This window comes from Hypanus sabinus, unplaced genomic scaffold, assembly GCF_030144855.1.
Source record: "Hypanus sabinus isolate sHypSab1 unplaced genomic scaffold, sHypSab1.hap1 scaffold_199, whole genome shotgun sequence".
In the NCBI taxonomy this organism is placed as follows: Eukaryota; Metazoa; Chordata; class Chondrichthyes; order Myliobatiformes; family Dasyatidae; genus Hypanus; species Hypanus sabinus.
Genome location: NW_026780089.1, coordinates 1 through 143,823, shown reverse-complemented (window position 1 = coordinate 143,823; position 143,823 = coordinate 1). Strand labels below are relative to the sequence as shown.

Here is a 143,823-nt window from a genome sequence, read left to right as displayed (position 1 = left end):
CATTCCATTCCTCAGCTCTTCTCTGAATTTCCTCTGTGTCAGTGTATAAATACAAGTATTGGTACACATGCTGAGAATCTGCAACATGTACCCAAATTGTTGGAGGATGTATACCGGGGAATTCAAATATCTGTTCTCGTAAAAATAGTTTTGCACTTGCCATTTTAGAGAATAGACTACATTGGACATCCAAAATAATATGAAATTAGCTGATATAGAAAACAACAAAATCATCGATTTTCTCCGATTTTCCACCTCGGCATCTTTCTGATTGTCGCCGCTGTGCCGAAGCTTTCTGCGGACTCTATTTGCCACAACGATATGTCTTACGGTTAATCCGTTAAACACCAGGATTAATCCGATTGGTATCAATGGTGTTAAAATACGGTCCAGGAATGCGTATGCTTTCCACACGGGTGAATTAGCGTATTCATATGTGAGGGCGCACCGCCACGGCGTGTTGTCAATGATGACGTAAGGTTCAAGGGCAAAGTATAACGGAGCACATCTCCCGCAGCTCACTATAACCACGGTCACCATAACCACCGTTGCTGTTCTCTCGGGGCAGTATCGCTCCCGCAGCTTTCGACAACAAATTGCGATGAACCGATCGAAGGTAAAACTGACCGTGAACCAAACAGAACAGTCCATCGTTACTAACCGAAATACAAGTGTCAGAGCGCATACAGGAGTGATGAGCAGGGATCTGGAATAAACGTAGATATTGTTGGTTTGTTCCACTAAGGCAGCAACGATAACCACCAGCAGATCAGCTGTTGCCATTCCAACCAGATAACGGGTGATGCATTTGGAGAGTCCGCATTTTCCCCGAGATAGGATCACAATCGCCGTTAAGTTAACTGCAAGAAATTTGGAAAGGAAGTAGAAATTTGGTCAGCTCCCCGAATGCCCCCATTCTACCGATGCTATGCTGGGTATGGTCTGTGGAAGTGGAAAGCGTGAATCCAGTGTGTGCGGTCTCGGTCGCTGCACTCCGGCTGGAGGACAATGACGGATGTGAGTGTCAGCGGATTGGCGACCTTCCCACAGTTTAGAGCGAGGCATCCGAGTTCCACAACTCACGTCCGGTAGAACAGTCGATGGCTCCTGTAAAATACACCATTTCCTTTAGTAGAGACGAAAGAGCTGACGGGATTATTTGTAGCGGTGTCAAAGTGCAGTCAAGGAGATATAAAGCACGAGTGCTCATTTACTGACTTACAGAAGAACAGACCTACGTGTCGAAAATAGACTGGACTGTCATTTAAATAAGCTGCCAGGTTATTACAAGGTCGAAGTGTCTGCCCTGATAGAGACTCGGTTCTGGAAAAGAAGAGACCAGCATCAATTCAGAAAGCCTAGCGAAGAGAAATTGTGAAACAATGTCAATATCAGCACGAAGATACCTGATAAAAGAAAAAAAAATCACTTCGATGAAATTATGAAACAACGACAATATCGATACCAGCTTAATTGAGAAAGGAAGAAAATGCTGCGACCGATATATGAAAAATGAAAATAAAACAATCAGATGCCTGAATCCTCCATTCCGGAAACACGTTTCAACCGTCGGTAGCATCTGTGCTCAGTAACAGTGCGGATACCGCAGCAGAGTAACGACGGCACCATACATAAAGTAACCAGCTTCGGCATCTTACCGGGGACACCAACCGCTACAAGTGTGGGATAGAAAATGGCCGCGATGTAGTAAATCGCCGGATATCCCATATTCCGTCAGAAGCAGCGTTCAGTTGTACGGAACGTTTCAGCTGCTCAGATGGACTGGTGATCGGTTTAGCAGACTTTTATTGCGGAGAGAGCAATTCCACTGACGCAGTTAGCGTGGCTATCACATCAGGGACATTAGTGACAACCAACTGCACAAACACTTACGTTAAACTATTTTTATTCACTCTGTCCCCGTGTTATGTGTTTGACTCCTCAAGGGATATTGTAATCTATTTACTTTAAAACAAAACATGATGTGGATTTTGCATGTTATTTTCCATGATACCTGGTTTCAGCTATTTAAATAGGATATTGTTTTTCTGTCGTTGTTACTTGTAATGTCGGTATTCATCTTGAAGTCGACTTATTTTGTCATATTTGACGGAGAGCATTCGCTTCTGAAATTGAGGAAAAGAGTTTGCTCTGGCAGGGGAAATGGAGAACACTTCTTTATTAAAGGGGAACTTTCGTTCATTCTTTTCTTTCGTTCGTTCCAGTCATTGCGAGGGTTTGAGTGTTGGAAATCATAGTGACAGCTGGCATGTGTTTCAATACAACACGCTGCACATATTCCTCCAAACACTTTAAAAGGTCCACAGCGATATTCCAGAGACCTGTGATCAAAAATGGATCGTGTCTTCGGGAAATTAGCGAGGGCTGTGGCCAGTTTAAAGAACAATGTTTTCCAGCGCACACATGGTCCGTTTGGCAGGAACCTGAACTCTGCCAGTGAATGACATGACCACCTCATACCCGTCACGTGCGATGCAGTCTATTCAACTTTACAGATATTCTCAAGTCTGCCACAATTCTACCAATATTTCGCCATCCATTCTCTGTTTAAACAAAAGTAACAAGTAAAATCTATGAACAACTTGCAGGTTTCCAGGCGTTTCTGTTAATTGCCACAAAATTACATTCATTTTCTCCGGATTTACTGTCAGGTCTATTGCCTTTTGCGTGTCAGCATGTGCAGAACAGCGGATGTGTTCGAGCTCATCTTCCGATCACACTTCTTCCTGCTCCTGCAGTGCACCGCTCCGTGCCGATTGTGATAATCATAGCGGTGAGCGGGCCTCGGCTTATTGGAGAAAGTCTCACCACTCTGTTTCCATTGCGGAACTCGTACTAATGTGCGGCCCTCGGTTGACTCGAGCAAGTATCACCTCTGCCTTCAAATTCATCCTTCCAAAGTGAATCACTCCGTAACGTTCCGGGTTGAACTCCATCTGTAACTTCTCAGCACAGTCCTGCGTCCTGTCCCTGTCCTGTTGTAAACTGTGACAACCTTCTATACCACCCATAAATCAAACAACTTCCGCATCGTTGAAAAAACAATTACCCACCATTCCACTTCCTTATTCACATCACGTATAAAGCAGATAAATCTGAGGGTCTCAGATCAGATCTCTGCAGGACACCACTGCTACCAGTATCCATGGAGAAAACGCTCCATCCACAACTACCGTCTGCCTTCTTGGGCGTCAGTCCTGAATCCACAAGCCAACTGTCCCAGGGCACAAAGCTTTTTGAAAGGTCCTGCCATGGTTAATCGACAGGATAACAGTCACATCCTCACAAATTGAACCAGGCTCGTGAGACATGATCTGCCCCTGACAAAGCCATGCTGAGTCTCCCAAGTTAGGCAATGCTTCTCCAAACTCCTCGTAAATCTTGTTTCTAAGAACGTTGTCCAATAATTTGCCCATCACCGAAGTAGGACTCACCGCTTCCCGCAGTCACCCAACGTTTCTCCCGACCACACAAGAGGACTTATCTATCCCAATCTACTTTTTGTACAGAAGTTCCAGTACATCCTCGCTTTTAACCTTGATACTGTATGGTGTCGCTCATCGGCCCGTTTAACCCTCTCTCCACAAATATCCCTCTGACTTGTGAATACTGAACTGAAGTCTTCATTCAGGACCTGCCCTTATTCCCCCGAATTTACAGGCTTGTATCAGTTTCTATCCCCGTTCGGTCCTACTCATTCCAGTCATGCGTTTTCTTCGCATATTTCTATAGTGGCTTGGAGGATTCCATAAAGCTACTGCAATTCTTCTGTAGACGTCTTTATTTATCCTAATTCCATTCCTCAATTTGTCCCCGGATACTTTGAGAATCTACAGTCATGTCTGACCCTTGCTTTCTAATCCTGAGGTCATCTTCCTAAAGCTTATTTCTTACTCTTGACCAGATGTTTCACATCTCTTGTCAACCATGGTTCCTTCACCCTACCGTCCTTTCCCTGTCTGAAAGGGGCAAAACTATCCAGAACTCCGTATAAGTGCAGCCTAAAATACCTTCACATTGCCATTGTGTATTTCCCAGGACCTATCCGTTCCTGATTTATGCTTTGATGTTCCAGCCTAATATTGTCATAATTCCACTTATACAGTTAATTACTTGGCCGACTGACACAAGGATGTGGGACGAGAGCGGGTAGAGTGATGAATTTGGACCCTGAACCGGGGCTGTGAGTAGAGCGTGGGACAATGGGATGGGTATGGGGAATGACACGATATTGTGGGGACACGGCGAGGCATTGAGGATAGAAACATGGAACCATAGAATATTACAGCACAGAAACAGGCCTTTTGGACATTCTTAACTTTGCCGAACCATTTACACCAGGATTAATCCGATTGGTAGCAATGGTGTTAAAATACGGTCCAGTAATTCGTATCCTCTCCACACGGGTGAAGTAGCGTGTTCATATGCGATGGTGCACCGCCACGGCATGTTGTCAATGATGACGTAAGGTTCAAGGGCAAAGTAAAACGGGACACATTTCCCGCAGCTCACTATAACCACGGTCACGATAACCACCGTTGCTGTTCTTTCGGTGCAGTATCGCTCCCGCAGCTTTCGGCAACATATTGCGATGAAGCGATCGAAGGTAAAACTGACAGTGAACCAAACAGAACAGTCCCTCGTTACAACCCGAAATACAAGTGTCAGAGCGCATACAGGAGTGATGAGCAGGGTTCTGGAATAAATGTAGATATTGTTGGTCTGTTCCACTAAAGCAACAACGATAACCACTATCAGATCCGCTGTTGCCATTCCAACCAGGTAACGGGTGATGCATCTGGAGAGTCCGCATTTTCCCCGAGAAAGGATCACAATCGCCGTTAAGTTAACTGCAAGAAATTTGGAAACAAAATAGAAATATGGTCAGCTCCCTGAATGCCCCCATTCTACCGATGCTATGCAGAGTATGGTCTGTTTGGAAGTGGAAAGCGGGAAACCAGTGTGTGCGGTCTCGGTCGCTGCACTCCGGCTGGAGGACAATGACGGATGTGAGTTTCAGCGGATTGGCGACCTTCCCACAGTTTAGAGCGAGGCATCCGAGTTCCACGACTCACGTACCGGTGAGCAGTCGATCGCTCCTGTAAATAACACCATTTCCATTATTAGATGTGAAAGAACAGACGGGATTATTTGTAGCGGTGTCAAAGTGCCATCAAGGAGATATAAAGCTCGAGTTCTCATTTACTGACCCACAGAAGAACAGACCTACGTGTCGTAAATAGACTGGACCGTCATTTTAATAAGCTGCCACGTTGTCATAAGTTCCAGGTATCTGCACAGATAGAGATTCGGGTCTGGGAAAGCAGAAACCAGCATCACTTCATAAAACCTAACGAAGTGCAATTATGAAAGATTGACAATATCGACACCAACTTAATTGAGAAAAGAAGAAAACACTGCGATCGAACTATAAACAAATGAAAATAAAACTATTGGATGCTTGAATCCTCCATTCCGGAAACAAGTTTCAGCCGACGGTAGCATCTGTGCTCAGTAACAGTGCGAATACCGCAGCAGTGTAACGACGGCACCATACATAAAGTAACCAGCTTCGGCATCTTACCGGGGACACCAACCGCTACAAGTGTGGGATAGAAAGTGGCCGCGATGTTGTAAATCGCCGGATATCCCATATTCCGTCAGAAGCAGCGTTCAGTTGGACGAGCGTTTCAGCTGCTCAGATGGACTAGTGATCGGTTTAGCAGACTTTATTAAGGAGAGACCAATTCCACTGAGGCAATTAGGGTAACTATCACGTCAGGGACATTAGTGACAACCAAATGCACAAACACTTACGTTAAACTATTTTTATTCACTGTCCCCGTGTCCTTAATTTGACGTCTCATGGGATATTGCAAACTATTTACTTCAAAACAAAATATGATGTGCTTATTTTCCATGTTATTTTCCATGATACCTGGCTTCAGCTATTTAAATGAAGATTTATTTTGTCATTGTTGCTTTTAAATCAGGAATTCAGCTTGAAGTCGATTTATTTGGAACATTTGACAGAGCACATTCGCTTCTGAAATTGAGGGAAGGAGTTTGTTCTGGCGGGTGAAATGGAGAACACTTCTTTATTAAAGGGGAACTTTCATCATCTTTTCTTTCCTTCGTTGCAGTCATTCCGGGCGGTTTGAGTGATGGAAATCACAGTGACAGCTGACATGTGTTACAATAAAATACACTGCACATTTTCCTCCAAACACTTTAAAAGATCCACAACGATATTTCAGAGACCTGTGATGAAAAGGGGAGAGTGTCCTCGGGAGATTAGCGAGGGCTGCGGACAGTTTGAAGAACAATGTTTTCCAGCGCACACGTGGGCCGTTTGGCAGGAACTTGACCTTTGCCAGTGAAGGACCTGACCGCCCCATACCCGTGACCTGCGATGCAGTCTGTTTAACTTTAAAGATATTCTCAGACCTGCCACAATTCTACAACTATTTATCCATCCATTCGGTCTTTGAACAAAAGTAGCAAGTGAAATCTTTGAACAATCAGCAGGTTCCCAGCCTGTTCTATTATTTGACAGGACTTTGTATTTACTGTCTCCTGATTTACTGACAGGTATATAGCGGAAGTGTTCAAGCTCACCTTTCAATCACATTTCTTCCTGCTCCTGCAGTGCACCGCTCCGTGCCGATTGTTGTTCCTGTACCGATGAGCGGGCCTCGGCTTATTGGAGAGAGTCTCATCACTCTGATTCCGTTGTGGAACTCGTACTAAAGTGCGGCCCTCGGTTTATTGGATTGAGTTTCATCAATCTGTTTCCATTGTGGAACTCGTGCTAATGTGAGACCCTCGGTTCACTCGAGAAAGTATCACCTCTGCCTTCAAATTCATCCTTCCAAAGTGAATCACTCCGTAACGTTCCATGTTGAGCTCCATCTGTAACTTCCCAGAGCTGCTCTGCGTCCTGTCACTGTCCTGTTGTAAACTCTGACTACCTTCTATACTATCCATAATTCGACCAACTTCCAAATCATTGCAAATGCAATAACTCACCGTTCCACTTCCTTATTCACATCGTTTCTAAAGCTCAGAAATCGTGGGGTCTCAGAACAGATCTCTGCAGGACACCATTGGCACCAGCATCCAGGGAGAAAACACTCCACCCACAACTACACTCTGCCTTTTCTGACGTCAGTCCTGAATCCACAAGCCAACTTTCCCCGAATACCAAACCTTCAGAAAGGTCCTACCATAGTTAACCGTAAGTATAACCGTCACATCCTCACAGAATTCAACCAGGGTCCAGGGTCGTGAGACATGATCTGCCCTTCACAAAGCCATACTGCGGCAGGTCCAAAAGGCCAGGCAGGACGTTGAGACCCTTTTGGGTCCCAAGACAAGGCTAGGACCCAGGGTTTCGTCCCTTTGAAGAGGAGGAAGAATGGAGCGGAGTGATTAGTCGGTTACTCCAAATTATGGGCGAGTTCGTCTCTGGCGTTTTTCCCGCGCAGGGAGGGAACAATTCCTTTCATACCCTCTCGACCTTAAATCCGACTCGCCTTCACGCTCTCATGACCTCCCGCTACGACTACAGACGGGAAGAGCAACTGAACAGGAATTAAAGAAAGGGAAGATAGAATAAGAAAGTAAATTACCACAAAATAATAAAAAAATGGATAACAGAAGTTCTTTGATTCGGAGCAAGAAGGCTGGGAGTGAAGGCTGGTTTCGGGAGCAAATGCAGTTTTTACTACTCGGAGTAAAAGAGAGGCAGGACTGCTCAGCGGCTTGACGTCAACCAGTTGAGCGCGAAGGGTTTAAAGAGAAGATCGCCAGATCCAGCGGGCAGCGTCGGAGCGAGCAGCGGATTGACAGGCAGCAGAGTGTTAGGGCTTTGGCTGAACGGAAGAGGCGAGGTAGGTTTAACAGTGTTACCTGTAAAGGAGGAAGTATATGTGTGAGTCCGGTTTTCTGTGCTCGGTGTCAGATGTGGAAGGTCCTGGAGACTCCCAGCCTCCCGGATGGCCATATCTACACCCGGTATGTCGAGCTGCAGCTCCTATGAGACCGAGTTAGGGGAACGGAAATGCAACTCGATGACCTTCGCTTGGTCAGGAAGAGCGAGTAGATGACAGAAAGGAGTTATAGGCAGGTAGTCACACCGAAACCACGTGTAGTATGTATGTCAAGTATGTCAAGAGCAGGAGGATAGAACGTGAAAGAATAAGAGCTATCAAGTGTGACAGTGGGAAAATGTTTATGGAACCGGAGGAAATAGCAGAGGTACTTAATGTATACTTTCCTTCAATATTCACTATGGAACAGGAATTTGGTGATAGTAGTGATGACTTGCAGCAGACTGACAAGCTTGAACATGTAGATATTAAGAAAGAGGATGTGCTGGAGCTTTTGGAAAGTATCAAGTTGGATAAGTCGCCAGGACCGGATGAGATGTACCCAGGCTACTGTGGGAGGCAGGAAGGAGATTGCTGCGCGTCTGGCGATTATGTTTGCATCGTCACTGGGGACGGGAGAGGTTCCGGAGGATTGGAGGGTTGCGAATGTTGTTGTTTTATTCAAGAATGGTGGTAGAGATAGCCCAGATAATTATAGACCAGTGAGTCTTATATCAGTGGTTGATAACTTGATTCGGAAGATCGTGAGAGACATGATTTATGAACAATTGGAGAAGTATAATATGATAAGGAATAGTCAGAATGAATTTGTCAAGGGCGGGTGGTGCCTTATGAGTCCGTTTATTTTGAGGATTTGACTAAACACATTGATGAAGAAAGAGTGGTAGATGTATTCTGTATATAGATTTCAACAAGACATTTGATAAGATACCCCATGCAAGGCTTATTTAGAAAGTAGGAAGGCATTGGATCCAATTGGAAATTGCTTTGTAGATCCAGAACTGGCTTGCCACAGAAGGCAAAGAGTGGTTGCAGATGGGCATATTCTGCATGGAGGCCGGTGACCAGTGGAGTGCCTGAGGGATCTGTTTTAGGACCCTAGTCTTCGTGATTTTTATAAATGACCTGGATGAGGAAGTGAACGGATGGGTTTGTAAGTTTGCTGATGACACAAAGGTCGGAGTTTATGTGGCTAGTGTGGAGGGATGTCAGAAGTTACAGGGGGACATGGATAGTCTGCAGAACTGGGCTGAGAATTGGCAGATGGAGTTCAGCCTAGAAAATGTATGAGGTGGTTCATTTTTGTCGGTCAAATATGATGGCAGTATATAGTATTAATGGTAAGTCTTTGGCAGTGTGGAGAATCAGAGTGATCTTGGGGTCCGAGTCCATAGGACGCTTAAAGCAGCTGCGCAGTTTGACTCTGTGGTTAAAAAGCGTATGGTGTATTGGCCTTCATCAATCGTCGAATTGAATTTAGGAGCCGAGAGGTAATGTTGCAGCTATATAGGACCCTGGTCAGACCCCAGCTGGAGTACCGTTCTCACTTCTGGTCGCCTCACAACAGGAAGGATATGGAAAGCATAGAAAAGGTGCAGAGGAGATTTACAAGGATGTTGCCTGGATTGGGAAGCATTCCTTATGAGAATAGGTTGAGTGAACTCGGCCTTTTCTCCTTGGACCGACGGAGGGTTAGAGGTGACCTTATAGAGGTGTATAAGTTGATGAGAGACATTGATCGTGTGGATAGTCAGAGGCTTTTTCTTCCCAGGGATGAAATGGCTGCCACAAGATGGCACAGGTTTAAAGTGCTGGGGAGTAAGTACATAGGAGATGTCAGGGGTAAGTGTTTTACTCTGAGAGTAGTGAGAACGTAGAATGGGCTACCTTCAACGGTGGTGGAGGCGGATAAGATAGGGTCTTTTAAGAGACTTCCGGATTGGTACATGGAGCTTTAAAAATAGAGGGCTATGGGTAAGCCCAGTAATTTCTAAGGTAGGGACATGTTCGGCACAACATTGTGGGCCGAAGGGCCTGTATTGTGCTGTACGTTTTCTATGTTTCTATAAATATATAAAGAGCAAAAGGGTGGCTAAAGTCAACGTAGGTCCCTTGGAAGACGAGAAAGGGAAATTGATATACGGTGGTAGGAAATGGCTGAGGCATCGAACGACTATTTTGTGCCAGTCTCCACGGTGGAGGACACGTCTGATATGCCAAAGGAGGATGTTATAAGCGAAATGGGAGGTGAAGACCTCGATATAATCACCTGTCACCAAAGAGATAGTGATGAGGAAACTAGAGGGCCTGAAGGTTGATAAGTCCCCTGGTTCTGATGGGATGCATCGCAGGGTGCCGAGGGAGTTGGCGAGGTTATAGTCGATGTGTTTCTAATCATTCATCTAGACTCTGGGCAGGTCCTGGCGGATTGGAACACTGCAAATGTCACGCCAGGTCTTAAAACAGGATGAAGGCAAAAGGCGGGCACCTATAGGCCAGTTAGCTTAACATCTGTTGTCGGGAAAATGCTTGAATTTGTCATTAAGGAAGAAGGAGCGAAAAGGATAGGTTCCTTTTGACAGACGCAGCACGGATTCAGAATGGGCAGGTCCTGTTGGACAAACTTGCTGGCGTTCTTTGAGGACATAATGAGTGCAGAGTTTAGAGGGCAACAGTTGGATGTCGTATAATTGGACTTGCAGAAGGCGTTCCATAGGGTAAGGTTATAAGATGATAAGGTGCCGCACAAGAGACTTGTAAATCAGATACGGATGCATGGAGTCAGAGGAAGTGTACTGACATGGATAGTAGATTGGTTAACCAATAGAAGGCAGAGAGTTGGTATAAATGGGTGTTTCTCCGGTTGGCAGTCAGTAGTGAGTGCGGTGCCACAGGGGTGGGTACTGGGCCCACAGCTCTTTACCATTTACACTGATGGTTTGGAAGAGGGGACTGGGTGCAGAGTAGCAAAATTTGCTGATGACGCTAAATTGAGTGGAAAAGCAAATTGTACAGAGGATGAGGAGAGTCTGCAGAGGGATATAGATGAGTTAAGTGAGTGGACCAAGGTCCGGCAGATAGAATCCAACGTTGGTCAATGCGAGATCATCTACTTTGGAAGGAATAATAGAAGAACAAAATATTATTTAAACGTGAAAGATTGCAGCGTGTTGTGCGAAGGGACTTGTAAGTGCTTGTGCACGAATTGCAAAAGGTTTGCTTGCATATACAACAGTTAATTAAGAAGGCAAACGGAATGTTGGCCCTCATTGCTAGAGGGATTGAATTCCAGAGCAGGGAGGTCATGCTGCAACTATACAGGGTGCTGGTGAGGCCGCACATGGAGTACTGTGTACTGTAATGGTCTCCATTCTTGAAGAAAGATGTATTGGCTTTGGAGGCAGTGTAGGGGATGTTTACCAGGTTGATTACAGAGATGAAGGATTAATTTATGAAAGAGATTGTATCGCCTGCGGCTACAGTCTCTGGAATTCAGAACAATCAGAGGGGATCATTTAAACCGGGATAGATAAGATTTCCATTTTTAGGTGATACTACATGTAGGGGACATCGGATCAAGATTCAGGGGAGAAAATTTAGGACGGAGATGAGGAGAAACTGTTTCCCCCCCCCCCCCCAGAGAGTGGTGAATCTTTGTAATTCTCTGCCCAAGAAAGCAGCTGAGGTTTTTTTGTCACTAAGTATAGTTAAAATACAGTTAGAAAGATCTTTCCCTAATAATGGAATTAAGGGTTATTCAGAAAAGACAGTTAGATGGAGCTGATTTTGCGGACAGACCAGAATTGATCTTATTAAATGGCGGGGCAGGCTCGATGGGCCGGTTGGCCTATTCCTGCTCCTATTTTTTTTATTTCTTACGTTCTTCTGTTCTTATGATAGCTGTCTTCCTCAGGGTTCTTTTACGCTGGCTTCCTAATAAGATCTGGATTATTTCACAACACCCAAACTAAGATAACCTTGTCCCGAGTAGGCACAAGCACAAGCTGCTCTAGAAAGCCATCTCAGAGACAGTGAGCATATTCTCTCGCGATCCGACACCAATCTGACTTTCCCAATCTCCTTGCATAGTGAATTCCCCATTACAATGTTATCATTACCCTTCTTACATTTATTGTGCAGCATGTTTTTCTATGTTGTATGTTTCTATGTATTTGTACGTGCGCGCGTGTGAGTGTGTGTGTGTGTGTGTGTGTGTGTGTGTGTGTGTGTGTGTGTGTGTGTGTGTGTGTGTGTGTGTGTGTGTGTGTGTGTGTGTGTGTGTGTGTGTTTGTGTGTGTGTGGGGGGGGGGATGGTGTAACCTTTGATTTGTTGGTAAGGGAGCGTCTAACTATATATCCGCAAAGTAACCGTTGAATCAAAGGCCATGTACAGGAATGTGTTACGTTCTACGTTAAGGGATTCAGCAACATCATGAGCTTAGTTGCGCAGACAACCGAACTCGCAGTGTGCATACCGAACAAATATGAGAAGGTTGAACAAGGAATGGGAAGGGCCTTTGGCTGTGGTGAAAATGCCATTCAAGGAGCGAGGGAGATTATAGCAGCAGGTAGTTCATGTCAAAAAAAGAAATAATCTCACAAACCTGACTGTCCGGATTAGCCCATTGTCTCTGCTTGCTTCTGCCCGGCTGGAATCGTGCCCGCACCCCCTCGACTTTTTTTTTATCTCCCTTGGTTCAGTATCTTCCCATCTACATCCACGAAAGGTCATATAATCTCCATCGTTTCATCAACTGAGAATTCCTGACCCTGATCGCCACATTTTGCTCAGTTACCTATATATTTCTCTTCCCCATCAAGAACCCCTTCAATCAGTCCGCTTCTCACCCACAGACCCAGCTAAGTAGCCTCCAACCACTCTTGGTTTAGAGTCACAGAGAACCTCAAAATACAATCGAACCCAAATCCAACAATTCCGCTGGCAGCTCGGCCCGCTCTCGCACCACGCTCAGAGTGAAGAATTTACCCCTCAGGTTCCCCTTAAATGTCACACCTATCACCCTTAACATATGACCGCTCGTTCCAGTTTCACAAGCTTCAATGACATAATTTACATCAGTATTCTGTTTCCTTTGTTTACAGTGGAAGCACGTTGTAATTGACGAGACACCTTTGAAGGTTCAGACACTTCTGTTAGTTCCAATTAATACACACCTATGGCCGAAAAGCTTTTGAGACCCTAGAACACAGAAGCCCAAGATTACTGCTGTGAGGGTTGACACACGGACAGCCGGGAATGTAGGGAGACTGATCAAGTATTGGTAAGTAGGATCCGTTTAATATGGCGACATGGATGGGACAGACTGTGGGCCGAAAGGTCTGTTCCTGTGCTTTACTTTTCTCGGTTCTATGTAGGAGCAGGAGAAATAGACGATCCAACGTTTATTCTCAGAGTATACCTTTCTGTCAGCGGTGATGAACGTAGACATGTTTTGAACCAGGACAACGTTTGGTTTGTCAGACAAGCAGAGAATCAGACAATCAAGCTGAGAATGGTTGCTGGTAATCGGCAGTGGGAGATAAGGTTACAGTGAGATGCGATGTGATTACAATTGGTGAAGAATCAGAGAGGAGTGGCCGATTTACTCTCGGCGGGACTGCTCAACTGATGGACAAAAGTCACACCGACAAGAGATAAGGTGGAGAGCTGGGTCTGATGGTATTTGAAACAATATCTCCACTGCTGGAAGAATGCTTCTGATAATTTACAGCCACTACTACCATCACAGTTTACATTGTTTGCAGTTACACAATTATTTCACTGAATTAATCACAATGTTGCACCGCGGGGAATGCACCTGTCTGACGTAAGGGTTTGCAAACCATTATTTTTAAGTCTGTCCCCCCTGGAGTCACTAAATGGTATTAAAAACCGCGGGCATCTACCGCCTCAGCATTTCATTCCGTGAGATCGCCTGTAGCACCCGGCGACATATCACTGAAGAGAGAACATGTCTACAGTGTTGAATAGATACCTGAGTGTGGATAAAATATTGACCGTCGTCATTTCCGTCACGGGTGTTGTTGGTAAGTGACCAGAGCATTTCGTGATTGGTATTTCTGTGTGTTAACCGGTGTGAAAACTCTGAAGATCATTTTGCCAGCTTCCAACTTGAGGATCATTACACAAGTATCGGTCAGTGATATCGATAGTTCAGTTGAATATTCTGATTTTTCATTTGATTCATGGGTTTGAATCGAACGTTAATGGTATCTTGTCCACAGTGCTGGAGATAGGTAGCTGTCCGGGAATGTGTGACTGGGACAGTGAGGCAATGGGATGTTGACTGTTTCTGAGTTATTGATCAGTGAACATCTGCTCCCTTAGAAACACCTGGACAGACTTGTACCAGTGCTGAACATAGGCAGCTCTCCGGGAAGGTCTGCCTGGGATGGGTTTTACATTGTGAACGTCGCTGTTTCTGAGTTATTGATCAGAGTGAACACCTGCTCCTTTAGTGACACCTGGACAGACTTGTACCAGTGCTGAACATAGGCAGCTCTCCGGGAAGGTATGCCTGGGATGGGTTTTACATTGTGAACGTCGCTGTTTCTGAGTTATTGATCAGAGTGAACACCTGCTCCTTTACTGACACCTGGACAGACTTGTACCATTGCTGAACATAGGCAGCTCTCCGGGAAGGTCTGCCTGGGATGGGTTTTACATTGTGAACGTCGCTGTTTCTGAGTTATTGATCAGAGTGAACACCTGCTCCTTTAGTGACACCTGGACAGACTTGTACCAGTGCTGAACATAGGCAGCTCTCCGGGAAGGTCTGCCTGGGATGGGTTTTACATTGTGAACGTCGCTGTTTCTGAGTTATTGATCAGAGTGAACACCTGCTCCTTTAGTGACACCTGGACATACTTGTACCAGTGCTGAACATAGGCAGCTCTCCGGGAAGGTCTGCCTGGGATGGGTTTTACATTGTGAACGTCGCTGTTTCTGAGTTATTGATCAGAGTGAACACCTGCTCCTTTAGTGACACCTGGACAGACTTGTACCAGTGCTGAACATAGGCAGCTCTCCGGGAAGGTATGCCTGGGATGGGTTTTACATTGTGAACGTCGCTGTTTCTGAGTTATTGATCAGAGTGAACACCTGCTCCTTTACTGACACCTGGACAGACTTGTACCAGTGCTGAACATAGGCAGCTCTCCGGGAAGGTCTGCCTGGGATGGGTTTTACATTGTGAACGTCGCTGTTTCTGAGTTATTGATCAGAGTGAACACCTGCTCCTTTAGTGACACCTGGACAGACTTGTACCAGTGCTGAACATAGGCAGCTCTCCGGGAAGGTCTGCCTGGGATGGGTTTTACATTGTGAACGTCGCTGTTTCTGAGTTATTGATCAGAGTGAACAGCTGCTCCTTTAGTGACACCTGGACAGACTTGTACCAGTGCTGAACATAGGCAGCTCTCCGGGAAGGTATGCCTGGGATGGGTTTTACATTGTGAACGTCGCTGTTTCTGAGTTATTGATCAGAGTGAACACCTGCTCCTTTACTGACACCTGGACAGACTTGTACCATTGCTGAACATAGGCAGCTCTCCGGGAAGATATGCCTGGGATGGGTTTTACATTGTGAACGTCGCTGTTTCTGAGTTATTCAACAAAGTGAACACGTGGTACTTTAACAACAACATGAGCTGAGCTTTCCCGGATCTGGGGACAAGCAGTTCCGGAAAATGAGATTGCGAGGGGACCAACTTGACATTGTTCAGATTTGTCCCGGTTCTGTGGACAGACAGCTCTCCGGGAAAGTGTGGCGCGCAGGGTATGATGATATATTGATCTGAGTTGCAGTGCTAGAGACAAGCAGGTCTCCGGAAAAGTGAGACTGACAGGGTATTAATGGGAGTTTGCCCAGGTTTGTACCAGCGCTGGGAACAAGCAGGTCTGCGGGAAAGTGAGACTGACAGGGTATTAATGGGAGTTTGTCCAGGTTTGTACCAGCGCTGGAGACAAGCAGGTCTCCGGAAAAGTGAGACTGACAGGGTATTAATGGGAGTTTGTCCAGGTTTGTACCAGCGCTGGGAACAAGCAGGTCTCCGGGAAAGTGAGACTGACAGGGTATTAATGGGAGTTTGTCCATGTTTGTACCAGCGCTGGGAACAAGCAGGTCTCCGGGAAAGTGAGACTGACAGGGTATTAATGGGAGTTTGTCCATGTTTGTACCAGCGCTGGGAACAAGCATGTCTCCGGGAAAGTGAGACTGACAGGGTGTTAATGGGAGTTTGTCCAGGTTTGTACCAGCGCTGGGAACAAGCAGGTCTGCGGGAAAGTGAGGCTGACAGGGTATTAATGGGAGTTTGTCCAGGTTTGTACCAGCGCTGGGAACAAGCAGGTCTGCGGGAAAGTGAGACTGACAGGGTATTAATGGGAGTTTGTCCAGGTTTGTACCAGCGCTGGGAACAAGCAGGTCTGCGGGAAAGTGTGATGAGCACTTCCTCACGGGACCTTGTCCAGAGCTTTACCAGTTACCTGGGGGGCAGCCGTCCGGGACTGTAATACTGGCAGACATTTAACAGTACAGGGACAGACAGCCCTCCGGAAAAGTAAGAGCGGCAGGTTTTTAATGGACCGTTTTCCAGAGTTGTACAAACGGGGACAGGCAGCACTCCGCGGGAGTAAGACTCGCGGTATTTAATGGCAGCTTGTCCAGAGATTTTCCGGTGCTGGGAACAGGCATCTCTCCGGGAAAATGACGCTGGCGAGGCTTTAATGAGACCTTCAGCTAACCTGCCCCAGTGCTTGGGACAGGCAACTCTGAGTGGAAGTAGGACTGGCAGAGTTTTAATGAGACCTGTTGCAGTCTTGTCCCATTGATGGGGTCAGGCAGTTCACCGGGGAAATGAGATTGCCAGGGTTTTTAATGAGACCTTGTCCGTACTTGCCCAGTTATGGAGACAGGATCTTTGCGGGAACGTGTGACTGGGAGGGTTTTAATGGGACCTTGTCCCTTGCTGTACCAATGTCAGGGACGGGCATCTTTGCGAGGAAGTGCGTCAGGGAATATTTTAGTAAGTTCACTGTCTCTGAGTTATCAAACAAAGTGAACACGTGCTCCTGTGTTTCACCTTTGACTTTCGAGTTTGCCAACGTCAGATTCCTCGGCTTGTTGGTCAGTAATTGAGCTGGATCACTGGAACCCGTGTCCATGGATCTGCTGACGTGTGTTATCCAGTTGAGCTACGCTGCAGGATTAATCCATTAGGCAAGCCACCGGGCTTCTGGTTAATAAGTTGACCCTTGCTTTGCTTCTGAGATCTGTCGTAAATTGGAGCACCGTTTAGTCCTGACAAAGGCTCTCTGCCCGAAACGTTGTGGCTGTACCTTTCCATATATGACGCCAGAGCTGCTGATTTTCTCTTGTATTTTCCATGCGTTGCTTCCCCCTGGATCCCTTCTCAGCTCCAACAGATGCGGATTTTCCAGAGGCCTGATCAGACACGGTTAAATCAGTGAAACCGGCCCCATCAGCGACTGGAATCCGGATCAGCACGGACCGATCGTCATGCAGATCGTTTTTGTCGCCCACGCTTCCCCACAAATCGTTCTAACACCGCTCTGAAGGTGGCCGGTCAAAGACAATGTGACCCGTGTCTGATGTTCAATTAGCAGCCGTAACAGACTCTCGCAATCTTCATCACGTGGTAATTGCCGCGGAATGTGTTCAGTAATGCCCAGTGTTTGTTCTCATCTTTACTTCTTTCTCTACAGTAAATTTAGTGGCGATTGTGATCCTGTCCCGGGGGAAGTGCGGCCTCTCTACCTGCACCTCCCGCTACCTGGTGGCCATGGCAGCGGCGGATCTACTGAACGTTGTCATCGAGGTAATCTTGTTTCGAATCAAAAATTATTACTTCTTGTGGAGTTTTCTGAACATTACACCTGTGTGCAGGGTTAACGAGGTACTGAGGTTCATAGCCACATACTGTTCTGTCTGGTTCACCGTCGCTTTCACTGTTGATCGCTTTGTAGAGATTTGCTGCCAGAAGCTGAAAACAAAATACTGCACCGGGGAAACTGCGGCTGTGATTCTAACAACAACTTCCGTACTGTGCTGTCTGAAAAACATTAACCGCTATTTCGCATGGGAACCCAGAGAGACAATCGACAATGTACCGTGGTTCTGTATAATCATGGACTACACTTCCAATGACCCCTGGTGGAGAGCAAATGGTTGGCTCGATACGGTTTTAACTCCGTTCATCCCTTTCGCTGTGATTCTGCTGCTCAACGCTCTGACCGTCAGGCACATTTTAGCGGCCAATCGAGTCCGTAAGGGGCTGAGGGGTCAGAGCAACCAGGAGAATCGTAGTGACCCGGAGATGGAGAGCCGGAGGAGGTCTGTGGTTTTACTCTTCACCCTCTCCGGCAGCTTCATCCTCCTGTGGATGACGAACGTTGTAAATTTCATGTATTACGAGATCAAAGGGTTAGGATTCGATTTCAATGATTCTGAATGGATCTTCCACCGCGTCGGAGTTTTGCTGAGGAATTTCAGCTGCTGCACGAACACATTTATTTACGCGGTGACTCAGTCAAAATTCAGGGAGCAGGTGATCAGCGCGGTGAAATATCCGGTGATCGTGGTGCTTCACTTCATTAATAAAGCCAAATCCTGAGCGCAACCCAGATTTACCGCCTGCTCACAGGTGTTTATCCCTGGCGCATCGTCCCAGCGATCGGCAGCACCGGGACAGTATGAACAGCGGGGAGACATGAACGCGGTTGCAAGGGTAAACGTGAAATTGTGACTGAATGAGGTGTCGAAACGAGAGTGGGGTACGTGTGGGGATGGTGAGATAGAGAGAACGAGATAGACATTGTGTGTGTGCGTGTGGGAGAGTGGGAGAGTGGGAGAGAGAGAGAGAGAGAGAGAGAGAGAGAGAGAGAGAGAGAGAGAGAGAGAGAGAGAGACAGAGACAGAGACAGAGACAGAGACAGAGACAGAGACAGAGACAGAGACAGAGAGAGAGAGAGAGAGAGAGAGAGAGAGAGAGAGAGAGAGAGAGAGAGAGAGAGAGAGAGAGAGAGAGAGAGAAAGAGAAATGTCAACCTGGAAAAAATCCATAGGGAGTAGGCAAGGATGGCTCTTTATTTCTTGGAACTTAAGAGAGTGGGAGGGAAACGAATGGAAACGATTAAAACTACCAGAGGTTCAGGTAGTCTCAATTTCACGCTGACTACTGGAGTCTATTATACAGCTGCACTGGAGTGACACATCCTGTTTCTAACTTCTACCCACAATCACTGTGCTGCTGGAGGTAAGGGAGGGGAGGAAATTCACATTCATTTTCGTAGTTTTACCGACTGCACTGTGCGACTGCAGTGGCGGTTGGCCCGTCCGGGAGCAGTGCACATTTGCTGTGATTTCGTAGGATAGACCGTGGTCGAGTCGTTTTATGTGCTAAATAAAATCTGCAGACCTTTACTTCACTTATGAAGAAATCAAAAACAATCCCCTTACAGTCTCGCCTTTTTGTCAGGCACTGCCTCTTGCTGCGAACACATCATCTTAAAGACAATGTTTGTGAATTATGAACCATTTGTGCTATTTGCCACCTTTAACATCACCCTACAATTGGATTGTGACAGTGGGGTCTGTGCTGGAGGAATGCAGAATCAGTGTTGCATCGCCATCAGTACTGGGATCATTGTACAGTCACTGTACAGTCACCTTTTGATTCCAGTCCTCCGGTCCCGGCAGCAAAACTCCTGTCTCATTTCTGTGCCTTTCCAGACTAATCACATCCTCCCTGAGGCGGGCGACCGGATATGCACACAACACTCCAGCTGTGGTCTCAGCAACATCGAACTGTACATCAGGGGACAGGGGAACAGGCCCTTCTGCTCAGGGCGTTGTTGTAAACGACTTGATCTATAATGCATGCCTAACTGAACCAATCCCCTCTGCCTAAACCAGGTCCACACCCTCCATTCTCCACACATTCATGGCGGCTTCTATTTCATCTGGCTGCACCAACACCCCTGACATTCACGCTGGACACACACCACTATGCGTATGAAAGAAAACCTTGCAATTCACATCTCCGTTAATTATTCTGAATCAGATTCAATATTGGTGTCTTATATAACTTGATTCTTACAGTAGCTCTGTAAGGCAAAGAGAAAACATTAGACGAAATTAAACAATACATGAATGGTGGTAAAATGACAAACGATGCAGTGTTCTCCCTTTCACCTGAAATACATGCACTCTGGAATTAGATACTTTCTCTGTAATATTGCAAGTGTATTGATATCTTTCCTGTGTTGGGTGACCAGAGTTGAACACATTACTCCAGGTATGTCCTCGGTAAATCCCTAAACAAGTTCAACATAACATCACAATCTTTGTCCTCAGCCCTTTGATTTATGAAGGGCAATGTCCCAAGAGCCTATCTCGGCATTACGGAACTGTATTCTCACATCCCTCCGCTCTCCCGCACACCTCATTTCCCCACCATTCGCTGTGTGAGTCTTAGCCTGGCTGGTCCTCCCACAGGGCAACACCTGACACGTGTCAGATATACTCCTCCTCAACGGATATACTGTTTTGGATACTGTTGGGGGCGATATCTGATCAGGGGAAGGCAGCTGCAACCGAGATCATTGCACCATGGGGGTCTCTGCGGCACAGGAGGGAAGGAAAAGGAGTGGGAGAGCTATAGTGATAGAGGATTCGACTGTAAGGGGAATAGATAGGCGTTTCTGCGGCCGCAAAAAAGACTCCAGGATGGTATGTTGCCTCCCTGGTGCAAGGGACAAGGATGTCTCTGAGTGGCTGCAGGACATTTTGGGACGGGAGGGTGAACAGCCAGTCGTCGTGGTGCACATACGTACCAACGATATAGGTTAAAAAAAACGGGATGAGGTCCTACAAGGTGAATTTAGGGAGTTAGGAGGCAAACTAAAAAATAGGACCACAAAGGCAATAATCTCTGGATTACTAACAGTGTCACGTGCTAGTCAGAGTAGAAATAGGAGGATATTTCAGACGAATACGTGGCTTGAAAAATGGTGCAAGGGGGAGGGATTCAAACTTCTGGGGCATTGGAACCAGCTCTAGGGGAGGTGGGACTGGTACAAACAGGACAGTCTGCACCTGGGCTGGACTGGAACCAATTTCCTAGGGGGAGCGTTTGCTACTGCTGTTCAGGAGGATTTAAACTAATGTGGCAGGGGGATGGGAACAAGTGCAGAGAGACAGAGGGGTGTAAAGTGAGGGTAGAAGCAAAAAGTAGTAAGGTGAAAAGTAAAAGTGGCAGGCAGGCAAATCCAGGGCAAAAAGCAAAAAGAGCCAATTTTCGACATAATTGTGTAAGGGCTAAGAGTGTCGTAAAAACAAGTCTGAAGGCTTTGTGTGTCAATGCGAGGAGCATTCGTAACAAGCTGGATGAATTGAATGTGCAGATAGTTATTAGTGAATATGATATAGTTGAGATCACAGAAACATGGCTCCAGGGTGACCAAGGATGGGAGCACAACATCCAGGGATATTCAATATTCAAGAGGGATAGACAGGAAAGAAAAGGAGGTGAGGTAGCATTGCTGGTTAGAAAGGAGATTAACGCAATAGAATGGAAGGGCATTAGCCTGGAGGATGTGGAATCGATATGGGTAGAACTGCATAACACTAAGGGGCAGAAAACGCTGGTGGGATTTGTGAACAGGCCACTTAACAGTAGTAGTGAGGTTGGTAATGGCATTAAACAAGAAATTAGAAATGCGTGCAAAAAAGGAACAGTAGTTACAATGGGTGACTTCAATCGACATATAGATTGGGTGAACCAAATTGGTAATAGACAATAGACAATAGACAGTAGGCCCAGGAGGGGCCATTCGGCCCTTCTAGCCAGCACCACCATTCACTGTAATAATGGCTGATCGTACACAATCAGTTCCATGTTCCTGCCCACTCCCCTTATCCCTTGACACCACTATCTATAAGAGCTCTATCTATCTCTCTCTTGAATGCATCCAGAGACTTGGCCTCCACTGCCTTCTGGCGCAGAGCATTCCACATATCCGCGACTCTCTGGGTGAATAGGTTTTTCCGTATCTCTGTTCTAAATGGCCTACCCCTTATTCTTAAACTGTGGCCTGTATTTCTGGACTCAACCATCAGCGGGAACATGCTTCTTGCCTCCAGCGTGTCCAATTCCTTAATAATCTTATATGTTTCAATCAGATCCCCTCTCATTCTTCTAAATTCCAGTGTATACAAGCCCAGTCCTCCAATCTTTCAACATATGACAGTCCCGCCATTCCGGGAATTAAACTTGTGAATCTACGCTGCACTCCCTCAATAGCAAGAATGCCCTTCCTCAAATTTGGAGACCAAACCTGCACACAATACTCCAGGTGGGGTCTCACCAGGGCCCTGTACAGCTGCAGACAGACCTCTTTACTCCTATACTCAATTCCTCTTGTTATAAAGCCCAGCATGCCATTAGCTTTCTTCACTGCCTGCTGTACCTGCATGCTTACTTTCATTGACTGATGTAAAAGAACACCTAGATCTTTTTGTACTTCCCCTTTTCCTAACTTGACTCTATTTAGCTAGTAATCTGTCTTCCTGTTCTTGCCACCAAAGTGGATAACCTCACATTTATCCACATTCAACTGCATCTGCCATATATTTGACCACTCACCCAACCTGTCCAAGTCACCCTGCATTCTCATAACATTCTCCTGACATTTCACCCTGCCACCCAGCTTTGTGTCATCAGCAAATTGGCTAATGTTACATTTAATCCCTTCATCTAAATCATTAATGTATGTCGTAAACAGCTGCGGTCCCAGCACCGAACCTTGCGGTGCCCCACTGGTCACAGCCTGACATTCCGAAAGGGACCCGTTAATCGCTAAACTTTGTTTCCTGTCAGTCAGCCAGTAAGGGTGCTGAGGAAGAGCATTTCTTGGAATGTATGCGGCATGGTTTTCTGAATCAACATGTCGAGGAACCAACTAGACAGCATGTCATTCTACCCATTGGGTATTGAGCAATGAGGAAGGGTTAGTTAGCAATCTTGTCGTGCGAGGCCGCTTGGGTAAGAGTGACCATAATATGGTGGAATTCTTCATTAAGATGGAGAGTGACATAGTTAATTCAGAACCAAAGGTTCTGAACTTAAAGAAAGGTAACTTTGAAGGTATAAGATGTGAATTAGCTAAGATAGACTGGCAAATGATACTTAAAGGGTTGACGGTGGATATGCAATGGCAAGCGTTTAAAGATCGCATGGATGAACTACAACAATTGTTCATCCTAGTTTGGCAAAAGAATAAACCAGGGAAGGTAGTGCACCCGTGGCTGACAAGGGAAATTAGGGATAGTATCAAGTCCAAAGAAGAAAGACATAAATTAGCAAAAAAAAAGCGGCGCACCTGAGGACTGGGAGAAATTCAGAGACCAGCAGAGGAGGACAAAAAGCTTAATTAGGAAAGGGAAAAAAGATTATGAGAGAAAGCTGGCAGGGAACATAAAAACTGACTGTAAAAGTTTTTTTATAGATACGTGAAATGAAAAAGATTGGTCAAGACAAATGTAGGTCTTACGCAGTCAGAAACAGGTGAATTGATCATAGGGAACAAAGACATGGCAGACCAATTGAATAACTACTTTGGTTCTGTCTTCACTAAGGAGGACACAAATAATCTTCCAGAAATTGTAAGGGTCCGAGGGTCCAGTGAGATGGAGGAACTGAGAGAAATACATGTTAGTAGGGAAGTGGTGTTAGGTAAATTGAAGGGATTAAAGGCAGATAAATACCCAGGGCCAGATGGTCTGCATCCCAGAGTTCTTAAGGAAGTAGCCCAAGAAATAGTGGATGCATTGGTGATAATTTTCAAAACTCCGTATATTCTGGATTAGTTTCTGAGGATTGGAGAGTGGCTAATGTAACTCCATTTTTTTTAAAAAAGAGGGAGAGAAAAACCGGGGAATTATAGACCAGTTAGTCTGACATCAGTGGTGGGGAAAATACTAGAGTCGGTTATCAAAGATGCTGTAACAGCACATTTGGAAGGAGGTGAAATCATCGGACAAAGTCAGCATGGATTTCTGAAAGGAAGATCATGTCTGACTAATCTTATAGAATTTTTTGTGAAGATGTAACTGGTAGAGTGGATAGGGCACAGCCAGTAGATGTGGTATATTTAAATGTTCAAAAGGCTTTGACAAGGTCCTATACATGAGATTAGTGTGCAAACCTAAAGCACACGGTATTGGGGGTACGGTATTGATGTAGATAGAGAATTGGTTGGCAGACAGGAAGCGAAGGGTGGGAGTAAACGGGATCTTTTCAGAATGGCAGGCAGAGACTAGTGGGGTACGCAAGGCTCAGTGCTAGGACCCCAGTTGTTTACAATATATATTAATGATTTAGACGAGGGAATTAAATGCAGCATCTCCAAGTTTGCGATGACAGGAAGCGGGGCGGCAGTGTTAGCTGTGAGGAGGATGCTAAGAGGATGCGGGGTGACTTGGATAGGTTAGATGAGTGGGAAAATGCATGGCAGATGCAATTTAATGTGGATGAATGTGAGGTTATCCACTTCGGTTGCAAGAACAGGAAAACAGATTATTATCTGAATAGTGGCCGATTAGGAAAAGGGGAGGTACAACGAGACCTGGGTGTCATTGTACACCAGTCATTGAAGGTGGGCATGCAGGTACAGCAGGCGGTGAAAAAGGCAAATGGTGTGTTGGCATTCATAGCTAAAGGATTTGAGTACAGGAGCAGGGAGTATCTACTGCAGTTGTACAAGGCCTTGGTGAGACCGCACGTAGAGTACTGTGTGCAGTTTTGGTCCCCTAATATGAGGAAAGACATTCTTGCCATAGATGGAGTACAGAGAAGGTTCACCAGATTGATTCCTGGGATGGCAGGACTTTCATATGAAGAAAGACTGGATCGACTAGGCTTATACTCACTGGAATTTAGAAGATTGAGGGGGGATCGTATTGAAACGTATAAAATTCTAAAGGGATTGGACAGGCTAGATGCAGGAAGATTGTTTCCGATGTTGGGGAAGCTCAGAACGAGTGGTCACAGCTTAAGGATAAAGTGGAAGCCGTTTAGGACCGAGATGAGGAAAAATTTATTCACACTGAGAGTGGAGAATCTGTGGAATTCTCTGCCACGGGAAATAGTTGAGGCCGGTTCATTGGCTATATTTAAGAGGGAGTTAGATATGGCCCTTGTGGCTAAAGGGATCGGGAGTAGGGAGAGAAAGCAGGTATAGGGTTTTCAGTTGGATGATCAGCCATGATCATACTGAATGGCGGTGCAGGCTCGAAGGGCCGAATGGCCTACTCCTGCACCTATTTTCTATGTTGCTATGTTTCTATGTCTGCATGAAATTCTATCAGCCATGACCACGGGCCGCCATGCTCTGAATCTCGATGGCTTCTGCAAATGCAGTACACCGCAGTACCAAGGAAATCCATTTTTTTTTCTATATCCAATCCCTTCGAAGGCCTGCCAACAATTTAACCATGACTGATGTTAGGCTGAGCTGCCTTTAATTTCTCTGCTTACCCGAACGGGCCTTTTTTGAACAACCGAACAATACCAGCAATCCTCATCACTTTCGGCTAAGAGCATTTGTAATACTTCTGCCACGGTCCCTGCAATTTCTGCGCCAGCTTTTCACAAATGCGGAGATGACACCCCGTCAGGATGTGAACATATATCGCCAGAATTTCCCTGAAGTCAGCAATAATCTCCTTGTACAACACAGAACATGGAACAGTACAGACCAGGAACAGGCACTTCGGCCCACAATGTTGTGCCCAACCAGATAACAGGTAAGTAAACATACCAAAATCTAATCCCTCCTACATATACAATCTCATATTCCTCATATTAATGTGCCTATCCAAGCGTCTCTAAAGAGACTCTAACGTAGCTGCCTCTGTTACCACACCCGTCAGCACATTCCAGGCACCCGCCACTATCTGCGCGGTTAAACAGAACTCTCTGAATATTAGACGGTGTTTAACATGGCGCGAATGTGGAGTGTTGGACTTTGACAGATCAAATGTCAAGGGACAACTTGCTGTTAATAGCAAGCCCCTTAGCAGCGTTGGTGAGCAGGTGGATCTTGGTGTCGGAGTCCGCATCTCCCTCAATGTGGCTGCAAAGGATGAAAGCGTGACGACAGAAAGCATATGACATTCTTGACCTTATCAGCTGAGGGGCTGATTTCAGGAGTCGGGAGGTTATAAAGCTGTCACAGCATAAGATGTTGGAGCAGAATTGGGCCATGTAGATCATCAAGACTGTTCCGCCATATCATCATGGCAGATCCATTTTTTTCTCTCAGATCCAGTCTCCTGTCTTCTCCCCGTTTCCCTTCATGCCGTGTCAATCAAGAATCTATCAATGCTGCCTTAAATATACCTAAAGAATTGTCCTGCAAGCTACGTGAGGCAAAACATTTCACAGGCTCGTCGATCTCTGGCTAAATAAATTCCTTCTCTTCTCCTTTATAAAAGGATGTGCGGGTGTGTCCTGTGGTTGACTCTCCCACCATAAGAAATATCTTCTTCACATCTACTCTATCAAGGCCTTTCACCCTTCATTCTTATGAATTCTTGTGAATTCATGCCATCCAATGTTCTTCATACGACAGCCCCGGAGGTACTTTCGTGAACAACCTTTCAACCCTCTGTGATTACATTACATAACTGCTGAGCTAAGGCGTCCAAAACTGCTCACAATACTGTAAGTGAGATCTCACCGATGCTTTATTAGGTCTGTACTCTAACAAATGAAACGTCAAACAGGCGATGTTAACACATCCAAGAACGACGAAGTCACCTTTCTGAGTGAGATCCTTACCCCTCTCCACCGGGAGGAATCTCAAATGGATTACGAGTCACCACTGACATTGATCGTGTGGTGTGTGAAGCTGTAAGCTGCGTCTACCAGCCGCTCTGCTGGTTTAAATAAACGACTAGAGTCAATCATTCTCTCTTGCTGTTTGTGTGAAGCGACTTAGCTGGTATCCAAACTGTGGAACAACCTCTTTATTTTGTGGACTGACATGACAGATTACATCCTGAAGCCGGGGATCTCGTGAGACAGTTTATCTGACGTCATTTCTTTATATTTTCTGTGAAGTCTTTGCCTGACTATTTTAGTGTGAGCCCGAACAAGTGTATGTGGCAAGAGCGCCTCGGACTATTAAAGTAACGGTAGAAATCAGTTGACCCATACTGTCGCTGTCTCTGTCTGCAATCACATCAACATTACATCCTTTTTTATAGTCAATTCCCCTTGGAATGAATGCTAACCTTATATTTGCCTTCCCCACTACATACACAACCTGAAACTTAAACTTTAAGGAATCCTGCACATGCACTCCCAAGTCTCTTTGCGCCTCAGGTTTTTGTGTTTTCTCTCTATTGAGAAAATGCCCTATCCTTTCATTTCCTCTACAAATATACACTCCCCAACACCGTATTCCATCTGCCATTTCTTTGCCCTTTCACCTAACCTGTTTGTCCTTCTGTACCCTCTCTACTTCCTACAACCTACTTTCTCCTCCGCCTATCGTCATATCGTCTGCAAACTTTGCAACAAAGCCATCAATCTTATCACCCAAATAATTGACATTTAATGTAAAAAGAATCGGGCCCAACACAGACCCCTGTGGGACGCTACCGGCAGCCAAACAGAAATATTCCCATTCTTTCAGCCATTGCTTTATCCACACTACATTCGTTCCAGTTATACCATGAGACCGTAGCCTGTTAAGCAGCATCGTGTGGTACCTTGTCAAAGGCCTTCTGAAAATCCAACTACACAGGGATTGGGATCCTGCCCCTGGGAAAGTGCGGCCCCTCCACGTGCTCTACTCGGTACTTCGTGTCCATGCAATCGGCGATCTACCTACAGCCATCCTGGAGATCATACCTTGCAGCTCAGCTATTATTACTGACCCGTGACTTTCTTGGAAATCACCCCGCTATACAGTGTGGTCTCTGTCCTGAGAGTTGTAGCCACTGAATATTCTGTTCGGTTCACTATCACTTTTATGTTTGATCGATTTGACACCATTTGTTAGCAGCAGCTGATTGCAAAATATTGTACCAAAGATACTGTTGCGTTCTGCTCTGTTTTAGAAATATTCCCTATTTCTTCAATATTCATTCTTCGAAACTGATTGACGATTTAGCTTGGGACTGTTTTATAAAGCTGGGGTACTATGCGGATCTCGGGTGAAGTGGGATATGACTGATTACTACCGTTCAAACAACATTACTCCCATTCGTGTTAATACTACAGAACAGAAGGGGAGGGGCGGAAACTGTACTGAGTGACTTTCATATATTCCCCAATAGTAACAACACATCGAAAAGCTTAGAAAAGCAGTAAGTCAGGCTATTCGCCAGAACCGGACGAGATATTGTCCAGACTACAGTGCGAATTGAGGGAGCTGATTGTTGAGCCTCTGGTTATTATCGTTTCATCATCAATAGGGATGGGAGAATTACAGGGATTCAAATGCTCTTACCTTGTTCACGAAAAGTAGAAGAGATAACCCAGGAAATTATAGACCACTGAGTCATACTTCCGTGGTGGGCAAGCTGTTGGAAAAGAACCTGAAAGGATTTATGAACATTTGTAGAGACATAACCTGATTAGGAATAGTCAGCATGGCTTCGTCAAGAGCAGACCGTGCCTCGCGAGCCTGTTTTAATTCTTTAAGAATGTAACAGACATATTGATGACAGTAGAGCAGCAGATGAGGTGCATTTGCATTGCAGTGAAGCGTTTGATAAGGTTCCCGATGCAAAGCACATTCGGAAAGTAAGGAGAGATGGAATCCAAGGAGACCTTGCATGGTGGATCCAGAATCGGCTTGAACTTTGCCTCCAAGTTTCACCCTGCCCTCTAGTGCCAGGAGGGAGATCGGTGGGAAGGGATGGGGGGGACGAGTGGACAATGGAGTCGCGTAGGGAGCGATCCCTGCGGAAAGCAGAAAGAGAGGGGTAGGGAAAGATGTGCTTGGTAGTGGGATCCCGTTGGAGGTGGCGGAAGATACGGAGAATTATACTTGGGACCTGGAGGCTGGTGGGGTGGTAGGTGAAGACAAGGGGAACCCTATCTCGAGTGGGGTGGCGGGCGGATGGGTTGAGGGCAGATGTGCGGGTAATGGGAGAGATGCGTTTGAGAGCAGAGTTGATGGTGGAAGAAGGGAAGCCCTATTGTTTTAAAAAGGAAGACATCTCCTTCGTCCTGGAATTAAAAGCCTCATCCTGAGAGCAAATGCGGCGGAGACGGAGGAATTGTGAGAAAGGGATTGCATTTTTGCAAGAGACAGGGTGGGAAGAGGAATAGTCCGGTAGCTGGGAGCGTCTGTAAGCTTATAGTAGATATCAATAGATAAGCCGTCTACAGAGATGGAGACAGAAAGATAATAAAAGGGGAGGGAGGTGTCGGAAATGGACCAGGTAAATTTGAGGGCAGGATGAAAGTTGGAGGCAAAGTTAATGAAGTCAACGAGCTCAGCATGCGTGCAGGAGGCAGCGCCAATGCAGTCGTCGATGTAGCGAAGGAAAAGAGGGGGACGGATACCGGTATAGACTTGGAACATGGACTATTCCACAAAGCCAACAAAAAGACAGGCATAACTGGGACCCATACGGGTGTCCATGGTTACACCCTTGGTTTGGAAGAAGTGGGAGGAGCCAAAAGAGAAATTATTGAGAGTAAGAACTAATTCTGCTAGACGGAGGAGAGTGGTGGTAGAGGGGAATTGGTTAGGTCTGGAATCCAAAAAGAAGCGAAGAGCTTCGAGACACTCAGGTTGGAGGAACAATACCTTATATACCGGCTGGGTAGCCTCCAACCTGATGGCTTGAACATTGACTTCTCTAACTTCCGTTAATGCCCCTCCTCCCCTTCCTACCCCATTCCTGACATATTTAGTTGTTTACCTGTTCTCTATCTCCCTCTGGTGCTTCCCCAACCCTTTATTTCTCCCGAGGCCTCCCGTCCCATGATCCTTTCCCCTCTCCAGCTCTGTATCACTTTCGCCAATCAACTTTCCAGCTCTTAGCTTCATCCCACCCCCTCCGGTCTTCTGCTATCATTTCGCATTTCCCCCTCCCCCCACTACTTTCAAATATCTTACTATCTTTCCTTTCCCTTAGTCCTGACGAAGGTTCTCGGCCCGAAACGTCGACAGCGCTTCTCCCTATAGACGCTGCCTGGCCTGCTGTGTTCCACCAGCATTTTGTGTGTCTTGTTGGTAGTAGGGTTGTGTTGCTTTTTGATAAAATAATAAATAAACTCATTAGAAAGAGGTTGTATCGGGTTGGAGGGTGTAGAATCTCCAGGTAGGGGACTCTACCTCTATGGTGGGGATTCACCACCCTCGGAGTGGAGACATTTCCCCTCATCTCAGTCCCGGACAGTCCATGCCCTTTTGCAGAGACTGGGATCCCTGGTTCAACCGGGAGTAATGTTGTGCATTTCAATGTGTTCACCTCTCAGACCTCGATTCTCTAAATGAAAGTTTTATCATATTTGATCTTTCTTCATATAATGACCCCACCACACCAGGGGTCAGTCAGGTGAATCCTCATTGCACTCTTTATAATAAATACTCTCGAACCTCTTTGTTAATCCTCTGTGGAATTATTTTCCATCTTCTGCAGCCCCGTGTTGCCCCAACCACTCACCTCCCATCCCTGCCACGGTTTCCACCTTCCCACCTCCGCCTCACCTGGATCCACATCTCACTGCCCAGCTCTTGCCCAACCCCACCCCTCACCTCTTTTCTCTGACTATTTTCCCTCCACACTCAGACCAGAGGGAGGGTCTCGGCCCGAAATGTTGATGGTTCATTTCCATCCGCAGATGCTGCCCGACCCACTGTAAAGTCCCCTGTTATGTGTCCGGCTGTGCCGTGTTGTTGGTGGAGTGGGCAGCGTGGTGTTTGTATCGATTCAGGTCACAACACCAGAATTGCCAGCGGGGTCCACACACAGTGTATTAGTCAACAGAAAACCTCTCGTCCCTGCAGTCTTTGTCTCCTGGTAAACTCAACCCCCTGACAGTGTGAACGATAGGTATCCTTCCTCACCCACCCCCATTTTATTCACTTTATGAACAAACAATCAAACCGTGCACAGAATGTAAGCTGTGAATATATGTTTTCACCATTGTGTTGTTGTGTTGCATTGGAGCTGAAGTAAGAATTATTTCGACCTACATCACATTTGTCTGCTGAAAATGGAATTAAACAAACCTGAATCTTGAATTAACATTTCTGCTGCTGAACCGTCACATTTCTGTCTCTCAGAATTATTGCGGCAGAGCGCCACCTGGTGACAATGGAGTCCACAAATCAGGGGTTCCTGTTATTGCGGCAAACTACCGCCAAGTGGCAGTGTTGTCCACAAAAGGGGGACGTTTACGGCGAAAAGGAGGGGTGGAAAGGGCTGGAAGCCAATTCTGCACGTGGATGAAGTACTAGACCTGCCCCAAACTACACTCCTCACGAAGAGTTAGGGTCCCAAACGATCCTTCCATTTGAGGCAACTTTTCAACATCGTGCCTGTTGGGGTCATCTGCTGTTTCCAGTTTTCCAGGTGTGGCCTCCTCGACATCAGAGAGACCCGATGTAGTCTCTGCATTCTGCACTCTGTCCCGATGAGATTCTGCAGATGTTGGAGATGCAGAGTAACATACACAAAATGTTGCAGGCAGTCGGGAGGTCTGGTAGCTTATATAGAGGGGGATAAAGCAAAACAGAGATTTCCTGCCGAGACCCTTCATCAGGACTGGAAGTGGGGAGAAGCCGGAATAAGATGGTGCGGGGAGTGGAAGGAGTCCAAGCTGGTAGGTGATAGCTGAAGCCAGGTAAGAGTGAAGGTGAGTGGGTGGGGGAGGGGGGAGATGAAGTGAGACGCTGCGATGTGGTAGGTGGAAAATGAAAAGGACTGAAAAGAAGGAATCTGATCGGAAATGAGAGCGGACAATGGGGAGAAAAGGAAGTAAAAGAGGAACCAGAGGGAGATGATCAGCAGCGGAGAAGAGAGAAGTGAGGAGACAGAATGGAGGAGACGGCCGTGTGGGTTGATGAAAAGAATAGATGGAGGTAGAAGGTAAAGATACCGATGATCATGCCATCATGTTGTAAACTACCCGGATGTAATATGAGGTGTTGCTCCACCAACCTGGGAGTGCGCTCATCGTGTTAGTTAAACAATGAACCGGAAGAGAGAGTGGGTTACTAATTTTCCCTGGGATTCCTATTAAATCAATCCCCTCTCACCTTAAACTGGTGTCCTCTGGTTGTTGATTCCACAACAGCGGGGAAAAAGGACTGCACGCATTCCCCATTTCTGTACACTCATAGTTTGGAACACCTGCATAATGTCACCTCAATCTCCTAGACTTCAAGGTGTGAAGTCCCAACCTGCCCAACCTCTCTCCAGAACTCAGTCCCTCAAGTGCCGGCACCATTCTCATAAATCTCCCCTCCACTCATTCCAACGACGTCCCCTCTCCTATAGCAGAACGACCAAAACCGAATACAATAATCCAGGCCTGGATACCCTAACAATACCCTGACGCTACTGCAACCTCACTAGCCTCTTCTTCAGACCATGAGCCATGAGATATCAGACAGGGGCTGCTCAGCCAATCGAGTCTGCTCCGCCATTCTTTCGTGTCCACTTGATTATCTCTCTCAACCCCATATCCTCCTGCCTTCTCCCCATGATCCTTGAATATCCATTTAAAATACACTCAATGACCTACTCCGTCTGTGGCAATGAATTCCAAAGATTTACCACTCCCTGACTAAGGAAACCCCTCCTCATCTCTGCTGTCAGTGGATGCCCTATATATTGAGGCCGTGGCCTCTGGTCCCAGACTCACACAGTACATGGTACATCTACTTCATGGCCACTCTGTCGAGGCCTTTCAATATTTAATAGGTTTCAATGACATTCCCTCTCTTTCTTCTAGGCCAGCGAGTACAGGGTCAAAGCCAAATAATGCTCCTCATGCTTGACCATTCCGGGAATCATTCTCGTGAACCTTCTCCGGACCCCCCTCCAATACGAGCACATCTCTTTCTCAGATAGAAGGTCGGAAACTGTTCACAAAACACCAAGAGCGATCTGGCCAATGCGTTTTAAAGCCACAGTGTCACATCCTAGTTCTTATATGCTAACATTACAGTTGTCATCCTTCATCAACACAATCTGCAAGCGAAACTTTAGGGACTCCTGCTCAAGGATTCCCAAGCACCTATGCCTCTCCGACTTTTGAATTTACTCCCATTTAATTGTTTTTCTACGCCCTTGTTCCTGCTAACAAATGTACATGACCCTACACTCGCATTCACTGTATTTCATCTGCTACTTCGTTGCCTGTTCCCTAAACCTATCGAATACTTGCTGCAGACTCCTGCTTTTCTCTAAACTACCTGTCCCATACCTATCTTTGATCAACTGCAAAGTTCCTCACTAATATTTCCATTCCGTCATCCCTATCATTCAGATTTAACATGAAAAGAAGCGGTCTCAATACCGACCCAGCGGGACGCCATTCGCCACCGGCAGCAAACAGAATCGGTTTGCATTGTTCTGGCCGTCTCCTGCCAGTAAACCAATCTTCGACCGATGCTAGTATCTTTCCCGTAATACCATGAGGTGTGATCCTGTTCAGCAGCTTCATGTGGAAGACCTTGTTAAAGACCATCCGAAAATCCAAGCAAACAACATCCACTGTCTCTCCTTTGTCTATCCTGCCTGTTATTTCATCAAAGAATTCAACGGATTTCTCAAACAAGATTTCCCCTGAAGGAAACCATGCTGACTAAGGCCTATTTTATTATGAAACGCCAAGTAACCCGAAAAGTCTTCCTGAATGGACTCCAACCTCTGAGGTCAGACTAACTGTCTTGTCGTTTCCTTTCTTCTGCCTCCTTCCCTTCTTAAACAATGGAGTGACGTTTAGTCCGCCAGAACCAGTCCCAAATCTAGTGATCCTTGAAAGGCATTATTTTAGAGAAACGTGGAGGGGGGGGGGATGGAGAAGGGATGTTCTTCACTCAGAGGCAGTGAGAATATTGAATGAGATGCCAGAGCAAGAGGCAGGGTCGATTTCAACATGTAAGAGGTTTTGACTGGGTACATGGATGCAGGGGGTATGGAGGGATAAGTCTGCAGAGTGTTCTCTGACTCTAATACCTTCAGAAACTCTCCAACCACCCCGTTTTGAACACTGGAGTGCTCACTGCTGGACCGGGAGTCTTATTTACCCTCAGGGCTTTCAGATTACAAAGCACATTCTCTCCTCAGTAATACCATCTATGCTCAGCTTTCCCAATACTTTTGAATTATTAGCAAGTTTTTTTTTGGGGGGGGGTGGCGCGAAAGGCGACGTCAGAGTAAGAAATGTAATGGGACAGGAGAGAAAGCAGAGATGGATATGAAATATAAGACCATAAGATGTAGAAGCAGAATTAGGTTATTTGGCCCATCAAGTCTGCTCCGCCATTTCATCATTGCTAACCTAATTGTCCTCTCAGCCCCAATCTCCTCCGCTCTTCCAGTATCCGTTCATGCCCTGATCAATGAACAATCTATCAAACTCTATCCTTTTCAGAAACAGACAAGTATATGGGATACAACAGATACTGCAGATGCTGGAAATCTAAAGGAATACAAAGAAGGTGCTGGAGGAGCTCAGCAAGTCGGGCTTGCTTGGGAGCCAATGTTTCAGGCCAAGACCACTCATCTGGATACTAGAATATCGACAGGGAAGAAATTAGAAAATATTGTCAAATAGTGAAAACGTTTGACAAAATTTACTGCAAGCCTTAAGAAAATATGGCAAACAGAAGTCAATAGTATAACAAATACAACAACGGGAGTAAACACCTTCACTATACCCATATAAATGGCTTTATTAGGAAAAATACCTTGGTCCCCTTCTGATCTGGAAAACTTACAAAGAATAAAAACAACTGAAATGACAAATTTAGAAAACAGTGTTAACACTGAAACGCACTCAGATCAACACTACCGAGAACAGAAGGCGGACAAGGAATTACAGACAATAAAAACTGCCACAACAGTCAGCTAAAACTCCTGAGTGCATATTTTCTTCAAAAATAAGCAGGATTCAGCATTCCATGGGGAAGTATCCAAATGTGACTTGAAGTACACACCAGGAAGCTTAAATGAGAGGCCAACTTAGAAAAGTGAATCATCACTTGAAGAAACTGCTAACCAGTGGAACGTGTATGACCCTCTATGGGAGACATCCCAACGGTCTGAGCAGACTCGATGTTTGTCAAGAAAGCCACGAACACGCGACTCAAAGTGGGAGATGTCTTCGCAGAAGGTGAGATTCCTCATGGAGATACAGGACAGGGTGGTTAACATAAAAATTATCAAAAACACATAAAATACTTTCAAACAAGGTGATGAATGCAGAAAATGCCGTGAGAATCCAAACACAATCCAACACTTCCCGTGACCCTGCAGCAGTTTAACTCAGTCTGATTGTTTTCAAAGATACAATCAGGTGGCAAACATCATTCACCAAAATCTTGCTTTAAGCTCGTGAATGACCACCATAAATTCATAAGTGCACCATAATGATTCTGCCATAGTTTGATGCATCAGCAAAAAAGATGAGGCTGAGTACAGGGCTACGTTGGGAAACTTTGTCACATGGTGTGAGCAGAATCATCTGCAGCTTAATCTGAAAAAAACTAAGGAGCTGGTGGTGGACCTGAGGAGGGCTAAGATACCGGTGACCCCTGTTTCCATCCAAAGGGTCAGTGTGGACATGGTGGAGGATTACAAATACCTGGGGATACGAATTGACAATTAACTGGACTGGTCAAAGAACACTGAGGCTGTCTACAAGAATGGTCAGAGCCGTCTTTAATTCCTGAGAAGACTGAGGTCCTTTAACATCTGCCGGACGATGCTGAGGATGTTCTACGATAGCCAGTGCTATCGTGTTTGCTGTTGTGTGCTGGGGTAGCAGACACCAACAGAATCAACAAACTCATTCGTAATGCCAATGATGTTGTGGGAGTGGAACTGGACTCTCTGATGGTGGTGTCTGAAAAGAGGATGCTGTCCAAGTTGCATGCCATCATAGGCAATGACTCCCATCGACTCAGAAATGTACTGGTTAGGCACAGGAGTACATTCAGCCAGAGATTCATTCCGCCGAGATGCAACACTAACAAAGACTAACGGATTGACATCAGACTGGACGCATGATGAGAAAAGTTATTGAAGAATTATTCTGTGAAAAGTAAAGTGAAGCGCAGCATCAGTAATGTTATAGTCAGTGGGAATCAGCAGAACGCTGTGTAACAAGTGCAGTTACGGAACGGAGCGGGACCCCTTCACTGAGTTACTGTGGGACAACGAAAGGACCCTCCTGGAGCGATGGTCTCCGCCGGCGAGGGGAGCGCTGACGTCACTCCATCGGGGGGGGGTGCTCTGTTGTGGAATATGATTGAGGGAGTTTCATGATCCAGCTGCTCAGTCCATCAGCTGGGGAACAGGTGGCACCGGAGCGGAACATCGACCCTTGTTTGTTCGTTGGCTGTATGTAACCTCATTCATTGCACAACCCGCCTACCCGTGACGGAGAATTCGTGTTTCCTATAAATTAGCAGGGTATCGTGGTCCGTGTCACACGCTGATGTGAACTGCACAACGGGAGATAATTCAAGCAATCGAACATGAGTCGACCGGCGATCCTACAGGTGAAAGACGTTTGTTACCCTGTTCTAGCGGTGTTTGGTTTACCCGGTAAGTTGTATTAATACAGTGTCTAACAGCTATTGGCCTTCGGCAGGACATTGATATTCTTTATGATCAGAAGATCCGCCGCAATGTGTCCATTATACAAGATGCTCAATAGGCGCTGTTTCGATCCCTGTCCACACGACCCGTGAGGAGACTTTCCTCAGTCCCGTCAGTATCCTATTAAATATTTTGAATTCTGTCGCGAATTTTGATATAATTCCCGTACGAAGGTGAGTAGAATTGTAAACAATGCTACGAATTCGGCTTCAAATACGTATTGTACAAATTCAACTCAATAACTCAGCCCCAGTGCTCAGAGTCCTGATTTCTGATGGCCGATGTGCAAAATGATCTCTGTGCCGCCCGGTTTACCCAGTGTTTTACTTTAAATGAATGACGGATCTGTACTTACAGCTCCGTTTCTTTTATGCGGATCACCTCACAACCTACCATTCACCATGCAATGGTAACCTGGTTTACCCTCCTGCAGGGCAGCACATTACCCAGGCTCCCAGTACATTACACGTGCTGTTTCTCAGCCCGTTTCCCGCTGGTGAAGATCACACTGTGAAGTGCCTTTCCGTCCTGCCTCTGCTCACTCTCAGACCACCGGACCAAATAGAAATACATCCGAAAGTATTTCAGAAATAAGTTGTAAGATTCCCCTGTCTTCCTCCCTTAGTGATGTCTTTGTCTGTTGTTTTTTTTTCTGTTGCAGCTAATTTGTTAACAATTATTATTCTGTCCCGGGGAAAATGCGGTCTTTCCAAATGCATCTCTGCCTACATGACGATGATGGCTGTGTCAGATCTATCGGTCATTCTCATCAATGTCCTTGTCTATGAGATTTTAATATTCCGCCTGTCAAGTTCATTTCTGCATTATACGGAAGTCCTTAAAGCCACGATCTACGTGCTGGCGGTCACTCTGGAATTATCACGGCGGTACACGGTGGCCTTCACCTGTGATCGATATGTTGCCATATGTTGTCAGAAGTTTAAAACAAAATACTGCAGAGTGAAGACAGCCAGAATCCTGGCAGCAGTAATACTGGCGGGGCTTTGCTTGGAGAATATACCCCTCTTGTTTGCATTTCAGCCTCAACGGATAATTGGAAATATTTCGTGGGGTGTCCGCCCGAAATTGGACATCTTCAACTCTCCAACGTTCGTCGCGTTCAGCAGATTCAAATCCTTTCAAAACCTGTGCGCATCCGGTTTAATAATTCTGCGTAACGGGATGACGGCCAGGGATATCTTAGTGACCAGCAAATCCCGGCGGGGCTTCCGAACCCATAAGAGTAAGATTGAACGTGACCCGGAGATGGAGAACAGGAAAAAGGGCATCATATTACTGTTCTGTGTATCGGGCAGCTTCATGCTATTTTGGCTGCCGTCGGCAGTGACCGATATTATCGCCAGCATAACCATGTAATTTGATCGCGACTATAACTCTACCCGATATATCGCTGCTCAAACCGGGGTTCTGCTCACGAACATGAGTTCCTGTACAAACACGTGTATTTATGCAGCAACACAAACTAACTTCAGGGCAGAGTTGAAAACGTTGATACTGTCTCCTTGGACGCTTATCCGTGAATTGATCAAGACAAATGTAAGATCATCTAATGCTTTCTCCCCTGAGTAGAACTCAGTTCCAGCTCGTACACGTCTTACAACAGGCAACGTTTTGTAAAAGATCCGCGCTTTTAGTTCGAGAATAAGATAAAGATTCTCATTTAAAACATCCCGATGCTGGTAACTGAAAGTGTCTCATTTGTATCTGATAAGAATTAGCTCGAGGTAAAAATAAAATGTATGAATGCGCGGAATGGGCCGGAGGGAACAGTATTGAATTAGGACAAGCGTCATTTCAATGTTACAGAAACCAGACTATTTGCACCCAACATTGGATCTCAGTAAAGCAGCAGAGAGCTACGTTCAATAACATCCTTATTCCATATTTCCCGATCTGTCAAACTGTATCATGTGAAACAGCGAAAAAGAGGGACAAAAACTTTTCGAATGCTGCACAACAGCCTCCAAAATCCTCAGCTGGAATTGAGGATAGAAAATATTGTTTCTCAATAATCGGTGGAGGCATATAAATTTCGGAAAGAAGTTACATTGCCTTTCAAAAGATCCTGTGTTATTTTCGCTTACGTTGTGTTCTTCCATTTATTTCGTGATCGGCAGTGCCACTCAGCTGTACTGGAACCTCCTCAATTGACCAGACACCCCTCGGCAATAGAAGGCGATCTTCTATTCCCATTCCTGTAGACATTATATTCGATGTTACCCCTTCGATATGCCTGGTTACGGAAATCAGCCCTTACAGGAGTCAGAGATCAACGCCTAAATATTTGAGAACCTTCTGTGAAAACTAATAAATAAGCACACGATGTCTTCCTTTTCAAACTGATTTTATTAAATCGTGTACAGGTGACTCGCATTCACTTTCTAGTTAAATCTAATATGGCTCGTATTTTAAGGAGGCGATACTCTCACCAAAGCTCCACAGCACGCCCAGCAAACCCATCCCCAAAATGGCGGGATTCCGTGACAACTGATTGACTCAGGTTATTAACAAGCAACACGAGAAGCTGATTCTCACCTGGTCTAAAGCCGACTGAGCCAAAGCAATCTCGCATTTCCCTTCCACAAGCTTCAATGTCACTCAAACCTGTCGAACTGTCTGCCTGATTTATTGGATTTGATGGATTTTGATGTTGAGGGATTTCTGTTAAGTCCAGTCCCTGTAGGCTTTTGGAAAGCTAAGAAGGATGAGTTGTCGGAAGTTGTTAATGCATTGCATTATGACGAAGGGGGAACTCCGAATGATAATAATGGAGCACAATATTTTTACTAAGCGCTTTAGTGAAAAGGAGGTGGAAATGTTTCCTCTAGAGGTCCAGACCTGTCTGGAAGAGATGAGGATAGAGATAATTAAGTTAAGGGTGGAAGAAGCACGGAGACGCAGACTGGGAAGGGAAAGACAGAGACAATTCGAGAGGAAGATGTGGCAGTTTGAAGGTCCAGTGTTGGACCCTCATGATTTATATAGCCTGAAAGAGTTGGTTGTAGTTGAAGATTTTAAGGAGTGTGTTCCCGATGATGTAAGGGCATTCCGTGATGAAAAGAATGCCGCTACCTTGAGGGAGTCTGCTGGGTTAGCAGACGAGGTTGTTTTAACCCGCAAGGTTGAGTTTACTCCCGATGTGAGTTGCCCAGAGAGTAACTGGGAGGATCAGGGGAACTTGGAATTTGAAGCTGGGACTGGTATTGATATCCTAGAAGAGGCAGGTGTCCCGTTTGCCTGTGTTCAGGTTATGGTGGTACCTGTGGGTTCACCGGGTACTGAAACTTGTGTTGAAACTCAAGAAAGCTCTGAGGTGTCTGATTTGGTCAAAAGGGAATGCAGTCCTTTTGGGTCAGATGGACTTGGTTCAGTGAGAAATCGGTTAACCCTGGCACCAGAGGAAATTGAGGATTCTTAGTCACTTTTGTCAGAAGGTGTTCTAAAAGCTAGTGATCAGATGAAAGCTGGCGATGTGAATTTCATGGACAATATTGAGAAAGGGGCTGTTGTTCAAGATTACAATGTAGAGAAAAAGGATTGTTTTGTTTTTGGGTTTGAGAGGCCACCTGTCTGGGTTACTGTGGGGACCAATCGAAGTAAAGGTCGAAAAAGCGGATTTGATGGACGGTTTGGGAACTTTCTGAATGTAAACATGGTCTTTCTAAGCTTAATGACAGTGCTGAGTGTGGTAAACATTAAATTGGCACCTGGTCAGGGTGAAGTCAATTTAACGGTTCAGCTGACGAGTAAGCTTGTGGCTGCTGAGGACCCGCCTACAGATTCTGAAGTTTATCCCGCCTGCGCAGTCACCCGAAGCACGGTGAAAAGGGCGGCTGGAAAAGGCGCTGAGGTGTCTGCAGCAGACGTGGATTAAGCTGAGACGTTTTTACCGACCCTGTATCGGAAGGGGTTAGAGGATGAGATGAAAGAGGATAGTGGAGTTGAGTAAGGAGAGGTGGTGGATTTACCATTGGCGAGGAAGGAACTTATAAAAGAGCAGAGACGTGATGAGGAGCTTGTGGCGTTGAAGGAGAAAGCTCTCTCTGAAGCGGGATTTAAGGAACCAATGGGCTACTATATGAAGGAGGGGGTATTAATGAGAAAGTGGAGGTCGACCACCGTGCCGGCAGATGAGGAATGGGCGGTAGTACACCAGTTGGTGGTTCCAAAGGTTCCTCGGGACGACATATTGACCCTGGCCCACAAGATACCCCTAGGTGGACACTTTGGAGGAAGGGAAACGGTACATAGGGTTAAGCGGAACAGGATTGATGAGTCTGTGGGGTTTAACCCATTTGAGATTGTTTTCGGTCACAGGCCTAAGGGCCTGGCCTTACTTAAAGTTAAGTGGTCTAACCCGACAGTGCATGTCAATGTGATTGACTATGTTTTGAAATTCCGAGAGAGGCTTAGCAGGATATGTGATCTTGCCAAGGAAAATCTGCGAGACTCCCAAATTAAAATGAAGCAGTGGTATGATAGACGAGCACGTGAACAGGTATTTCAAGTGGGCGATAAGGTCTTGGTTCTGTTCCCATTAGTGACCAACCCCCTGCAGGCGAACTTCCAAGGTCCGTACAAGGTAATTAAGAAAATACACTCGCTGAACTATGTTATCGAAAGCCCTGACAGGAGGAACCCGAGCCAGTTGGTACACGTTGATGTGCTGAAAGGTTACCGTGATTCAAAAGCTGCGCCAATCGGTGCTGTCACGAAAACAAACGAGGCTGTAAGGATTGATAATGAGGGGCCCGAGCATCTTGAATAGATAAACATAGTGCCCACCAGACTAGAGAACTCTGTTATTTTGGCCAACTTTGCTGATAAGGTCACGCATTTGAAGCCTGGACAGAGGGAACAGCTGACAAAGCTAATTAACCGGCATGCAGATTTATGCCCAGACTTTCCGAGGAGATGTGAGGGAACAACAGATGATGTCATTGTTACTTCAGCCCAGCCTATTAAGCAGCCCCCCCCCCACCCATCGGATGAATTTGGAAAGGAGCAAGCTAGTGGAAAAAAGAAATTGAACATATGCTAGCTGCTGGTATTAATCAGGAATCTTCCTCAGCGTGGGCATCTCCATGCGTGGTTGTCCCGAAACCTGATGGTAGTGTAAGGTTCTGTACAGATTACAGGAAGGTGAATGCCATCACAAAGACTGATGCTTACCCTACCCTCAAGGTGGATGATTGCATTGATAAAGTGGGTAAGGCGAGATACATCACCAAGATTGACTTGCTAGAAGGATACTGGTGTGTTCCTTTAGTTGACAGGCTCGAGAAATTTCAGCATTTGTCACTCCATCAGGGTTATATGAGTATAATGTCTTGTCTTCTGGAATGAAAAACGCTCCAGGGACATTTCAGAGAATGGTTAACTCAGTGATTAAAGTATTAAAGAACACAGGGGCTTACATTGACGATTTCGTGGTGTGGAGTGATACGTGGGACGAGCACATTCAGGCTGTGGGAGGAACTGTTTAAACGAATATCTGCAGACAATCTCACAGTGAACCTCGCCAAAAGTGTTCGGCCATGCCAGGTTCACATACCTGGGGTATGTGGTAGTACAGGGGCAGCTGTCTCCTGTGCAGGCGAAAGTACAGGTCATTTCTGAAGTCCCCGTACCGACTGATAAGAGGGCACTAAGAAGGTTTCTGGGAATGGTGGGGTACTATCGAAGTTTTGTCAGAACGTTGCGGATATTGCCCTCCCTCTTACAAAGCCCTTACAAAAGGATGAAACGTTTGTGTGGAGCAATCCTTGCCAAGAAGCCTTTGAGAGGCTGAGAACTGTACTATGTTACCACCCTGTGTTAAAAGCATCTGACTTTTCGAAACCCTTCTCCCTGGCAACTGACGCAAGTGACGAGGCTGCAGGGGCAGTCCTACTGCAAAGAACTGAGGAGGAAATTGAACACCCAGTGGCTTATTTCTCTAGGAAGTTCAATGTGCATCAGAGATATTGTAGAAAAAGAGTTATGGTCACTTGTTCTGGAGTAACAGCATTTTGAGGTTTACATTTGTCCGGCACAGAAGCCATTGATAGTTTATACTGATCACAACCCATTTGTATTTTTGACTAATATGAAGAATAAAAATAGACAGTTATTAAGTTGGAGTCTGGTGTTATAAGAAATTGATATTAAAATACGACATGTAAAGGGAACTGACACTGTCATTGCTGATTGTTTATCTAGATGTTGGATTTGAATTTATATCTGTGTTACTCTGTTGGTTAATGACTGCATCTGTATTATATTAGATTCTGTAATGTGCCCTACTATTGAATTCCCCCCCCCCCCCGGTCAAAATACTTTTAACGGTAGGGGGTGTTATGTGTGATGAGAAAACCAGTTGGAGATGGGGTTCAGAGTTGACCCCTCTGTGAACTATGCTGCTAACAAGAGAGAGAGGGATGGGGGTTGGGGGGGTGGCATCCTGTTGCAGATGGGAGAGAGAGAGAGAGAGAGACAAGGATTAAAATGGACGATTTAGTATCATGGCTTTTTCGCTAATTGTTGACTTTAACGCCAAGGACATTTGGCCTGTTTGTGTGGATCCCTGCTGACACAGCAGAGTGATGCCAAGTGCCTGCTGAGACAGGAGGGAGTGGCCAGTTTGATGGACATGGTCAGTTGATGGATGGCTGATACCCCGTCAGGGGCGATAAATGACGGGTCTGCTGAGACAGGAGGGTGTGGCCAGTTTGATGGACCTGGTCAGTTGATGGATGGCTGATACCCCGTCAGGGGAGATAAAGGACGGGTTTGCTGAGACACCGGGAGACACGTCACGAGACACTGCAAGAGTGTTGTGCACCCATAGGAAGGTGGGGGCTTTGAGGAACGAATCGGGAGATCGGTCACAAAGCTCACAGCGTGACGGCAGGACCGGTGGGGGTTTGTGTGTGTGTCCACTCATGCCAGAGTGACGAGTCCACCACGGAAGAACGGTCCAGCAAGAACGGAGGGGTCATAACCGAATGACCACATCAGTACAACGGAACAAGAAGACAACGGAAGGTTTACCTGCTGCAGCTGCTCAAATCTCACTCACTCTCTCTCTCTCTCTCTCCAACGTCACAACAACAACTACCTCGACTTAAACTGAACTGAACTGAACTCTGTATTATCTTAAGACTATTCATTTACCCCTAGTCTGCGATAGAGCTTGGTTTTGATTCTTATTTCTACGCTTCTGTATTTATCATTGCCAACCTGTTGTATATGTATATTTGCATTTTTGATACTGTATTACTTAGTTTACTAATAAACACTTTTAGTTACAGTACCACCAGACTCCAATGTGTCATTCCATTTCTGCTGGTTTGGTAACCCGGTCACGGGGTACGTGAGAATATACTCACTTTGCTCTGTTTTCTGTCCTTGCTCGTATGAAGGTGGTTGACCTATTTATGCAAGTACTTCTCTGACAATCGATGTGTAACAGCCTAATGTAACATTGTATGGAAAAAACAAGATAACACTGACATGTTTTCTACGTTTAAAAAGGCGCTTTATTAACGCAACAGAGTTATTCAGTCTTTCAATGTTCGTCGCCAGCCGGGTCAAGCTGTGGTTGAACTCCCTGTCGGTTGCTGCCGTACGCTCCAGGATTTGTTTTTTTTTGAATTTTTAAGTTCTCCTGCAAGTGAGCCAACAGCTGTCCGTCGGTTTAAGTTTTTCTATCTGTAACTACACAAACGCCCACTTCAACGGCGAGATTCGACACCAAACATGTCGCTTGTTTTCGGGAGACGTGTCCTGCGCATGCGCAGCAGGAAGAGATTCGCCGAAATCTCCGTTTCAGTGTGTATAGAGAAATTTTCAAAAACGCATCGTGTGGACGCCTATTGTTTTCAAAATTATCCGGTCTACTGTGGATGTAGCCCAAGAGTTAGCAATGTTACGTATATATAGAGGCATAAATAAAGTTCTCAATCTCATTCAAGCTCAGGTGGCAGGAGTTACAGTCTTACGATGGCATGTAAGGATGTTCCGTTCACTCCGCAGAACTGAGGCGAGAGAGAGAGGTATTTGTAATCCGAATAAACAGGTGTCGCTGATCTTCCCGTTGCTCTCCGAATCCTACAGGTGAGCCAAAGGTTGACTACACTAAGGGTACCGTCTTCAGGTGGTAAAACTACTGACCCAGTCAGGGGTTAAACACTCCGGTAGTTCCCACACTGTGACAGCCACTGGTCCAGTTCCGCGACGTACGAAGGAACTCCAACAGTAATTTCCCTTCTTCAGTGAACTATCACGCCCAGACAAGGGTAAACACGCAAGTGGTATTCACAATGGCTTCCCCCTCACCAGAGAACCCACTCCTGTGGATTAACGGTGTGACAATCACACTTCTGTATTCGAACGGAATCGAAATCAGCCCTCACAGGCTACTTGGAGTGAGAGTCAAACAGTGATCTCTTTGTCACTAGGTTTTCTCTGTTTCAAACCTTCCTCTCCTCTCTGCAAACTTCTTCCGGCTGCAGCACTTGTGAAAGTCATTTATCAACACTCTGGATCGATCTCCACTCACCCCTTTTAAACTGCTGAGAGTTTAAACCAGCCACCCCACACACTGGTGTCTTTCATTGACCGAAGCCATCTCGACTCTGACTGTGTCCTTGTGTATTGCAACTCTACAAATCTCTGGTGAGACTGCACTTAGAGTATCGTATTCAATTCCGGTCACCTTATTATAGGAAGGATGTGGAAGCTATGGAGAGGGTGCGGAGGAGATTTACCAGGATGTTGCCTGGTTTTGGAGAACAAGTCACATGAAGTAAGAGTAGCAGAGCTGGGACTTTCATCTTTGGAGTGTAGAAGAATGAGAAGGGACTTGATAGAGGTCGACAAGATTATGACAGGCATAGACAGGGTGGATAATCAATCCCTGTTTCCCAGGGCACCAACTGCAAACACCAGAGGGCATAGGTACAAAATTAAGAGGGGAAGTTTAGGGCAGACATCAGGGGTAAGTTTTTTACACAGAGGGTTGTGAGTGCCTGGAATGACTTGCCAGGGATGATGGTGGAGGCGAAAACATTAGGGGTATTTAAGAGCTTATTGGACAGGCACATGGATGAAAGAAAAATGGATTTCATGATATAATTTTTATTTATTTATTTATTTTTCTTTATTCTCTTTCGGGAAAATCCTTATCCGTGAAGGTTCGGAGATAACTGGAAGGATTTTTTTTCTCTCACTTTTTAAAATTTTTATCCTCAATTGGACTGCCCAATCTTTCTTTTTCTTTATTTTTTTTCGTTCTTAAATTTTTGCTTCAGTTTAGTTAGTGGGGTTTTTGTTCCCTTTATCAAATAAAAGTTCCAATTTTTTATGATTGCTATGAGGAGTTGTAATTTTTTTACCGTTGTAAATATAACAGCGTAACATTTTACCTGTCTGATTTTGACATTATATACGTTCTGATTTGTATTACTGTTTATATCTTTTATATTATCTGGTTGCTAAACTCCTCCTCTGATTTGTATATTCTTTATTGGAAGATCAATAAAAAGATTGAAAAATGAAATGAAATGAAAAACTGGAGGGTTACGTGGTAGTGTGGGTTAGTACTATTTTTTAAGGATTATATTGGTCGGCACAACATGGAGGGCTGAAGGGCCTGTACTGTGCTGTCGTGTTCTATTCAAAACAAGCCGCAGGGAAAAACATTCATTTTCCATTAGATAACTCCACCTCCCTCACCATAGTAAACAAGTCTTTCTCCCCACCCCCCACCTCACTTCCAATCTCTCTCTCTCTCTCTCTCTCTCTGTTCCTATCTCCTCTTCCTTTCGTCTTTCTGGCTCTCTCTCTCCCCCTCCCTCTCTCTCTCCATCGCCCCCGTCTCTTATCGCTCTCTAATCCGTCCCCCACTCTTTCTTCATCCCTCTCCGTCTCTCCACCCTTTTCAATTCCTCTCCCACTCTCTCTCTCCTCCCGCACCCTTTCCACACACACTCCTTCCCTTCCCCCTCTCGCTGCTTTCCCTGTTCAGTTCGTCTCCCCTCTCTCGCACTTTCACTGTCCCTTTCAAACTTATCTCACTCTTTGTCTCTCCCCATCTGTCTTTCTCTCTCTCACCTCCTCCCCCACCCAGTCTCTTCTCAATTTATCTCTCTCTCTCTTTCTTTACGGCAGACCATCGCCTGCCTGGTTGCGAATGTGATTTGCGCCATCGTTTACATTCCCGCCGACATCCTGTACTCGCTGAACGTCCGCGTATTCCCCTGCATCGGCTACTGCTGCACCGGATGCCGAATGGTGAGTGTTCCGCCCCGCCCCCAACACACACACACACACACACACACACACACACACTCACACACACACACACACACACACACACTAGCGAGCCAGCATTCACCAACACACCCCCACCTCGCACCCACGGCCTTCCCCCTCTTCCCCGGCGCTACCTCCGAACCCCCCATCCCCTTTGTTGTAGCGGCTCTTCTCTCCTCTCCTCTCCCTCTCCCTCGACCACTTACTCTGGCATCCCGTTCCAGAGACGGACCACCCATCTCCCTCTAAACCTTTCCTATCCGAATGTTGTTAATGTACCTGCCTCGACTACTTCCTCTGGCAGCTCCTTCCACAGACGGACCACCTCTGGATGAAAAAGTTTCCCCTCGGGTCCCTATTAAATCTCTAAAACCTGTGCCCTCTGGTTCAAGATTCCCCAATCCTGGGGAACAGCCTCTGCACATTCACCCTATCTGTGCCCCTCGTGGTTTTCACACCTCTGTAAGGTCCCCCCTGCGCTCCAGGGAGTGAAGTCCCTACCTGCCCGACCTCTCTCCGTAACTCAGCCCCTCGAGTCCCGGCGACACCCTCGTAAATCCTCGTGAGCTCCCGCCTCCGGTACGCGGTGCCCAGTCCGACGGTGGCGGGCATGCCAAACGCCGCCTTCACCGCCCCGTCTGCCTGTGACCCCGCTTCCAGGGAACCAGAAATCTAGGGAAATCTAGGAATCTAGGAATAATGGTGCAGAGTTCCCTGAAGGTGGGATCTCATCTGAATAGGGCGGTGAAGAAAGCTTTTGGGATGCTGGCCTTAAAAAATCAAAGCACTGAGTATAGGAGGTAGAATGTAATGTTATAATTGGACAAGGCATTGGTGAGGCCGAATTTGGAGTACTGTGTCCAGTTCTGGTCACCGAATTATAGGAAAGATGTCAACAAAATAGAGAGGGTACAGAGGAGATTTACTAGGATGTTACCTGGGTTTCAGCACCTAAGTTACAGGGAATCGTTGAACAAGTTAGGTCTTTATTCTTTGGAGCATAGAAGGCTGAGGGGTTGACTTGATAGAGGTATTTAAAATCATGAGCGGGATAGATAGAGTTGATGTGGATAGGCTTTTTCCATTGAGAGAAGGGGAGATTCAGACAAGTTGAGGACATGAGTTGAGAGTTAAGGGGCAACACGAGGGGGAATTTCTTTACTCAGAGAGTGGCAGCTGCGTGGTAGCAACTCCCAGTAAAAGTGGTAAAGGCAGATTCGATTTTGTCATTATAAAAATAGACAGGAAAGGAATGGAGGGTTATGGGCTGAGTGCAGGTCGGAGGGACTAGGTGAGAGTAAGTGTTCGGCACGGACTAGAAGGGCCGAGATGGCCTGTTTCCGTGCTGTAATTGTTATATGGTTATAAACCAAAACGTGGCGTGTTCCATTAATCGTAGGCTAAAGTTCTCCGTCTCTCACCCCTCTCCCTCTTACACCCCTCTCTGCATCTCACCCTGTCCATCTATATCTCTCTGTCTCTGCCCCTCTCTTCCACCTTTCTCTCCCTTCCCTGTCCAATCTCTCATCTCCTGCCTCTCACCTCTCTCTCCCCCATCTGACTCTCATGTCTCTCCCTCTATCAACTCTGCCACCTCTCTTCTTTCTCCCCCTTCCCTACCCTCATCTCTCTCCCACCCACCCCCTCTCTTCCTCACCCATTGCCCCCTTCTCTTCCTCCCCGTCTGGGTCTCCCCACCTCCGCCTACCCCAATACCCACTCTCCCTCACACCTCTCTCTTCCCCGGCCATCTCCACCCATGCCCCTACCTCCCTCTCTCACTCTCCTCTCTGTCTCTCACCCCATTTCTCTCTCTCTCTCTCCCCCTCTCCACTCCTCTCTTTCCGTCTGGCTCTCTCCCTCCTCCCATGCTCCCTCTGCTCTGTCTCTCCGCCAAACACTGATTCTCGCAGAGGTTTGTCAGCGGGATCACGGTGATCCGACTGGTCAACTGCCTGATCTCGCTGGTCCTCATGGCCATCGCCAACTGCAGGGACCTCGAGTGCTGCGCCGCACAGCCTCCGGTGGTGAGTGGGATCTTCCTGTGCACGGGTGTGTGTGTGTGTGTGTGTGTGTGTGTGTGTGTGTGTGTGTGTGTGTGTGTGTGTGTGTGTGTGTGTGTGTGTGGTTGGCGAGGGATGGGGCATGAGTACAAGAGGTGGGGGAGGTGAACACCGTGTGGAGGGAGCAAGAGAGCGGGAGGGTAGAGAGAGATGGAGGCAGAAAAGGAATAAAAGGGTGCGGGGAGGGGTGGAGAGAGGAGGATAGGGTGGGGAGAGGGGATAGGGTGGAGAGCGGTGGAGAGAGGATGATGGGGTGGGGAGAGGAGGAGGGTGGAGGGGTGGAGAGAGGAAGATAGGGTGGGAAGAGGGGTGGAGCGAGGAGGATAGGGTGGAGCGGTGGAGAGAGGACAATAGGGTGGGGAGAGGGGAGGATAGGGTGGGCAGAGGGGTGGAGAGAGGAGGATAGGTGGGGAGAGAGAGGTGGGGGAAGAGATGGAGAGAGAAGAGGGGACAGAGGGGACTGAGAGAGAGGCTGAGGGTATGTGTCTCATCTCTCCTCACTTTCTCTTTCTCCGCTCCCATCCTCAATCTGATCCCTCCCTCTCCCCCACCCCCCTGCAGAAAATGGTGGTGATCCTCGCCAACCAGCCCGCACCGCCAGACCTCGCCTCCGTCTTCTCCGGCAAGCCGGCGCCCACTCCTGCCTTTGACAGGCCCCAGTGACGACACGTCCCCCTACTCAACGGGACAGCCTGAAAGATTCGGGCCGAGCGATCTGAGGCTCAGCCCGAAAGAAAAGTCAAAGCAGGGCTTTGAGACTGAGGAGGGGAGGGTAACGGTGTTAGCCTCTTCCAGTAGTTACATTCCTCCCCCGTGGGAACCCCCCAGTTCTTGCTCCCTTGTTACGAGACGCCCTCTCCCACCCTCGGCTCCCGTCACTCCTGATACACTCCGCTCTCTCTTCCCTCTATCACCGCCTATCTCACCCTGGCTGGAGGCCATTTTGTGATGGTTACCATTGACAACCGCTCTCGCCGCATCATAGAGTGGGTCAAACCCTTTTCCTCAGCTTCCACTCACTTTCCTCCCTGTTTATTCAATCTCAACTCCTCATCCCTCCTCTCCTTCCCCTCGGTGCCCGATCTCCTGACTCTCCATTTAACCTACTGCCGACAGCCATTTTGTGACAGTGTGAGATCCTCCTTCCCACTTCCTCCACCACGAAGTGTGTCACTCCCTCACACTCATCATCTTGTCACCCTCCTTCCCTTCCTACCACTCGCAAACCCCTTCCCTCCCTCCCCTCGCTCTCCTCTCCCCGCCATATCGATGCTCTGCTTCGTACGCTGGTTGGGGCTGCCATTTTGCGATGCCAGTCTTCACCTCTGCTCATCGCCCTCTCTCTCTCTCTCTCTGTTACCCGGTGATTCACTCTCCTGCTCACCCCATCACTCCTGATACCCTTTCCCCTCTCTGGCCCCTTGCCCTTTTTCTCCCGTCATCCACCACATCCTGGGTGGTGAACATTTTCTAATGGCAAATTCTGCTCCCCCACCCAATCCCTTCCCTCCGTCGTTGAGTGAGTCGTTCCTCTCTCCCTCGGTTGGGACACTCAACTCTCCGTCTCATCAGCCCTGGCCGCGTTCCCCCCCCCCCCCGCTCCCCCTTGTCTCCGAACACACCCCCTCCCTTCACCACCCATTGATCCTCCACTATTGAAAACGTCACTCCCCACCCTGTCCAATCAGACCACTCCCCCGCTCCCCCTTGTCTCCGAACACGCCCCCTTTCTTGCAGTTCGTCTTATTTGTGAAGGAAATGGTCACCACCCATCGATCCTCCACTATTGAAAACGTCACTCCGCACACTGTCCAATCAGACCATTCCCCCTCCCCCTTGTCTCCGAACACGCCCCCTTTCTTGCAGTTCCTCTTATTTGTGAAGGAAATGGTCACCACCCATTGATCCTCCACTATTGAAAACGTCACTCCCCACCCTGTCCAATCAGACCACTCCCTCCCGTCCCATTGCATCCCCTCCCTCCCCGTCCCATCACTCCTGCTCCCTTCCTGTTGTTTCTCTCCTCCTCACCCCGTCTTTATCTTCTCCATGTCGGCCACCAGTTTGTGTCAGGGACTTTCGCCCCTTTGCCTCCGTCCCCTATTGAGTCAGTGACTTCGCCACGCTCACCGTCTCATCAGTCCACTCCTCGTCCCATCACTCCTCTTCCTCCCAAACCCCTCACCCCTCCTCCCCAAAACCCTCATGTATATGTGTATGTGTGAATATCTCAGATATATACATTAGTTTATTCAATGACAAAATTATTGGACTTAAAACATATGTACAACGCCCAAGACAATATAAAACACAAATTAAAATACTGTTATTACAATCAATAACACACTCGATCCCAGGATTGTATCCATGGACACCGCATGTTCCTTTGCCATAGATTCTGAGTGTGACAGTGGCCATTGTAAGTCAGTGTCTCAGTCCATCCCTGGCGGCCACATTAACCAAGGATTCGCCCATTTTAAATCAGCGCGACCCTCCCTCTCTTGTGCTCACTTCTACCAAAGCCGCCACTCCCTCCCCAGCGGCCATTTCAAGTGAAGCTTCGGACATCCCACCTCTCCCGGAAGTTCCGGGAGTCTCCCGCATATTGTGAGCGGCTCCCTGACGCCCGCGAATTATATTCAATCTCCCGCAAATCGATTTTTTTGAGAGGGGCAGGGAGAGGGTGGGAGCGCTCCATGGCAGAGTATTTAAAAAAAAAGAAAATACAAAACGTACTTCACCCCAGACTACACTAAAGTGTACCCCTGCCTAATAGGGGTCAGGAATAATGACAATGTGGCTCGCTGCACTGTTTGCTACAGTGACTTTTCTATTGCCCATGGGGGATTAAATCATTGTTGAGGTGAGTTTAACGGGTGTCATTCGTTCATTCGCATAGCTAACGCTATTTAAACTAGCTGGCTGGCCGCTAAGGAGCTACTCTACTGCAGACATCCCACCTCTCCCGGGAGTCTCCCGCAAATTGATGGTGCCTGCTTCCCTGAAATGAGATTTTGCAGGGTGGAATTCATTGAGTGATGGAACGGTGCAGACGGAACTTCACTGTGTGTTTGGCATTGCAAGTGTGTGATGGGGCAGTGTGGAGGACAATTCTCTCTGTGGCTGGTCCCGGGTGTGAGTAAATTTACAAATGTGAATGAAACAATGTGTGAGCTGCTGACGTGCGGGAATAAATAAGCTGCTCCCGACTCACTCACACTCACACACAATTAACTGACCGGCGACAAGGAGTGACAGTTTGAATAATCAGTCCCGTTTCTCACCGTCACTCTGCATCGGGGAACCGATGATTATAAAATCACACTTCAGGGCCGTGTCCGGGATCGCTGCAGATCCAGGGTCACTGCCGAGGGATTTGTCCATTTAACATCATTATATCGGCCAGGCTGCCGAATGCACCGTCCTCAGCAAAGGGGGCAAAAGGATTCTCTCCCGGGATCATCCCCCCCACCCCGGGACACCGGTGTCCCAGACTGAGCCCCGGACCCCGGGCTCTTCCTGTCCGGGTAATTCCCCGGGGAGTCACGTCGGTGTCTCGTACACGCACTTCCGGCGGAAGCTGTCCCGCCGGACAACAGGCGGAAACACGTCACTGCGGGACCGCTGCGAGCGACGCACACAGCGCGAGGCCCGAGCCGGGTCCGTTAAAACCGTTGGGAATCAGCCCCGGCGCGCGGCCGTTAAAGGTAAGGGCGGGAGTTAAAGGGGAGGGCGGGGAGTCGGCCAAATGTCCCCATCCCGCGGGCGGGGATGTTCACACATTCGGATCCACTCTCAGTCCGGGTCTGGGTTCCAGGTAAGATAAAGGTTAAAGGCCAGATGTTCACAGATCCACCATCAGTCCGGGTCTGGGTTCCTGTAGAGATCTCAGTTCCTTCATCCCGGTCTCACTGAACCGATTCACCACATTCAGATGTCCACAGATCCACCATCAGTCCGGGTCTGGGTTCCTGTAGAGATCTCAGTTCCTTCATCCCGGTCTCACTGAACCGATTCACCACATTCAGATGTCCACAGATCCACCATCAGTCCGGGTCTGGGTTCCTGTAGAGATCTCAGTTCCTTCATCCCGGTCTCACTGAACCGATTCACCACATTCAGATGTTCACAGATCCACCATCAGTCCGGGTCTGGGTTCCTGCAGAGATCTCAGTTCCTTCATCCCGGTCTCACTGAACCGATTCACCACATTCAGATGTTCACAGATCCACTCTCAGTCCGGGTCTGGGTTCCTGTAGAGATCTCAGTTCCTTCATCCTGGTCTCACTGAACCGATTCCCCACATTCGGATGTTCACAGATCCACTCTCAGTCCGGGTCTGGGTTCCTGTAGAGATCCCAGTTCCTTCATCTCGGTCTCACTGAACCGATTCCCCACATTCAGATGTTCACAGATCCACTCTCAGTCCGGGTCTGGGTTCCTGTAGAGATCTCAGTTCCTTCATCCCGGTCTCACTGAACCGATTCCCCACATTCAGATGTTCACAGATCCACCATCAGTCCGGGTCTGGGTTCCTGTAGAGATCTCAGTTCCTTCATCCCGGTCTCACTGAACCGATTCCCCACATTCAGATGTTCACAGATCCACCATCAGTCCGGGTCTGGGTTCCTGTAGAGATCTCAGTTCCTTCATCCCGGTCTCACTGAACCGATTCCCCACATTCAGATGTTCACAGATCCACCATCAGTCCGGGTCTGGGTTCCTGTAGAGATCTCAGTTCCTTCATCCCGGTGTCACTGAACCGATTCCCCACATTCAGATGTTCACAGATCCACTCTCAGTCCGGGTCTGGGTTCCTGTAGAGATCTCAGTTCCTTCATCCCGGTCTCACTGAACTCATTCCCCCCCAGCCTGAAACAGATGGGAGAATAAAGATGAAATAAACAGATCACACAACAGTGTCAGTAACAGGGGACCGGGGTTAATGTTTCAACAACACTCACAGACAAATATCACCAGAAAACCCGCAGATCCGCTGATATTTTATCACATTGAACATTAACACAAACACTCACCAGATCCGCTTCAGACTCGGGAGGGTCAGTATGAGGCGGCGGAGACCGGGGACAGATCGGTCTGTCAGAGAGTTGTATCCCAGGTTCAGCTCCGTCAGTGATGGGTTTGTACTGAGAGCGGAGACGAGATCCTCGGCACCAGAATCTGTGAGACCGACACCCCTCAGCCTGGAGATGAGAGAGAGTGAGGGTGAAGGACACAGAGAGACAGGAGACGGTACAAATCCCCAGTGTTTATCAGTAACACAATTACTGATCACATTAATGTTCAGTGTCAGACATCCAGTGACTGTAAACACAATCTCCCACAGTCTGGAGATGAGAGAGAGTGAGGGTGAAGGACACAGAGAGACAGGAGACGGTACAAATCCCCAGTGTTTATCAGTAACACAATTACTGATCACATTAATGTTCAGTGTCAGACACCCAGTACTGTAAACACAATCTCCCACAGTCTGGTACTTACCCCAGTTTCTGTATTTTACACTCCGGGTTCCTCAGAGCCACAGACACCAGTTTCACTCCTGAATTTCCCAGTTTATTACCACTCAGGTCCAGCTCCATCAGTGATGGGTTTGTACTGAGAGCGGAGACGAGATCCTCGGCACCAGAATCTGTGAGACCGACACCCCTCAGCCTGGAGATGAGAGAGAGTGAGGGTGAAGGACAGAGAGACAGGAGACGGTACAAATCCCCAGTATTTATCAGTAACACAATTACTGATCACATTAATGTTCAGTGTCAGACACCCAGTGACTGTAAACACAATCTCCCACAGTCTGGAGATGAGAGAGAGTGAGGGTGAAGGACACAGAGAGACAGGAGACGGTACAAATCCCCAGTGTTTATCAGTAACACAATTACTGATCACATTAATGTTCAGTGTCAGACACCCAGTAACTGTAAACACAATCTCCCACAGTCTGGTACTTACCCCAGTCTCTGTATTTTACACTCCGGGTTCCTCAGAGCCGCAGACACCAGTTTCACTCCTGAATCTCCCAGTTTATTATCACTCAGGATCAGATCCGTCAGTGATGGTTTTGTACTGAGAGCGGAGACGAGATCCTCGGCACCAGAATCTGTGAGACCGACATTGTACAGCCTGGAGATGAGAGAGAGTGAGGGTGAAGGACACAGAGAGACAGGAGACGGTACAAATCCCCAGTGTTTATCAGTAACACAATTACTGATTTTTTTCTTCAGCACGACTGGGCAGGTCGGCCAGTGAGAACAGCGAGAAGAGTTTAAAAGGAAGACAGATTTACAGAGCGAGCGTCAGAGGAGCGGGAGACAGAGTAGGAAGGCTTTGGCTCAACGGGGCTTCGGCGATGAAGGGTCGAGGCGAGGTAGGTTATCTGTTTACAATACAGACAGAGAGTATGTGTGTGAGGCTGGGTTTCTGTGCTCGGTGTCAGATGTGGGAGATCCTGGAGACTCCCAGCCTCCCGGACGGCAACATCTGCACCCGGTGTGTCGAGCTGCAGCTCCTCAGGGACCGAGTTAGGGAACTGGAGATGCAGCTCGATGACCTTCGTCTGGTCAGGGAGAGCGAGGAGGTGATAGAGAGGAGTTACAGGCAGGTGGTCACTCCGGGGCCACGGGAGACCGAGGAACTGGGTCACAGTCAGGAGAGGGAAGGGCAAGAAGCAGGTACTAGTGAATACCCCAGTGGCTGTTCCCCTTGACAATAAGTACTCCGGTTCGAGTACTGCTGGAGAGGGAGCAACAACAGCTGCACCTCTGGCACAGTCTGGCCCTGTGGCTCAGGAGGGTGGGGAAAGGAAGAGGAAGGCAGCAGAGATAGGGGACTATAGTTAGGGGGTCAGACAGACGATTCTGTGGACGCAGTAAAGAAACTCGGGTGGTAGTTTGCCTCCCAGTTCCCAGGGCCAGGATATTCCTGATCACGTCCAAGATATCCTGCAGTGGGAGGGAGAACAACTGGAGGTCGTGGTACATATTGGTACCAGTGACATTGGTAGGAAAAGGGAAGAGGTCCTGAAAACAGACTACAGGGAGTTAGGAAGTAATTTGAGAAGCAGGACCTCAAAGGTAGTGATCTCGGAATTACTGTCTGTGCCACGCGACAGTGAGAATAAGATTAGGATGAGGTGGAGGATAAACGCGTGGCCGAGGGATTGGAGCAGGAGGCAGGGATTCAGATTTCTGGATCATTGGGACCTCTTTTGGAGCAGGTGTGACCTGGACAGAAATGACGGTTGCACTTGAATCCCGTATATTAATATCCTGACAGCAAGGTTTGCTAAGGCTACTGGGGAGAGTTTAAACTAGAATTGCTGGGAGGAGGGAACCAAATTGATGTGACGGAGGAGAGGAAGGTTGGCTCACAAATAGAGAGAATTTGGAGACAGTGTGAACAGGGAGGATACGCAGGTGATAGAGAAGGGAGACACTCAGTCCGATGGTTTGAGATGTGTCTATTTTAATGCAAGGAGTTTGATGAATAAAATAAATGATTGACTGTGTCTGAGTGAGTCTCTGTGGGTGGAAGTTAGGAACAGGAAGGGGTCAATAACTCTACTGGGTGTATTGCATAGACCACCCAACATTAACAGGGACATCGAGGAGCAGATAGGGAGACCGATTCTGGAAAGGAGTAACAATAACAGGGTTGTTGAAGTGGGAGATTTTAATTTCCCAACTATTGATTAGCAGCTCCCTAGAGTGAGGGGTGTCGATGGGGTGGAGTTTGTGAAGTGTGTTCAGGAAGGTTTCTTGAAGCAATATGTACATAAGCCTACAAGAGGAGAGGCTGTACTTGATCTGGTTTTGGGAAACGAACCTGGTCAGGTGTCAGATCTCTCAGTGGACAGCATTTTGGAGATAGTGATCGCAATTCTATCTCTTTTACCATAGCATCTTGGAGGAAGGGGGATGGGGAAGAGAGATCCCACAGGAGGAAAGGGGATGGGGAAGAGAGATCCCACAGGTGGAAGGGGGACGGGGGGAAGAGACCCCACAGGAGAAGGGGGACGGGGAGGAGAGATCCCACAGGAGGAAGGGGGACGGGGAGGAGAGATCCCTCAGGAGGAAGGGGGATGAGAAGGAGAGATCTCACAGGAGGAAGGGGGACGGGGAGGAGATCCCACAGGAGGAAGGGGGACGGGGAGGAGAGATCCCTCAGGAGGAAGGGGGACGGGGAGGAGAGATCCCTCAGGAGGAAGGGGGACGGGGAGGAGAGATCCAACAGGAGGAAGGGGGACGGGGAGGAGAGATCCCTCAGGATGAAGGTGGATGGGGAGGAGAGATCCCACAGGAGGAAGGTGGACGGGGAGGAGAGTTCCCACTCGAGGAAGGGGACGGGGAGGAGAGATCTCACAGGAGGAAGGGGGACGGGGAGGAGAGAACCCACAGGAGGAAGGGGGACGGGGAGGAGAGATCCCACAGGAGGAAGAGGGACGGGCAGGAGAGACCCCACAGGAGGAGGGGGACAGGGAGGAGAGACCCCACAGGAGGAAGGGGGACGGGGAGGAGAGATCCCACAGGAGGAAGGGGGATGGGGAGTAGAGACCCCACAGGAGAAGGGGGACGGGGAGGGGAGTTCCCACAGGGGTAAGGGGGACGGGGAGGAGAGACCCCACAGGAGGAAGGGGGACGGGGAGGAGAGATCCAACAGGAGGAAGGGGGACGGGGAGGAGAGATCCCTCAGGATGAAGGTGGATGGGAGGAGAGATCCCACAGGAGGAAGGTGGACGGGGAGGAGAGTTCCCACTCGAGGAAGGGGGACGGGGAGGAGAGATCTCACAGGAGGAAGGGGGACGGGGAGGAGAGATCCCACAGGAGGAAGGGGGACGGGGAGGAGAGATCCCACAGGAGGAAGAGGGACGGGCAGGAGAGACCCCACAGGAGGAGGGGGACAGGGGAGGAGAGACCCCCACAGGAGGAAGGGGGACGGGGAGGAGAGATCCCACAGGAGGAAGGGGGATGGGGAGTAGAGACCCCACAGGAGAAGGGGGACGGGGAGGGGAGTTCCACAGGGGTAAGGGGGACGGGGAGGAGAGACCCCACAGGAGGAAGGGGGACAGGGGAGGAGAGACCCCACAGGAGGAAGGGGGACGGGGAGGAGAGATCCCACAGGAGGAAGGGGGATGGGGAGTAGAGACCCCACAGGAGGAAGGGGGACGGGGAGGGGAGTTCCCACAGGGGTAAGGGGGACGGGGAGGAGAGACCCACAGGGGGAAGGGGGACGGGGAGGAGAGATCCCACAGGCGGAAGATGGACAGGGAAGAGAGATCCCACAGGATGAAGGTGGATGGGGAGGAGAGATCCCACAGGAGGAAGGTGGACGGGGAGGAGAGTTCCCACTCGAGGAAGGGGGACGGGGAGGAGAGACCCCACAGGAGGAAGGGGGACGGGGAGGAGAGATCCCTCAGGAGGAAGGGGGACGGGGAGGAGAGATCCAACAGGAGGAAGGGGGACGGGGAGGAGAGATCCCTCAGGATGATGGTGGATGGGGAGGAGAGATCCCACAGGAGGAAGGTGGACGGGGAGGAGAGTTCCCACTCGAGGAAGGGGGGACGGGGAGGAGAGATCTCACAGGAGGAGGGGGGACGGGGAGGAGAGATCCCACAGGAGGAAGGGGGACGGGGAGGAGAGATCCCACAGGAGGAAGAGGGACGGGCAGGAGAGACCCCACAGGAGGAGGGGGACAGGGGAGGAGAGACCCCACAGGAGGAAGGGGGACGGGGAGGAGAGATCCCACAGGAGGAAGGGGGATGGGGAGTAGAGACCCCACAGGAGGAAGGGGACGGGGAGGGGAGTTCCCACAGGGGTAAGGGGACGGGGAGGAGATCCCACAGGAAGAAGGGGGACGGGGAGGAGATCCCACAGGAAGAAGGGGGACGGGGAGGGGACATCCCACAGTCGGAAGAACGGGGAGGAGAGATCCCTCAGAGGGACGGGGAGGGAGAGATCCCTCAGGAGGGACGGGGAGAACAGATCCCACAGGAGGAAGGTGGATGGGGAAGAGAGATCCCACAGGAGGAAGGGGGATGGGGAGTAGAGACCCCCACAGGAGGAAGGGGGACGGGGAGGGGAGTTCCCACAGGGGTAAGGGGGACGGGGAGGAGATCCCACAGGAAGAAGGGGGACGGGGAGGAGATCCCACAGGAAGAAGGGGGACGGGGAGGGGACATCCCACAGTCGGAAGAACGGGGAGGAGAGATCCCTCAGAGGGACGGGGAGGAGAGATCCCTCAGGAGGGACGGGGAGAACAGATCCCACAGGAGGAAGGTGGATGGGGAAGAGAGATCCCACAGGCGGAAGGGGGACGGGGAGGAGAGATCCCACAGGAGGAAGGGGACGGGGAGGAGAGATCCCACAGGAGGAAGGGGACGGGCAGGAGAGATCCCTCAGGAGGAAGGGGGACGGGGAGGAGAGATCCCACAGGAGGAAGGGGGGATGGGGAGTAGAGACCCCACAGGAGGAAGGGGGACGGGGAGGGGAGTTCCCACAGGGGTAAGGGGGACGGGGAGGAGAGACCCCACAGGAGGAAGGGGACGGGGAGGGGAGTTCCCACAGGGGTAAGGGGGACGGGGAGGAGAGACCCCACAGGGGGAAGGGGGACGGGGAGGAGAGATCCCACAGGCAGAAGGTGGACAGGGAAGAGAGATCCCACAGGATGAAGGTGGATGGGGAGGAGAGATCCCACAGGAGGAAGGTGGACGGGGAGAAGAGTTCCCACTCGAGGAAGGGGGACGGGGAGGAGAGACCCCACAGGAGGAAGGGGGACGGGGAGGAGAGATCCCACAGGAGGAGGGGGACAGTGGAGGAGAGACCCCACAGGAGGAAGGGGGACGGGGAGGAGGGATCCCACAGGAGGAAGGGGGACGGGGAGGAGAGAGCGTACAAGAGGACGGGAGATGGGGGAGAGATCCCCACAGGAGGAAGGGGGCTGGGGGAGAGATCCCACAGGAGGAAGGGGGACGGGGACGAGAGACCCCACAGGGGGGAAGTGTGACGGGGAAGAGAGACCCCACAGGTGGAAGGGGGACGGGGAGGAGACCCCACAGGAGAAGCGGGACGGGGAGGGGAGTTCCCATAGGGGTAAGGGGGACGGGGAGGAGAGACCACAAAGGAGGAAGGGGGACGGGGAGGAGAGAGGCCACAGGAGGAAGGGGGACGGGGCCAAGAGACCCCACAGGAGGAAGGGGGACGGGGAGGGGAGACCCCACAGGAGGAAGGGGGACGTGGATGAGAGACCCCACAGGAGGAAGGGGGACGGGGAGGAGAGACCCCACAGGCGGAAGGGGGACGGGACAAGATCCCACAGGCGGAAGGGGGACGGGGTGGAGAGATCCCACAGGAGGAAGGGGGACGGGGAGGAGATCCCACAGGAAGAAGGGGGACGGGGAGGGGACATCCCACAGCAGGAAGAACGGGGAGGAGAGATCCCTCAGAGGGACGGGGAGGAGAGATCCCTCAGGAGGGACGGGGAGAACAGATCCCACAGGAGGAAGGTGGATGGGGAAGAGAGATCCCACAGGAGGAAGGGTGATGGGGAGGAGAGATCCCACAGGAGGGTAGTGGACGGGGAGGAGAGATCCCACAGGAGGAAGGGGACGGGGAGGAGAGATCCCACAGGAGGAAGGGGACGGGCAGGAGAGATCCCTCAGGAGGAAGGGGGACTGGGAGGAGGGGACCCCACAGGAGAAAGGGGGACGGGGAGGAGAGATCCCACAGGAGGAAGGGGGATGGGCAATTGAGACCCCACAGGAGGAATGGGGACGGGCAGGAGGGACCCCACAGGAGGAAGGGGGACTGGGAGGAGGGACCCCACAGGAGGAAGGGGGACTGGGAGGAGGGACCCCACAGGAGGAAGGGGGACGGGGAGGAGGTCCCACAGGAGGAAGGGGGATGGGGGAGGAGGTCCCACAGGAGGAAGGGGGGGACGGGGAGGAGGAGGTCCCACAGGAGGAAGGGGGGACGGGGAGGGGAGATCCCACAGGAGGAAGGTGGACGGGGAGGAGAGATCCCACAGGAGGAATGGGGATGGGGAGGAGAGATCCCACAGGAGGAAGGGTGGACGGGGAGGGGAGATCCCACAGGAGGAAGGGGGACGTGGAAGAGAGAGCCCAAAGGAGGAAGGGGGACAGGGAGGAGAGGACCCCAAAGGAGGAAGGGGGACGGGGCCGAGAGACCCCACAGGAGGAAGGGGGACAGTGGAGGAGAGACCCCACAGGAGGAAGGGGGACGGGGAGGAGGGATCCCACAGGAGGAAGGGGGGACGGGGAGGAGAGAGCGTACAAGAGGACGGGAGATGGGGGAGAGATCCCACAGGAGGAAGGGGGCTGGGGGAGAGATCCCACAGGAGGAAGGGGGACGGGGACGAGAGACCCCCACAGGGGGAAGTGTGACGGGAAGAGAGACCCCACAGGTGGAAAGGGGGGACGGGGAGGAGACCCCCACAGGAGGAAGCGGGACGGGGGAGGGGGGAGTTCCCATAGGGGTAAGGGGGGACGGGGAGGAGAGACCACAGAAGGAGGAAGGGGGACGGGGAGGAGAGAGGCCACAGGAGGAAGGGGGACGGGGGCCAAGAGACCCCACAGGAGGAAGGGGGGACGGGGGAGGGGAGACCCCACAGGAGGAAGGGGGACGTGGATGAGAGACCCCACAGGAGGAAGGGGGACGGGTGGAGGAGAGACCCCACAGGCGGAAGGGGGACGGGGACAAGATCCCCACAGGCGGAAGGGGGACGGGGTGGAGAGATCCCACAGGAGGAAGGGGGACGGGGAGGAGATCCCACAGGAAGAAGGGGGACGGGGAGGGGACATCCCACAGCAGGAAGAACGGGGAGGAGAGATCCCTCAGAGGGACGGGGAGGAGAGATCCCTCAGGAGGGACGGGGAGAACAGATCCCACAGGAGGAAGGTGGATGGGGAAGAGAGATCCCACAGGAGGAAGGGTGATGGGGAGGAGAGATCCCACAGGAGGGTAGTGGACGGGGAGGAGAGATCCCACAGGAGGAAGGGGACGGGGAGGAGAGATCCCACAGGAGGAAGGGGACGGGCAGGAGAGATCCCTCAGGAGGAAGGGGGGACTGGGAGGAGGGACCCCACAGGAGAAAGGGGGGACGGGGGAGGAGAGATCCCACAGGAGGAAGGGGGATGGGCAATTGAGACCCCACAGGAGGAATGGGGACGGGCAGGAGGGACCCCACAGGAGGAAGGGGGACTGGGAGGAGGGACCCCACAGGAGGAAGGGGGGACTGGGAGGAGGGGACCCCACAGGAGGAAGGGCGGACGGGGGAGGAGGTCCCACAGGAGGAAGGGGGATGGGGAGGAGGTCCCACAGGAGGAAGGGGGGACGGGGAGGAGGTCCCACAGGAGGAAGGGGGACGGGGAGGGGAGATCCCACAGGAGGAAGGTGGACGGGGAGGAGAGATCCCACAGGAGGAATGGGGATGGGGAGGAGAGATCCCACAGGAGGAAGGTGGACGGGGAGGGGAGATCCCACAAGGAGGAAGGGGGACGTGGAAGAGAGAGCCCAAAGGAGGAAGGGGGACAGGGAGGAGAGACCCCAAAGGAGGAAGGGGGACGGGGGCCGAGAGACCCCACAGGAGGAAGGGGGACAGTGGAGGAGAGACCCCCACAGGAGGAAGGGGGGACGGGGGAGGAGGGATCCCACAGGAGGAAGGGGGACGGGGAGGAGAGAGCGTACAAGAGGACGGGAGATGGGGGAGAGATCCCACAGGAGGAAGGGGGGCTGGGGGAGAGATCCCACAGGAGGAAGGGGGACGGGGACGAGAGACCCCACAGGGGGAAGTGTGACGGGGAAGAGAGACCCCACAGGTGGAAGGGGGACGGGGAGGAGACCCCACAGGAGGAAGCGGGACGGGGAGGGGAGTTCCCATAGGGGTAAGGGGGACGGGGAGGAGAGACCACAAAGGAGGAAGGGGGACGGGGAGGAGAGAGGCCACAGGAGGAAGGGGGACGGGGCCAAGAGACCCCACAGGAGGAAGGGGGACGGGGAGGGGAGACCCCACAGGAGGAAGGGGGACGTGGATGAGAGACCCCACAGGAGGAAGGGGGACGGGGAGGAGAGACCCCACAGGCGGAAGGGGGACGGGGACAAGATCAACACAGGCGGAAGGGGGACGGGGGTGGAGAGATCCCACAGGAGGAAGGGGGACGGGGAGGAGATCCCACAGGAAGAAGGGGGACGGGGAGGGGACATCCCACAGCAGGAAGAACGGGGAGGAGAGATCCCTCAGAGGGACGGGGAGGAGAGATCCCTCAGGAGGGACGGGGAGAACAGATCCCACAGGAGGAAGGTGGATGGGGAAGAGAGATCCCACAGGAGGAAGGGTGATGGGGAGGAGAGATCCCACAGGAGGGTAGTGGACGGGGAGGAGAGATCCCACAGGAGGAAGGGGACGGGGAGGAGAGATCCCACAGGAGGAAGGGGACGGGCAGGAGAGATCCCTCAGGAGGAAGGGGGACTGGGAGGAGGGACCCCACAGGAGAAAGGGGGACGGGGAGGAGAGATCCCACAGGAGGAAGGGGGATGGGCAATTGAGACCCCACAGGAGGAATGGGGACGGGCAGGAGGGACCCCACAGGAGGAAGGGGGACTGGGAGGAGGGACCCCACAGGAGGAAGGGGGACTGGGAGGAGGGACCCCACAGGAGGAAGGGGGACGGGGAGGAGGTCCCACAGGAGGAAGGGGGATGGGGAGGAGGTCCCACAGGAGGAAGGGGGACGGGGAGGAGGTCCCACAGGAGGAAGGGGGACGGGGAGGGGAGATCCCACAGGAGGAAGGTGGACGGGGAGGAGAGATCCCACAGGAGGAATGGGGATGGGGAGGAGAGATCCCACAGGAGGAAGGTGGACGGGGAGGGGAGATCCCACAGGAGGAAGGGGGACGTGGAAGAGAGAGCCCAAAGGAGGAAGGGGGACAGGGAGGAGAGACCCCAAAGGAGGAAGGGGGACGGGGCCGAGAGACCCCACAGGAGGAAGGGGGACGGGGAGGAGATATCCCACAGGAGGAAGGGGGACGGGGAGGTGATATCCCACTGGAGGAAGGGGGAAGGGGACGAGATCCCACAGGAGGAAGGGGGACGGGGCCGAGAGATCCCACAGGAGGAAGGTGGACGGGGCCGTGAGATCCCACAGGGGGAAGGTGGACGGGGAAAAGATCCCACAGGAGGAAGGGGGACGGGCAGGAGAGACCCCACAGGAGGAAGGGGGACGGGCAGGAGAGACCCCACAGGAGGAAGGGGGACGGGGAGGAGAGACCCCACAGGAGGTAGGGGGACGGGGAGGAGAGTCCCCACAGGCGGAAGGGGGCAGGAGAGACCCCACAGGAGGAAGGGGGACGGGCAGCAGAGTCCCCACAGGAGGATGGGGGACGGGCAGGAGAGTCCCCACAGGAGGATGGGGGACGGGCAGGAGAGATCTCACAGGAGGAAGGGGGATGGGCAGGAGATGCCACAGGAGGAAGGGGGACGGGTAGGGGAGTTCCCACAGGAGGAAGGGGGACGGGGAGGGGAGATCCCAAAGGAGGAAGAGGGACGGGGAGCTGAGATCCCACAGGAGGAAGGGGGACGGGGAGGGGAGACACCACAGGAGGAGGGGGGACGGGGAGGGGAGATCCCACAGGAGGAGGGGGGACGGGGAGGGGAGACCCCACAGGAGGAAGAGGGACGGAGCCGAGAGACCCCACAGGAGGAAGGGGTCGGGGAGGAGAGACCCCACAGGAGAAAGGGGGACGGGGAGGAGAGACCCCACAGGAGGGAGGAGGAAGGGGACGAGACCCCACAGGGGGAGTGGCCGAGAGACCCCACAGGCAGAAGGGGGTCGGGGAGGAGAGACCCCACAGGAGAAAGGGGGACGGGCAGGAGAGACCCCACAGGGGAAAGGAGACGGGGAGGAGAGACCCCACAGGGGAAAGGGGGACGGGGAGGAGAGACCCCACAGGGGGTAGCGGGACGGGGAGGGGAGATCCCACAGGGGGAAGGGGGACGGGGAGCTGAGATCCCACAGGAGGAAGGGGGACGGGGCCGAGAGACCGCACAGGAGGAAGGGGGACGTGGAGGAGAGACCCCACAGGAGGAAGGGGGACGGGGAGGAGAGATCCCACAGGAGAAAGGAGGAAGGGTACGAGATCCCACAGGAGGAAGGGGGACGGGGGGGAGGGATCCCACAGGGGGAAGGGAGACGGGGGGAGAGACCCCGCAGGGGGAAGGGGGACGGGGAGGAGATACCACACAGCGGAAAGGGGACGGGGAGGAGAGACCCCAAAGGGGGAAGGGGGACGGGGAGGAGAGACCCCACAGGGGGTAGGGGGACGGGGAGGGGAGATCCCACAGGGGGAAGGGGGACAGGGAGGGGAGATCCCACAGGGGGAAGGGGGACAGGGAGGGGAGATCCCACAGAGGGTAGGGGCACGGGGAGCCCACAGGGGGAAGGGGGACGTGGAGGAGAGAGCCCACAGGAGGAAGGGGGACAGGGAGGAGAGACCCCACAGGGGGAAGGGGGACGGGGAGGAGAGACCCCACAGGAGGAAGGGGGACGGGGCCGAGAGACCCCACAGGAGGAAGAGGGACGGGGAGGAGATATCCCACAGGAGGAAGGGGGGACGGGGAGGTGATATCCCACTGGAGGAAGGGGGAAGGGGGACGGGGAGGTGATATCCCACTGGAGGAAGGGGGAAGGGGACGAGATCCCACAGGAGGAAGGGGGAAGGGGATGAGATCCCACAGGAGGAAGGGGGAAGGGGCCGAGAGACCCCTCAGACGGAAGGGGGTCGGGGAGGAGAGACCCCACAGGAGGAATGGGGACGGGGCCGAGAGATCCCACAGGGGGAAGGGAGACGGGCAGGAGAGACCCCACAGGAGGAAGGGGGACGGGGAGGAGAGACCCCACAGGAGGAAGGGGGACAGGGAGGAGAGTCCCCACAGGCGGAAGGGGGACGGGGAGGAGAGACACCACAGGAGGAAGGGGGACGGGGAGGAGAGACCCCACAGGTGGAATGGGGACGGGGAGGAGAGACCCCACAGGAGGAAGGGGGACGGGCAGGAGAGACCCCACAGGAGGAACGGGGACGGGGAGGAGAGACCCCACAGGAGGAAGGGAGACGGGCAGGAGAGACCCCACAGGAGGAAGGGGGACGGGGAGGAGAGACCCCACAGGAGGAAGGGGGACGGGGAGCAGAGTCCCCACAGGCGGAAGGGGGTCGGGGAGGAGAGACACCACAGGAGGAAGGGGGACGGGGAGGAGAGACCCCACAGGTGGAATGGGGACGGGGAGGAGAGACCCCACAGGAGGAAGGGGGATGGGCAGGAGAGACCCCACAGGAGGAAGGGGTACGGGCAGGAGAGATCCCACAAGAAGAAGAGGGACTGGGAGGGGAGATCCCACAGGAGGAAGGGGGACGGGGAGGGGAGATCCCAAAGGAGGAAGGGGGACGGGTAGGGGAGACCCCACAGGAGGAAGGGGGACGGGTAGGGGAGATCCCACAGGAGGAAGGGGGACGGGGAGGGGAGACCCCACAGGAGGAAGGGGGACGGGGAGGGGAGACCCCACAGGAGGAAGGGGGACGGGGAGGAGAGAGGCCACAGGAGGAAGGGTGACGGGGAGGATAGACCCCACAGGAGGAAGAGGGACGGAGCCGAGAGACCCCACAGGAGGAAGGGGGACGGGGAGGAGAGATCCCACAGGAGAAAGGGGGACGGGGAGTGGAGATCCCAAAGGAGGAAGGGGAACGGGGAGGGGAGACCCAACAGGAGGAAGGGGGACGGGGAGGGGAGATCCCACAGGAGGAAGGGGGACGGGGAGGGGAGAACCCACAGGAGGAAGAGGGACGGAGCCGAGAGACCCCACAGGAGGAAGGGGGATGGGGAGGAGAGAGCCCACAGGAGGAAGGGGGATGGGGAGGAGAGAGCCCACAGGAGAAAGGGGGAAGGGGAGGAGAGATCCCACAGGAGGAAGGAGGAAGGGGACGAGACCCCACAGGAGCAAGGGGGAGTGGCCGAGAGACCCCACAGGCGGAAGGGGGTCGGGGAGGAGAGACCCCACAGGAGGAAGGGGGGACGGGGAGGAGAGACCCCAAAGGAGAAAGGGGGACGGGGAGGAGATACCCCAAAGGAGGAAGGGGGACGGGGCCGAGAGACCCCACAGGAGGAAGTGCGACGGGGAGGTGAGACTCCACAGGAGGAAGGGGGACAGGGAGGAGAGATCCCACAGGAGAAAGGGGGACGGGGAGGGGAGACCCCACAGGAGGAAGGGGGAGGGAGAGGAGATCCCACAGGAGGAAGTGGGACGGGGAGCTGAGATCCCACAGGAGGAAGGGGGACGGGGCCGAGAGACCCCACAGGAGGAAGGGGGATGGGTAGGAGAGACCCCACAGGTGGAAGGGGGATGGGGAGGAGAGATCCCACAGGAGGAAGGAGGAAGGGGACGAGATCCCACAGGAGAAAGGGGGAAGGGGCCGAGAGACCCCACAGGCGGAAGGGGGTCGGGGAGGAGAGACCCCACAGGAGGAAGGGGGACGGGAGGAGAGATCCCTCAGGAGGGACGGGGAGGAGAGATTCCACAGGAGGGACGGGGAGGAGAGATTCCACAGGAGGGACGGGGAAGAGAGATCCCACAGGAGGAAGGGGGACGGTGAGGGGAGATCCCACAGGAGGAAGGGTGACGGGAAGGAGAGACCCCACTGGAGGAAGGGGGACGGGCAGGAGAGACCCCACAGGAGGAAGGGGAACGGGGAGGAGAGACCCCACAGGAGGAAGGGGGACGGGGAGGAGAGTCCCCACAGGCGGAAGGGGGACGGGGAGGAGAGACACCACAGGAGGAAGGGGGATGGGGAGGAGAGACCCCACAGGTGGAATGGGGATAGGGAGGAGAGACCCCACAGGAGGAAGGGGGACGGGCAGGAGAGACCCCACAGGAGGAAGGGGGATGGGCAGGAGAGACCCCACAGGAGGAAGGGGGACGGGCAGGAGAGTCCCCACAGGAGGAAGGGGGACGGGCAGGAGAGATCCCACAGGAGGAAGGGGGACTGGGAGGAGAGACCCCACAGGAGGAAGGGGGACGGGGACGGGAGATCCCACAGGAGGAAGGGGGACGGGGAGGGGAGAGCCCAAAGGAGGAAGGGGGACGGGTAGGGGAGACCCCACAGGAGGAAGGCGGACGGGTAGGGGAGATCCCACAGGAGGAAGGGGGACGGGGAGGGGAGACCCCACAGGAGGAAGGGGACGGGGAGGAGATATCCCACAGGAGGAAGGGTGACGGGAAGGAGAGACCCCACAGGAGGAAGGGGGACGGGCAGGAGAGACCCCACAGGAGGAATGGTGACTGGGAGGAGAGACCCCACAGGAGGAAGGGGGACGGGGAGGAGAGACCCCACAGGCGGAAGGGGGACTGGGACGAGATCCCACAGGCGGAAGGGGGACGGGGTGGATAGATCCCACAGGAGGAAGGGGGACGGGGAGCTGATATCCCACAGGAAGGGGGACGTGGAGGGGAAATCCCAGAGGAGGAAGGGGGACGGGGCCGAGAGAGCCCACTGGAGGAAGGGGGACGGGGAGGAGAGACCCCACAGGAGGAAGGGGGACGGGGAGGAGAGACCCCACAGGAGGAAGGGGGACGGGGAGGGGAGATCCCAGAGGAGGAAGGGGGACGGGGAGGAGAGACCCCACAGGAGGAAGGGGGACGGGGAGGAGAGACCTCACAGGAGGAAGGGTGACGGGGAGGAGAGAACCCACAGTAGGAAGGGGGACGGGGCCGAGAGACCCCACTGGAGGAAGGGGGACGGGGAGGAGAGACCCCACAGGAGGAAGGGGGACGGGGAGGAGAGACCCCACAGGAGGAAGGGTGACGGGGAGGATAGACCCCACAGGCGGAAGGGGGTCGGGGAGGAGAGACCCCAAAGGAGAAAGGGGGACGGGGAGGAGAGCCCCACAGGAGGAAGGGGTACGGGGCCGAGAGACCCCACAGGAGGAAGGGGGACGGGGAGGAGAGATCCCACAGGAGGAAGGTGGACGGGGACAAGAGATCCCACAGGGGGAAGGTGGACGGGGACGAGATCCCACAGGAGGAAGGGGGACGGGGAGCAGAGATCCCACAGGAGTCAGAGGGACGGGGAGCAGAGATCCCACAGGAGGAAGGGGGACGGGGAGGGGACATCCCATAGCAGGAAGATGGGACGGGGAGGAGAAATCCCTCAGGGGGACGGGAGGAGAGATCCCTCAGGAGGGACGGGGAGGAGAGTTTCCACAGGAGGGACGGGGAGGAGAGATTCCACAGGAGGGACGGGGAAGAGAGATCCCACAGGAGGAAGGGGGACGGTGAGGGGAGATCCCACAGGAGGAAGGGTGACGGGAAGGAGAGACCCCACTGGAGGAAGGGGGACGGGCAGGAGAGACCCCACAGGAGGAAGGGGAACGGGGAGGAGAGACCCCACAGGAGGAAGGGGGACGGGGAGGAGAGTCCCCACAGGCGGAAGGGGGACGGGGAGGAGAGACACCACAGGAGGAAGGGGGATGGGGAGGAGAGACCCCACAGGTGGAATAGGGATAGGGAGGAGAGACCCCACAGGAGGAAGGGGGACGGGCAGGAGAGACCCCACAGGAGGAAGGGGGATGGGCAGGAGAGACCCCACAGGAGGAAGGGGGACGGGCAGGAGAGTCCCCACAGGAGGAAGGGGGACGGGCAGGAGAGATCCCACAGGAGGAAGGGGGACTGGGAGGAGAGACCCCACAGGAGGAAAGGGGACGGGGACGGGAGATCCCACAGGAGGAAGGGGGACGGGGAGGAGAGATCCCAAAGGAGGAAGGGGGACAGGGAGCTGAGATCCCACAGGAGGAAGGGGGACGGGGGAGGGGAGACCCCACAGGAGGAAGGGGGACGGGGAGGGGAGATCCCACAGGAGGAAGGGGAACGGGGAGGGGAGACCCCACAGGAGGAAGGGTGACGGGGAGGATAGACCCCACAGGAGGAAGGAGGAAGGGTACGAGACCCCACAGGAGGAAGGGGGAGTGGCCGAGAGACCCCACAGGCGGAAGGGGGTCGGGGAGGATAGACCCCAAAGGAGAAAGGGGGACGGGGAGGAAAGATCCCACAGGGGGAAGGTGGACGGGGACGAGATCCCACAGGAGGAAGGGGGACGGGGAGCAGAGATCCCACAGGAGTCAGAGGGACGGGGAGGAGAGATCCTACAGGAGTCAGGGGGACGGGGAGCAGTGACCCCACAGGAGGAAGGTGGACGGGGAGCAGAGACCCCACAGGAGGAAGGGGGACGGGGAGCAGAGATCCCACAGGAGGAAGGGGGACGGGGAGGGGAGACCACACAGGAGGAAGGGGGACGGGGAGGGGAGACCCCACAGGGTGAAGGGGGACGGGGAGGAGAGACCCCACAGGAGGAAGGGGGACGGGGAGCAGAGACCCCACAGGAGGAAGGGGGACGGGGAGCAGAGATCCCACAGGAGGAAGGGGGACGGGGAGGAGAGACCCCTCAGGAGGAAGGGGGACGGGGCCGAGAGACCCCACAGGAGGAAGGGGGACGGGGAGGAGAGACCCCACAGGAGGAAGGGGGACGGGGAGGAGAGACCCCACAGGAGGAAGGGGGACGGGGAGAGAGATCCCACAGGAGGAAGGAGGAAGGGGACGAGATCCCACAGGAGGAAGGGGGAAAGGGCCGAGAGACCCCACAGGCGGAAGGGGGTCGGGGAGGATAGACCCCACAGGAGGAAGGGGGATGGTGAGGAGAGATCCCACAGGAGGAAGGGGGACGGGGAGGGGAGATCCCACAGGAGGAAGGGGACGGGGAGGAGATATCCCACAGGAGGAAGGGTGACGGGAAGGAGAGACCCCACAGGAGGAAGGGGGACGGGCAGGAGAGACCCCACAGGAGGAATGGTGACGGGGTGGAGAGACCCCACAGGAGGAAGGGTGACGGGGAGGAGAGACCCCACAGGCGGAAGGGGGACTGGGACGAGATCCCACAGGCGGAAGGGGGACGGGATGGATAGATCCCACAGGAGGAAGGGGGACGGGGAGCTGATATCCCACAGGAGGAAGGGGGACGTGGAGGGGAGATCCCAGAGGAGGAAGGGGGACGGGGCCGAGAGAGCCCACTGGAGGAAGGGGACGGGGAGGAGAGACCCCACAGGAGGAAGGGGGGACGGGGAGGAGAGACCCCACAGGAGGAAGGGGGACGGGGTGGAGAGATTCCACAGGAGGGACGGGGAGGAGAGATTCCACAGGAGGGACGGGGAAGAGAGATCCCACAGGAGGAAGGGGGACGGTGAGGGGAGATCCCACAGGAGGAAGGGTGACGGGAAGGAGAGACCCCACTGGAGGAAGGGGGACGGGCAGGAGAGACCCCACAGGAGGAAGGGGGACGGGGGAGGAGAGACCCCACAGGCGGAAGGGGGACGGGGACGAGATCCCACAGGCGGAAGGGGGACGGGGTGGAGAGATCCCACAGGAGGAAGGGGGACGGGGAGCAGAGATCCCAGTGGAGGAAGGGGGACGGGGAGCAGAGATCCCACAGGAGGAAGGGGGACGGGGAGGAGAGATCCAACAGGAGGAATGGGGACGGGGAGGAGAGACCCCACAGGAGGAAGGGGGACGGGGCGGAGAGACCCCACAGGTGGAAGGGGGACGGGGACGAGATCCCACAGGCGGAAGGGGGACGGGGTGGAGAGATCCCACAGGAGGAAGGGGGACGGGGAGCAGAGATCCCAGAGGGGGAAGGGGGACGGGGAGCAGAGATCCCACAGGAGGAAGGGGGACGGGGAGGAGATCCCACAGGAGGAAGGGGGACGGGGAGGGGACATCCCACAGCAGGAAGATGGGACGGGGAGGAGAGATCCCTCAGGGGGACGGGGAGGAGAGATCCCTCAGGAGGGACGGGGAGGAGAGATTCCACAGGAGGGGCGGGGAAGAGAGATCCCACAGGAGGAAGGTGGACGGGGAGAACAGATCCCACAGGAGGAAGGTGGATGGGGAAGAGAGATCCCACAGGAGGAAGGGGGATGGGGAGGAGAGATCCCACAGGAGGAAGGGGGACGGGGAGGAGAGATCCCACAGGAAGAAGGAGGACGGGGAGGAGATCCCACAGGAGGAAGGGGGATGGGGAGGGGAGATCCCACAGGAGGAAGGGGGACGGGGAGGAGAGACCCCACAGGAGGAAGGGGGATGGGCAGGAGAGACCCCACAGGAGGAAGGGGGACGGGCAGGAGAGTCCCCACAGGAGGAAGGGGGACGGGCAGGAGAGATCCCACAGGAGGAAGGGGGACTGGGAGGAGAGACCCCACAGGAGGAAGGGGGACGGGGACGGGAGATCCCACAGGAGGAAGGGGGACGGGGAGGAGAGATCCCAAAGGAGGAAGGGGGACAGGGAGCTGAGATCCCACAGGAGGAAGGGGGACGGGGAGGGGAGACCCCACAGGAGGAAGGGGGACGGGGAGGGGAGATCCCACAGGAGGAAGGGGAACGGGGAGGGGAGACCCCACAGGAGGAAGGGTGACGGGGAGGATAGACCCCACAGGAGGAAGGAGGAAGGGTACGAGACCCCACAGGAGGAAGGGGGAGTGGCCGAGAGACCCCACAGGCGGAAGGGGGTCGGGGAGGATAGACCCCAAAGGAGAAAGGGGGACGGGGAGGAAAGATCCCACAGGGGGAAGGTGGACGGGGACGAGATCCCACAGGAGGAAGGGGGACGGGGAGCAGAGATCCCACAGGAGTCAGAGGGACGGGGAGGAGAGATCCTACAGGAGTCAGGGGGACGGGGAGCAGTGACCCCACAGGAGGAAGGGGGACGGGGAGCAGAGACCCCACAGGAGGAAGGGGGACGGGGAGCAGAGATCCCACAGGAGGAAGGGGGACGGGGAGGGGAGACCACACAGGAGGAAGGGGGGACGGGGAGGGGAGACCCCACAGGGTGAAGGGGGACGGGGAGGAGAGACCCCACAGGAGGAAGGGGGGACGGGGAGCAGAGACCCCACAGGAGGAAGGGGGACGGGGAGCACACAGGAGGAAGGGGGACGGGGAGCAGAGACCCCACAGGAGGAAGGGGGACGGGGAGCAGAGATCCCACAGGAGGAAGGGGGACGGGGAGGAGAGACCCCTCAGGAGGAAGGGGGACGGGGCCGAGAGACCCCACAGGAGGAAGGGGGACGGGGAGGAGAGACCCCACAGGAGGAAGGGGGACGGGGAGGAGAGACCCCACAGGAGGAAGGGGGACGGGGAGGAGAGATCCCACAGGAGGAAGGAGGAAGGGGACGAGATCCCACAGGAGGAAGGGGGAAAGGGCCGAGAGACCCCACAGGCGGAAGGGGGTCGGGGAGGATAGACCCCACAGGAGGAAGGGGGATGGTGAGGAGAGATCCCACAGGAGGAAGGGGACGGGGAGGAGATATCCCACAGGAGGAAGGGTGACGGGAAGGAGAGACCCCACAGGAGGAAGGGGGACGGGCAGGAGAGACCCCACAGGAGGAATGGTGACGGGGTGGAGAGACCCCACAGGAGGAAGGGTGACGGGGAGGAGAGACCCCACAGGCGGAAGGGGGACTGGGAGTGGAGATCCCAAAGGAGGAAGGGGAACGGGGAGGGGAGACCCAACAGGAGGAAGGGGACGGGAAGGGGAGATCCCACAGGAGGAAGGGGGACGGGGAGGGGAGAACCCACAGGAGGAAGAGGGACGGAGCCGAGAGACCCCACAGGAGGAAGGGGGATGGGGAGGAGAGAGCCCACAGGAGGAAGGGGGATGGGGAGGAGAGAGCCCACAGGAGAAAGGGGGAAGGGGAGGAGAGATCCCACAGGAGGAAGGAGGAAGGGGACGAGACCCCACAGGAGCAAGGGGGAGTGGCCGAGAGACCCCACAGGCGGAAGGGGGTCGGGGAGGAGAGACCCCACAGGAGGAAGGGGGGACGGGGAGGAGAGACCCCAAAGGAGAAAGGGGGACGGGGAGGAGATACCCCAAAGGAGGAAGGGGGACGGGGGCCGAGAGACCCCACAGGAGGAAGTGCGACGGGGAGGTGAGACCCCCACAGGAGGAAGGGGGACAGGGAGGAGAGATCCCACAGGAGAAAGGGGGACGGGGAGGGGGAGACCCCACAGGAGGAAGGGGGAGGGAGAGGAGATCCCACAGGAGGAAGGGGGGACGGGGAGCTGAGATCCCACAGGAGGAAGGGGGACGGGGCCGAGAGACCCCACAGGAGGAAGGGGGATGGGTAGGAGAGATCCCACAGGTGGAAGGGGGATGGGGAGGAGAGATCCCACAGGAGGAAGGAGGAAGGGGACGAGATCCCACAGGAGGAAGGGGGGAAGGGGCCGAGAGACCCCACAGGCGGAAGGGGGTCGGGGAGGAGAGACCCCACAGGAGGAAGGGGGGACGGTGAGGAGAGATCCCACAGGAGGAAGGGGGACGGGGAGGGGAGATCCCACAGGAGGAAGGGTGACGGGAAGGAGAGACCCCACTGGAGGAAGGGGGACGGGCAGGAGAGACCCCCACAGGCGGAAGGGGGACGGGGAGGAGAGACCCCACAGGCGGAAGGGGAACGGGGACGAGATCCCACAGGCGGAAGGGGGGACGGGGTGGAGAGAACCCACAGGAGGAAGGGGGACGGGGAGCAGAGATCCCATAGGAGGAAGGGGGACGGGAAGCAGAGATTCCACAGGAGGAAGGGGGACAGGGAGGAGAGATCCTACAGGAGGAAGGGGGATGGGGAGGAGAGACCCCACAGGAGGAAGGGGGACGGGGAGGAGAGCCCCACAGGAGGAAGGGGGACGGGGAGGAGAGACCCCACAGGCAGAAGTGGGACGGGGACGAGATCCCACAGGCGGAAGGGGGACGGGGTGGAGAGATCCCACAGGAGGAAGGGGGACGGGGAGCAGAGATCCCAGAGGAGGAAGGGGGACGGGGAGCAGAGATCCCACAGGAGGAAGGGGGACGGGGAGCAGAGATCCCACAGGGGGAAGGGGGACGGGGAGGGGACATCCCATAGCAGGAAGATGGGACGGGGAGGAGAGATCCCTCAGGGGGACGGGAGGAGAGATCCGTCAGGAGGGACGGGGAGGAGAGATTCCACAGGAGGGACGGGGAGGAGAGATTCCACAGGAGGGACGGGGAAGAGAGATCCCACAGGAGGAAGGGGGACGGTGAGGGGAGATCCCACAGGAGGAAGGGTGACGGGAAGGAGAGACCCCACTGGAGGAAGGGGGACGGGCAGGAGAGACCCCACAGGAGGAAGGGGGACGGGGAGGAGAGACCCCACAGGCGGAAGGGGGACGGGGACGAGATCCCACAGGCGGAAGGGGGACGGGGTGGAGAGATCCCACAGGAGGAAGGGGGACGGGGAGCAGAGATCCCAGTGGAGGAAGGGGGACGGGGAGCAGAGATCCCACAGGAGGAAGGGGGACGGGGAGGAGAGATCCTACAGGAGGAATGGGGACGGGGAGGAGAGACCCCACAGGAGGAAGGGGGACGGGGAGGAGAGACCCCACAGGTGGAAGGGGGACGGGGACGAGATCCCACAGGCGGAAGGGGGACGGGGTGGAGAGATCCCACAGGAGGAAGGGGGACGGGGAGCAGAGATCCCAGAGGAGGAAGGGGGACGGGGAGCAGAGATCCCACAGGAGGAAGGGGGACGGGGAGGAGATCCCACAGGAGGAAGGGGGACGGGGAGGGGACATCCCACAGCAGGAAGAGGGGACGGGGAGGAGAGATCCCTCAGGGGGACGGGGAGGAGAGATCCCTCTGGAGGGACGGGGAGGAGAGATTCCACAGGAGGGGCGGGGAAGAGAGATCCCACAGGAGGAAGGTGGACGGGGAGAACAGATCCCACAGGAGGAAGGTGGATGGGGAAGAGAGATCCCACAGGAGGAAGGGGGATGGGGAGGAGAGATCCCACAGGAAGGTAGTGGACGGGGAGGAGAGTTCCCACAGGAGGAAGGGGACGGGCAGGAGAGATCCCACAGGAGGAAGGGGGATGGGCAATTGAGACCCCACAGGAGGAAGGGGGACGGGGAGGAGTGATCCCACAGGAAGAAGGAGGACGGGGAGGAGACCCCACAGGAGGAAGGTGGACGGGGCCGAGAGACCCCACAGGAGGAAGAGGGACGGGGAGGAGATATCCCACTGGAGGAAGGGGGACGGGGAGGAGATATCCCACTGGAGGAAGGGGGAAGGGGACGAGATCCCACAGGAGGAAGGGGGAAAGGGACGAGACCCCACAGGAGGAAGGGGGACGGGGGGGGGAGAGATCCCACAGGGGGAAGGGGGACGGGGGGAGAGACCCCACAGGGGGAAGGGGGACGGGGACGAGAGACCCCACAGGGGGAAGGGGGACGGGGAGGAGATACCCCACACAGGAAAGGCGACGGGGAAGAGAGACCCGAAAGGGGGAAGGGGGACGGGGAGGAGAGACCCCACAGGGGGTAGTGGGATTGGGAGGGGAGATCCCACAGGGGGAAGGGGGACGGGGAGGGGAGATCCCACAGGAGGAATGGGGACTGGGAGGAGGGACCCCACAGGAGGAAGGGGGACGGGGAGGAGAGATCCCACAGGTGGAAGGGGGATGGGCAATTGAGACCCCACAGGAGGAAGGGGGACGGGGAGGAGAGATCCCACAGGAAGAAGGGGGACGGGGAGGAGATCCCACAGGAGGAAGGGGGACAGGGAGGGGAGATCCCACAGGAGGAAGGGGGACGGGGACGAGAGACCCCACAGGAGGAAGGGGGACGGGGCCGAGAGACCCCAAAGGGGGAAGGCAGACGGGGAGGAGATATCCCACAGGAGGAAGGGGGACGTGGAGGATATACCCCAAAGGAGGAAGGGGGTCGTGGAGGATAGACCCCACAGGAGGAAGGGGGACGGGGCCGAGAGACCCCACAGGAGGAAGAGGGACGGGGAGGAGATATCCCACAAGAGGAAGGGGGACGGGGAGGAGATATCCCACTGGAGGAAGGGGGAAGGGGACGAGATCCCACAGGAGGAAGGGGGACGGGGAGGAGAGATCCCACAGGAGGAAGGTGAACGGGGGGGAGAGATCCCACAGGGGGAAGGGGGACGGGGGGGAAAGATCCCACATGGGGGACGGGGGGAGAGATCACACAGGGGGAAGGGGGATGGGGACGAGAGACCCCACAGGGGGAAGGGGGACGGGGAGGAGAGACCCCACAGGGGGAAGGGGGACGGGGAGGAGAGACCCCACAGGGGGTAGTGGGACGGGGAGGGGAGATCCCACAGGGGTAAGGGGGACAGGGAGGGGAGATCCCACACGGGGTAGGGGCACGGGGATCCCACAGGGGGAAGGGGGACGTGGAGGAGAGACCCCACAGGAGGAAGGGGGACAGGGAGGAGAGACCCCAAAGGAGGAAGGGGGACGGGGAGGAGAGACCCCACAGGAGGAAGGGGGACGGGGCCGAGAAGCCCCACAGGAGGAAGAGGGACGTGGAGGAGATATCCCACAGGAGGAAGGGGGACGGGGAGGAGATATCCCACTGGAGGAAGGGGGAAGGGGACGAGATCCTACAGGAGGAAGGGGGAAGGGGACGAGATCCCACAGGAGGAAGGGGGACGGGGAGGAGAGATCCCACAGGAGGAAGGTGAACGGGGGGGAGAGATCCCACAGGGGGAAGGGGGACGGGGGGGAAAGATCCCACATGGGGGACGGGGGGAGAGATCCCACAGGGGGAAGGGGGATGGGGACGAGAGACCCCACAGGGGGAAGGGGGACGGGGAGGAGAGACCCCACAGGGGGAAGGGGGACGGGGAGGAGAGACCCCACAGGGGGTAGTGGGACGGGGAGGGGAGATCCCACAGGGGTAAGGGGGACAGGGAGGGGAGATCCCACACGGGGTAGGGGCACGGGGATCCCACAGGGGGAACGGGGACGTGGAGGAGAGACCCCACAGGAGGAAGGGGGACAGGGAGGAGAGACCCCAAAGGAGGAAGGGGGACGGGGAGGAGAGACCCCACAGGAGGAAGGGGGACGGGGCCGAGAGGCCCCACAGGAGGAAGAGGGACGTGGAGGAGATATCCCACAGGAGGAAGGGGGACGGGGAGGAGATATCCCACTGGAGGAAGGGGGAAGGGGACGAGATCCTACAGGAGGAAGGGGGAAGGGGACGAGATCCCACAGGAGGAAGGAGGACGGGGCCGAGAGACCCCACAGGCGGAAGGGGGTCGGGGAGGAGAGACCCCACAGGAGGAAGGGGGACGGGGAGGAGAGACCCCACAGGAGGAAGGGGGACGGGGAGGAGAGACCCCCACAGGAGGAAGGGGGACGGGCAGGAGAGACCCCACAGGAGGAAGGGGGACGGGGAGCAGAGACCCCACAGGAGGAAGGGGGACGGGGAGGAGAGTCCCCACAGGCGGAAGGGGGACGGGGAGGAGAGACACCACAGGAGGAAGGGGGACGGGGAGGAGAGACCCCACAGGTGGAATGGGGATGGGGAGGAGAGACCCCACAGGAGGAAGGGGGACGGGCAGGAGAGACCCCACAGGAGGAAGGGGGATGGGCAGGAGAGACCCCACAGGAGGAAGGGGGACGGGCAGGAGAGTCCCCACAGGAGGAAGGGGGACGGGCAGGAGAGATCCCACAGGAGGAAGGGGGACTGGGAGGAGAGACCCCACAGGAGGAAGGGGGACGGGGACGGGAGATCCCACAGGAGGAAGGGGGACGGGGAGGGGAGATCCCAAAGGAGGAAGGGGGACGGGGAGGGGAGACCCCACAGGAGGAAGGGGGACGGGGAGGATAGACCCCACAGGAGGAAGGAGGAAGGGTACGAGACCCCACAGGAGGAAGGGGGAGTGGCCGAGAGACCCCACAGGCGGAAGGGGGTCGGGGAGGAGAGACCCCACAGGAGGAAGTGGGACGGGGAGGAGAGACCCCAAAGGAGAAAGGGGGACGGGGAGGAGAGCCCCACAGGAGGAAAGGGTACGGGGCTGAGAGACCCCACAGGGGGACGGGGAGGAGAGATCCCACAGGAGGAAGGTGGACGGGGCCGAGAGATCCCACAGGGGGAAGGTGGACGGGGACGAGATCCCACAGGAGGAAGGGGGACGGGGAGCAGAGATCCCACAGGAGTCAGAGGGACGGGGAGGAGAGATCCTACAGGAGTCAGGGGGACGGGGAGCAGTGACCCCACAGGAGGAAGGGGGACGGGGAGCAGAGACCCCACAGGAGGAAGGGGGACGGGGAGCAGAGATCCCACAGGAGGAAGGGGGACGGGGAGGAGAGACCACACAGGAGCAAGGGGGACGGGGAGGAGAGACCAGTCAGGAGGAAGGGGGACGGGGCCGAGAGACCCCACAGGAGGAAGGGGGACGGGGAGGAGAGACCCCACAGGAGGAAGGGGGACGGGGAGGAGAGACCCCACAGGAGGAAGGGGGACGGGGAGGAGAGATCCCACAGGAGGAAGGAGGAAGGGGACGAGATCCCACAGGAGGAATGGGGAAAGGGCCGAGAGACCCACAGGCGGAAGGGGGTCGGGGAGGATAGACCCCACTGGAGGAAGGGGGATGGTGAGGAGAGATCCCACAGGAGGAAGGGGGACGGGGAGGGGAGATCCCACAGGAGGAAGGGGACGGGGAGGAGATATCCCACAGGAGGAAGGGTGACGGGAAGGAGAGACCCCACAGGAGGAAGGGGGACGGGCAGGAGAGACCCCACAGGAGGAATGGTGACTGGGAGGAGAGACCCCACAGGAGGAAGGGGGACGGGGAGGAGAGACCCCACAGGCGGAAGGGGGACTGTGACGAGATCCCACAGGCGGAAGGGGGACGGGGTGGATAGATCCCACAGGAGGAAGGGGGACGGGGAGCTGGTATCCCACAGGAGGAAGGGGGACGTGGAGGGGAGATCCCAGAGGAGGAAGGGGGACGGGGCCGAGAGAGCCCACTGGAGGAAGGGGGACGGGGAGGAGAGACCCCACAGGAGGAAGGGGGACGTGGAGGAGAGACCCCACAGGAGGAAGGGGGACGGGGAGGGGAGATCCCAGAGGAGGAAGGGGGACGGGGAGGAGAGACCCCACAGGAGGAAGGGGGACGGGGAGGAGAGACCCCACAGGAGGAAGGGTGACGGGGAGGAGAGACCCCACAGTAGGAAGGGGGACGGGGCCGAGAGACCCCACTGGAGGAAGGGGGACGGGGAGGAGAGACCCCACAGGAGGAAGGGGGACGGGGAGGAGAGACCCCACAGGAGGAAGGGTGACGGGGAGGATAGACCCCACAGGCGGAAGGGGGTCGGGTAGGAGAGACCCCAAAGGAGAAAGGGGGACGGGGAGGAGAGCCCCACAGGAGGAAGGGGTACGGGGCCGAGAGACCCCACAGGAGGAAGGGGGACGGGGAGGAGAGATCCCACAGGAGGAAGGTGGACGGGGACAAGAGATCCCACAGGGGGAAGGTGGACGGGGACGAGATCCCACAGGAGGAAGGGGGACGGGGAGCAGAGATCCCACAGGAGTCAGAGGGACGGGGAGCAGAGATCCCACAGGAGGAAGGGGGACGGGGAGGGGACATCCCATAGCAGGAAGATGGGACGGGGAGGAGAGATCCCTCAGGGGTACGGGAGGAGAGATCCCTCAGGAGGGACGGGGAGGAGAGATTCCACAGGAGGGACGGGGAGGAGAGATTCCACAGGAGGGACGGGGAAGAGAGATCCCACAGGAGGAAGGGGGACGGTGAGGGGAGATCCCACAGGAGGAAGGGTGACGGGAAGGAGAGACCCCACTGGAGGAAGGGGGACGGGCAGGAGAGACCCCACAGGAGGAAGGGGAACGGGGAGGAGAGACCCCACAGGAGGAAGGGGGACGGGGAGGAGAGTCCCCACAGGCGGAAGGGGGACGGGGAGGAGAGACACCACAGGAGGAAGGGGGATGGGGAGGAGAGACCCCACAGGTGGAATGGGGATAGGGAGGAGAGACCCCACAGGAGGAAGGGGGACGGGCAGGAGAGACCCCACAGGAGGAAGGGGGACGGGCAGGAGAGACCCCACAGGAGGAAGGGGGACGGGCAGGAGAGTCCCCACAGGAGGAAGGGGGACGGGCAGGAGAGATCCCACAGGAGGAAGGGGGACTGGGAGGAGAGACCCCACAGGAGGAAGGGGGACGGGGACGGGAGATCCCACAGGAGGAAGGGGGACGGGGAGGGGAGAGCCCAAAGGAGGAAGGGGGACGGGTAGGGGAGACCCCACAGGAGGAAGGGGGACGGGTAGGGGAGACCCCACAGGAGGAAGGGGGACGGGGAGGGGAGACCCCACAGGAGGAAGGGGACGGGGAGGAGATATCCCACAGGAGGAAGGGTGACGGGAAGGAGAGACCCCACAGGAGGAAGGGGGACGGGCAGGAGAGACCCCACAGGAGGAATGGTGACTGGGAGGAGAGACCCCACAGGAGGAAGGGGGACGGGGAGGAGAGACCCCACAGGCGGAAGGGGGACTGGGACGAGATCCCACAGGCGGAAGGGGGACGGGGTGGATAGATCCCACAGGAGGAAGGGGGACGGGGAGCTGATATCCCACAGGAAGGGGGACGTGGAGGGGAAATCCCAGAGGAGGAAGGGGGACGGGGCCGAGAGAGCCCACTGGAGGAAGGGGGACGGGGAGGAGAGACCCCACAGGAGGAAGGGGGACGGGGAGGAGAGACCCCACAGGAGGAAGGGGGACGGGGAGGGGAGATCCCAGAGGAGGAAGGGGGACGGGGAGGAGAGACCCCACAGGAGGAAGGGGGACGGGGAGGAGAGACCTCACAGGAGGAAGGGTGACGGGGAGGAGAGAACCCACAGTAGGAAGGGGGACGGGGCCGAGAGACCCCACTGGAGGAAGGGGGACGGGGAGGAGAGACCCCACAGGAGGAAGGGGGACGGGGAGGAGAGACCCCACAGGAGGAAGGGTGACGGGGAGGATAGACCCCACAGGCGGAAGGGGGTCGGGGAGGAGAGACCCCAAAGGAGAAAGGGGGACGGGGAGGAGAGCCCCACAGGAGGAAGGGGTACGGGGCCGAGAGACCCCACAGGAGGAAGGGGGACGGGGAGGAGAGATCCCACAGGAGGAAGGTGGACGGGGACAAGAGATCCCACAGGGGGAAGGTGGACGGGGACGAGATCCCACAGGAGGAAGGGGGACGGGGAGCAGAGATCCCACAGGAGTCAGAGGGACGGGGAGCAGAGATCCCACAGGAGGAAGGGGGACGGGGAGGGGACATCCCATAGCAGGAAGATGGGACGGGGAGGAGAAATCCCTCAGGGGGACGGGAGGAGAGATCCCTCAGGAGGGACGGGGAGGAGAGTTTCCACAGGAGGGACGGGGAGGAGAGATTCCACAGGAGGGACGGGGAAGAGAGATCCCACAGGAGGAAGGGGGACGGTGAGGGGAGATCCCACAGGAGGAAGGGTGACGGGAAGGAGAGACCCCACTGGAGGAAGGGGGACGGGCAGGAGAGACCCCACAGGAGGAAGGGGAACGGGGAGGAGAGACCCCACAGGAGGAAGGGGGACGGGGAGGAGAGTCCCCACAGGCGGAAGGGGGACGGGGAGGAGAGACACCACAGGAGGAAGGGGGATGGGGAGGAGAGACCCCACAGGTGGAATAGGGATAGGGAGGAGAGACCCCACAGGAGAAAGGGGGACGGGCAGGAGAGACCCCACAGGAGGAAGGGGGATGGGCAGGAGAGACCCCACAGGAGGAAGGGGGACGGGCAGGAGAGTCCCCACAGGAGGAAGTGGGACGGGCAGGAGAGATCCCACAGGAGGAAGGGGGACTGGGAGGAGAGACCCCACAGGAGGAAGGGGGACGGGGACGGGAGATCCCACAGGAGGAAGGGGGACGGGGAGGAGAGATCCCAAAGGAGGAAGGGGGACAGGGAGCTGAGATCCCACAGGAGGAAGGGGGACGGGGAGGGGAGACCCCACAGGAGGAAGGGGGACGGGGAGGGGAGATCCCACAGGAGGAAGGGGAACGGGGAGGGGAGACCCCACAGGAGGAAGGGTGACGGGGAGGATAGACCCCACAGGAGGAAGGAGGAAGGGTACGAGACCCCACAGGAGGAAGGGGGAGTGGCCGAGAGACCCCACAGGCGGAAGGGGGTCGGGGAGGATAGACCCCAAAGGAGAAAGGGGGACGGGGAGGAAAGATCCCACAGGGGGAAGGTGGACGGGGACGAGATCCCACAGGAGGAAGGGGGACGGGGAGCAGAGATCCCACAGGAGTCAGAGGGACGGGGAGGAGAGATCCTACAGGAGTCAGGGGGACGGGGAGCAGTGACCCCACAGGAGGAAGGGGGACGGGGAGCAGAGACCCCACAGGAGGAAGGGGGACGGGGAGCAGAGATCCCACAGGAGGAAGGGGGACGGGGAGGGGAGACCACACAGGAGGAAGGGGGACGGGGAGGGGAGACCCCACAGGGTGAAGGGGGACGGGGAGGAGAGACCCCACAGGAGGAAGGGGGACGGGGAGCAGAGACCCCACAGGAGGAAGGGGGACGGGGAGCAGAGATCCCACAGGAGGAAGGGGGACGGGGAGGAGAGACCCCTCAGGAGGAAGGGGGACGGGGCCGAGAGACCCCACAGGAGGAAGGGGGACGGGGAGGAGAGACCCCACAGGAGGAAGGGGGACGGGGAGGAGAGACCCCACAGGAGGAAGGGGGACGGGGAGGAGAGATCCCACAGGAGGAAGGAGGAAGGGGACGAGATCCCACAGGAGGAAGGGGGAAAGGGCCGAGAGACCCCACAGGCGGAAGGGGGTCGGGGAGGATAGACCCCACAGGAGGAAGGGGGATGGTGAGGAGAGATCCCACAGGAGGAAGGGGGACGGGGAGGGGAGATCCCACAGGAGGAAGGGGACGGGGAGGAGATATCCCACAGGAGGAAGGGTGACGGGAAGGAGAGACCCCACAGGAGGAAGGGGGACGGGCAGGAGAGACCCCACAGGAGGAATGGTGACGGGGTGGAGAGACCCCACAGGAGGAAGGGTGACGGGGAGGAGAGACCCCACAGGCGGAAGGGGGACTGGGACGAGATCCCACAGGCGGAAGGGGGACGGGATGGATAGATCCCACAGGAGGAAGGGGGACGGGGAGCTGATATCCCACAGGAGGAAGGGGGACGTGGAGGGGAGATCCCAGAGGAGGAAGGGGGACGGGGCCGAGAGAGCCCACTGGAGGAAGGGGACGGGGAGGAGAGACCCCACAGGAGGAAGGGGGACGGGGAGGAGAGACCCCACAGGAGGAAGGGGGACGGGGTGGAGAGATTCCACAGGAGGGACGGGGAGGAGAGATTCCACAGGAGGGACGGGGAAGAGAGATCCCACAGGAGGAAGGGGGACGGTGAGGGGAGATCCCACAGGAGGAAGGGTGACGGGAAGGAGAGACCCCACTGGAGGAAGGGGGACGGGCAGGAGAGACCCCACAGGAGGAAGGGGGACGGGGAGGAGAGACCCCACAGGCGGAAGGGGGACGGGGACGAGATCCCACAGGCGGAAGGGGGACGGGGTGGAGAGATCCCACAGGAGGAAGGGGGACGGGGAGCAGAGATCCCAGTGGAGGAAGGGGGACGGGGAGCAGAGATCCCACAGGAGGAAGGGGGACGGGGAGGAGAGATCCTACAGGAGGAATGGGGACGGGGAGGAGAGACCCCACAGGAGGAAGGGGGACGGGGCGGAGAGACCCCACAGGTGGAAGGGGGACGGGGACGAGATCCCACAGGCGGAAGGGGGACGGGGTGGAGAGATCCCACAGGAGGAAGGGGGACGGGGAGCAGAGATCCCAGAGGGGGAAGGGGGACGGGGAGCAGAGATCCCACAGGAGGAAGGGGGACGGGGAGGAGATCCCACAGGAGGAAGGGGGACGGGGAGGAGATCCCACAGGAGGAAGGGGGACGGGGAGGGGACATCCCACAGCAGGAAGATGGGACGGGGAGGAGAGATCCCTCAGGGGGACGAAGAGGAGAGATCCCTCAGGAGGGACGGGGAGGAGAGATTCCACAGGAGGGGCGGGGAAGAGAGATCCCACAGGAGGAAGGTGGACGGGGAGAACAGATCCCACAGGAGGAAGGTGGATGGGGAAGAGAGATCCCACAGGAGGAAGGGGGATGGGGAGGAGAGATCCCACAGGAGGAAGGGGGACGGGGAGGAGAGATCCCACAGGAAGAAGGAGGACGGGGAGGAGATCCCACAGGAGGAAGGGGGATGGGGAGGGGAGATCCCACAGGAGGAAGGGGGACGGGGAGGAGAGACCCCACAGGAGGAAGGGGGACGGGGCCGAGAGACCCCACAGCAGGAAGAGGGACGGGGAGGAGATATCCCACTGGAGGAAGGGGGACGGGGAGGAGATATCCCACTGGAGGAAGGGGGAAGGGGACGAGATCCCACAGGAGGAAGGGGGAAGGGGACGAGATCCCACAGGAGGAAGGTGGACGGGGCCGAGAGATCCCACAGGGGGAAGGGGGACGGGGGGGAGAGATCCCACAGGGGGAAGGGGGGACGGGGAGGGGAGATCCCACAGGAGGAAGGGGAACGGGGAGGGGAGACCCCACAGGAGGAAGGGTGACGGGGAGGATAGACCCCACAGGAGGAAGGAGGAAGGGTACGAGACCCCACAGGAGGAAGGGGGAGTGGCCGAGAGACCCCACAGGCGGAAGGGGGTCGGGGAGGATAGACCCCAAAGGAGAAAGGGGGACGGGGAGGAAAGATCCCACAGGGGGAAGGTGGACGGGGACGAGATCCCACAGGAGGAAGGGGGACGGGGAGCAGAGATCCCACAGGAGTCAGAGGGACGGGGAGGAGAGATCCTACAGGAGTCAGGGGGACGGGGAGCAGTGACCCCACAGGAGGAAGGGGGACGGGGAGCAGAGACCCCACAGGAGGAAGGGGGACGGGGAGCAGAGATCCCACAGGAGGAAGGGGGACGGGGAGGGGAGACCACACAGGAGGAAGGGGGACGGGGAGGGGAGACCCCACAGGGTGAAGGGGGACGGGGAGGAGAGACCCCACAGGAGGAAGGGGGACGGGGAGCAGAGACCCCACAGGAGGAAGGGGGACGGGGAGCAGAGATCCCACAGGAGGAAGGGGGACGGGGAGGAGAGACCCCTCAGGAGGAAGGGGGACGGGGCCGAGAGACCCCACAGGAGGAAGGGGGACGGGGAGGAGAGACCCCACAGGAGGAAGGGGGACGGGGAGGAGAGACCCCACAGGAGGAAGGGGGACGGGGAGGAGAGATCCCACAGGAGGAAGGAGGAAGGGGACGAGATCCCACAGGAGGAAGGGGGAAAGGGCCGAGAGACCCCACAGGCGGAAGGGGGTCGGGGAGGATAGACCCCACAGGAGGAAGGGGGATGGTGAGGAGAGATCCCACAGGAGGAAGGGGGACGGGGAGGGGAGATCCCACAGGAGGAAGGGGACGGGGAGGAGATATCCCACAGGAGGAAGGGTGACGGGAAGGAGAGACCCCACAGGAGGAAGGGGGACGGGCAGGAGAGACCCCACAGGAGGAATGGTGACGGGGTGGAGAGACCCCACAGGAGGAAGGGTGACGGGGAGGAGAGACCCCACAGGCGGAAGGGGGACTGGGACGAGATCCCACAGGCGGAAGGGGGACGGGATGGATAGATCCCACAGGAGGAAGGGGGACGGGGAGCTGATATCCCACAGGAGGAAGGGGGACGTGGAGGGGAGATCCCAGAGGAGGAAGGGGGACGGGGCCGAGAGAGCCCACTGGAGGAAGGGGACGGGGAGGAGAGACCCCACAGGAGGAAGGGGGACGGGGAGGAGAGACCCCACAGGAGGAAGGGGGACGGGGTGGAGAGATTCCACAGGAGGGACGGGGAGGAGAGATTCCACAGGAGGGACGGGGAAGAGAGATCCCACAGGAGGAAGGGGGACGGTGAGGGGAGATCCCACAGGAGGAAGGGTGACGGGAAGGAGAGACCCCACTGGAGGAAGGGGGACGGGCAGGAGAGACCCCACAGGAGGAAGGGGGACGGGGAGGAGAGACCCCACAGGCGGAAGGGGGACGGGGACGAGATCCCACAGGCGGAAGGGGGACGGGGTGGAGAGATCCCACAGGAGGAAGGGGGACGGGGAGCAGAGATCCCAGTGGAGGAAGGGGGACGGGGAGCAGAGATCCCACAGGAGGAAGGGGGACGGGGAGGAGAGATCCTACAGGAGGAATGGGGACGGGGAGGAGAGACCCCACAGGAGGAAGGGGGACGGGGCGGAGAGACCCCACAGGTGGAAGGGGGACGGGGACGAGATCCCACAGGCGGAAGGGGGACGGGGTGGAGAGATCCCACAGGAGGAAGGGGGACGGGGAGCAGAGATCCCAGAGGGGGAAGGGGGACGGGGAGCAGAGATCCCACAGGAGGAAGGGGGACGGGGAGGAGATCCCACAGGAGGAAGGGGGACGGGGAGGAGATCCCACAGGAGGAAGGGGGACGGGGAGGGGACATCCCACAGCAGGAAGATGGGACGGGGAGGAGAGATCCCTCAGGGGGACGGGGAGGAGAGATCCCTCAGGAGGGACGGGGAGGAGAGATTCCACAGGAGGGGCGGGGAAGAGAGATCCCACAGGAGGAAGGTGGACGGGGAGAACAGATCCCACAGGAGGAAGGTGGATGGGGAAGAGAGATCCCACAGGAGGAAGGGGGATGGGGAGGAGAGATCCCACAGGAGGAAGGGGGACGGGGAGGAGAGATCCCACAGGAAGAAGGAGGACGGGGAGGAGATCCCACAGGAGGAAGGGGGATGGGGAGGGGAGATCCCACAGGAGGAAGGGGGACGGGGAGGAGAGACCCCACAGGAGGAAGGGGGACGGGGCCGAGAGACCCCACAGCAGGAAGAGGGACGGGGAGGAGATATCCCACTGGAGGAAGGGGGACGGGGAGGAGATATCCCACTGGAGGAAGGGGGAAGGGGACGAGATCCCACAGGAGGAAGGGGGAAGGGGACGAGATCCCACAGGAGGAAGGTGGACGGGGCCGAGAGATCCCACAGGGGGAAGGGGGACGGGGGGGAGAGATCCCACAGGGGGAAGGGGGACGGGGGGGAGAGATCCCACAGGGGGAAGGGGGACGGGGGGAGAGACCCCACAGGGGGAAGGGGGACGGGGACGAGAGATCCCACAGGGGGAAGGGGGACGGGGGGGAGAGATCCCACAGGGGGAAGGGGGACGGGGGGAGAGACCCCACAGGGGGAAGGGGGACGGGGACGAGAGACCCCACAGGGGGAAGGGGGACGGGGAGGAGATACCCCACACGGGAAAGGCGACGGGGAGGAGAGACCCCAAAGGGGGAAGGGGGACGGGGAGGAGAGACCCCACAGGGGGTAGTGGGACGGGGAGGGGCGATCCCACAGGGGGAAGGGGGACGGGGAGGGGAGATCCCACAGGAGGAAGGGGGATGGGCAATTGAGACCCCACAGGAGGAAGGGGGACGGGGAGGAGAGATCCCACAGGAAGAAGGGGGACGGGGAGGAGATCCCACAGGAGGAAGGGGGACAGGGAGGGGAGATCCCACAGGAGGAAGGGGGACGGGGACGAGAGACCCCACAGGAGGAAGGGGGACGGGGCCGAGAGACCCCAAAGGGGGAAGGCAGACGGGGAGGAGATATCCCACAGGAGGAAGGGGGACGTGGAGGATATACCCCAAAGGAGGAAGGGGGACGTGGCCGAGAGACCCCACAGGAGGAAGAGGGACGGGGAGGAGATATCCCACAAGAGGAAGGGGGACGGGGAGGAGATATCCCACTGGAGGAAGGGGGAAGGGGACGAGATCCCACAGGAGGAAGGGGGAAGGGGACGAGATCCCACAGGAGGAAGGGGGACGGGGCCGAGAGACCCCACAGGCGGAAGGGTGACGGGGAGGAGAGACCCCACAGGCGGAAGGGGGACTGGGACGAGATCCCACAGGCGGAAGGGGGACGGTATGGATAGATCCCACAGGAGGAAGGGGGACGGGGAGCTGATATCCCACAGGAGGAAGGGGGACGTGGAGTGGAGATCCCAGAGGAGGAAGGGGGACGGGGCCGAGAGAGCCCACTGGAGGAAGGGGGACGGGGAGGAGAGACCCCACTGGAGGAAGGGGGACGGGGAGGAGAGACCCCACAGGAGGAAGGGGGACGGGGTGGAGAGATCCCACAGGAGGAAGGGGGACGGGGAGCAGAGATCCCAGAGGAGGAAGGGGGACGGGGAGCAGAGATCCCACAGGAGGAAGGGGGACGGGGAGCAGAGATCCCACAGGAGGAAGGGGGACGAGGAGGGGACATCCCATAGCAGGAAGATGGGACGGGGAGGAGAGATCCCTCAGGGGGACGGGAGGAGAGATCCCTCAGGAGGGACGGGGAGGAGAGATTCCACAGGAGGGACGGGGAGGAGAGATTCCACAGGAGGGACGGGGAAGGGGACGAGATCCCACAGGAGGAAGGGGGACGGGGCCGAGAGACCCCACAGGCGGAAGGGGGACGGGGAGGAGAGATCCCACAGGAGGAAGATGGGACGGGGAGGAGAGATCCCTCAGGGGGACGAAGAGGAGAGATCCCTCAGGAGGGACGGGGAGGAGAGATTCCACAGGAGGGGCGGGGAAGAGAGATCCCACAGGAGGAAGGTGGACGGGGAGAACAGATCCCACAGGAGGAAGGTGGATGGGGAAGAGAGATCCCACAGGAGGAAGGGGGATGGGGAGGAGAGATCCCACAGGAGGAAGGGGGACGGGGAGGAGAGATCCCACAGGAAGAAGGAGGACGGGGAGGAGATCCCACAGGAGGAAGGGGGATGGGGAGGGGAGATCCCACAGGAGGAAGGGGGACGGGGAGGAGAGACCCCACAGGAGGAAGGGGGACGGGGCCGAGAGACCCCACAGCAGGAAGAGGGACGGGGAGGAGATATCCCACTGGAGGAAGGGGGACGGGGAGGAGATATCCCACTGGAGGAAGGGGGAAGGGGACGAGATCCCACAGGAGGAAGGGGGAAGGGGACGAGATCCCACAGGAGGAAGGTGGACGGGGCCGAGAGATCCCACAGGGGGAAGGGGGACGGGGGGGAGAGATCCCACAGGGGGAAGGGGGACGGGGAGGGGAGATCCCACAGGAGGAAGGGGAACGGGGAGGGGAGACCCCACAGGAGGAAGGGTGACGGGGAGGATAGACCCCACAGGAGGAAGGAGGAAGGGTACGAGACCCCACAGGAGGAAGGGGGAGTGGCCGAGAGACCCCACAGGCGGAAGGGGGTCGGGGAGGATAGACCCCAAAGGAGAAAGGGGGACGGGGAGGAAAGATCCCACAGGGGGAAGGTGGACGGGGACGAGATCCCACAGGAGGAAGGGGGACGGGGAGCAGAGATCCCACAGGAGTCAGAGGGACGGGGAGGAGAGATCCTACAGGAGTCAGGGGGACGGGGAGCAGTGACCCCACAGGAGGAAGGGGGACGGGGAGCAGAGACCCCACAGGAGGAAGGGGGACGGGGAGCAGAGATCCCACAGGAGGAAGGGGGACGGGGAGGGGAGACCACACAGGAGGAAGGGGGACGGGGAGGGGAGACCCCACAGGGTGACGGGGGACGGGGAGGAGAGACCCCACAGGAGGAAGGGGGACGGGGAGCAGAGACCCCACAGGAGGAAGGGGGACGGGGAGCAGAGATCCCACAGGAGGAAGGGGGACGGGGAGGAGAGACCCCTCAGGAGGAAGGGGGACGGGGCCGAGAGACCCCACAGGAGGAAGGGGGACGGGGAGGAGAGACCCCACAGGAGGAAGGGGGACGGGGAGGAGAGACCCCACAGGAGGAAGGGGGACGGGGAGGAGAGATCCCACAGGAGGAAGGAGGAAGGGGACGAGATCCCACAGGAGGAAGGGGGAAAGGGCCGAGAGACCCCACAGGCGGAAGGGGGTCGGGGAGGATAGACCCCACAGGAGGAAGGGGGATGGTGAGGAGAGATCCCACAGGAGGAAGGGGGACGGGGAGGGGAGATCCCACAGGAGGAAGGGGACGGGGAGGAGATATCCCACAGGAGGAAGGGTGACGGGAAGGAGAGACCCCACAGGAGGAAGGGGGACGGGCAGGAGAGACCCCACAGGAGGAATGGTGACGGGGTGGAGAGACCCCACAGGAGGAAGGGTGACGGGGAGGAGAGACCCCACAGGCGGAAGGGGGACTGGGACGAGATCCCACAGGCGGAAGGGGGACGGGATGGATAGATCCCACAGGAGGAAGGGGGACGGGGAGCTGATATCCCACAGGAGGAAGGGGGACGTGGAGGGGAGATCCCAGAGGAGGAAGGGGGACGGGGCCGAGAGAGCCCACTGGAGGAAGGGGACGGGGAGGAGAGACCCCACAGGAGGAAGGGGGACGGGGAGGAGAGACCCCACAGGAGGAAGGGGGACGGGGTGGAGAGATTCCACAGGAGGGACGGGGAGGAGAGATTCCACAGGAGGGACGGGGAAGAGAGATCCCACAGGAGGAAGGGGGACGGTGAGGGGAGATCCCACAGGAGGAAGGGTGACGGGAAGGAGAGACCCCACTGGAGGAAGGGGGACGGGCAGGAGAGACCCCACAGGAGGAAGGGGGACGGGGAGGAGAGACCCCACAGGCGGAAGGGGGACGGGGACGAGATCCCACAGGCGGAAGGGGGACGGGGTGGAGAGATCCCACAGGAGGAAGGGGGACGGGGAGCAGAGATCCCAGTGGAGGAAGGGGGACGGGGAGCAGAGATCCCACAGGAGGAAGGGGGACGGGGAGGAGAGATCCTACAGGAGGAATGGGGACGGGGAGGAGAGACCCCACAGGAGGAAGGGGGACGGGGCGGAGAGACCCCACAGGTGGAAGGGGGACGGGGACGAGATCCCACAGGCGGAAGGGGGACGGGGTGGAGAGATCCCACAGGAGGAAGGGGGACGGGGAGCAGAGATCCCAGAGGGGGAAGGGGGACGGGGAGCAGAGATCCCACAGGAGGAAGGGGGACGGGGAGGAGATCCCACAGGAGGAAGGGGGACGGGGAGGAGATCCCACAGGAGGAAGGGGGACGGGGAGGGGACATCCCACAGCAGGAAGATGGGACGGGGAGGAGAGATCCCTCAGGGGGACGGGGAGGAGAGATCCCTCAGGAGGGACGGGGAGGAGAGATTCCACAGGAGGGGCGGGGAAGAGAGATCCCACAGGAGGAAGGTGGACGGGGAGAACAGATCCCACAGGAGGAAGGTGGATGGGGAAGAGAGATCCCACAGGAGGAAGGGGGATGGGGAGGAGAGATCCCACAGGAGGAAGGGGGACGGGGAGGAGAGATCCCACAGGAAGAAGGAGGACGGGGAGGAGATCCCACAGGAGGAAGGGGGATGGGGAGGGGAGATCCCACAGGAGGAAGGGGGACGGGGAGGAGAGACCCCACAGGAGGAAGGGGGACGGGGCCGAGAGACCCCACAGCAGGAAGAGGGACGGGGAGGAGATATCCCACTGGAGGAAGGGGGACGGGGAGGAGATATCCCACTGGAGGAAGGGGGAAGGGGACGAGATCCCACAGGAGGAAGGGGGAAGGGGACGAGATCCCACAGGAGGAAGGTGGACGGGGCCGAGAGATCCCACAGGGGGAAGGGGGACGGGGGGGAGAGATCCCACAGGGGGAAGGGGGACGGGGGGGAGAGATCCCACAGGGGGAAGGGGGACGGGGGGAGAGACCCCACAGGGGGAAGGGGGACGGGGACGAGAGATCCCACAGGGGGAAGGGGGACGGGGGGGAGAGATCCCACAGGGGGAAGGGGGACGGGGGGAGAGACCCCACAGGGGGAAGGGGGACGGGGACGAGAGACCCCACAGGGGGAAGGGGGACGGGGAGGAGATACCCCACACGGGAAAGGCGACGGGGAGGAGAGACCCCAAAGGGGGAAGGGGGACGGGGAGGAGAGACCCCACAGGGGGTAGTGGGACGGGGAGGGGCGATCCCACAGGGGGAAGGGGGACGGGGAGGGGAGATCCCACAGGAGGAAGGGGGATGGGCAATTGAGACCCCACAGGAGGAAGGGGGACGGGGAGGAGAGATCCCACAGGAAGAAGGGGGACGGGGAGGAGATCCCACAGGAGGAAGGGGGACAGGGAGGGGAGATCCCACAGGAGGAAGGGGGACGGGGACGAGAGACCCCACAGGAGGAAGGGGGACGGGGCCGAGAGACCCCAAAGGGGGAAGGCAGACGGGGAGGAGATATCCCACAGGAGGAAGGGGGACGTGGAGGATATACCCCAAAGGAGGAAGGGGGACGTGGCCGAGAGACCCCACAGGAGGAAGAGGGACGGGGAGGAGATATCCCACAAGAGGAAGGGGGACGGGGAGGAGATATCCCACTGGAGGAAGGGGGAAGGGGACGAGATCCCACAGGAGGAAGGGGGAAGGGGACGAGATCCCACAGGAGGAAGGGGGACGGGGCCGAGAGACCCCACAGGCGGAAGGGTGACGGGGAGGAGAGACCCCACAGGCGGAAGGGGGACTGGGACGAGATCCCACAGGCGGAAGGGGGACGGGATGGATAGATCCCACAGGAGGAAGGGGGACGGGGAGCTGATATCCCACAGGAGGAAGGGGGACGTGGAGTGGAGATCCCAGAGGAGGAAGGGGGACGGGGCCGAGAGAGCCCACTGGAGGAAGGGGGACGGGGAGGAGAGACCCCACAGGAGGAAGGGGGACGGGGAGGAGAGACCCCACAGGAGGAAGGGGGACGGGGTGGAGAGATCCCACAGGAGGAAGGGGGACGGGGAGCAGAGATCCCAGAGGAGGAAGGGGGACGGGGAGCAGAGATCCCACAGGAGGAAGGGGGACGGGGAGCAGAGATCCCACAGGAGGAAGGGGGACGAGGAGGGGACATCCCATAGCAGGAAGATGGGACGGGGAGGAGAGATCCCTCAGGGGGACGGGAGGAGAGATCCCTCAGGAGGGACGGGGAGGAGAGATTCCACAGGAGGGACGGGGAGGAGAGATTCCACAGGAGGGACGGGGAAGGGGACGAGATCCCACAGGAGGAAGGGGGACGGGGCCGAGAGACCCCACAGGCGGAAGGGGGACGGGGAGGAGAGATCCCACAGGAGGAAGGTGAACGGGGCCGAGAGATCCCACAGGGGGAAGGGGGACGGGGGGGAGAGATCCCACAGGGGGAAGGGGGACGGGGGGGAGAGATCCCACAGGGGGAAGGGGGACGGGGGGAGAGATCCTACAGGGGGAAGGGGGATGGGGACGAGAGACCCCACAGGGGGAAGGGGGACGGGGAGGAGAGACCCCACAGGGGGAAGGGGGACGGGGAGGAGAGACCCCACAGGGGGTAGTGGGACGTGGAGGGGAGATCCCACAGGGGTAAGGGGGACAGGGAGGGGAGATCCCACAGGGGGTAGGGGCACGGGGATCCCACAGGGGGAAGGGGGACGTGGAGGAGAGACCCCACAGGAGGAAGGGGGACAGGGAGGAGAGACCCCAAAGGAGGAAGGGGGACGGGGAGGAGAGACCCCACAGGAGGAAGGGGGACGGGGCCGAGAGGCCCCACAGGAGGAAGAGGGACGTGGAGGAGATATCCCACAGGAGGAAGGGGGACGGGGAGGAGATATCACACTGGAGGAAGGGGGAAGGGGACGAGATCCTACAGGAGGAAGGGGGAAGGGGACGATATCCCACAGGAGGAAGGAGGACGGGGCCGAGAGACCCCACAGGCGGAAGGGGGTCGGGGAGGAGAGACCCCACAGGAGGAAGGGGGACGGGGAGGAGAGACCCCACAGGAGGAAGGGGGACGGGCAGGAGAGACCACACAGGAGGAAGGGGGACGGGGAGGAGAGACCCCACAGGAGGAAGGGGGACGGGGAGGAGAGTCCCCACAGGCGGAAGGGGGACGGGGAGGAGAGACACCACAGGAGGAAGGGGGACGGGGAGGAGAGACCCCACAGGTGGAATGGGGATGGGGAGGAGAGACCCCACAGGAGGAAGGGGGACGGGCAGGAGAGACCCCACAGGAGGAAGGGGGATGGGCAGGAGAGACCCCACAGGAGGAAGGGGGACGGGCAGGAGAGTCCCCACAGGAGGAAGGGGGACGGGCAGGAGAGATCCCACAGGAGGAAGGGGGACTGGGAGAAGAGACCCCACAGGAGGAAGGGGGACGGGGACGGGAGATCCCACAGGAGGAAGGGGGACGGGGAGGGGAGATCCCAAAGTAGGAAGGGGGACAGGGAGCTGAGATCCCACAGGAGGAAGGGGGACGGGGAGGGGAGACCCCACAGGAGGAAGGGGGACGGGGCGGAGAGACCCCACAGGTGGAAGGGGGACGGGGACGAGATCCCACAGGCGGAAGGGGGACGGGGTGGAGAGATCCCACAGGAGGAAGGGGGACGGGGAGCAGAGATCCCAGAGGGGGAAGGGGGACGGGGAGCAGAGATCCCACAGGAGGAAGGGGGACGGGGAGGGGACATCCCACAGCAGGAAGATGGGACGGGGAGGAGAGATCCCTCAGGGGGACGGGGAGGAGAGATCCCTCAGGAGGGACGGGGAGGAGAGATTCCACAGGAGGGGCGGGGAAGAGAGATCCCACAGGAGGAAGGTGGACGGGGAGAACAGATCCCACAGGAGGAAGGTGGATGGGGAAGAGAGATCCCACAGGAGGAAGGGGGATGGGGAGGAGAGATCCCACAGGAGGGTAGTGGACGGGGAGGAGAGTTCCCACAGGAGGAAGGGGACGGGCAGGAGAGATCCCACAGGAGGAAGGGGGATGGGCAATTGAGACCCCACAGGAGGAAGGGGGACGGGGAGGAGAGATCCCACAGGAAGAAGGAGGACGGGGAGGAGATCCCACAGGAGGAAGGGGGATGGGGAGGGGAGATCCCACAGGAGGAAGGGGGACGGGGAGGAGAGACCCCACAGGAGGAAGGGGGACGGGGCCGAGAGACCCCACAGCAGGAAGAGGGACGGGGAGGAGATATCCCACTGGAGGAAGGGGGACGGGGAGGAGATATCCCACTGGAGGAAGGGGGAAGGGGACGAGATCCCACAGGAGGAAGGGGGAAGGGGACGAGATCCCACAGGAGGAAGGTGGACGGGGCCGAGAGATCCCACAGGGGGAAGGGGGACGGGGGGGAGAGATCCCACAGGGGGAAGGGGGACGGGGGGGAGAGATCCCACAGGGGGAAGGGGGACGGGGGGAGAGACCCCACAGGGGGAAGGGGGACGGGGACGAGAGATCCCACAGGGGGAAGGGGGACGGGGGGGGAGAGATCCCACAGGGGGAAGGGGGACGGGGGGAGAGACCCCACAGGGGGAAGGGGGACGGGGACGAGAGACCCCACAGGGGGAAGGGGGACGGGGAGGAGATACCCCACACGGGAAAGGCGACGGGGAGGAGAGACCCCAAAGGGGGAAGGGGGACGGGGAGGAGAGACCCCACAGGGGGTAGTGGGACGGGGAGGGGCGATCCCACAGGGGGAAGGGGGACGGGGAGGGGAGATCCCACAGGAGGAAGGGGGATGGGCAATTGAGACCCCACAGGAGGAAGGGGGACGGGGAGGAGAGATCCCACAGGAAGAAGGGGGACGGGGAGGAGATCCCACAGGAGGAAGGGGGACAGGGAGGGGAGATCCCACAGGAGGAAGGGGGACGGGGACGAGAGACCCCACAGGAGGAAGGGGGACGGGGCCGAGAGACCCCAAAGGGGGAAGGCAGACGGGGAGGAGATATCCCACAGGAGGAAGGGGGACGTGGAGGATATACCCCAAAGGAGGAAGGGGGACGTGGCCGAGAGACCCCACAGGAGGAAGAGGGACGGGGAGGAGATATCCCACAAGAGGAAGGGGGACGGGGAGGAGATATCCCACTGGAGGAAGGGGGAAGGGGACGAGATCCCACAGGAGGAAGGGGGAAGGGGACGAAATCCCACAGGAGGAAGGGGGACGGGGCCGAGAGACCCCACAGGCGGATGGGTGACGGGGAGGAGAGACCCCACAGGCGGAAGGGGGACTGGGACGAGATCCCACAGGCGGAAGGGGGACGGGATGGATAGATCCCACAGGAGGAAGGGGGACGGGGAGCTGATATCCCACAGGAGGAAGGGGGACGTGGAGTGGAGATCCCAGAGGAGGAAGGGGGACGGGGCCGAGAGAGCCCACTGGAGGAAGGGGGACGGGGAGGAGAGACCCCACAGGAGGAAGGGGGACGGGGAGGAGAGACGCCACAGGAGGAAGGGGGACGGGGTGGAGAGATCCCACAGGAGGAAGGGGGACGGGGAGCAGAGATCCCAGAGGAGGAAGGGGGACGGGGAGCAGAGATCCCACAGGAGGAAGGGGGACGGGGAGCAGAGATCCCACAGGAGGAAGGGGGACGAGGAGGGGACATCCCATAGCAGGAAGATGGGACGGGGAGGAGAGATCCCTCAGGGGGACGGGAGGAGAGATCCCTCAGGAGGGACGGGGAGGAGAGATTCCACAGGAGGGACGGGGAGGAGAGATTCCACAGGAGGGACGGGGAAGGGGACGAGATCCCACAGGAGGAAGGGGGACGGGGCCGAGAGACCCCACAGGCGGAAGGGGGACGGGGAGGAGAGATCCCACAGGAGGAAGGTGAACGGGGCCGAGAGATCCCACAGGGGGAAGGGGGACGGGGGGGAGAGATCCCACAGGGGGAAGGGGGACGGGGGGGAGAGATCCCACAGGGGGAAGGGGGACGGGGGGAGAGATCCTACAGGGGGAAGGGGGATGGGGACGAGAGACCCCACAGGGGGAAGGGGGACGGGGAGGAGAGACCCCACAGGGGGAAGGGGGACGGGGAGGAGAGACCCCACAGGGGGTAGTGGGACGTGGAGGGGAGATCCCACAGGGGTAAGGGGGACAGGGAGGGGAGATCCCACAGGGGGTAGGGGCACGGGGATCCCACAGGGGGAAGGGGGACGTGGAGGAGAGACCCCACAGGAGGAAGGGGGACAGGGAGGAGAGACCCCAAAGGAGGAAGGGGGACGGGGAGGAGAGACCCCACAGGAGGAAGGGGGACGGGGCCGAGAGGCCCCACAGGAGGAAGAGGGACGTGGAGGAGATATCCCACAGGAGGAAGGGGGACGGGGAGGAGATATCACACTGGAGGAAGGGGGAAGGGGACGAGATCCTACAGGAGGAAGGGGGAAGGGGACGATATCCCACAGGAGGAAGGAGGACGGGGCCGAGAGACCCCACAGGCGGAAGTGGGTCGGGGAGGAGAGACCCCACAGGAGGAAGGGGGACGGGGAGGAGAGACCCCACAGGAGGAAGGGGGACGGGCAGGAGAGACCACACAGGAGGAAGGGGGACGGGGAGGAGAGACCCCACAGGAGGAAGGGGGACGGGGAGGAGAGTCCCCACAGGCGGAAGGGGGACGGGGAGGAGAGACACCACAGGAGGAAGGGGGACGGGGAGGAGAGACCCCACAGGTGGAATGGGGATGGGGAGGAGAGACCCCACAGGAGGAAGGGGGACGGGCAGGAGAGACCCCACAGGAGGAAGGGGGATGGGCAGGAGAGACCCCACAGGAGGAAGGGGGACGGGCAGGAGAGTCCCCACAGGAGGAAGGGGGACGGGCAGGAGAGATCCCACAGGAGGAAGGGGGACTGGGAGGAGAGACCCCACAGGAGGAAGGGGGACGGGGACGGGAGATCCCACAGGAGGAAGGGGGACGGGGAGGGGAGATCCCAAAGGAGGAAGGGGGACAGGGAGCTGAGATCCCACAGGAGGAAGGGGGACGGGGAGGGGAGACCCCACAGGAGGAAGGGGGACGGGGAGGGGAGACCCCACAGGAGGAAGGGGGACGGGGAGGGGAGACCCCACAGGAGGAAGGGGGACGGGGTGGGGAGACCCCACAGGAGGAAGGGTGACGGGGAGGATAGACCCCACAGGCGGAAGGGGGTCGGGGAGGAGAGACCCCACAGGAGGAAGTGGGACGGGGAGGAGAGACCCCAAAGGAGAAAGGGGGACGGGGAGGAGAGCCCCACAGGAGGAAGGGGTACGGGGCCGAGAGACCCCACAGGAGGAAGGGGGACGGGGAGGAGAGATCCCACAGGAGGAAGGGGGACGGGGAGGAGAGTCCCCACAGGCGGAAGGGGGACGGGGAGGAGAGACACCACAGGAGGAAGGGGGACGGGGAGGAGAGACCCCACAGGTGGAATGGGGATGGGGAGGAGAGACCCCACAGGAGGAAGGGGGACGGGCAGGAGAGACCCCACAGGAGGAAGGGGGATGGGCAGGAGAGACCCCACAGGAGGAAGGGGGACGGGCAGGAGAGTCCCCACAGGAGGAAGGGGGACGGGCAGGAGAGATCCCACAGGAGGAAGGGGGACTGGGAGGAGAGACCCCACAGGAGGAAGGGGGACGGGGACGGGAGATCCCACAGGAGGAAGGGGGACGGGGAGGGGAGATCCCAAAGGAGGAAGGGGGACAGGGAGCTGAGATCCCACAGGAGGAAGGGGGACGGGGAGGGGAGACCCCACAGGAGGAAGGGGGACGGGGAGGGGAGACCCCACAGGAGGAAGGGTGACGGGGAGGATAGACCCCACAGGAGGAAGGAGGAAGGGTACGAGACCCCACAGGAGGAAGGGGGAGTGGCCGAGAGACCCCACAGGCGGAAGGGGGTCGGGGAGGAGAGACCCCACAGGAGGAAGTGGGACGGGGAGGAGAGACCCCAAAGGAGAAAGGGGGACGGGGAGGAGAGCCCCACAGGAGGATGGGGTACGGGGCCGAGAGACCCCACAGGAGGAAGGGGGACGGGGAGGAGAGATCCCACAGGAGGAAGGTGGACGGGGCCGAGAGATCCCACAGGGGTAAGGTGGACGGGGACGAGATCCCACAGGAGGAAGGGGGACGAGGAGCAGAGATCCCACAGGCGTCAGAGGGACGGGGAGGAGAGATCCTACAGGAGTCAGGGGGACGGGGAGCAGTGACCCCACAGGAGGAAGGGGGACGGGGAGCAGAGACCCCACAGGAGGAAGGGGGACGGGGAGCAGAGATCCCACAGGAGGAAGGGGGACGGGGAGGAGAGACCACACAGGAGAAAGGGGGACGGGGAGGGGAGATCCCAAAGGAGGAAGGGGGACAGGGAGCTGAGATCCCACAGGAGGAAGGGGGACGGGGAGGGGGGACGGGGAGGGGAGACCCCACAGGAGGAAGGGGGACGGGGAGGGGAGACCCCACAGGAGGAAGGGTGACGGGGAGGATAGACCCCACAGGCGGAAGGGGGTCGGGGAGGAGAGACCCCAAAGGAGAAAGGGGGACCGGGAGGAGAGCACCACAGGAGGAAGGGGTACGGGGCCGAGAGACCCCACAGGAGGAAGGGGGACGGGGAGGAGAGATCCCACAGGAGGAAGGGGGACGGGGAGGAGAGTCCCCACAGGCGGAAGGGGGACGGGGAGGAGAGACACCACAGGAGGAAGGGGGACGGGGAGGAGAGACCCCACAGGTGGAATGGGGATGGGGAGGAGAGACCCCACAGGAGAAGGGGGGGACGGGCAGGAGAGACCCCACAGGAGGAAGGGGGATGGGCAGGAGAGACCCCACAGGAGGAAGGGGGACGGGCAGGAGAGTCCCCACAGGAGGAAGGGGGACGGGCAGGAGAGATCCCACAGGAGGAAGGGGGACTGGGAGGAGAGACCCCACAGGAGAAGGGGGGACGGGGACGGGAGATCCCACAGGAGGAAGGGGGACGGGGAGGGGAGATCCCAAAGGAGGAAGAGGGACAGGGAGCTGAGATCCCACAGGAGGAAGGGGGACGGGGAGGGGAGACCCCACAGGAGGAAGGGGGACGGGGAGGGGAGACCCCACAGGAGGAAGGGGGGACGGGGAGGGGAGACCCACAGGAGGAAGGGGGGACGGGGTGGGGAGACCCCACAGGAGGAAGGGTGACGGGGAGGATAGACCCCACAGGCGGAAGGGTGTCGGGGAGGAGAGACCCCACAGGAGGAAGTGGGACGGGGAGGAGAGACCCCAAAGGAGAAAGGGGGACGGGGAGGAGAGCCCCACAGGAGGAAGGGTACGGGGGCCCGAGAGACCCGCACAGGAGGAAGGAGGGGACGGGGAGGAGAGATCCCACAGGAGGGAAGGGGGACGGGGAGGAGAGTCCCCACAGGCGGAAGGGGGACGGGGAGGAGAGACACCACAGGAGGAAGGGGGACGGGGAGGAGAGACCCCACAGGTGGAATGGCGATGGGGAGGAGAGACCCCACAGGAGGAAGGGGGACGGGCAGGAGAGACCCCACAGGAGGAAGGGGGATGGGCAGGAGAGACCCCACAGGAGGAAGGGGGACGGGCAGGAGAGTCCCCACAGGAGGAAGGGGGACGGGCAGGAGAGATCCCACAGGAGGAAGGGGGACTGGGAGGAGAGACCCCACAGGAGGAAGGGGGACGGGGACGGGAGATCCCACAGGAGGAAGGGGGACGGGGAGGGGAGATCCCAAAGGAGGAAGGGGGACAGGGAGCTGAGATCCCACAGGAGAAGGGGGACGGGGAGGGGAGACCCCACAGGAGGAAGGGGGACGGGGAGGGGAGACCCCACAGGAGGGAAGGGTGACGGGGAGGATAGACCCCACAGGAGGAAGGAGGAAGGGTACGAGACCCCACAGGAGGAAGGGGGAGTGGCCGAGAGACCCCACAGGCGGAAGGGGGTCGGGGAGGAGAGACCCCACAGGAGGAAGTGGGGACGGGGAGGAGAGACCCCAAAGGAGAAAGGGGGACGGGGAGGAGAGCCCCACAGGAGGATGGGGTACGGGGCCGAGAGACCCCACAGGAGGAAGGGGGACGGGGAGGAGAGATCCCACAGGAGGAAGGTGGACGGGGCCGAGAGATCCCACAGGGGGAAGGTGGACGGGGACGAGATCCACAGGAGGAAGGGGGACGAGGAGCAGAGATCCCACAGGCGTCAGAGGGACGGGGAGGAGAGATCCTACAGGAGTCAGGGGGACGGGGAGCAGTGACCCCACAGGAGGAAGGGGGACGGGGAGCAGAGACCCCACAGGAGGAAGGGGGACGGGGAGCATAGATCCCACAGGAGGAAGGGGGACGGGGAGGAGAGACCACACAGGAGGAAGGGGGACGGGGAGGGGGAGATCCCAAAGGAGGAAGGGGGACAGGGAGCTGAGATCCCACAGGAGGAAGGGGGACGGGGAGGGGAGACCCACAGGAGGAAGGGGGACGGGAGGGGAGACCCCACAGGAGGAAGGGTGACGGGGAGGATAGACCCCACAGGCGGAAGGGGGTCGGGGATGAGAGACCCCAAAGGAGAAAGGGGGACGGGGAGGAGAGCCCCACAGGAGGAAGGGGTACGGGGCCGAGAGACCCCACAGGAGGAAGGGGGACGGGGAGGAGAGATCCCACAGGAGGAAGGGGGACGGGGAGGAGAGTCCCCACAGGCGGAAGGGGGACGGGGAGGAGAGACACCACAGGAGGAAGGGGGACGGGGGAGGAGAGACCCCACAGGTGGAATGGGGATGGGGAGGAGAGACCCCACAGGAGGAAGGGGGACGGGCAGGAGAGACCCCACAGGAGGAAGGGGGATGGGCAGGAGATACCCCACAGGAGGAAGGGGGACGGCAGGAGAGTCCCCACAGGAGGAAGGGGACGGGCAGGAGAGATCCCACAGGACGAAGGGGGACTGGGAGGAGAGACCCCACAGGAGGAAGGGGGACGGGGACGAGATCCCACAGGCGGAAGGGGGACGGGGTGGAGAGATCCCACAGGAGGAAGGGGGACGGGGAGCAGAGATCCCAGAGGGGGAAGGGGGACGGGGAGCAGAGATCCCACAGGAGGAAGGGGGACGGGGAGGAGATCCCACAGGAGGAAGGGGGACGGGGAGGAGATCCCACAGGAGGAAGGGGGACGGGGAGGGGACATCCCACAGCAGGAAGATGGGACGGGGAGGAGAGATCCCTCAGGGGGACGGGGAGGAGAGATCCCTCAGGAGGGACGGGGAGGAGAGATTCCACAGGAGGGGCGGGGAAGAGAGATCCCACAGGAGGAAGGTGGACGGGGAGAACAGATCCCACAGGAGGAAGGTGGATGGGGAAGAGAGATCCCACAGGAGGAAGGGGGATGGGGAGGAGAGATCCCACAGGAGGAAGGGGGACGGGGAGGAGAGATCCCACAGGAAGAAGGAGGACGGGGAGGAGATCCCACAGGAGGAAGGGGATGGGGAGGGGAGATCCCACAGGAGGAAGGGGGACGGGGAGGAGAGACCCCACAGGAGGAAGGGGGACGGGGCCGAGAGACCCCACAGCAGGAAGAGGGACGGGGAGGAGATATCCCACTGGAGGAAGGGGGGACGGGGAGGAGATATCCCACTGGAGGAAGGGGGAAAGGGGACGAGATCCCACAGGAGGAAGGGGGAAGGGGACGAGATCCCACAGGAGGAAGGTGGACGGGGGCCGAGAGATCCCACAGGGGAAGGGGGACGGGGGGGAGAGATCCCACAGGGGGAAGGGGGACGGGGAGGGGAGATCCCACAGGAGGAAGGGGAACGGGGAGGGGAGACCCCACAGGAGGAAGGGTGACGGGGAGGATAGACCCCACAGGAGGAAGGAGGAAGGGTACGAGACCCCACAGGAGGAAGGGGGAGTGGCCGAGAGACCCCACAGGCGGAAGGGGGTCGGGGAGGATAGACCCCAAAGGAGAAAGGGGGACGGGGAGGAAAGATCCCACAGGGGGAAGGTGGACGGGGACGAGATCCCACAGGAGGAAGGGGGACGGGGAGCAGAGATCCCACAGGAGTCAGAGGGACGGGAGGAGAGATCCTACAGGAGTCAGGGGGACGGGGAGCAGTGACCCCACAGGAGGAAGGGGGACGGGGAGCAGAGACCCCACAGGAGGAAGGGGGACGGGGAGCAGAGATCCCACAGGAGGAAGGGGGACGGGGAGGGGAGACCACACAGGAGGAAGGGGGACGGGGAGGGGAGACCCCACAGGGTGACGGGGGACGGGGAGGAGAGACCCCACAGGAGGAAGGGGGACGGGGAGCAGAGACCCCACAGGAGGAAGGGGGACGGGGAGCAGAGATCCCACAGGAGGAAGGGGGACGGGGAGGAGAGACCCCTCAGGAGGAAGGGGGACGGGCCCGAGAGACCCCACAGGAGGAAGGGGGACGGGGAGGAGAGACCCCACAGGAGGAAGGGGGACGGGGAGGAGAGACCCCACAGGAGGAAGGGGGACGGGGAGGAGAGATCCCACAGGAGGAAGGAGGAAGGGGACGAGATCCCACAGGAGGAAGGGGAAAGGGCCGAGAGACCCCACAGGCGGAAGGGGGTCGGGGAGGATAGACCCCACAGGAGGAAGGGGGATGGTGAGGAGAGATCCCACAGGAGGAAGGGGGACGGGGAGGGGAGATCCCACAGGAGGAAGGGGACGGGGAGGAGATATCCCACAGGAGGAAGGGTGACGGGAAGGAGAGACCCCACAGGAGGAAGGGGGACGGGCAGGAGAGACCCCACAGGAGGAATGGTGACGGGGTGGAGAGACCCCACAGGAGGAAGGGTGACGGGGAGGAGAGACCCCACAGGCGGAAGGGGGACTGGGACGAGATCCCACAGGCGGAAGGGGGACGGGATGGATAGATCCCACAGGAGGAAGGGGGACGGGGAGCTGATATCCCACAGGAGGAAGGGGGACGTGGAGGGGAGATCCCAGAGGAGGAAGGGGGGACGGGGCCGAGAGAGCCCACTGGAGGAAGGGGACGGGGAGGAGAGACCCCACAGGAGGAAGGGGGACGGGGAGGAGAGACCCCACAGGAGGAAGGGGGACGGGTGGAGAGATTCCACAGGAGGGACGGGGAGGAGAGATTCCACAGGAGGGACGGGGAAGAGAGATCCCACAGGAGGAAGGGGGACGGTGAGGGGAGATCCACAGGAGGAAGGGTGACGGGAAGGAGAGACCCCCTGGAGGAAGGGGGACGGGCAGGAGAGACCCCACAGGAGGAAGGGGGACGGGGAGGAGAGACCCCACAGCGGAAGGGGGACGGGGGACGAGATCCCACAGGCGGAAGGGGGACGGGGTGGAGAGATCCCACAGGAGGAAGGGGACTGGGGAGCAGAGATCCCAGTGGAGGAAGGGGGACGGGGAGCAGAGATCCCACAGGAGGAAGGGGGACGGGGAGGAGAGATCCTACAGGAGGAATGGGACGGGGAGGAGAGACCCCACAGGAGGAAGGGGGACGGGGCGGAGAGACCCCACAGGTGGAAGGGGGACGGGGACGAGATCCCACAGGCGGAAGGGGGACGGGGTGGAGAGATCCCACAGGAGGAAGGGGGACGGGGAGCAGAGATCCAGAGGGGAAGGGGACGGGGAGCAGAGATCCCACAGGAGGAAGGGTGACGGGGAGGAGATCCCACAGGAGGAAGGGGGACGGGGAGGAGATCCACAGGAGGAAGGGGGACGGGGAGGGGACATCCCACAGCAGGAAGATGGGACGGGGAGGAGAGATCCCTCAGGGGGACGGGGAGGAGAGATCCCTCAGGAGGGACGGGGAGGAGAGATTCCACAGGAGGGGCGGGGAGAGAGATCCCACAGGAGGAAGGTGGACGGGGAGAACAGATCCCACAGGAGGAAGGTGGATGGGGAAGAGAGATCCCACAGGAGGAAGGGGGATGGGGAGGAGAGATCCCACAGGAGGAAGGGGGACGGGGAGGAGAGATCCCACAGGAAGAAGGAGGACGGGGAGGAGATCCCACAGGAGAAGGGGGATGGGGAGGGGAGATCCCACAGGAGGAAGGGGGACGGGGAGGAGAGACCCCACAGGAGGAAGGGGGACGGGGCCGAGAGACCCCACAGCAGGAAGAGGGACGGGGAGGAGATATCCCACTGGAGGAAGGGGGACGGGGAGGAGATATCCCACTGGAGGAAGGGGGAAGGGGACGAGATCCCACAGGAGGAAGGGGGAAGGGGACGAGATCCCACAGGAGGAAGGTGGACGGGGCCGAGAGATCCCACAGGGGGAAGGGGGACGGGGGGGAGAGATCCCACAGGGGGAAGGGGGACGGGGGGGAGAGATCCCACAGGGGGAAGGGGGACGGGGGGAGAGACCCCACAGGGGGAAGGGGGACGGGGACGAGAGATCCCACAGGGGGAAGGGGGACGGGGGGGAGAGATCCCACAGGGGGAAGGGGGACGGGGGGAGAGACCCCACAGGGGGAAGGGGGACGGGGACGAGAGACCCCACAGGGGGAAGGGGGACGGGGAGGAGATACCCCACACGGGAAAGGCGACGGGGAGGAGAGACCCCAAAGGGGGAAGGGGGACGGGGAGGAGAGACCCCCACAGGGGGTAGTGGGACGGGGAGGGGCGATCCCACAGGGGGAAGGGGGACGGGGAGGGGAGATCCCACAGGAGGAAGGGGGATGGGCAATTGAGACCCCACAGGAGGAAGGGGGACGGGGAGGAGAGATCCCACAGGAAGAAGGGGGACGGGGAGGAGATCCCACAGGAGGAAGGGGACAGGGAGGGGAGATCCCACAGGAGGAAGGGGGACGGGGACGAGAGACCCCACAGGAGGAAGACGGGGCGAGAGACCCCAAAGGGGGAAGGCAGACGGGGAGGAGATATCCCACAGGAGGAAGGGGGACGTGGAGGATATACCCCAAAGGAGGAAGGGGGACGTGGCCGAGAGACCCCACAGGAGGAAGAGGGACGGGGAGGAGATATCCCACAAGAGGAAGGGGGACGGGGAGGAGATATCCCACTGGAGGAAGGGGGAAGGGGACGATCCCACAGGAGGAAGGGGGAAGGGGACGAGATCCCACAGGAGGAAGGGGGACGGGGCCGAGAGACCCCACAGGCGGAAGGGTGACGGGGAGGAGAGACCCCACAGGCGGAAGGGGGACTGGGACGAGATCCCACAGGCGGAAGGGGGACGGGATGGATAGATCCCACAGGAGGAAGGGGGACGGGGAGCTGATATCCCACAGGAGGAAGGGGGACGTGGAGTGGAGATCCCAGAGGAGGAAGGGGGACGGGGCCGAGAGAGCCCCTGGAGGCGGAAGGGGGACGGGAGGAGAGACCCCACAGGAGGAAGGGGGACGGGAGGAGAGACCCCACAGGAGGAAGGGGACGGGGTGGAGAGATCCCACAGGAGGAAGGGGGACGGGGAGCAGAGATCCCAGAGGAGGAAGGGGGACGGGGAGCAGAGATCCCACAGGAGGAAGGGGGACGGGGAGCAGAGATCCCACAGGAGGAAGGGGGACGAGGAGGGGACATCCCATAGCAGGAAGATGGGACGGGGAGGAGAGATCCCTCAGGGGGACGGGAGGAGAGATCCCTCAGGAGGGACGGGGAGGAGAGATTCCACAGGAGGGACGGGGAGGAGAGATTCCACAGGAGGGACGGGGAAGGGACGAGATCCCACAGGAGGAAGGGGGACGGGGCGAGAGACCCCACAGGCGGAAGGGGGACGGGGAGGAGAGATCCCACAGGAGGAAGGTGAACGGGGCCGAGAGATCCCACAGGGGGAAGGGGGACGGGGGGGAGAGATCCCACAGGGGGAAGGGGGACGGGGGGAGAGATCCCACAGGGGGAAGGGGACAGGGGGGAGAGATCCTACAGGGGGAAGGGGGATGGGGACGAGAGACCCCACAGGGGGAAGGGGGACGGGGAGGAGAGACCCCACAGGGGGAAGGGGGACGGGGAGGAGAGACCCCACAGGGGGTAGTGGGACGTGGAGGGGAGATCCCACAGGGGTAAGGGGGACAGGGAGGGGAGATCCCACAGGGGGTAGGGGCACGGGGATCCCACAGGGGGAAGGGGGACGTGGAGGAGAGACCCCACAGGAGGAAGGGGGACAGGGAGGAGAGACCCCAAAGGAGGAAGGGGGACGGGAGGAGAGACCCCACAGGAGGAAGGGGGACGGGGCCGAGAGGCCCCACAGGAGGAAGAGGGACGTGGAGGAGATATCCCACAGGAGGAAGGGGGACGGGGAGGAGATATCACACTGGAGGAAGGGGAAGGGGACGAGATCCTACAGGAGGAAGGGGAAGGGGACGATATCCCACAGGAGGAAGGAGGACGGGGCCGAGAGACCCCACAGGCGGAAGGGGGTCGGGGAGGAGAGACCCACAGGAGGAAGGGGGACGGGGAGGAGAGACCCCACAGGAGGAAGGGGGACGGGCAGGAGAGACCACACAGGAGGAAGGGGGACGGGGAGGAGAGACCCCACAGGAGGAAGGGGAGGCGAGGAGAGTCCCCACAGGCGGAAGGGGGACGGGGAGGAGAGACACCACAGGAGGAAGGGGGACGGGGAGGAGAGACCCCACAGGTGGAATGGGGATGGGGAGGAGAGACCCCACAGGAGGAAGGGGGACGGGCAGGAGAGACCCCACAGGAGGAAGGGGATGGGCAGGAGAGACCCCACAGGAGGAAGGGGGACGGGCAGGAGAGTCCCCACAGGAGGAAGGGGGACGGGCAGGAGAGATCCCACAGGGAGGAAGGGGGACTGGGAGAAGAGACCCCACAGGAGGAAGGGGACGGGGACGGGAGATCCCACAGGAGGAAGGGGGACGGGGAGGGGAGATCCCAAAGTAGGAAGGGGGACAGGGAGCTGAGATCCACAGGAGGAAGGGGGACGGGAGGGGAGACCCCACAGGAGGAAGGGGGACGGGGCGGAGAGACCCCACAGGTGGAAGGGGGACGGGGACGAGATCCCACAGGCGGAAGGGGGACGGGGTGGAGAGATCCCACAGGAGGAAGGGGGACGGGGAGCAGAGATCCCAGAGGGGGAAGGGGGACGGGGAGCAGAGATCCCACAGGAGGAAGGGGGACGGGGAGGGGACATCCCACAGCAGGAAGATGGGACGGGAGGAGAGATCCCTCAGGGGGACGGGGAGGAGAGATCCCTCAGGAGGGACGGGGAGGAGAGATTCCACAGGAGGGGCGGGGAAGAGAGATCCCACAGGAGGAAGGTGGACGGGGAGAACAGATCCCACAGGAGGAAGGTGGATGGGGAAGAGAGATCCCACAGGAGGAAGGGGGATGGGGAGGAGAGATCCCACAGGAGGGTAGTGGACGGGGAGGAGAGTTCCCACAGGAGGAAGGGGACGGGCAGGAGAGATCCCACAGGAGGAAGGGGGATGGGCAATTGAGACCCCACAGGAGGAAGGGGGCAATTGAGACCCCACAGGAGGAAGGGGGACGGGGAGGAGAGATCCCACAGGAAGAAGGAGGACGGGGAGGAGATCCCACAGGAGGAAGGGGGATGGGGAGGGGAGATCCCACAGGAGGAAGGGGGACGGGGAGGAGAGACCCCACAGGAGGAAGGGGGACGGGGCCGAGAGACCCCACAGCAGGAAGAGGGACGGGGAGGAGATATCCCACTGGAGGAAGGGGGACGGGGAGGAGATATCCCACTGGAGGAAGGGGGAAGGGGACGAGATCCCACAGGAGGAAGGGGGAAGGGGACGAGATCCCACAGGAGGAAGGTGGACGGGGCCGAGAGATCCCACAGGGGGAAGGGGGACGGGGGGGAGAGATCCCACAGGGGGAAGGGGGACGGGGGGGAGAGATCCCACAGGGGGAAGGGGGACGGGGGGAGAGACCCCACAGGGGGAAGGGGGACGGGGACGAGAGATCCCACAGGGGGAAGGGGGACGGGGGGGAGAGATCCCACAGGGGGAAGGGGGACGGGGGGAGAGACCCCACAGGGGGAAGGGGGACGGGGACGAGAGACCCCACAGGGGGAAGGGGGACGGGGAGGAGATACCCCACACGGGAAAGGCGACGGGGAGGAGAGACCCCAAAGGGGGAAGGGGGACGGGGAGGAGAGACCCCACAGGGGGTAGTGGGACGGGGAGGGGCGATCCCACAGGGGGAAGGGGGACGGGGAGGGGAGATCCCACAGGAGGAAGGGGGATGGGCAATTGAGACCCCACAGGAGGAAGGGGGACGGGGAGGAGAGATCCCACAGGAAGAAGGGGGACGGGGAGGAGATCCCACAGGAGGAAGGGGGACAGGGAGGGGAGATCCCACAGGAGGAAGGGGGACGGGGACGAGAGACCCCACAGGAGGAAGGGGGACGGGGCCGAGAGACCCCAAAGGGGGAAGGCAGACGGGGAGGAGATATCCCACAGGAGGAAGGGGGACGTGGAGGATATACCCCAAAGGAGGAAGGGGGACGTGGCCGAGAGACCCCACAGGAGGAAGAGGACGGGGAGGAGATATCCCACAAGAGGAAGGGGGACGGGGAGGAGATATCCCACTGGAGGAAGGGGGAAGGGGACGAGATCCCACAGGAGGAAGGGGGAAGGGACGAAATCCCACAGGAGGAAGGGGGACGGGGCCGAGAGACCCCACAGGCGGATGGGTGACGGGGAGGAGAGACCCCACAGGCGGAAGGGGGACTGGACGAGATCCCACAGGCGGAAGGGGGACGGGATGGATAGATCCCACAGGAGGAAGGGGGACGGGGAGCTGATATCCCACAGGAGGAAGGGGGACGTGGAGTGGAGATCCCAGAGAGGAGGAAGGGGGACGGGGCGAGAGAGCCCACTGGAGGAAGGGGGACGGGGAGGAGAGACCCCACAGGAGGAAGGGGGACGGGGAGGAGAGACGCCACAGGAGGAAGGGGGACGGGGTGGAGAGATCCCACAGGAGGAAGGGGGACGGGGAGCAGAGATCCCAGAGGAGGAAGGGGGACGGGGAGCAGAGATCCCACAGGAGGAAGGGGGACGGGGAGCAGAGATCCCACAGGAGGAAGGGGGACGAGGAGGGGACATCCCATAGCAGGAAGATGGGACGGGGAGGAGAGATCCCTCAGGGGGACGGGAGGAGAGATCCCTCAGGAGGGACGGGGAGGAGAGATTCCACAGGAGGGACGGGGAGGAGAGATTCCACAGGAGGGACGGGGAAGGGGACGAGATCCCACAGGAGGAAGGGGGACGGGGCCGAGAGACCCCACAGGCGGAAGGGGGACGGGGAGGAGAGATCCCACAGGAGGAAGGTGAACGGGGCCGAGAGATCCCACAGGGGGAAGGGGGACGGGGGGGAGAGATCCCACAGGGGGAAGGGGGACGGGGGGGAGAGATCCCACAGGGGGAAGGGGGACGGGGGGAGAGATCCTACAGGGGGAAGGGGGATGGGGACGAGAGACCCCACAGGGGGAAGGGGGACGGGGAGGAGAGACCCCACAGGGGGAAGGGGGACGGGGAGGAGAGACCCCACAGGGGGTAGTGGGACGTGGAGGGGAGATCCCACAGGGGTAAGGGGGACAGGGAGGGGAGATCCCACAGGGGGTAGGGGCACGGGGATCCCACAGGGGGAAGGGGGACGTGGAGGAGAGACCCCACAGGAGGAAGGGGGACAGGGAGGAGAGACCCCAAAGGAGGAAGGGGGACGGGGAGGAGAGACCCCACAGGAGGAAGGGGGACGGGGCCGAGAGGCCCCACAGGAGGAAGAGGGACGTGGAGGAGATATCCCACAGGAGGAAGGGGGACGGGGAGGAGATATCACACTGGAGGAAGGGGGAAGGGGACGAGATCCTACAGGAGGAAGGGGGAAGGGGACGATATCCCACAGGAGGAAGGAGGACGGGGCCGAGAGACCCCACAGGCGGAAGTGGGTCGGGGAGGAGAGACCCCACAGGAGGAAGGGGGACGGGGAGGAGAGACCCCACAGGAGGAAGGGGGACGGGCAGGAGAGACCACACAGGAGGAAGGGGGACGGGGAGGAGAGACCCCACAGGAGGAAGGGGGACGGGGAGGAGAGTCCCCACAGGCGGAAGGGGGACGGGGAGGAGAGACACCACAGGAGGAAGGGGGACGGGGAGGAGAGACCCCACAGGTGGAATGGGGATGGGGAGGAGAGACCCCACAGGAGGAAGGGGGACGGGCAGGAGAGACCCCACAGGAGGAAGGGGGATGGGCAGGAGAGACCCCACAGGAGGAAGGGGGACGGGCAGGAGAGTCCCCACAGGAGGAAGGGGGACGGGCAGGAGAGATCCCACAGGAGGAAGGGGGACTGGGAGGAGAGACCCCACAGGAGGAAGGGGGACGGGGACGGGAGATCCCACAGGAGGAAGGGGGACGGGGAGGGGAGATCCCAAAGGAGGAAGGGGGACAGGGAGCTGAGATCCCACAGGAGGAAGGGGGACGGGGAGGGGAGACCCCACAGGAGGAAGGGGGACGGGGAGGGGAGACCCCACAGGAGGAAGGGGGACGGGGAGGGGAGACCCCACAGGAGGAAGGGGGACGGGGTGGGGAGACCCCACAGGAGGAAGGGTGACGGGGAGGATAGACCCCACAGGCGGAAGGGGGTCGGGGAGGAGAGACCCCACAGGAGGAAGTGGGACGGGGAGGAGAGACCCCAAAGGAGAAAGGGGGACGGGGAGGAGAGCCCCACAGGAGGAAGGGGTACGGGGCCGAGAGACCCCACAGGAGGAAGGGGGACGGGGAGGAGAGATCCCACAGGAGGAAGGGGGACGGGGAGGAGAGTCCCCACAGGCGGAAGGGGGACGGGGAGGAGAGACACCACAGGAGGAAGGGGGACGGGGAGGAGAGACCCCACAGGTGGAATGGGGATGGGGAGGAGAGACCCCACAGGAGGAAGGGGGACGGGCAGGAGAGACCCCACAGGAGGAAGGGGGATGGGCAGGAGAGACCCCACAGGAGGAAGGGGGACGGGCAGGAGAGTCCCCACAGGAGGAAGGGGGACGGGCAGGAGAGATCCCACAGGAGGAAGGGGACTGGAGGAGAGACCCCACAGGAGGAAGGGGGACGGGGACGGGAGATCCCACAGGAGGAAGGGGGACGGGGAGGGGAGATCCCAAAGGAGGAAGGGGGACAGGGAGCTGAGATCCCACAGGAGGAAGGGGGACGGGGAGGGGGAGACCCACAGGAGGAAGGGGGACGGGGAGGGGAGACCCCACAGGAGGAAGGGTGACGGGGAGGATAGACCCCACAGGAGGAAGGAGGAAGGGTACGAGACCCACACAGGAGGAAGGGGGAGTGGCCGAGAGACCCCACAGGCGGAAGGGGGTCGGGGAGGAGAGGACCCCACAGGAGGAAGTGGGACGGGGAGGAGAGACCCCAAAGGAGAAAGGGGACGGGGAGGAGAGCCCCACAGGAGGATGGGGTACGGCCGAGAGACCCCACAGGAGGAAGGGGGACGGGGAGGAGAGATCCCACAGGAGGAAGGTGGACGGGGCCGAGAGATCCCACAGGGGTAAGGTGGACGGGGACGAGATCCCACAGGAGGAAGGGGGACGAGGAGCAGAGATCCCACAGGCGTCAGAGGGACGGGAGGAGAGATCCTACAGGAGTCAGGGGGACGGGGAGCAGTGACCCCACAGGAGGAAGGGGGACGGGGAGCAGAGACCCCACAGGAGGAAGGGGGACGGGGAGCAGAGATCCCACAGGAGGAAGGGGGACGGGGAGGAGAGACCACACAGGAGAAAGGGGGACGGGGAGGGGAGATCCCAAAGGAGGAAGGGGGACAGGGAGCTGAGATCCCACAGGAGGAAGGGGGACGGGGAGGGGAGACCCCACAGGAGGAAGGGGGACGGGGAGGGGAGACCCACAGGAGGAAGGGTGACGGGGAGGATAGACCCCACAGGCGGAAGGGGGTCGGGGAGGAGAGACCCCAAAGGAGAAAGGGGGACCGGGAGGAGAGCACCACAGGAGGAAGGGGTACGGGGCCGAGAGACCCCACAGGAGGAAGGGGGACGGGGAGGAGAGATCCCACAGGAGGAAGGGGGACGGGGAGGAGAGTCCCCACAGGCGGAAGGGGGACGGGGAGGAGAGACACCACAGGAGGAAGGGGGACGGGGAGGAGAGACCCCACAGGTGGAATGGGGATGGGGAGGAGAGACCCCACAGGAGGAAGGGGGACGGGCAGGAGAGACCCCACAGGAGGAAGGGGGATGGGCAGGAGAGACCCCACAGGAGGAAGGGGGACGGGCAGGAGAGTCCCCACAGGAGGAAGGGGGACGGGGCAGGAGAGATCCCACAGGAGGAAGGGGGACTGGGAGGAGAGACCCCCACAGGAGGAAGGGGGACGGGGACGGGAGATCCCACAGGAGGAAGGGGGACGGGGAGGGGAGATCCCAAAGGAGGAAGAGGGACAGGGAGCTGAGATCCCACAGGAGGAAGGGGGACGGGGAGGGGAGACCCCACAGGAGGAAGGGGGACGGGGAGGGGAGACCCCACAGGAGGAAGGGGGACGGGGAGGGGAGACCCCACAGGAGGAAGGGGGACGGGGTGGGGAGACCCCACAGGAGAAGGGTGACGGGGGAGGATAGACCCCACAGGCGGAAGGGTGTCGGGGAGGAGAGACCCACAGGAGGAAGTGGGACGGGGAGGAGAGACCCCAAAGGAGAAAGGGGGACGGGAGGAGAGCCCACAGGAGGAAGGGGTACGGGGCCGAGAGACCCCACAGGAGGAAGGGGGACGGGGAGGAGAGATCCCACAGGAGGAAGGGGGACGGGAGGAGAGTCCCCACAGGCGGAAGGGGGACGGGGAGGAGAGACACCACAGGAGGAAGGGGACGGGGAGGAGAGACCCCACAGGTGGAATGGCGATGGGGAGAGGAGAGACCCCACAGGAGGAAGGGGGACGGGCAGGAGAGACCCCACAGGAGGAAGGGGGATGGGCAGGAGAGACCCCACAGGAGGAAGGGGGACGGGCAGGAGAGTCCCACAGGAGGAAGGGGGACGGGCAGGAGAGATCCCACAGGAGGAAGGGGGACTGGGAGGAGAGACCCCACAGGAGGAAGGGGGACGGGGACGGGAGATCCCACAGGAGGAAGGGGGACGGGGAGGGGAGATCCCAAAGGAGGAAGGGGGACAGGGAGCTGAGATCCACAGGAGGAAGGGGGACGGGGAGGGGAGACCCCACAGGAGGAAGGGGGGACGGGGAGGGGAGACCCCACAGGAGGAAGGGTGACGGGGAGGATAGACCCCACAGGAGGAAGGAGGAAGGGTACGAGACCCCACAGGAGGAAGGGGGAGTGGCCGAGAGACCCCCACAGGCGGAAGGGGGTCGGGGAGGAGAGACCCCACAGGAGGAAGTGGGACGGGGAGGAGAGACCCCAAAGGAGAAAGGGGGACGGGGAGGAGAGCCCCACAGGAGGATGGGGTACGGGGCCGAGAGACCCACAGGAGGAAGGGGGACGGGGAGGAGAGATCCCACAGGAGGAAGGTGGACGGGGCCGAGAGATCCCACAGGGGGAAGGTGGACGGGGACGAGATCCCACAGGAGGAAGGGGGACGAGGAGCAGAGATCCCACAGGCGTCAGAGGGACGGGGAGGAGAGATCCTACAGGAGTCAGGAGGGACGGGGAGCAGTGACCCCACAGGAGGAAGGGGGACGGGGAGCAGAGACCCCACAGGAGAAGGGGGACGGGGAGCATAGATCCCACAGGAGGAAGGGGGACGGGGAGGAGAGACCACACAGGAGGAAGGGGGACGGGGAGGGGAGATCCCAAAGGAGGAAGGGGGACAGGGAGCTGAGATCCCACAGGAGGAAGGGGGACGGGGAGGGGAGACCCCACAGGAGGAAGGGGGACGGGGAGGGGAGACCCCACAGGAGGAAGGGTGACGGGGAGGATAGACCCCACAGGCGGAAGGGGGTCGGGGATGAGAGACCCAAAGGAGAAAGGGGGACGGGGAGGAGAGCCCCACAGGAGGAAGGGGTACGGGGCCGAGAGACCCACAGGAGGAAGGGGGACGGGGAGGAGAGATCCACAGGAGGAAGGGGACGGGGAGGAGAGTCCCCACAGGCGGAAGGGGGACGGGGAGGAGAGACACCACAGGAGGAAGGGGGACGGGGAGGAGAGGACCCCACAGGTGGAATGGGGATGGGGAGGAGAGACCCCACAGGAGGAAGGGGGACGGGCAGGAGAGAGTCCCCACAGGAGGAAGGGGATGGGCAGGAGATACCCCACAGGAGGAAGGGGGACGGGCAGGAGAGTCCCCACAGGAGGAAGGGGGACGGGCAGGAGAGATCCACAGGACGAAGGGGGGACTGGGAGGAGAGACCCCACAGGAGGAAGGGGGACGGGGACGGGAGATCCCACAGGAGGAAGGGGGAGGGGAGGGGAGATCCCAAAGGAGGAAGGGGGACAGGGAGCTGAGATCCCACAGGAGGAAGGGGGACGGGGAGGGGAGACCCCACAGGAGGAAGGGGGACGGGGAGGGGAGACCCCACAGGAGGAAGTGGGACGGGGAGGAGAGACCCCAAAGGAGAAAGGGGGACGGGGAGGAGAGCCCCACAGGAGGAAGGGGTACGGGGCCGAGAGACCCCACAGGAGGAAGGGGGACGGGGAGGAGAGATCCCACAGGAGGAAGGGGGACGGGGAGGAGAGTCCCCACAGGTGGAAGGGGGACGGGGAGGAGAGACACCACAGGAGGAAGGGGGACGGGGAGGAGAGACCCCACAGGTGGAATGGGGATGGGGAGGAGACCCCACAGGAGGAAGGGGGACGGGCAGGAGAGACCCCACAGGAGGAAGGGGGATGGGCAGGAGAGACCCCACAGGAGGAAGGGGGACGGGCAGGAGGGTCCCCACAGGAGGAAGGGGGACGGGTAGGAGAGATCCCACAGGAGGAAGGGGGACTGGGAGGAGAGACCCCACAGGAGGAAGGGGGACGGGGACGGGAGATCCCACAGGAGGAAGGGGGACGGGGAGGGGAGATCCCAAAGGAGGAAGGGGGACGGGGAGGAGAGTCCCCACAGGCGGAAGGGGGACGGGGAGGAGAGACACCACAGGAGGAAGGGGGACGGGGAGGAGAGACCCCACAGGTGGAATGGGGATGGGGAGGAGAGACCCCACAGGAGGAAGGGGGACGGGCAGGAGAGACCCCACAGGAGGAAGGGGGATGGGCAGGAGAGACCCCACAGGAGGAAGGGGGACGGGCAGGAGAGTCCCCACAGGAGGAAGGGGGACGGGCAGGAGAGATCCCACAGGAGGAAGGGGGACTGGGAGGAGAGACCCCACAGGACGAAGGGGGACGGGGACGGGAGATCCCACAGGAGGAAGGGGGACGGGGAGGGGAGATCCCAAAGGAGGAAGGGGGACAGGGAGCTGAGATCCCACAGGAGGAAGGGGGACGGGGAGGGGAGACCCCACAGGAGGAAGGGGGACGGGGTGGGGAGACCCCACAGGAGGAAGGGTGACGGGGAGGATAGACCCCACAGGCGGAAGGGGGTCGGGAGGAGAGACCCCACAGGAGGAAGTGGGACGGGGAGGAGAGACCCCAAAGGAGAAAGGGGGACGGGGAGGAGAGCCCCACAGGAGGAAGGGGTACGGGGCCGAGAGACCCCACAGGAGGAAGGGGGACGGGGAGGAGAGATCCCACAGGAGGAAGGGGGACGGGGAGGAGAGTCCCCACAGGCGGAAGGGGGACGGGGAGGAGAGACACCACAGGAGGAAGGGGGACGGGGAGGAGAGACCCCACAGGTGGAATGGGGATGGGGAGGAGAGACCCCACAGGAGGAAGGGGGACGGGCAGGAGAGACCCCACAGGAGGAAGGGGGATGGGCAGGAGAGACCACACAGGAGGAAGGGGGACGGGCAGGAGAGTCCCCACAGGAGGAAGGGGGACGGGCAGGAGAGATCCCACAGGAGGAAGGGGGACTGGGAGGAGAGACCCCACAGGAGGAAGGGGGACGGGGACGGGAGATCCCACAGGAGGAAGGGGGACGGGGAGGGGAGATCCCAAAGGAGGAAGGGGGACAGGGAGCTGAGATCCCACAGGAGGAAGGGGGACGGGGAGGGGAGACCCCACAGGAGGAAGGGGGACGGGGAGGGGAGACCCCACAGGAGGAAGGGTGACGGGGAGGATAGACCCCACAGGCGGAAGGGGGTCGGGGAGGAGAGACCCCACAGGAGGAAGTGGGACGGGGAGGAGAGACCCCAAAGGAGAAAGGGGGACGGGGAGGAGAGCCCCACAGGAGGAAGGGGTACGGGGCCGAGAGACCCCACAGGAGGAAGGGGGACGGGGAGGAGAGATCCCACAGGAGGAAGGTGGACGGGGCCGAGAGATCCCACAGGGGGAAGGTGGACGGGGACGAGATCCCACAGGAGGAAGGGGGACGGGGAGCAGAGATCCCACAGGAGTCAGAGGGACGGGGAGGAGAGATCCTACAGGAGTCAGGGGGACGGGGAGCAGTGACCCCACAGGAGGAAGGGGGACGGGGAGCAGAGACCCCACAGGAGGAAGGGGGACGGGGAGCAGAGATCCCACAGGAGGAAGGGGGACGGGGAGGAGAGACCACACAGGAGGAAGGGGGACAGGGAGGAGAGATCCCACAGGAGGAAGGGGGACGGGGAGGAGAGACCCCACAGGAGGAAGGGGGACGCGGAGGAGAGATCCCACAGGAGGAAGGAGGAAGGGGACGAGATCCCACAGGAGGAAGGGGGAAAGGGCCGAGAGACCCCACAGGCGGAAGGGGGTCGGGGAGGATAGACCCCACAGGAGGAAGGGGGATGGTGAGGAGAGATCCCACAGGAGGAAGGGGGACGGGGAGGGGAGATCCCACAGGAGGAAGGGGACGGGGAGGAGATATCCCACAGGAGTAAGGGTGACGGGAAGGAGAGACCCCACAGGAGGAAGGGGGACGGGCAGGAGAGACCCCACAGGAGGAATGGTGACGGGGAAGAGAGACCCCACAGGAGGAAGGGGGACGGGGAGGAGAGACCCCACAGGCGGAAGGGGGACTGGGACGAGATCCCACAGGCGGAAGGGGGACGGGGTGGATAGATCCCACAGGAGGAAGGGGGACGGGGAGCTGATATCCCACAGGAGGAAGGGGGACGTGGAGGGGAGATCCCAGAGGAGGAAGGGGGACGGGGCCGAGAGACCCCACTGGAGGAAGGGGGACGGGGAGGAGAGACCCCACAGGAGGAAGGGGGATGGGGAGGAGAGACCCCACAGGAGGAAGGGGGACGGGGAGGGGAGATCCCAGAGGAGGAAGGGGGACGGGGAGGAGAGACCCCACAGGAGGAAGGGGGACGGGGAGGAGAGACCCCACAGGAGGAAGGGTGACGGGGAGGAGAGACCCCACAGTAGGAAGGGGGACGGGGCCGAGAGACCCCACTGGAGGAAGGGGGACTGGGAGGAGAGACCCCACAGGAGGAAGGGGGACGGGGAGGAGAGACCCCACAGGAGGAAGGGGGACGGGGAGGGGAGATCCCAGAGGAGGAAGGGGGATGTGGAAGAAAGATCCCACTGGTAGAAGAGGAATGGGTAGCAATCTCCAAGGAGGAGGATGTGAAATGTGGAAACCATAGACAGGGTGCAGAGGAGATTTACAAGGATGTTGCCTGGATTGGGGAGCATGCCTTATGAGAACAGGTTGAGTGAACTCAGCCTTTTCTCTTGGAGTGACGGAGTATGAGAGGTGATTTGATAGAGGTGTACAAGATAATGAGAGGCATTGATCATGTAGATAGTCAGAGTCTTCTCCCCAGGGTTGAAATGGCTAGCACGAGAGGGCATAGTTTTAACAGTGGGCTGCTGGAGGCGAAAACTTTAAACTCCAGGATGGCTACATGGAGCTTAGAAATATAGAGCACTATGGGTAAAACCGAGATAATTCTAAGGTAGAAAAATGTTCAGCACGGCTTTGTGGGCCGAAGGGCCTGCATTGTCCTGTATGTTTTCTGTGTGTCTACTGATCACATTCATTCTCAGTGTCAGACACCCAGTGACTGTAAACACAATCTCCCACAGTCTGGTACTTACCACAGTGTCTGTATTTTACACTCCGGGTTCCTCAGAGCCGCAGACACCAGTTTCACTCCTGAATCTCCCAGGTCATTATGCCCAAGTCTAAACACAAACCGACAGATTGATAAACAAACTGATTCAAACTGTGGGTCTGGGGGAATTTCTGTCACTCGGATATTTCAGGAAACATTAAACTGTCCAGTGAATCACTGATCGGAGTTCCCATCACTGTCACTGTCCCTCACTGCCCAGCTCCAGTGTATTTACCGAATGTCGGTAATTTCGTCTGTCGGTGTGACCCTCTAAACCCCACATATACTGTCCCATTCCCCAATGGAGAGAAAAGTGTTTCTGACCGAAATGCAGAAATGTCAATGGGACACAGCGAAATAGACCCACCCAAGCTAAAGGAATGGGGAAGAGAGATCCCACAGGAGGTAGGGGGTTGGGGAAGAGATCCCAGAGGAGGAAGGGGGATGGGGAAGAGAGATCCCACAGGAGGAAGGGGGACGGGGGGGAAGAGATCCCAAAGGAGGAAGGGGGATGGGGAAGCGAGATCCCACAGGAGGAAGGGGGTTGGGGAAGAGATCCCACAGGAGGAAGGGGGATGGGGAAGAGAGATCCCACAGGAGGAAGGGGGTTGGGGAAGACAGACCCCACAGGAGGAAGGGGGATGGGGAAGAGCGATCTCACAGGAGCAAGGGGGATGGGGAGGAGAGATCCCACAAAAGGAAGGGGGATAGGGAAGAGAGATCTCACAGGAGGAAGGGAGATGGGGAAGAGAGATCCCACAGGAGGAAGGGGGATAGGGAAGAGAGATCCCAAAGGAAGAAGCGGGATGGGAGAGAGAGATCCCACAGGAGGAAGGGTAATGGGGAAGAGATCCCACAGGAGGAAGGGGGATGGGAGAGAGAGATACCACCAGAGGAAGGGGGATGGGGATGAGAGATCCCACAGGGTGAAAGTGGATGGGGGAGAGAAATCCCACAGAAGGAAGGGGAATGGGGAAGAGAGATCACATAGGATGATGGGGCATGGGGAAGAGAGATGAGACAGGAGGAAGTGGGTGGGGAAGTGAGATCAAACAGGAGGTTGGGGGATGAGTAGGAGAGATCCCATTGGAGGAAAGGGGATGCTGAGGAGAGATCCAACAGTTGGAAGGATGGGGGAGTGGGAACAGAGAGCCCAGAGGATGAAAGGGGGATGGGAAAGCGAGATCTCACAGGAGGATTGCTACCTGTGCCACGTGCTAGTGAGGCTAGAAATAGGAAGATAATGCAGCTAAATACATGGCTGAGGGGATGATGCATGAGGGAGGGGTTCACGTTTCTGGACAATTGGGCTTTCTTCCAGGGGAGGTGGGACCAGTTCGAATTGGACAGTTTGCACCTGAACTGGAGGGGAACTGGAGGACTAACATCCTGGCCGGTAGGTTAGCAAGTTCTGCTCCGGGGGTTTTAAACAAGGTTGCAGGGGGAGGGGAACCAGAGTGTTAGAGCAGATAGTGAGGTGGTGGAGGATAAGGGTCATGCGAGGACTGCTTCTATAGACAGATATCAATGGTTTGTATGTGATAGAAATGTTCTCAGGTGCATCTATTTCAATGCAAGGAGTATTGCAGGTAAGGCAGATGAGTTTAGATCGTGGATTGGCACGATGATATCGACATTATTGCTATTAGTAAGACTTGGTTTGCAGGAGGGTCAGGACTGGCAGCTTCATGTTCCGGGTTTCCATTGTTTCAGATGTGATAGAGGGGAGGGATGAAAGGGGGCGGAGTGGCATTACCAGTCAGGGGAATATCACAGCTGTGCGTAGACGGGACAGCCCGGAGGGTTCATCTACAGAGGCCATATGGGTGGAGCTGAGGAACGGGGAAGATGTGACCACACTAATAGGGTTGTATTATAGACCGCCCAGTAGTCAGAGAGAATTCGAGGAGCAAATCTGTAGAGAGGTAGCACACCAATGTAAGAAACAGAAAGTCATAATCGTAGGGGATTTTAACTTCCCACATATTGACGGGGACTCCCATTCTGGGAAAGGGTTAGATGGCGTGGAGTTTGTCAAATGTGTCAGGAAAGTTTTCTAAATCAATACATTGAGGTATCAACGAGAGAGGGTGCAGTACCTGATCTCCTATTAAGTAACCAGACAGGTCAGGTGACAGAAGTATGTGTCGGTGAACATTTTGGGTCCAGTGACCATAATGTCATTAGTTTCAAGATAATGATGGATGAGGATAGGACTGGTCCGCCAGTTAAGGTTCTGAATTGGAGAAAGGCCAATTTTGTGGAAATGAGAGAAGATCCGGGAAGAGTGGATTGGGATAAGTTGTTTTCTGGCAAGGATGTGTTCAGTAAGTGGAACGCCTTCAAGGGTGAAATTTTGAGAGTGCAGAGTTTGCATGTTCCTGCCAGGATTAAAGGCAAAGTTAACAGGCAGAGGGAACCTTGGTTTTCAAGGGATATTGGCGATCTGCTTAAGTAGGTGTTTAGCAGCTATAGGAAACAAGGAACAAATGAGGTACTTGAAGAGTATAGAAAATGTAAGCAAATACTAAAGAAGGAAATCAGGAAGGCAAAAAGAAGACATGAGGTTGCTTTGGCGGATAATGTGAAGGTAAACCCGAAGGGTTTCTACAAGTATATTAAGAGTAAAAGGATAGTAAAGGACAAAATTGGTCCCCTAGAAGTTCAGAGTGGTCATCTCTGTGTGGAGCCTCACGAGATGGGGGAGATCTTAAACAGTTTTTTTGCGTCAGTGTTTACTCAGGAAACTGGCATAGCGGATATGGAATTAAGGGAAACAAACAGTAGTGTCATGGAACATATAGAGTTTAAAGAGGAGGAGCTGCTTGCTGCCTTACAGTGAATAAAGGTAGATTAATCCCCCGGGCCTGACGTGATATTCCCTCGGACCTTGAGAGAGACTTGTGTAGAAATTGCAGGGGCCCTGGCAGAAATATTTAAAATGTCCTCAGCCAGGGGTGTGGTGCCGGAGGATTGGAGGGTAGCTCATGTTGTTCTGTTGTTTGAAAAAGGCTCCAAAAGTACACCAGGTCATTACAGGCCAGTGAGCCTGACATCAGTAGTAGGTAAATTATTGGAAGGTGTTCTGAGAGATCGGATATACAAGGATTTGGACAGCCAAGGGCTGATAAAAGATAGTCAGCATGGCTTTGTGTGTGGTAGACCATGTTTAATGAATCCTGTAGTGTTTTTCGAGGATGTTACCAAGAATACATATGAAGGAAAGGCTGTGGATGATGTCTACATTGACTTTTGTAAGGCCGTTGACAAAGTTCCACATAAAAGGTTAGTTCTAAAGGTCCAGACACAAGGTATCCATGGAGAGGTTGTAAACTGGATTTGAATTGACTGTGTGGGAGAAGACAGAGAGTGGTAGTGGATGATTGCTTCTCAGACTGGAGGCCTGTGACTAGTGGTGTGTCTCAGGGATCTGTGCTGGGACCATTGTTGTTTGTTGTCTGTATCAATTATCTAGATGATAATGAGATAAATTGTATCAACAGGTTTGCGGATGACACTAAGATGTAGGCATTGTGGACAGCGAGGAAGGCTTTCAAAGCTTGCAGAGGGATCTGAACCAACTGGAAGAATGGGCCAGAAAATGGCAGATGGAATTTAATGCAGACAAGTGTGAGGTGTTCCATTTTGGAAGGACAAATCAAGGTACGACATACACGATAAATGGTAGGGCACTGAAGAGTGCGGAGGAACAAAGGGAGCTGGGGGTTCCGATACATAATTCCCTGAAAGTGGCATCACAGGTAGACAGGGTTGTAAAGAAGGCTTTTGGCATCCTGTCATTCATAAATCAAAGTACTGAGTATAGGAGTTGGAATATTATGGTGAGGTTGTATAAGACATTGGTGAGGCCAAATTTGGAGTATTGTGTGCAGTTCTGATCACCTAACTATAGGAAGGATATCGGTAAGTTTGAAAAAGTGCAGAGAAGATTTACTAGGATGTTGCCAGGTCTTCAGGAGTTGAGTTACAGGGAAAGATTGAACAGGTTACGACTTTATTCCTTGGAGTGCAGAAGAATGAGGGGAGATTTGATAGAGGTTTACAATATTATGAGGGTATAGACAGGGTAAATGCGAATAGGCTCTTTCCACATAGATTAGGAGAGATAAATATGAGAAGACATGGCTTCAGCGTGAAAGGGGAAAGGTTTAGGGGGAGCATTAGGAGGAAATTCACTCAGAGGGTGGCGAGAGTGTGGAACGAGCTGCCATCTGATGTGGAAAATACGGACTCACTCTTAAGCTTTAAGAATAAATTGGATAGATACATGGATGGGAGAGGACTGGAGGGTTATGGACTGGGAGCAGGTCAATGGAACTAGCGGAATAAGGTTTCGGTACAGACTAGAAGGACCGAATGGCTTGTTTTCTGTGCTGTAGTGTTCTATGATTTTATGATTCTATGGGGAGGAGAGTTCCCACAAGCAAAAGGGGAATGGGGATGGGGAAGAGATCCCACAGGAGGTCGGGGGATGGGGAAGGGAGATCCCACAGCCGGCATGGGAGTGTGGAAGAGAGATCCCACGGGAGGATGAGGCATGGGGAAGAGAGATCCCACAGGAGGAAGGGGGATATAGACAGAAAATAAACAGGATGAAGGGGGAAGGGGTTAAGAGATCGGCCAGGAGGGAGAGGGATGTGGAACAGAGTTCCCACAGGAGGATGTGGGATTGGGAAGAGAAATCTCACAGGAGGAAGGGGGTCGGGGAAGAGAAATTCCACAGGACAATGGGGCATGCCAAAGAGAGATCCGACAGGAAGAATTCGATGGGGGAGAGAGATCCCACAGGAGGAAAGGGTATGGGGAAGAGAATTCCAACAGCAGGAAGGGATAGGGAAGAGAAATCCATAGAAGGAAGGGGGATGGGGAAGAGCGATCTCACAGGAGGAAGGGGGATGGGGAAGAGAGATCCCACAGGAGGAAGAGGGATGGGGAGGAGAGATCCCACAAAAGGAAGGGGGATAGGGAAGAGAGATCTCACAGGAAGGGTGGTGGGGTGTGTGGACAAGACATCCCACAGGAGGATGAGGAAAGAGTAATAGAGAGTCCACGGGAGGAATGGGGATGGGGGCGAGATTCCAAAGAATGGAAGGGAGATTGGGATGAGAAGTCCCACAGGAGGATTCCAAGGGTAAACGATAATCCTACAAGACGAGAGGACGCAGACATTTTTTGTACGTGTGTGTTGGGTCTGAACAGAGGCCCAGAGGAGATGCGCCCTCGCTCTTTGTGTATCTGGAAGTGAGCAAAGTCACACACGGGGAAGGGCAGTGGGAGGACAATCTCACAATGGTATTTCTTTCCTTCTCACTGGGACAGTCTGCTGACGGTCTCTTGTCCCTCACCGGGAAGGGGTTGTGCATCTCTGACCCACCTGCTACAGTCAGTGTCGGTCTGGGTGTCAGTCACAGTGAGAAGGAACATTGTCAATGGACGTGTCACAGGCAGCGAGAAACACGGCCATTCCTGTGATTTACTACCATTCAACCAATGGCCGTCGTTCACTGATCTGATGAAGTCTCCAACATCCCTTCACAAGGAACCACAGAACCCTCCCGTCCTTGGGGAATTACTGACTGATCCCCTGGGCATTTGTCACAATTCTTCACAATCTGATTTACTACAAATTTACCAAAATTCCTTTACATTGAAACAACACGATGGAACAGTTTCACAGATCAGAGTGAGAGATAAATCAAGTTACCTCAACTCCTGGCACTTATGCAACCCGGGTCCCAGCCGCTGTATTCCCTCATACTGAATGTGGCAGTTCTCCAGGTCGAGCTGTTTTATTGTATCACAGAGTCCGATGACATGAGACAGGACCGCGCAGTCAATCGGGGTCAGTGTCATTCCACTGAGTGAAATCCTTTCCACAGATCTCAGTGCGGCCTGAGCCAGTACACGATTCTGAGACTCAAACAGGTAGTGCAATGTGTTCAGGAGGCTCCTTTTACCAGCTTCACTCCTTGTGTTTCCACTTCGGCGTTTAACCTCCTCCTTCACCCAGTCAATCACCCGGCAGGTTGTTTCATTGGGAAATGGACCCAGAAACTCCTCCAGACCCCGAGCTGTCATTGGGTTGGAGAGACCAGCAACAAAACGGAGAAATACCTCAAATCGCCCATCCCTCACGCAGTGGGCTTCAGTGAGGAGTTTCATGATATCTCTGCCATCTGGGATCAGGAATTGTGCGACTGCAGCTACAAACTCTTGGATGGTGAGGTGTGGGAATGTGTACACCATGCTCCGGGCAGAATCCTCTCTCTCCAAAAGCTCCATCAGGAACCCGGACAGAAACTGGGAAGGCTGCAGATTGTAGTTGATCAAATCTCCACCTGTAAACACAATCTTCTTCTCCGACACTCCTCTGAAGGCCATCTGACCAACTCTGAGTAACACATCACGGGGGTTCTCAATCTCACGGCCATGGTTTTTCAGGATGTTGTAAATATAGTAGGAGTACAGTTGGGTGATGGTCTTGGGAACTCGCTGTGGGTCCCTGACTCTTTGTGTGAAGAAGGGGCCCAGTGCCAGAGCGAGGATCCAGCAGTAGGAGGGGTTGTAGCTCATGGTGTACAGGACCTCGTTCTCCTTCACGTGTTTGAAAACAGCTTCCGCCACCGTCTGATCTTCAAAATACCTGATGAAATATTCCTTCCGTTCCTCACCAACAAATCCCAGGATTTCAGCCCAGACACTGATCTCTGCCTTTTCCAATAAATGTAACGCAGTGGGACGGGTGGTCACCAGCACTGAACACCCTGGGAGCAGCTTGCCCTGGATTAAACTGTACACAGTGTCAGACACTTCACACCACCACTCGGGATCTGGACACTGGTGCCTGGGTTCTGTATCTCTCCGACTGTCTGCAAAATCGATTCTGTGCTTGAATTCATCCAAACCATCGAATATAAACAGCAGTCCCTCTGGGTTCTTCCAGACCTCTCTCAGGATATTCCCAAAGTAAGGATACTGATCCAGAATCAGTTCCTTCAGGTTTATTCTGCAGTTAATGGTGTTTAAATCCCGGAATTTGAAACTGAAGACAAACTGGAATTGTTGGTATATCTTCCTCTCGGCCCAGTCGTAAACAATCTTTTGTACCATTGTTGTTTTCCCGATCCCTGGGACTCCGGCCACTGCTGCGGACATCCCTGATTTGTTTCTAAAGATAGATCTTTTCAATTTTTGAACAAAGCTCTTCTTGAATAACTGATCAGTCCGGATTTTTTCTAGCTTACCACGGAGACCTTTTTCTCTCCACTCCTCGTGGTCTCTGCCTCTTGCCAGCAGCTCATGTTCCACCAGTGTCCGATCTCGAACAGTAGAAATGACCGTGAGCTCAACGTATCGATCAACCAGCTGGAAAACCTTCACCTTCTCCCTCATCAGGATCGTGTTCACTCTCAGTTTTTCAGTTTGTGCCCGCAGAGTCTCCTTGTGTTTCCTTCGAACATCTTAGGACAGACAGAAATAGGTTGTCAATGCCTGACCTGATGAACATGGAGCATGCAACATATTTTCTTTAAATAAAAAAAATCTTGTGAAAGACATTGTTTGGGTGAAATTCGGAGATCAGAGATTAGAGTGTCTGAAGATCAATGACGGCCCATAAACATTTCTGATCTGATTCAGATCCTCTGTTAAAGGCTCCACTCTCCCCTCTGTTGGTAGTTTGCAGATTCCCCGGTGATCCAGCGAGCACCCAGTGCACACGTGATTCTGGAGAGGAGAGTGTTGTGTGGAGAGGGTGGTTTCACTGCTTTCACTGCTCAGCTTCTGCTGAACTGAGCAACCCTACAGAGGGTAACAGTGGGGGAGGGGGCATTTACTTGCTCTACTGACTTTCACTTCTCTCACAATGGAACCCAAGTTCTTGACACTCCTAAGCTGTCAGTACTGAGTCACAGAAAAGGAACATAATTTCTGTTTCCTTTTCCAGCCTGAGCCAGTCACGATGTGACACACCCCGCACTGGTCTACAGTCTCTTATTCTCCGAGGAACTGGTACATGAACCCAGGCAATTCCCCGATGATGTGTGGAAGAGCAGGAAACTGAAGAGGATGGCAGTGGTAATGGGGAACTCTGAAGTCAGGAGGGCAGGCAGGCGATTCTGTGGACACCGATGGCACTTTGCCTCTCAGGTGCCATTGTCCGAAATGTTTCTGGACGCGTCCACAATATCCTGAGAAGGGAGGTTGAGCAGTCAGAAGTCGTGACAAACGTTGGTAACCATGACATAGGAAGAGAAAAGGGAGGAGGTCTGGAAAACAGAACACAGGGGGTTAGGAAAAAAGCTGAGGAGCAGGAACTCAAAAGTAGTGATCTCAGGATTGCTGCCTGTGCCACCCGACAGTGGCAATAGGAATAGAATGAGGTGGCAGAGAAATGTGTGGCAGAGCATTTGGAGCAGGGGGCAGGAATTCAGGTTTCTGGATAATTGGGACCACTTCCGGGGTAGGTAGGACCTGTACAAAAGGCACGGGTTGCACGTGATCCGATGAGGATCAATACTCTTACGGGCAGATTTACTGGAGCTGTTGGGAGTGTTTTAACCTAAAATGGCCGGGGGACTGGAACTAGGACGATAAAGCTTTGGATGAACCAGCAGTTTTACAAGTAGATGACGGGTTTAACATGAATGTTAGGGTGGACAAGCCAATGACTGGGTTCAAATACAGATGGAGCAAACTGTTAAATTGTACCAAATCGACAACATTCAAAAGGGTGGAGATGCAGGACTAAACGCATTATATTTAAATGCACGCAACATTCAGAATGAGGTGGACGAACTTTTGGTGCAATTAGAGATTGGTCGGTATGATGTCGTGGGCATCACTGAGTCGTGGCTGAAAGAAGACCATAGCTGGGAGCTTAACGTTAGAAGATTTACATCTTATCGAAAGGACAGGCAGGAAGGCATAGGCGTTGGTGATGTGGCTGTGCTGGTTCGAGGTGGAATCACATCTGCAGAAAGAGGTGACATAGGGTTAGAGAATGTTGAAGCTTTGTGGGTGGAGGTAGGAAACCGTAAGAGTTAAAAAAAAAGCTTTATGGGGATCCTATATTGGCCTGAAAATAGCGAATGTGTGGGGTTGAGATTGCAAACGGAGTTGGAAAAGGCATGTGTTAAAGCCAATGACGCAGTTGTAATGAAGGACTTCAATGTGCACGGGGAATAAGAAAATCAAACAAACGTCAGGAATCAGATTGCAAGAGAGGGAATTTATTGAATTCCCACGAGATAGGGTTTCAGAGCAGCTTGTGCTTGAGACGACGTCTTTGATTGGGTGTTGTGTAATAGCCCTGATCTGATGAGGGAGCTTAATGTAAAAGAACCATTAAGAGATAGTGATCATAATATGAGTGAATTCATAATACAGATTGAGAGGGAGAGGCATAACTTACAGTATCAGTATCGCAATGGAATAAAGCGAATTACAGAGGCATGAGAGAGAAGCTTTCCCAGGTAGATTGGAGAAGGATACTAGTGGAGATGGCTGAAGCTTCTGGGAATCGGTCTCAAGTTGCAGGATGGATACGGCCCACGGAGGAAGAAGTTCCCAAATGACACGTGTAGGCAACCATGGGTGACAATGGAAGTTAAGGATTGCATAAAAGCCGAGGAAAGGCCATACAAGATAACAATAGTCAACTAAAGAAGCTATAAGTAAGGAAAAGATGAAATATGAGAGCAGAAAAGCCAATAATATAAAGCAGGATAATAAACACTTTTTTCAGTTATATAAAGATTAAAAGAGAGGTGAGAGTCCATGCTGGAACACTGGAGAATGTGCACTCTACATATATCTTCACTGTGAAAGACGCTAGCAGTCTGCGAGTGACAGGCAGTAGGAGTGAGTGCCATTGCTATTACAAAAGAAAAACATCTCGGCAACTCTTAAGGTGCAAAGTCACCTGGGCCAGATGGACTGCAGCCCAGAGATCTGAGAGAGGTTGCTGAAGTGATGACAAATGGATTGGTCATGATCTTTGAAGAATCACTTGATTCGGGCATGGTCCCGGAGGACTGGAAGATTGCAACTGTCACTCTACTCTTTAAGAAGGGAGGAAGGCAAAAGAAGGGAAATTATACGCCAATTAGCCAATCCTCAGCGACTGGGAAAGAATTGGAGTCTCTTATTAAGTTTGGGGTTTCGAGGTACTTGGAGACTAATGACAATATAAGTTAGCATGGTTTCTGTTGGAATTCATCCTGGAAGTAAGAAGCAGGGTGGACAAAGGAGTCAGTGGATGCCATTTACTTGGATTTTCAGAAGGCATTTGATAAGCTGCCGCACAGGAGTCTGCTTAACCAGATAAAAATCTATGGCGTCACAGGAAAGATACTGGCACGTGGAGCGGAATTGCTGACAGGCAGCAGACAGCGAGTGGGAATAAAAGGGGCCTTTTCTGGTTGGCTGCCAGTGACCGGTGGTGTTCCGCACGGATCAGTATTGGGACCGCTGACTTTCAGATTGTTTATCAATGATTTAGATGATTGAATGTATGTATTTGTGGTAAAGTTTGCGGATGATACAAAGACAGGTGGAGGGGTCGGTAGTGCAATTGCAACAGGACTGAGACATATTGGAAAAATTGGCTAAAAGGTGGCAGATGGAATTCATTGTTGGAAATGTATGATAATGCATTTTGGTGAAAGGAGCGGACTATTAACTAAATAGGAAGAAGTTCCAAGAATCAGAGGTGCAGAGCGACTTCACAGGGACATCGGAGCCTCGAGCAAAACTCACAGAAGATTAGTTTAAAGGTCGAGTCTGTGGTAAAGGTGGCAAAAAAGAGAATCGAATATAAATGCTGAGCCTTTACAGGACTGTATAGTCAGGCTGCACTGCAGGTGTGTTGTCAACAGCTTTTCAGTACCTCTGAAAAGATGTGTGGTCATTAGAGAGAGTCCCGAGGAGATTCAGGAGGATGACTCTGGGAATGAAGGAGTTAACATATGAGGTGTGTTTTGGCAACTTTGGGCCTGTACTCACTGGAATTTTAAGGAATGCAAGGGAATCTCTTTTAAACCTGCAGAATGTTGAAAGGACCAGATAGGGTGGATGTGGAAAGGATGTTTCCTGTGGCAGGTGCATCCAGAACTAGGGGCCAGGGCCTCAAAATTGAGGGGCGATCCTTTACAACAGGTAAGGAGGACTCTTTGAGCCAGAGAATAATGTCTGTCTGTAAGGCTCTGGCTCAGACTGCAGTGGAGGCCGAGTCCATGGGTGTAATGAAGGCAGAAGTTCCTGATCGGTCAGGGCATCAAAGGATATGGCGAGAAGGCAGGTGTATGGTGTTGCGTGGAATCGGGGATCAGCCATGATGGAATGGCGGAGCAGACTGATGGGCTGAATGGCCGAATTCTGCTCCCATGTCATGTTCGTATGGAGGAATAACAACAAATCTCGGCTCCACTTTGGATCAGAGGTGCGAGATTTCCCTTGCTGGAGTTGGATGTTCCAATTGGAATGGTTTGGCTTCAGTTTTGTCAAATCTCCAGATACTCGGCCCCACAGAAAAGGTGTTGTGACAAATGCAAATTGCTTCCTGTCCTCCAGCCACAGCAACAAAACCTGTCTCCCAGACTCTGACAGTCTCTAAACAGGCCTCTAAAGAGATGTATTCAGACTCTCAGAGTGAAATAACAACAAAAACCTGTCTCCCAGACTCTGACAGTCTCTAAACAGGCCTCTAAAGACACGTATTCAGACTCTCAGTGAAATAACAACAAAAACCTGTCTCCCAGACTCTGACAGTCTCTAAACAGGCCTCTAAAGAGATGTATTCAGACTCTCAGTGTGAAATAACAACAAAACCTGTCTCCCAGACTCTGACAGTCTCTAAACAGGCCTCTACAGACAAGTATTCAGACTCTCAGTGTGAAATAACAAGAAAAACCTGTCTCCCAGACTCTGACAGTCTCTAAACAGGCCTCTAAAGAGATGTATTCAGACTCTCAGTGTGAAATAATAACAAAAACTGTCTCCCAGACTCTGACAGTCTCTAAACAGGCCTCTAAAGATACGTATTCAGACTCTCAGAGTGAAATAACAACAAAAACCTGTCTCCCAGACTCTGACAGTCTCTAAACAGGCCTCTAAAGAGACGTATTCAGACTCTCAGTGTGAAATAACAACAAAAACCTGTCTCCCAGACTGACAGTCTCCAAACAGGCCTCCAAAGAGACGTATTCAGGCTCTCAGTGTGAAATAACAACAAAAACCTGTCTCCCAGACTCCGACAGTCTCTAAACAGGCCTCTAAAGAGACGTATTCAGACTCTCAGTGTGAAATAACAACAAAAACCTGTCTCCCAGACTGACAGTCTCTAAACAGGCCTCTACAGAGACGTATTCAGACTCTCAGTGTGAAATACAGACTTTCAGATTTCCGTTCCATCACTTACCTTTCAGATGTTTGGGCACTTCAGAGAAATCCCGCTCAGTGTCCATGTAGGCGAACTGGCCGTCACCTGTTCAAACAGATTTACCTGCATGAAGTCTGTTCTGTGTAATACTGTAAACTCATCAGCATTTACATCTGTAACACACAGTGTATTGTACACCGTACCTCGCTCCCGTATTTCATTCAATATTCTGCTCAGCTTCGGTAAATAGTGGTGCAGTTTCACAAAGGATTCCCACATCACCTTCCGGGCCCCGGAGCCCTTCTCCATCACCAGATCCAGGAGGAGTTTGGAAGCGCCCGGTCGGTTTCCCTTCTCCGCGAGCTCAGTCACGCTCTGTAATGAACAATGGGGAATATATTGAGGAACGGAGGGATGGGTTCAAATCTACCCTGAACATGGACAGACCCAGCACATTCTGCTCATCGCAAATCACTGACAGCAATTGTTTGTAGCAGGAAAAAGAAATTAAAAGAAGTTAGCATGGCCAATGATGACTTTCTGAACGCCACAGATTGCGGGGTACTTATCCAGTTGGCAATGTTTAAGCAAAGCAGTCATATTGTGAGTGAGCCAGAGATAGAGTAGGTTATTGATGCTTTGTGTCAGAGAGGGTTCATTGAGGAGAGGCGGAGGCTTGGGTTGATCTTGGGTAATATTTCCCTTCTCTTTTTCACGGTTAGGACAGTGGGAAAGCCAGGCAGGATAGTGGGATGCTCTTCCTACAGGATGCGGCAAGACAGGGAGACGTTCAGTGTCCCCGATAACTACACCTTCAGGAATTTCATCCAGTTGCAGCTTAATACAGACTGTGCTGAGGAATCGGAGCTGGAGCTGGGTGAACTCAGGATCATTCCGGAGGCTGAGAGATTGACTCAGGCTATACAGGGAGGGAGCTGTACACAAGGCCCGGAACACAGGGAACTGGGTGACTGTCAGGAGGGGGAAGGGAACAGGCAGCCACTACAGGAAACTCTTTGTAACAGGGATACGGCTTTCTGTTTCGGGGTATGGCCTCGCAGAGGAAAGCCACGGTGATTATGCCTCAGGCTCTGAGTTTGGCTTTGTGACTCGGAAGGGATGAGAAGTGCTGAGATGCACTGACGGGGAATACAATGATCAGGAGAATAGACTGGAGATTCTATTTACGAGAACAGGATTTTTGGATGGTGTGTTACCAAGGTCAGTGATATCTCGTATCGACTCTGAAACTTCCTTAAGGGCAGGATGAGCAGGTCTTGGTCCACGTTGGTACCAATGACAAGAGTAGGAAGTGTGATGAGATACTGCAAAGTGATACAGATCCAAAATTTCTTGAAAGTATTATCGAAGGTAGATGGCGTTGTAAAGCTTTTTGGACATGGGGCTTTGTAAATCAAAATATTGAATACAGACGTTGGGATATTATGTCGAAGTTGATGTTTCAGAGGCTAAATTGAAGCAATGTGTACATCTACCTCCTGAAAGGATATCAATAAGATTGAACGAATGCTGAATTAAATACAGATTGTTACCAGGAGTTGAGGATCTAAGATATAGAGGAAGTGTGAATAGGCTAGGACATTATTCCATAGAGTGTCGGAGGACCATGAGAGATGTGAAAGAGATATACAAGTTTATAAAAGGTATACAGAGAGTTATTGCGAAAATGCATTTATTACTGAGGTTGAGTGAGACTGGAATTAGAGATCATAGGGTAATGATGACAGGTGAAAGGCAAAGTGAAGGGGAACCTGTTCACTCAGAGGTTGCTGAAGAGCGCGGAGCGTGCTGCCATCTTAATTAGTCGATGTACATTCAAGTTGATTATTTAAGATCAGTTTGGATAAGTTCATTCAATGGGGGAGTTTTGGACGTCTCCAGTCCGAGTTCAGATCAATGGGACTAAGCAGATAATACGTCGGTGTGGACTAGGTGGGCAGAAGAGCCTGTTGCTGTACTGTAGTGTTTGATGACTATGACTATGTGAAACTATGGCCGGGCCACTGTTGAGTTTTGCCAGGGTAATCCCTGGTGAACCGCAGCAGCTTCACCCTTCACTGCCAGGCTCCAAGAGGGGTCCAGTGCCAGCCAACAGCTGGGAACTGGCAGTGAGGAGCAGCCAGCAAACTCAGGACTATTGTGTATGTGTGACAGACCAAAGCCGACCGGTGGTAATGTTGAGTAAGAAGTTTGGACTGAAATTCTCAGCTGCCTCATGTGGAATGCAATGCTCAGTATGGTGTCTGGCTCTTCACTAATATTCATTCTAGGTGGTAATAGGTGAACGCACTCCAGTAGCAAGTGGACCATTGGAAAGCTGTTTCCTTGTAATTCTATGTTAGCTGTAGATGTTTGGAATATTTTCAGTGGCACTAATGTTGCACTTCCCATGTTAACAGTATATGCTATGGTAACTACAAACTCAAATTGGAAGTCACAAGGAACAGAAGTAACAGAACCATGAGGCATGTTGGGATATTGATCAAAAAAAGGGTCAGCAGTTCAAATCAGAGACGACGGTCAGTGTTGAACTGACGATGGGGTTGAAGGTAAACCAAGAATGAGCTGAGAAATAAGTCACTATATATTTGATTTGTGGGAAACCCGTAGATCATCAGGAAACCACAGATTGGTGAGTGGCCATTAAGGTCGAACATTGGGAACATGATGTGATGTCAGACTGAGTGGTGTAAAGTGGTTATCTGTCCACTTGCAATGTCCGTCAAGTGTCACATCACTAAATTCACCAGTCAATCATTGCCTGTATCCTAATCTGTCTATAAATGAATGTGATCAGAAAACTGGAGAGAGGATTGTGTTGGTTAATAAAAGTTCAGGGTTTTTCGCAAATGAAAACTCTTTTCTTGATGTTGACCACAAGCATTACAGGATTTTTACAGCCCAGATGTGTCGTTACACCGGTTCTGTCGGTTTGTGATAGATTCAGTAGAATCTACACTCAGTGCATGTCCCTTCCACTTACGTGATACTCCTGCCCGGTGAAGTGATCCTCGCCCATTAACATGAAGCTGACTCCCTCCACGCCCTCCTCAATCGCCTGCTCCAGTCGCTCCTTGTAGAATCTCGTCAACTGGAACAGTTGGTGATCGTCACAATTTGACAGGAAGGCGGAGATGGCGGAGTTCAGATCTGTAGTCGGTCATAGAACATAAAATAGTAGATATACCATGCGTATGCAGACATGATGCCAATTTAAACTAATCCCATCTTCAGGAACACAGTCAATGTCCCCCGTTCCCGGCCGACTCATGAGTTCAAACGCCTCTCAGAAGCTGCTGAGTATCTGTTTCCAGTCCCTCCCTCGGCAGCTCATTCCAGACACCGATCACTCTCTGTGGAAAACCTGCATCGTAAATCCCCTTTAAACTTTACCATCTAAACAGACCTGTTACCTCAGGTTTTTGTGGTGAAACTCGTCTACACCCTCTACAGACCCTCCACATCATTCTCGATTTGCGCACAATACTGAAATTGTCTCTTAACCAACGCGTATCCAGTTACAGTCTAACTTTAACAAATACCTCAACTCATCGTTAGCACACTACCAATTGTGTTGCCACCTTAAGGGAGCTGTGCACACCCATCACAGGACCCGACAGTACATCAATCTTATTATCAGTCCCAACATTCACCGTGCACATTGCTCACGAATTTGACCTCTCAAAATGCAACTTCTCACATTTGCCTGAATTATCTGTACTTGGTGACTCTCTGTTCCTATTTCTAACTGGATGCTGAACACTTTGACAACAGCCCCAAATTTATTCATCTCCTCCAACTCTGTAAATCAACGAATAAGTCCACCCAGTATATCATACGATTAACCTATTTGATTCACACACACGACACATGGCGAAACAGTGATCCTTGCGAACACTACTGGTCACAGACCTTCAGCCAGAACAACGCTCCTCTGGTGCTGACTCCATTTTATGTACCCAAGGCGACTTTAAAATCAATTTACAGATCCTCAGCACGAAACGTTGAAGGTTTTTTTTTCACTATAGGTGCTTCCTGACCTGCTGAGTTCCTCCAGCATTTTGTACGGTGCCCTCTCCACTTATTATTTTGTTTTACTTTAATCCTATTCGCCAAAGACATTTCATTGCTTCAGTAGCCCCCCCCCCCCCCCCCCAGATTCCCTGTGTACAATTTCTCTTGTTCACTGTCTTCTGCACCCAGCCCGTCCTCCCTCAATATAACGTCCTTTAACTCGGCCACAGAAAACAAACACCGGGGACTCCCCTCACCTCCATTGTGCAACAACCCGTTAATCTGGGGAGAATTCTACATTGCCCTTCCAAACAGAAAACAACTTCTGTTTCTCTCACTGGCTGTCGGAGGCATTTCCCACATCAGGCCTTACCAAATGCTGACGGAAATTCTATCTGTTCCCTCGACTGTTACATTGCCCGCTGTTGTATTCCTGTCTGAGTGTTAGCCACAGCCACCCTATTTAGGGGCTCCTTCTCCTTTCACTCAGGTGAAGATCTGTGTGGTGAGCGGAGCGATTCGATCATTCCCCTCGTTAGGTCCCTGCGCTGGACCTGGTGAATTGTTCCAATGCTCATGGACTCCTTACCAGTTGGAACAATGACTCCGTTTGATGGTACTTTCTCTCTGCCCCTTTGTCGGCCAAGTTTATCCCTCTGAATTATTGATGATTTGACTACACGTGTACCATGATGACAGATTTAATGAGAAAGAGCCCAGTGAACATACCTGTGTCCATTCTAACTCTGACTGACTTTGGTTGATTGTCGTTTGCTTGTCTGACGTCCGGGTGGAAGAAAGCCTCACCTGCTGGCAATGACCTGAATTACACAAATAAAAACGTAAGATTCAGTTCCTCTGTCCTTCAAATTTAAAACATTTTTGTAAGGTCACTGCTCACTCTCCTACATTCCAGACAGTAAAAGGAGATTGGTACAAAGACCTTCAACTGAACACAAATTTCAAGAAGATAGCAAGGAAATATAAGGAAACTTACTTAAAGGAGCGATGCAATGAAGCTGAAGAAGCCAAAAGAATTGGAAAAAAGAAGAGATCTGTTGCAGAAGAATTGAGATATCATAGGAACATTTCATGTAAAATGAGCATAGGAAAAGACAAAGAAGGGAAGGACCTTACAGAAGCAAAGGGCATCAAAGGGAGTTGGCAGGAACACACAGAAGAATTGCAAAAAGATCCAACAGTGAAGACATTAGCAATGACTCCCTCATCGATCTAGAGCCAGACATTCTGGAAAGCGAAGTCGAATGGGTGATAGAAAACATTGCCAATAATAAGGCTGCAGGATGTGACAGGATTTCAGTAAAATTGTTGAAATTTCTAAAAGGTGATGCTGTAAAAGTGTTGCATCCAATTTTCCAGCAGATCTGGGAAAATATAAACAACAATGACTTTTAGGCTGGATTAAGATCCGTTTTTATCCCAAAACCCAAGAATGGAAATGTCAAGTATTCACGTGCTAGAAAAGTAATGCTAAAGATTATGCAAGCAAGACCCTAGCAATATATGGAACACGAACTGCCAGATAGAAGCTGCTTTTAGAAGAGGCAGAGGCACCAGAGACCAAATTGCTAACCTATGCTGGATAATGGAGAAATCGCGAGAATTTCAGAAAAGTATTTATCTATGTTTTATTGACTACTCTAAATCCTTCAGCAGTGCGGTCCATAATATACTATGGCAAATACTTAAAGAAATGGGAATACCTGGGCATCTGTTCTGCCTTATGAGAAATTTGTACAAAGATCAAGAAGCAACAGTTGCCAGACACAGAACAACAAACTGGTTCAAGATTTGGAAAGGAGTATGACCAGTCTGCATACTGCCACCCAGCTTATTTAATCTATATGTTGAACATATGAGGAATGCTGGTCCAGGCGACTCAAAATGTTGCAGTGAAAATTACCAGACAGAATATTAACAACCTCAGATATGCAGGTGATACGATTCTAATGGCTGAAAGTGAGGAGGATCTGAAGAAGCTTCTAATGAAAGTGAAAGAAGAAAGTTGAAAGCTGGCTTCTTGCTCAATATTAAGAAGACCAGCCAGTCCTATTAACTCTGTGGTAATAAATGGAAAGGAAGTGGAAGCAGAGACGGATTTTTTCGTCCCTGGTTCAAAGATTTCTATAGATGGTAACGGTGATAGCCTTTTCAAATTTATTGGGTAGGAGAGCTATTTTGTTGCATTGGAAGGATCCTAATCCACCTACTGCTTTTTTCTGGCTCTCCTCCATTATGTTTTGTTTAAACCTGGAGAAAATTAGAAGTCGGACGTTCGATACATCTTTCAAATTTGAACAAACCTGGCCACCTTTCATTCAATATTTTCAGAAGATCTAATTTCTTATCTTTTTTATTTTTTTTTTTTAGTTTTTTTCTTTCTTTCTCCCTCCGTGAAGTTTCAGATTTGACTAGAAGGACGCTTTCTTCTTTTTTTGTAATCTTGTCCTCAAGTGGACTGCCCAGTTCCCCCCTTTTTTTTGTTTTAGTTTTTAGTTTGTTTAGTGTTTTATTTCTCTCCTATAAATAGAACATATCCAGTCTTTTTTTGTATGAATTGTCAAGAGGAGTTGTGGTTCTCTGTTTATATATAATAGCCTAATATTATATTACACATGATTTTGACAGTGTATATAATTTTCTTTGTTTGTACGTTTATTCTATTATGTATTTGATATAACTTCACCTCTGATTCGTATCTATTCATATAAATTATTTAATCAATAAAGAAAGATTGAAAATAATGGTAAATGCAGCGTATTAAACGGCGCTTACTTCTGGGGAGGGTAGCAATGGCAAATTTAGATAAAATACTGAAGTGCAGAGACATAACATTGTCTGCGAAGGACCGCAGAGTCAAGTATATAGTATTTCCAGTTGTGATGTAAGGCTGTAACAGCTGGAGTATTAATAAGGCTGAATACAAAATAATCAACGCCTCTGAACTTGGATGTTGGGGGAAAGTGTTCGCTGGACAGCAAGAAGATCCAACAAGTCAATACTTGGAGAAATACGCCAGACTGCTCACTAGGAAGCTTGAAAAGCTCAGCTATTTTGACCACATCATGAGGGGACAGGATTCCTTAGAGAAGACTCTCATGTTCGGGGAAACAGAAGGCAAAAGAAGGAGAGGATGACTGAGGCTACGATGGATAGATAATAATATTCAGGAAATGCCTATACCCTTGGGGTATCTTAGAGAGGCAGTCTCCAGTAAAGAGGCTTTGTGTGCAGTAATGCTGTTGTATTTGGCTGTGTTCATGTGTTTTCATGTATGTTTTGAATGTCTACTAAACTTGAACATAAATTGGACAATGATTGTATCATAAACAAAAAAAAAGAATGAATATAGATGTTTTCAGTCAATAACAGACTTGTAAGTGTTGCATTTTGTCCCTAATGCAGACAGGGAGCAGCCATACTCCAAGCATCTGACCACACAACACCCACTGCGGCAGCCTGCTGGCCCGAGGTGTGTCTGTTTACTCCGCCGTTTAAACCCAGACACCTCAAACAAAAAGCAGCCACCGGGTCCCTCCAGCCCAACGTGTCAGATAGTAAGATCGTGACTTGCTGTTAAAATCACCCGACTCCGCACTTGCAGGCAACACTTTATTGGTGTCCACTAAAAATATGCTGAAGCCTTCTCCATCCGAGCTCATTCTGAGGAGATAAATCCCCTGAACTCCCACTTCAGTCCATTGCCCTGACAGCTCCGCCAACTCCTTGTTAAGGAAACTCCTAAATGACGAAGCCCATATCCCTATTGGTTGGTATGCTAAATTGGTATTTGGTTTCACCAATGAGAGACAAGTAAATGTCACGTCACTTCACGAGAGATACCGGTCACGCGCAGCATGCTTAAATCTTCTCATCGTCAGCCCGAGGGTGACGAATTTCCGCGAGAGGGCGCGCGTGGGCAGTGGGCGGGGCGGTGAGCTGGTGTGCGGTAGATGGGGAGACTGTAGAGTCAGTAACAGGGAACGGGGAGCGCGTCCCTCGGTCCCGTACAATGCGGACCAGCTCACCAATTGTGTCATGGTCGATCTGCAACCTGCTGGGATACAACATTAACACACAAATCTCCATGTATATACTTAATCAATGTATGGTTTCTTTTCACTTGAACTTATATTGGCTTACACTAATTAAACTGTCAGAACTTTTCTAATCAACACACCAAGTACATAAGTGGACCACTCGGCCTACCGAACATGCTGCTGATCTGATTTAAACTTTCGTTACGCATTCTCCCATGTTCATTTCGTTAACACTTCAAACCCACTCTTCATAAACAAACAGAGCTTTGAATGGAATAAAAGGCTTTAATTTCTCTGGGCAGTGAGCAGAAAGAGTTCCTAACTCCCGCGATCAATATTGGCAAAAGAATAGGAGGGTAAGAGGGTGAGTGGGGAGGGGGAGGGGAAACTGTTGCTGCTTTTCGCTACACGATGCCCTCTCCACAGCCAATCTTTCCACAGTTTCTCTGAACATTGCATCTACCTTTATATCAACTCCTCCATCATCTGACCCAACACGCTGCTTCCCATACTGAGTTTAAACCGACTCCAGCAGCTCCAGTAGTCTTGGCTGCAAGGACATTCGTTCATCTCAAGTACAGGTATAACCCATGGCTTTGGTACAGGATCAAATGGGAACATTGCAAAACCTATTTCTGCTTAATCACAGATTCATAGGTTCTGACAATTTATTGGTAGAAAAACACGATGACGACAGGGTATGTAAATTTAAATTATTCGTTGGCATTTGCTAGTTCAGACTGAATGAAATGTGGTGCTGGGACATTTGGCTTCAAGATGGTTTGCTCCTAGCAGAGGCTTGCACGACGATATACTCGAGGGCAAGTATATCATTGCAGCTTGCAATAGACAGAGGAGTCAATGACATGTTCCTGTAGTTCATGGTAATTCCACATTTCTGCATTCACTGGAGCCGGAAGCGCTGCGGTGTCTTCTAAAGGGAGAAAATTTTCAACGCATTTTGAGATGATTGGGACCTAACACAGACAAGCAAGGAAACATCAGACCAGATAAAGAGTTTGAAATGAGCAAATAATGTGAGGAATATGCATGGCTTCACAGAGCTGATGCTGACAGCGCATCAGTAGATCTGGAATGATTGCAACTGGCACTTCTACATTTATTCCGCATCACTCCAGCTATTTCCTCTTTTCCTTGGTACAGAAATGTAATTTCTAAAGGAGTAGTGTTTGGGTAAATGAGACTCACCAAACTTTCTCCTGACTTTCAATGGAAACTCCGAGTCAGAAGAGTTCTGTCGAATTGATGATCTCCATCCTCGGGCTGGTTCACTTGTTGCTGTTCCCTCGTTTTCAGTTCTGGTTCGCTTCCAGTTGTGGGCATTTCTTCCAATAACCCTCTCACCAGAGATCTAACTTCAATAAAAGAAGTAATGAAGTATGTTACTAAAACAAACGAGAACAAAGCGTTAACCTGACATTTAAATTTTGAGCGCATATGTCATGATCCGAGTGAAGAAATCTGTAACTGTTCCTCAAACTTTACAAAGCCTGATATGGGATACAAAGGAACACAGACAAAATGCTGGAGGAACTCATCAGGCCAGGCAACATCTGGATGTCAATGCTCCTCTCTTCCAGCTGCTTAGCTCCTCCAGTATTTTGTGGGTGTTGCTTGGATTTCTAGCAGCTGAAGATTTTCTCTTGCTTGTGATGGAATACAAGGAAGTCATCATTCAGTCATAGTATAAGATACAAGTCATAATATATAACAGGAGAATTATGTGATAAAGTCATTCTAGTCTTCTCCATAATCAATCATGGAGGATTATTTTCCAACACCATATTCCTGCTTCCTGCTATAATTCTCAACCAATTTAGAAATCCAGAACATGAATATACCCAACGATAGCCTCCACCACTGTTCGTGGTGACAAATTCCACAGATCAAACAACCTTAGGCTGAAGTAATGTCTCTCATCTCAGTTTTAAAGTGACGCTTCTTTATTCTGAGGCTGCACTCTCAGATCCCAGACTCTCCGTCTAATCCAGACACCCTCTCCATTCCCACTTCATGCAGGCTTGTTGTTATTCAGTTGGAAAATATTCATCCGCGCCGTAACTTCAACCCCCACCCCCCAACCAACCCTAGATATGGGGGGGGGGTGATTTACTTTTCAGCTGGTTTGGCACACCATTGTGGCCGAAAGGCCTGTTCCTGTCATGTTCTGTTCTATCTTCAGCATCCTGAGTTTCTGTTTGACTCCCACTGGCCGATAGACAGGTGAGAGTGAGGGGAAATTTCCAATTGTGAATTGATTTCCGAAACCCCGGTCTATTTCTACTGGTGCAAACACAAAACAGCCTATTTAATCACAGCCTCTTCCTGTGAGGGATGGAATGGGAACTCATTCTCTGCTTTGCTTCCAAAGAGACTTCAGGGCACAGAACAGAAATACTCACTCAACATCTCATAAACCCTGACAACTTGATTCCCTGATTCATTTTATCTGGTTCAAGACATGTGTGGTATTCCAGGATCCAACCTCAGAGGGTCACAGCCCGCACATCTTTTCCACATCTCACACTGGGTGTTCCCGCATCTCACTCTGAGAGATTCACGCTACTAATATCCAGCCACCTGAGACGTCTGCTTAATTACGGAAGGAGTAACATCCAGCCGCATCTGTAAAAGCACCAACGTGGACCGAAGCCCAAACACTGCCAGTCCCATATTCCTGGAAACCACATCCCAAGATTGTATCTGAAGCACCAACTCTCCCAGGGCTCTTTGCTGCCGGTAATATGCGGCAGTGTCTCAGCTAATCCCAGTTCATAAAACTTACACTCCCACACCAACCCGTGACAGAACTGGAGCCTGATGATCCTCTTTCTAGATGGGGATTAGCTGTAAAACATGGGCCTTGGACCACAAAGAAGGTGCTGATACATTTTAGCTTGTTCCCACAGTTACATTGAACACAGTTGTTCATTATTTTATTGAGTGTGGTGTAGCCCAGGTCAATTAGCAGCCACTTTCCCCGTCGTGTAACAGGAAGAAAATGTTTTAAATATAAAATTGAAAATATAGCATTGGTAACTCAGTACAGCAGATTTAATTTTGTTCTTTTGATGCAGAAATGATTGACTGACTGCAAGATGTTTGACACACTGAACAGAATTGCATAAATACAATCCCTACAATCTTCTTCATTCCATCCCGGACAGTAAATGCTCGAAGCATCCTCGTATCTGAGGCCACTCTCTCTCCACTGAGAGTCAGTAACCAGAGAGCGATAAACACGTTCAACACTCTCTGCAGCTCTGGTGAGCCGTTGCCCTGGTGACGGAGGAAGTGACTCGCAAAGATAACCGAGCGGGGAAATAACAAACTCAGTGTGACACGTTCTCGGCTTCATTGTGAAAAAGGTGAACTGAACATTCAGCCATTTTGTAATGGTGATACTAAAATTCCAGTAGTTGTATTTACCCTTTCTGG

At 55.4% G+C, this 143,823-nt stretch overlaps 1 protein-coding gene and 1 long non-coding RNA gene across 8 annotated transcripts; one reads left to right on the top strand and one right to left on the bottom strand.

The window, feature by feature from the left end:
* Positions 1-51,430: 51,430 nt before the first annotated feature.
* On the bottom strand, positions 51,431-141,620 carry LOC132387564 (NACHT, LRR and PYD domains-containing protein 12-like). 4 transcript variants are annotated; one of them, XM_059959947.1, is made up of 11 exons: positions 141,574-141,620; positions 137,033-137,124; positions 135,273-135,439; positions 132,472-132,643; positions 132,308-132,373; positions 125,594-127,349; positions 119,852-119,938; positions 55,171-55,341; positions 54,703-54,873; positions 54,237-54,404; positions 51,431-54,072 (listed from the first exon to the last, which is right to left on the bottom strand). In XM_059959947.1, exons 2-11 carry the CDS (start codon positions 137,040-137,042, stop codon positions 53,985-53,987), a joined length of 2,856 nt encoding a protein of 951 aa, XP_059815930.1. In that variant the 5' UTR covers positions 137,043-137,124; positions 141,574-141,620; the 3' UTR covers positions 51,431-53,984. The 4 variants fall into 4 exon arrangements, with proteins under 4 accessions (XP_059815930.1, XP_059815932.1, XP_059815931.1 ...); XM_059959949.1 differs by lacking the exons at positions 54,703-54,873; positions 141,574-141,620 and having other exon boundaries at positions 137,033-137,170; XM_059959948.1 differs by lacking the exons at positions 55,171-55,341; positions 141,574-141,620 and having other exon boundaries at positions 137,033-137,170.
* Positions 52,799-143,662, top strand: LOC132387568 (uncharacterized). Of its 4 annotated transcripts, none has more exons than XR_009509932.1 (4): positions 52,799-52,907; positions 55,443-55,585; positions 123,372-123,531; positions 143,463-143,662. It is a non-coding gene; the product is annotated as an uncharacterized LOC132387568 (long non-coding RNA). The 4 variants fall into 4 exon arrangements; XR_009509933.1 differs by lacking the exon at positions 143,463-143,662 and adding an exon at positions 136,794-137,034; XR_009509934.1 differs by lacking the exon at positions 143,463-143,662 and adding an exon at positions 129,635-129,673.
* The last annotated feature ends 161 nt before the right edge of the window (positions 143,663-143,823 follow it).

Bases quoted from the DNA above. Each gene is read 5' to 3' on its own strand.
- LOC132387564 (XM_059959947.1), bottom strand. The intron at 132,644-135,272 runs GTAAGTGGAAGG...TGTTCATTACAG, and splicing joins TCACCGGGCAGGAGTATCAC to AGCGTGACTGAGCTCGCGGA. The intron at 127,350-132,307 runs GTAAGTGATGGA...GTCTGTCCTAAG, and splicing joins AGTGCCCAAACATCTGAAAG to ATGTTCGAAGGAAACACAAG.